This window comes from Athene noctua, chromosome 18 (genome assembly GCF_965140245.1).
Source record: "Athene noctua chromosome 18, bAthNoc1.hap1.1, whole genome shotgun sequence".
NCBI lineage: Eukaryota > Metazoa > Chordata > Aves > Strigiformes > Strigidae > Athene > Athene noctua.
The window spans coordinates 6,475,329-6,610,762 of NC_134054.1; the positions used below are offsets into that span (position 1 = coordinate 6,475,329).

Below are 135,434 nucleotides of genomic sequence, written 5' to 3' on the forward strand. Positions count from 1 at the left end.
GTTCATCCGTTAGTCTGTTAAAACTTCATTAGTGTGTTAGTAAGTTCGTTCATTCATAAGTTTGTAAGTTTGATAGTTGTAAGTTTGATAGTTGTAAGTTTGATAGTTGTAAGTTTGATAGTTGTAAGTTTGATAGTTGTAAGTTTGATAGTTGTAAGTTTGATAGTTGTAAGTTTCATAGTTGTAAGTTTGATAGTTGTAAGTTTGATAGTTGTAAGTTTCATAGTTGTAAGTTTGATAGTTTGTTAGTTTGTCAGTTAGTTTGTTAGTTTGTCAGTTAGTTTGTTAGTTTGTCAGTTAGTTTGTTAGTTGAGAATGTCCCCAGTGCAGCTCCACCCGGCCTCCACCGACAGAGCCCAGCCAGAAGATCAGTGCGTCGCCAGCCCAGCTGCTTCGTCTCCCGCCTCCAAGAACATCCTCACTGTCAGCGTGGAGTCGCAGCAGCTGCTGGAAGAGTTAGAAGGAGTCACCGGCGCCCTGGACTCCAGTCCAGCAGGGCACAAGTGCAAGCAGCCCTCGCTCCAGCAAGTGGTGCCTCGGCTTTCCAACTCTGCCTTGCCGAGCCAGGGGGAGCAGCCTGAGCTGGGATGGCTGGAAGGGCACTTGGCCTTGGAAGCCATCTTTGGCACCAGCCTGACTGGGGAACTGTGCCATTTTGAAGATCTGGAGCTCACGCCTCCAAACAAGCCCTCAAAAGTCAACCTGGACTCGACAGCAGACGGGCAGCACGGGGACTGTGCCCAGGGCCAGGAGCAGGTCCTCACCGAATCCAGTGAGAACAACCTGGACTTTGGTGAAACCTGGTTGGCCACTTCCCTCCTGCATCATCCCTGGTCTGAAGAGACAGAGGATGACCTCTACAACTGTGTTAACATCGAGCAGTTGTTTGAGCCCCGCGATGCCTCTTTGCCAGCAGGTGGGAGTGACTGGAGCAGTCTGGCATCGCCCATCTAAGAGGCCAGACACCCTTCAGAGCCCCCACAGACTGTAGGAGGATGCTCCCCCCATGCTGCTGGCACTCCCAAGGGACAAAACGTCCCCGAGACAGAGACATCTACAGTGCCTTTGACCAGCTTCCTCCTCAGATGACTGACCAGGGGGGAAACACCGGGTGGAGAAAAAAATACCAGCACAAGGACTGTTTGATATATCTTTAATGGTCACATCAGCAGTGTCTAGTGCAAGAGTTTCCCCCATGAAAAAATATAACACTATTTTTTTACTTTTAAAGCAAAGAATGTGAATTCTCTCTCTATTTTTTTAATTTATATATTTATATATTTATATATTTATATAGTCAGTTTGTCAGTTCATTAGCTCTTTTTAATGGACAGGCCATATGTTCCTTCAGGGCTAAAGGAGAGCACCTGTTAAATCCCATCCAAGACACAAGATTCCTGTTGGTTTGGGACTCGATTGGCTAAGTGCAATTCCCTCCCCGTTTGTCTGTGTCTCCTTCCTTTTTCTGTTTAGAGGAGATGGTAGGTAGTGTGATAATTAGCTAGCAAGTAGATAGGAGTCCCTTCTGGATTCTGCCAAGTTCAACTTCCCTCCCAACTTATGCTGAGAGAAGAAGAAAGGGTTTATAAACTCAGCACGTTTGCTTATTTATTTGTTTTTCTCTATTAAATATGATTTATTCAAAAAAAAGCTCTAATTTTTGCAGTAGCATTTCTTAATAGCAGGGCGCTAGGGGAAATGCAGTTTGGGCGTTGGTTTTTTTGGCGTCAGGCGAGGGGCTACAGGGGTGGCTCCTGTGAGAAGCTGCTAGAAGCTTCCCCGGCTCCAAGTCGGCCCCGCTGCTGGCCAAGGCTGAGCCCATCAGCGCTGGTGGTAGCACCTCTGTGAGAAGATACTTGAGACCTGAGGGGGAAAAGCCCCAAGAAACTGCTGGAAAAGCTGCAGCAGGGAGAGGAGTGGGATGTGAGAGAAATCCCTACGCAGACCCCAAGGCCGGGGGAGCAGCAGCAGCAGCAGCAGCAGGTTTCCTTAAGGATGCAGGACCTGGTCACTCTCAGAAGGAGCTTTCATACTGGTTGTACCCCAGATCATCACTGCAGTTGCTAGAGGGTCTAGACTGTTGCTTTGCACTTCTTTTGCTCACCCAGGGCAACGCTGAGCCCGATTCAAGGTGCGCTTTAAAAGCCAAATAAATTTCTGCTTGCCTGGGAGTTGCCTCCTGCCTCCTCCACCGCCGGTGCCAGCACGGGTCAGCTCCCGGCCTGCGGCCACTGGGGACAGGCCCAATCAGAGGGGCAGCTGCCTGTGTGCTGGGGAGAGGGTTTGACCCCCCCAGCCTGTCTTGCCCAAATCCTCAGGGATCCGGGCAGGAAAATCCCTCCTGGTCCACAGCCCTTCAGCAGGCAGCAGCCGCCCTTGAGAGCGGGTCTGGCTGCTCCCCTGGCCCTTGCTCTGCAACGCCCTTCCGCACTGGGGCAGTGGGCAGGAGAAGTGCCCACGGGAGGAGGAGTGCGAAGCTCCCCGAGACCCGCCGAAGCCCCACGGTGCCCCCAAGGGCAGCCTTGTGCTGTGGGCTGAAAGCAAACAGGCTGCCCCTGGGCTTCCTGGCTGCTCTCAGCCAAGCCCCTGGGCTGGGGAGGGGGGGTCCCTCCCTGGTCTCTGCTCAAGCCCTCGGGCTGGCAACGGTGGGCTCAGGGATTTCTTCCAGGGCCACGGGGCTGTCATCTTTGGAAGGAGCTAAAGGCGCACCCCCCTGTTTAACTGGGGGGCCTGCCGGGCCCCTGCCCCCTTCAGCTCTGCCCCAGTCGCTGTGGGCTGCTCAGGGCCAGCGGGGCAGTGTGGGGGCACGGGCAGGAGGAAAGGGCCGGGGTCGTGCCTGTGCCAAGCCCCGGAGGGGGGGCGGGGGGCAGGACCCAGGTTTGGGGTTTGCCGGGGCCGGATTTGGGCCCCGGCTGTGGGGCCCCCGGCGCATCCCGGGGTGCCCCAGCCCTGCCCGTCCGACCCCTCCAGGGGCTCCCCCAGCCCGGGATCGGTCCCCAGATGGCCCCGTCCCAGCCAGATTGGCAGGTGCCCTCCAGCTCCCCATGGCAACGCCGGGGCCAATGGCAGGGCCGGGAGCTGGCGACGGGGCGGAGCGTCGCCGTGGCAACGCGGGAAGCCTTTCGGAGCCGCTACTTAACGGCAGCCCCTGAGCGGCCGGGACATCCCGGGGACTCGGCGGCTGGGCCCGGCGCCGGGAGCAGCACCGACCACCTCCCGCCACCCCCCGCTCCGCACTTGCGGCCGCTTTTCATTTTTGGCCTCTTTTTTTTTTTTTTTTTTTTTTTTTTTCTTTTTTCCCCCATCCTCGTGTTTTTTTTTTTACGTCTCCGTGCTCGGGCTTGAAGTTTGGAAGTTGGGGGCCATCGCCGGGACGGGGTAAGGGCCGGCAGCGGTGGCCGAAAGCGGCGGGGAGCGGTGGGCTGGCTGGGGAGGGCGGTGGGACAGCGGGACAGCTCTGCCGGGGGCTCGGCCGGGCAGCTCGGGCCATCGATGCCGGCTGTCAGGGGCCGGAGGCTTGCGCGGGGGGGCGCATGTTCTGTGCTTTTTACGCTTTTTACGCTTTTTACTCTTTTACTTCCTCGCCCCCCGCCCTCTCCCGCGAGCGTTGCTGGGGCCTCCCTTACTGAGGGCACAGGAGTTTGCCGGGGAGGGGGGGGTGACACTGGGGACCAAACTGCCGCTGCCCTGAGCCTTCATTCAAAGGGGCAAAGGCCGTTGCTGGGAGCGGGGCCGGGGGTTCCCCGCCCGCCCCCCCGCGGCGGTTGATCCCGGCATTTTTCGAAGCGGGGAATCCCCGCCCCAACGGCCGCGGCGCAGCCGGCGCGCGACTCCTGGGCCCCGGGCGGTCGCTGTCCTCGCCCCGAGAGCCGGGATTGCGGCTTTCCAGCCCGGCACAACAGCCAGAGCCACATCCCAGGGCCCCGGCACTAAGCGAAGCCTCAGTCTGCCGGCTCGCTCGGAGTGAGGGTGCGCTCGGGGAGGGCCCGCGCCCCCCCGGGCCGGGCTGCTTTGGGGGGAGCGGGTGAAGGGAGGAGCAGAAAGAGCCGGAAAGCGGCGGGGTCGGGAGCGGAGGGGCCGGCCGGGTGCTGAGATTTTGTCCTGCTAGCGGCGGGGAGGAGAAAGATCCTCCCTTTGTGGGACGGCAGGGCTGCGCTCGGACTGTGGGGGGTTGTTTGGGGGATTGGGGGGGCGGCGGGTGTTGCTCTTTGGTTTTGCATTTTGCTTCGGCCGAAGGCTTTGCTGGGCAGCGGCACCCGCGCGGGGTGTGGGTGAGCCCGGGGCACGGCGGGCTGAGGGCATTCCCCGAGGGTCAGGGCCGCTAAAGCACCCCCGGGGGCGGCGTTGCAGCTCCCGAGCGCGGCCGCCCGGGGACGGGGCTGAGGCAGCGGCAGCGGGAGCAGCCGTGCCCAGCCCTGCCCGGCTGCCAGAGAGCGGCTGCACCGCAGGGGGCCTCAAGCCTCTCCCTGTTTTTCTTGCAGGATCTGCCCCCATCCCCTCCCTGCCTTCCTGCCTCCCTCCCTGTCCCCCTCCCTCCATCCCTCCCTGCCTCCCCTTGACGTGCGGCAGTCCCATCAACGCAAGAGGTGCTGAGCCATGGCTGAGGGGCGGCTGAGCTGCCAGCGGGCAGGAGAGACCAGAAGGCCGGCGGCTCGCATGGGGCACTCGGGCCGCCGGGTAGACAGTGTGACCAGCCTCATGTGGCTGCGGGACTTCTCCCTCAAGGACATCGGCATAGCCGGTCCCATCGACGGTCCCAGCATCCCCAGCTTTGCCGCCCCATGCTCGCCCCTGGCCGCTGAGCCGCTGTGCGTGCCCACGTCCCAGGCTCTCTGCAAGCCCGTCTCCTCCTCCACCTCAAGGGCAGCACAACACGCCATGGCCACGCACCCCCAGCTCACGGATGACGTGGACTACAAGACCAACCCGCACGTCAAGCCCCCCTACTCCTACGCCACCCTCATCTGCATGGCGATGGAAGCCAGCGACAAGCCCATCACCCTCTCCGCCATCTGCCAGTGGATTAGCAACAACTTCTGCTATTTCCGACACGCCGATCCCACCTGGCAGGTAGGAGATGTGGAGACCCCCTTGCTTGTTCTCTCTCCCCGCAGGGCTGGGGAGGGCTTTCCACAGCCTCCGGCGGGCAAGGCGAACTCCTGTGGGGATACTGCATCCCACTGGGAGCAGAGCAGCACTGGCAGCCGGTGGGGAAGGGCTGTAATGGGAAACTGTCCCCAGCTCCACCTTCCTGGAACTCTCATGGGGTCCTGAGTCCCTCGACGCCGAGCACAGACGAAATCACCAGCATCTCGGGGCGCTGAGGACCAGGCGTAGCAGAGGATCCCCACGGAGATGCTGCTTGTTGGACAAAGCCCTGGCTGGGCAGGTTCCGAGCAGAAGTGCTGCCGCTTTCCAGGCAGGCCAGAGGGCAGGTCTGTCCCCTTGGACAGGCAAAGGAGGCTCCATCAGTGTGCCGAGCTGGGGAGGCCTCAGAGGGCAGCCCGAGAGAGGGCCTATAGGGCTGCTGTCCCCATTGAGCACCAACGTGTCCCCAGGGGGTAGGGGACAGCCCCCTGGCTCACCAGCTTTTGGGGGCTTTTCCCAGCCACCTTGGCTCCCTGCCCTCCTCCATCACACAAGGGGATCTTCAGCATGCGACGCTCTCTGCGGTGTGGCAGGGCAGGAGGGACCCAGGTGGCTCATCCCTCCGCTCCGCTTATTCCCAGCCCAAATCCGCAGTGTGCCAGTGATCCCAGCAGCCAGGGCTCACCCAGGCAGGGCTGGGCAAAAGCCCTGCAAACCCCCTGCCCAGGCGCTGCCCACCTTCTCCCCGGGCAGGCGGGTCTCTGGTGGCTCTTGGAGCCCATCACGGGGAAGGGAACTCCCCGCTTCCCTTCCAGGACCACCCGGGTCCCCCGGCCTCCCCTGTGCTGGGGGGACCTAGGGGAGCCAGGAGGGAGGACGAGCTGTGTGCCAGCGGGTTGACTTTCTCCTGCAAACTCGTGGCTGGAGGATCATCGCGGTTTTAATTAACGGGGTGCCTTCCAGAAAGAAAGAAGGTTTCCAATCCCTCTCTGCAGGGCTGCAGGGGATTCACAGGATTCTTGCAGGCAGGAATGACAAATACGTTCTCTGACCGGGTGATAATAGAGGGCAGCCCAGGCTGAATCGAGTTTGGCATGGGGAGGGCAGATGGGGAGCAGAGAATTCAGCTTGCAAGTCTGTGACCCTTGTAAAACTTTGTGAAACGATAAATCTGGAGTTACCACAGCCTGGACTGTTTGCGGGGTTATCTGTGCTCCTGCTGCTGGTGCCACCTCCCGTGGTGCTGCCATGTGTTGCCACTTGTAATGGGGTCCTGGCCACAGCAGGGTAAAGACCCTTCCTTAGCCATGGAGGAGGACCTGCCCTCCTCCAGCTTAGCTCCACGCCTGGAGCAAGTCTGTCTGGGTCCTGCCAGTGCTCGCCATGATCCAAGGCCCCACGGTCAAAAGTCACAGCCAAGAACAGTTGCCCCAAAGTTCCTCTTGGTTGGCAAGTCCTCGCTCGACCCCCTTGGCTCCTGCCACCTCTGGCTGGAGCAGACGAGAGGCAAGAAAACTCTGTCAGTGACTCGGGGCGGGGGACTTTCTGCTGGGCATGCAGTCCAGGCTGGCTTGACATTGCTGTTTCTGCTTGCTTTTTCCCAAAGGTCCTTGCTGAAAATGGCCTTTTCCACCAGCCTCTGCACACAGGTGGTGGCTGCAGCAGCAGACAAGCATTCAGCCTTGGTTTTTTTCTCTTTTGGGTCCAGAATTCCATCCGGCGCAACCTGTCCCTGCAGAAGTGCTTCATCAGGGTGCCTCGGGAGAAGAGCGATCCGGGGAAAGGTGGCTTTTGGAAGCTGGACCCCCAGTACTCCGACCAGCTCAAGAACGGCGGCTCCAGAAAGCGGCGAATGACCCCCGTGCAGCTCCAGCCGGCCTCCACCAAAAGAGCCCGTGCAGAAGCTCAGTGTGTCGCCAGCCCAGCTGCTCCAGCTCCTGCCTCGGCTAAGGTGCCTCGGCTTTCCAACTCTGCCGTGCCGAGCCAGGGGGAGCAGCCTGAGCTGGGATGGCTGGAAGGGGACTTGGCCTTGGAAGCCATCTTTGACACCAGCCTGACTGGGGAATTGTCCCTTTTTGAAGATCTGGAGCTCACGCCTCCAAACAAGGCCACAAGAGTCAACCTGGACTTGACGGCAGACGGGCAGCACGGGGACTGTGCCCAGAGCCAGGAGCAGGTCCTCACTGAATCCAGTGAGAACAACCTGCATTTTGGTGAAACCTGGTTGGCCACTTCCCTCCTGCATCATCCCTGGTCTGAAGAGACAGAGGATGACCTCTACAACTGTGTTAACATCGAGCAGTTGTTTGAGCCCCGTGTTCCCTCTTTGCCAGTGGATGGCAGCGAGTGGAGCAGTTTGGCATCCTCCTCAGATGACTGACCAGGGGGGAAACACGGGGGGGAGAAAAAAATACCGTGCAAGAACTGCTTGCTATAACTTTAATGGTCACAGCAGCAGTGTCTACAGCATGAGTTTCCCCCATGAAGAAATATAACACTATTTTTTTACTTCTAAAGGAAGGACTGTGAATTTTATATATATATATATATATATGTAATTTTTATTTATTTATATATTTATTTATTTATAGTCAGTTCATCCGTTAGTCTGTTAAAAGTTCATTAGTCTGTTAAAATTTTGTTAGTCTGTTAAAACTTCATTAGTGTGTTAGTAAGTTCGTTCATTCATAAGTTTGTAAGTTTGATAGTTGTAAGTTTGATAGTTGTTAGTTTGTTAGTTTGTCAGTTAGTTTGTTAGTTTGTCAGTTAGTTTGTTAGTTTGTCAGTTAGTTTGTTAGTTGAGAATGTCCCCAGTGCAGCTCCACCCGGCCTCCACCGACAGAGCCCAGCCAGAAGATCAGTGCGTCGCCAGCCCAGCTGCTTCGTCTCCCGCCTCCAAGAACATCCTCACTGTCAGCGTGGAGTCGCAGCAGCTGCTGGAAGAGTTAGAAGGAGTCACCGGCGCCCTGGACTCCAGTCCAGCAGGGCACAAGTGCAAGCAGCCCTCGCTCCAGCAAGTGGTGCCTCGGCTTTCCAACTCTGCCTTGCCGAGCCAGGGGGAGCAGCCTGAGCTGGGATGGCTGGAAGGGCACTTGGCCTTGGAAGCCATCTTTGGCACCAGCCTGACTGGGGAACTGTGCCACTTTGAAGATCTGGAGCTCACGCCTCCAAACAAGCCCTCAAAAGTCAACCTGGACTCGACAGCAGACGGGCAGCACGGGGACTGTGCCCAGGGCCAGGAGCAGGTCCTCACCGAATCCAGTGAGAACAACCTGGACTTTGGTGAAACCTGGTTGGCCACTTCCCTCCTGCATCATCCCTGGTCTGAAGAGACAGAGGATGACCTCTACAACTGTGTTAACATCGAGCAGTTGTTTGAGCCCCGCGATGCCTCTTTGCCAGCAGGTGGGAGTGACTGGAGCAGTCTGGCATCGCCCATCTAAGAGGCCAGACACCCTTCAGAGCCCCCACAGACTGTAGGAGGATGCTCCCCCCATGCTGCTGGCACTCCCAAGGGACAAAACGTTCCCGAGACAGAGACATCTACAGTGCCTTTGACCAGCTTCCTCCTCAGATGACTGACCAGGGGGGAAACACCGGGTGGAGAAAAAAATACCAGCACAAGGACTGTTTGATATATCTTTAATGGTCACATCAGCAGTGTCTAGTGCAAGAGTTTCCCCCATGAAAAAATATAACACTATTTTTTTACTTTTAAAGCAAAGAATGTGAATTCTCTCTCTATTTTTTTAATTTATATATTTATATATTTATATATTTATATAGTCAGTTTGTCAGTTCATTAGCTCTTTTTAATGGACAGGCCATATGTTCCTTCAGGGCTAAAGGAGAGCACCTGTTAAATCCCATCCAAGACACAAGATTCCTGTTGGTTTGGGACTCGATTGGCTAAGTGCAATTCCCTCCCCGTTTGTCTGTGTCTCCTTCCTTTTTCTGTTTAGAGGAGATGGTAGGTAGTGTGATAATTAGCTAGCAAGTAGATAGGAGTCCCTTCTGGATTCTGCCAAGTTCAACTTCCCTCCCAACTTATGCTGAGAGAAGAAGAAAGGGTTTATAAACTCAGCACGTTTGCTTATTTATTTGTTTTTCTCTATTAAATATGATTTATTCAAAAAAAAGCTCTAATTTTTGCAGTAGCATTTCTTAATAGCAGGGCGCTAGGGGAAATGCAGTTTGGGCGTTGGTTTTTTTGGCGTCAGGCGAGGGGCTACAGGGGTGGCTCCTGTGAGAAGCTGCTAGAAGCTTCCCCGGCTCCAAGTCGGCCCCGCTGCTGGCCAAGGCTGAGCCCATCAGCGCTGGTGGTAGCACCTCTGTGAGAAGATACTTGAGACCTGAGGGGAAAAATCCCCAAGAAACTGCTGGAAAAGCTGCAGCAGGGAGAGGAGTGGGATGTGAGAGAAATCCCTACGCAGACCCCAAGGCCGGGGGAGCAGCAGCAGCAGCAGCAGCAGGTTTCCTTAAGGATGCAGGACCTGGTCACTCTCAGAAGGAGCTTTCATACTGGTTGTACCCCAGATCATCACTGCAGTTGCTAGAGGGTCTAGACTGTTGCTTTGCACTTCTTTTGCTCACCCAGGGCAACGCTGAGCCCGATTCAAGGTGCGCTTTAAAAGCCAAATAAATTTCTGCTTGCCTGGGAGTTGCCTCCTGCCTCCTCCACCGCCGGTGCCAGCACGGGTCAGCTCCCGGCCTGCGGCCACTGGGGACAGGCCCAATCAGAGGGGCAGCTGCCTGTGTGCTGGGGAGAGGGTTTGACCCCCCCAGCCTGTCTTGCCCAAATCCTCAGGGATCCGGGCAGGAAAATCCCTCCTGGTCCACAGCCCTTCAGCAGGCAGCAGCCGCCCTTGAGAGCGGGTCTGGCTGCTCCCCTGGCCCTTGCTCTGCAACGCCCTTCCGCACTGGGGCAGTGGGCAGGAGAAGTGCCCACGGGAGGAGGAGTGCGAAGCTCCCCGAGACCCGCCGAAGCCCCACGGTGCCCCCAAGGGCAGCCTTGTGCTGTGGGCTGAAAGCAAACAGGCTGCCCCTGGGCTTCCTGGCTGCTCTCAGCCAAGCCCCTGGGCTGGGGAGGGGGGGTCCCTCCCTGGTCTCTGCTCAAGCCCTCGGGCTGGCAACGGTGGGCTCAGGGATTTCTTCCAGGGCCACGGGGCTGTCATCTTTGGAAGGAGCTAAAGGCGCACCCCCCTGTTTAACTGGGGGGCCTGCCGGGCCCCTGCCCCCTTCAGCTCTGCCCCAGTCGCTGTGGGCTTCTCAGGGCCAGCGGGGCAGTGTGGGGGCACGGGCAGGAGGAAAGGGCCGGGGTCGTGCCTGTGCCAAGCCCCGGAGGGGGGGCGGGGGGCAGGACCCAGGTTTGGGGTTTGCCGGGGCCGGATTTGGGCCCCGGCTGTGGGGCCCCCGGCGCATCCCGGGGTGCCCCAGCCCTGCCCGTCCGACCCCTCCAGGGGCTCCCCCAGCCCGGGATCGGTCCCCAGATGGCCCCGTCCCAGCCAGATTGGCAGGTGCCCTCCAGCTCCCCATGGCAACGCCGGGGCCAATGGCAGGGCCGGGAGCTGGCGACGGGGCGGAGCGTCGCCGTGGCAACGCGGGAAGCCTTTCGGAGCCGCTACTTAACGGCAGCCCCTGAGCGGCCGGGACATCCCGGGGACTCGGCGGCTGGGCCCGGCGCCGGGAGCAGCACCGACCACCTCCCGCCACCCCCCGCTCCGCACTTGCGGCCGCTTTTCATTTTTGGCCTCTTTTTTTTTTTTTTTTTTTTTTTTTCTTTTTTCCCCCATCCTCGTGTTTTTTTTTTTACGTCTCCGTGCTCGGGCTTGAAGTTTGGAAGTTGGGGGCCATCGCCGGGACGGGGTAAGGGCCGGCAGCGGTGGCCGAAAGCGGCGGGGAGCGGTGGGCTGGCTGGGGAGGGCGGTGGGACAGCGGGACAGCTCTGCCGGGGGCTCGGCCGGGCAGCTCGGGCCATCGATGCCGGCTGTCAGGGGCCGGAGGCTTGCGCGGGGGGGCGCATGTTCTGTGCTTTTTACGCTTTTTACGCTTTTTACTCTTTTACTTCCTCGCCCCCCGCCCTCTCCCGCGAGCGTTGCTGGGGCCTCCCTTACTGAGGGCACAGGAGTTTGCCGGGGAGGGGGGGGTGACACTGGGGACCAAACTGCCGCTGCCCTGAGCCTTCATTCAAAGGGGCAAAGGCCGTTGCTGGGAGCGGGGCCGGGGGTTCCCCGCCCGCCCCCCCGCGGCGGTTGATCCCGGCATTTTTCGAAGCGGGGAATCCCCGCCCCAACGGCCGCGGCGCAGCCGGCGCGCGACTCCTGGGCCCCGGGCGGTCGCTGTCCTCGCCCCGAGAGCCGGGATTGCGGCTTTCCAGCCCGGCACAACAGCCAGAGCCACATCCCAGGGCCCCGGCACTAAGCGAAGCCTCAGTCTGCCGGCTCGCTCGGAGTGAGGGTGCGCTCGGGGAGGGCCCGCGCCCCCCCGGGCCGGGCTGCTTTGGGGGGAGCGGGTGAAGGGAGGAGCAGAAAGAGCCGGAAAGCGGCGGGGTCGGGAGCGGAGGGGCCGGCCGGGTGCTGAGATTTTGTCCTGCTAGCGGCGGGGAGGAGAAACATCCTCCCTTTGTGGGACGGCAGGGCTGCGCTCGGACTGTGGGGGGTTGTTTGGGGGATTGGGGGGGCGGCGGGTGTTGCTCTTTGGTTTTGCATTTTGCTTCGGCCGAAGGCTTTGCTGGGCAGCGGCACCCGCGCGGGGTGTGGGTGAGCCCGGGGCACGGCGGGCTGAGGGCATTCCCCGAGGGTCAGGGCCGCTAAAGCACCCCCGGGGGCGGCGTTGCAGCTCCCGAGCGCGGCCGCCCGGGGACGGGGCTGAGGCAGCGGCAGCGGGAGCAGCCGTGCCCAGCCCTGCCCGGCTGCCAGAGAGCGGCTGCACCGCAGGGGGCCTCAAGCCTCTCCCTGTTTTTCTTGCAGGATCTGCCCCCATCCCCTCCCTGCCTTCCTGCCTCCCTCCCTGTCCCCTTCCCTCCATCCCTCCCTGCCTCCCCTTGACGTGCGGCAGTCCCATCAACGCAAGAGGTGCTGAGCCATGGCTGAGGGGCGGCTGAGCTGCCAGCGGGCAGGAGAGACCAGAAGGCCGGCGGCTCGCATGGGGCACTCGGGCCGCCGGGTAGACAGTGTGACCAGCCTCATGTGGCTGCGGGACTTCTCCCTCAAGGACATCGGCATAGCCGGTCCCATCGACGGTCCCAGCATCCCCAGCTTTGCCGCCCCATGCTCGCCCCTGGCCGCTGAGCCGCTGTGCGTGCCCACGTCCCAGGCTCTCTGCAAGCCCGTCTCCTCCTCCACCTCAAGGGCAGCACAACACGCCATGGCCACGCACCCCCAGCTCACGGATGACGTGGACTACAAGACCAACCCGCACGTCAAGCCCCCCTACTCCTACGCCACCCTCATCTGCATGGCGATGGAAGCCAGCGACAAGCCCATCACCCTCTCCGCCATCTGCCAGTGGATTAGCAACAACTTCTGCTATTTCCGACACGCCGATCCCACCTGGCAGGTAGGAGATGTGGAGACCCCCTTGCTTGTTCTCTCTCCCCGCAGGGCTGGGGAGGGCTTTCCACAGCCTCCGGCGGGCAAGGCGAACTCCTGTGGGGATACTGCATCCCACTGGGAGCAGAGCAGCACTGGCAGCCGGTGGGGAAGGGCTGTAATGGGAAACTGTCCCCAGCTCCACCTTCCTGGAACTCTCATGGGGTCCTGAGTCCCTCGACGCCGAGCACAGACGAAATCACCAGCATCGCGGGGCGCTGAGGACCAGGCATAGCAGAGGATCTCCACGGAGATGCTGCTTGTTGGACAAAGCCCTGGCTGGGCAGGTTCCGAGCAGAAGTGCTGCCGCTTTCCAGGCAGGCCAGAGGGCAGGTCTGTCCCCTTGGACAGGCAAAGGAGGCTCCATCAGTGTGCCGAGCTGGGGAGGCCTCAGAGGGCAGCCCGAGAGAGGGCCTATAGGGCTGCTGTCCCCATTGAGCACCAACGTGTCCCCAGGGGGTAGGGGACAGCCCCCTGGCTCACCAGCTTTTGGGGGCTTTTCCCAGCCACCTTGGCTCCCTGCCCTCCTCCATCACACAAGGGGATCTTCAGCATGCGACGCTCTCTGCGGTGTGGCAGGGCAGGAGGGACCCAGGTGGCTCATCCCTCCGCTCCGCTTATTCCCAGCCCAAATCCGCAGTGTGCCAGTGATCCCAGCAGCCAGGGCTCACCCAGGCAGGGCTGGGCAAAAGCCCTGCAAACCCCCTGCCCAGGCGCTGCCCACCTTCTCCCCGGGCAGGCGGGTCTCTGGTGGCTCTTGGAGCCCATCACGGGGAAGGGAACTCCCCGCTTCCCTTCCAGGACCACCCGGGTCCCCCGGCCTCCCCTGTGCTGGGGGGACCTAGGGGAGCCAGGAGGGAGGACGAGCTGTGTGCCAGCGGGTTGACTTTCTCCTGCAAACTCGTGGCTGGAGGATCATCGCGGTTTTAATTAACGGGGTGCCTTCCAGAAAGAAAGAAGGTTTCCAATCCCTCTCTGCAGGGCTGCAGGGGATTCACAGGATTCTTGCAGGCAGGAATGACAAATACGTTCTCTGACCGGGTGATAATAGAGGGCAGCCCAGGCTGAATCGAGTTTGGCATGGGGAGGGCAGATGGGGAGCAGAGAATTCAGCTTGCAAGTCTGTGACCCTTGTAAAACTTTGTGAAACGATAAATCTGGAGTTACCACAGCCTGGACTGTTTGCGGGGTTATCTGTGCTCCTGCTGCTGGTGCCACCTCCCGTGGTGCTGCCATGTGTTGCCACTTGTAATGGGGTCCTGGCCACAGCAGGGTAAAGACCCTTCCTTAGCCATGGAGGAGGACCTGCCCTCCTCCAGCTTAGCTCCACGCCTGGAGCAAGTCTGTCTGGGTCCTGCCAGTGCTCGCCATGATCCAAGGCCCCACGGTCAAAAGTCACAGCCAAGAACAGTTGCCCCAAAGTTCCTCTTGGTTGGCAAGTCCTCGCTCGACCCCCTTGGCTCCTGCCACCTCTGGCTGGAGCAGACGAGAGGCAAGAAAACTCTGTCAGTGACTCGGGGCGGGGGACTTTCTGCTGGGCATGCAGTCCAGGCTGGCTTGACATTGCTGTTTCTGCTTGCTTTTTCCCAAAGGTCCTTGCTGAAAATGGCCTTTTCCACCAGCCTCTGCACACAGGTGGTGGCTGCAGCAGCAGACAAGCATTCAGCCTTGGTTTTTTTCTCTTTTGGGTCCAGAATTCCATCCGGCGCAACCTGTCCCTGCAGAAGTGCTTCATCAGGGTGCCTCGGGAGAAGAGCGATCCGGGGAAAGGTGGCTTTTGGAAGCTGGACCCCCAGTACTCCGACCAGCTCAAGAACGGCGGCTCCAGAAAGCGGCGAATGACCCCCGTGCAGCTCCAGCCGGCCTCCACCAAAAGAGCCCGTGCAGAAGCTCAGTGTGTCGCCAGCCCAGCTGCTCCAGCTCCTGCCTCGGCTAAGGTGCCTCGGCTTTCCAACTCTGCCGTGCCGAGCCAGGGGGAGCAGCCTGAGCTGGGATGGCTGGAAGGGGACTTGGCCTTGGAAGCCATCTTTGACACCAGCCTGACTGGGGAATTGTCCCTTTTTGAAGATCTGGAGCTCACGCCTCCAAACAAGGCCACAAGAGTCAACCTGGACTTGACGGCAGACGGGCAGCACGGGGACTGTGCCCAGAGCCAGGAGCAGGTCCTCACTGAATCCAGTGAGAACAACCTGCATTTTGGTGAAACCTGGTTGGCCACTTCCCTCCTGCATCATCCCTGGTCTGAAGAGACAGAGGATGACCTCTACAACTGTGTTAACATCGAGCAGTTGTTTGAGCCCCGTGTTCCCTCTTTGCCAGTGGATGGCAGCGAGTGGAGCAGTTTGGCATCCTCCTCAGATGACTGACCAGGGGGGAAACACGGGGGGGAGAAAAAAATACCGTGCAAGAACTGCTTGCTATAACTTTAATGGTCACAGCAGCAGTGTCTACAGCATGAGTTTCCCCCATGAAGAAATATAACACTATTTTTTTACTTCTAAAGGAAGGACTGTGAATTTTATATATATATATATATATATATGTAATTTTTATTTATTTATATATTTATTTATTTATAGTCAGTTCATCCGTTAGTCTGTTAAAAGTTCATTAGTCTGTTAAAATTTTGTTAGTCTGTTAAAACTTCATTAGTGTGTTAGTAAGTTCGTTCATTCATAAGTTTGTAAGTTTGATAGTTGTAAGTTTGATAGTTGTTAGTTTGTTAGTTTGTCAGTTAGTTTGTTAGTTTGTCAGTTAGTTTGTTAGTTTGTCAGTTAGTTTGTTAGTTGAGAATGTCCCCAGTGCAGCTCCACCCGGCCTCCACCGACAGAGCCCAGCCAGAAGATCAGTGCGTCGCCAGCCCAGCTGCTTCGTCTCCCGCCTCCAAGAACATCCTCACTGTCAGCGTGGAGTCGCAGCAGCTGCTGGAAGAGTTAGAAGGAGTCACCGGCGCCCTGGACTCCAGTCCAGCAGGGCACAAGTGCAAGCAGCCCTCGCTCCAGCAAGTGGTGCCTCGGCTTTCCAACTCTGCCTTGCCGAGCCAGGGGGAGCAGCCTGAGCTGGGATGGCTGGAAGGGCACTTGGCCTTGGAAGCCATCTTTGGCACCAGCCTGACTGGGGAACTGTGCCACTTTGAAGATCTGGAGCTCACGCCTCCAAACAAGCCCTCAAAAGTCAACCTGGACTCGACAGCAGACGGGCAGCACGGGGACTGTGCCCAGGGCCAGGAGCAGGTCCTCACCGAATCCAGTGAGAACAACCTGGACTTTGGTGAAACCTGGTTGGCCACTTCCCTCCTGCATCATCCCTGGTCTGAAGAGACAGAGGATGACCTCTACAACTGTGTTAACATCGAGCAGTTGTTTGAGCCCCGCGATGCCTCTTTGCCAGCAGGTGGGAGTGACTGGAGCAGTCTGGCATCGCCCATCTAAGAGGCCAGACACCCTTCAGAGCCCCCACAGACTGTAGGAGGATGCTCCCCCCATGCTGCTGGCACTCCCAAGGGACAAAACGTCCCCGAGACAGAGACATCTACAGTGCCTTTGACCAGCTTCCTCCTCAGATGACTGACCAGGGGGGAAACACCGGGTGGAGAAAAAAATACCAGCACAAGGACTGTTTGATATATCTTTAATGGTCACATCAGCAGTGTCTAGTGCAAGAGTTTCCCCCATGAAAAAATATAACACTATTTTTTTACTTTTAAAGCAAAGAATGTGAATTCTCTCTCTATTTTTTTAATTTATATATTTATATATTTATATATTTATATAGTCAGTTTGTCAGTTCATTAGCTCTTTTTAATGGACAGGCCATATGTTCCTTCAGGGCTAAAGGAGAGCACCTGTTAAATCCCATCCAAGACACAAGATTCCTGTTGGTTTGGGACTCGATTGGCTAAGTGCAATTCCCTCCCCGTTTGTCTGTGTCTCCTTCCTTTTTCTGTTTAGAGGAGATGGTAGGTAGTGTGATAATTAGCTAGCAAGTAGATAGGAGTCCCTTCTGGATTCTGCCAAGTTCAACTTCCCTCCCAACTTATGCTGAGAGAAGAAGAAAGGGTTTATAAACTCAGCACGTTTGCTTATTTATTTGTTTTTCTCTATTAAATATGATTTATTCAAAAAAAAGCTCTAATTTTTGCAGTAGCATTTCTTAATAGCAGGGCGCTAGGGGAAATGCAGTTTGGGCGTTGGTTTTTTTGGCGTCAGGCGAGGGGCTACAGGGGTGGCTCCTGTGAGAAGCTGCTAGAAGCTTCCCCGGCTCCAAGTCGGCCCCGCTGCTGGCCAAGGCTGAGCCCATCAGCGCTGGTGGTAGCACCTCTGTGAGAAGATACTTGAGACCTGAGGGGAAAAATCCCCAAGAAACTGCTGGAAAAGCTGCAGCAGGGAGAGGAGTGGGATGTGAGAGAAATCCCTACGCAGACCCCAAGGCCGGGGGAGCAGCAGCAGCAGCAGCAGCAGGTTTCCTTAAGGATGCAGGACCTGGTCACTCTCAGAAGGAGCTTTCATACTGGTTGTACCCCAGATCATCACTGCAGTTGCTAGAGGGTCTAGACTGTTGCTTTGCACTTCTTTTGCTCACCCAGGGCAACGCTGAGCCCGATTCAAGGTGCGCTTTAAAAGCCAAATAAATTTCTGCTTGCCTGGGAGTTGCCTCCTGCCTCCTCCACCGCCGGTGCCAGCACGGGTCAGCTCCCGGCCTGCGGCCACTGGGGACAGGCCCAATCAGAGGGGCAGCTGCCTGTGTGCTGGGGAGAGGGTTTGACCCCCCCAGCCTGTCTTGCCCAAATCCTCAGGGATCCGGGCAGGAAAATCCCTCCTGGTCCACAGCCCTTCAGCAGGCAGCAGCCGCCCTTGAGAGCGGGTCTGGCTGCTCCCCTGGCCCTTGCTCTGCAACGCCCTTCCGCACTGGGGCAGTGGGCAGGAGAAGTGCCCACGGGAGGAGGAGTGCGAAGCTCCCCGAGACCCGCCGAAGCCCCACGGTGCCCCCAAGGGCAGCCTTGTGCTGTGGGCTGAAAGCAAACAGGCTGCCCCTGGGCTTCCTGGCTGCTCTCAGCCAAGCCCCTGGGCTGGGGAGGGGGGGTCCCTCCCTGGTCTCTGCTCAAGCCCTCGGGCTGGCAACGGTGGGCTCAGGGATTTCTTCCAGGGCCACGGGGCTGTCATCTTTGGAAGGAGCTAAAGGCGCACCCCCCTGTTTAACTGGGGGGCCTGCCGGGCCCCTGCCCCCTTCAGCTCTGCCCCAGTCGCTGTGGGCTTCTCAGGGCCAGCGGGGCAGTGTGGGGGCACGGGCAGGAGGAAAGGGCCGGGGTCGTGCCTGTGCCAAGCCCCGGAGGGGGGGCGGGGGGCAGGACCCAGGTTTGGGGTTTGCCGGGGCCGGATTTGGGCCCCGGCTGTGGGGCCCCCGGCGCATCCCGGGGTGCCCCAGCCCTGCCCGTCCGACCCCTCCAGGGGCTCCCCCAGCCCGGGATCGGTCCCCAGATGGCCCCGTCCCAGCCAGATTGGCAGGTGCCCTCCAGCTCCCCATGGCAACGCCGGGGCCAATGGCAGGGCCGGGAGCTGGCGACGGGGCGGAGCGTCGCCGTGGCAACGCGGGAAGCCTTTCGGAGCCGCTACTTAACGGCAGCCCCTGAGCGGCCGGGACATCCCGGGGACTCGGCGGCTGGGCCCGGCGCCGGGAGCAGCACCGACCACCTCCCGCCACCCCCCGCTCCGCACTTGCGGCCGCTTTTCATTTTTGGCCTCTTTTTTTTTTTTTTTTTTTTTTTTTTTTCTTTTTTCCCCCATCCTCGTGTTTTTTTTTTTACGTCTCCGTGCTCGGGCTTGAAGTTTGGAAGTTGGGGGCCATCGCCGGGACGGGGTAAGGGCCGGCAGCGGTGGCCGAAAGCGGCGGGGAGCGGTGGGCTGGCTGGGGAGGGCGGTGGGACAGCGGGACAGCTCTGCCGGGGGCTCGGCCGGGCAGCTCGGGCCATCGATGCCGGCTGTCAGGGGCCGGAGGCTTGCGCGGGGGGGCGCATGTTCTGTGCTTTTTACGCTTTTTACGCTTTTTACTCTTTTACTTCCTCGCCCCCCGCCCTCTCCCGCGAGCGTTGCTGGGGCCTCCCTTACTGAGGGCACAGGAGTTTGCCGGGGAGGGGGGGGTGACACTGGGGACCAAACTGCCGCTGCCCTGAGCCTTCATTCAAAGGGGCAAAGGCCGTTGCTGGGAGCGGGGCCGGGGGTTCCCCGCCCGCCCCCCCGCGGCGGTTGATCCCGGCATTTTTCGAAGCGGGGAATCCCCGCCCCAACGGCCGCGGCGCAGCCGGCGCGCGACTCCTGGGCCCCGGGCGGTCGCTGTCCTCGCCCCGAGAGCCGGGATTGCGGCTTTCCAGCCCGGCACAACAGCCAGAGCCACATCCCAGGGCCCCGGCACTAAGCGAAGCCTCAGTCTGCCGGCTCGCTCGGAGTGAGGGTGCGCTCGGGGAGGGCCCGCGCCCCCCCGGGCCGGGCTGCTTTGGGGGGAGCGGGTGAAGGGAGGAGCAGAAAGAGCCGGAAAGCGGCGGGGTCGGGAGCGGAGGGGCCGGCCGGGTGCTGAGATTTTGTCCTGCTAGCGGCGGGGAGGAGAAAGATCCTCCCTTTGTGGGACGGCAGGGCTGCGCTCGGACTGTGGGGGGTTGTTTGGGGGATTGGGGGGGCGGCGGGTGTTGCTCTTTGGTTTTGCATTTTGCTTCGGCCGAAGGCTTTGCTGGGCAGCGGCACCCGCGCGGGGTGTGGGTGAGCCCGGGGCACGGCGGGCTGAGGGCATTCCCCGAGGGTCAGGGCCGCTAAAGCACCCCCGGGGGCGGCGTTGCAGCTCCCGAGCGCGGCCGCCCGGGGACGGGGCTGAGGCAGCGGCAGCGGGAGCAGCCGTGCCCAGCCCTGCCCGGCTGCCAGAGAGCGGCTGCACCGCAGGGGGCCTCAAGCCTCTCCCTGTTTTTCTTGCAGGATCTGCCCCCATCCCCTCCCTGCCTTCCTGCCTCCCTCCCTGTCCCCTTCCCTCCATCCCTCCCTGCCTCCCCTTGACGTGCGGCAGTCCCATCAACGCAAGAGGTGCTGAGCCATGGCTGAGGGGCGGCTGAGCTGCCAGCGGGCAGGAGAGACCAGAAGGCCGGCGGCTCGCATGGGGCACTCGGGCCGCCGGGTAGACAGTGTGACCAGCCTCATGTGGCTGCGGGACTTCTCCCTCAAGGACATCGGCATAGCCGGTCCCATCGACGGTCCCAGCATCCCCAGCTTTGCCGCCCCATGCTCGCCCCTGGCCGCTGAGCCGCTGTGCGTGCCCACGTCCCAGGCTCTCTGCAAGCCCGTCTCCTCCTCCACCTCAAGGGCAGCACAACACGCCATGGCCACGCACCCCCAGCTCACGGATGACGTGGACTACAAGACCAACCCGCACGTCAAGCCCCCCTACTCCTACGCCACCCTCATCTGCATGGCGATGGAAGCCAGCGACAAGCCCATCACCCTCTCCGCCATCTGCCAGTGGATTAGCAACAACTTCTGCTATTTCCGACACGCCGATCCCACCTGGCAGGTAGGAGATGTGGAGACCCCCTTGCTTGTTCTCTCTCCCCGCAGGGCTGGGGAGGGCTTTCCACAGCCTCCGGCGGGCAAGGCGAACTCCTGTGGGGATACTGCATCCCACTGGGAGCAGAGCAGCACTGGCAGCCGGTGGGGAAGGGCTGTAATGGGAAACTGTCCCCAGCTCCACCTTCCTGGAACTCTCATGGGGTCCTGAGTCCCTCGACGCCGAGCACAGACGAAATCACCAGCATCGCGGGGCGCTGAGGACCAGGCATAGCAGAGGATCTCCACGGAGATGCTGCTTGTTGGACAAAGCCCTGGCTGGGCAGGTTCCGAGCAGAAGTGCTGCCGCTTTCCAGGCAGGCCAGAGGGCAGGTCTGTCCCCTTGGACAGGCAAAGGAGGCTCCATCAGTGTGCCGAGCTGGGGAGGCCTCAGAGGGCAGCCCGAGAGAGGGCCTATAGGGCTGCTGTCCCCATTGAGCACCAACGTGTCCCCAGGGGGTAGGGGACAGCCCCCTGGCTCACCAGCTTTTGGGGGCTTTTCCCAGCCACCTTGGCTCCCTGCCCTCCTCCATCACACAAGGGGATCTTCAGCATGCGACGCTCTCTGCGGTGTGGCAGGGCAGGAGGGACCCAGGTGGCTCATCCCTCCGCTCCGCTTATTCCCAGCCCAAATCCGCAGTGTGCCAGTGATCCCAGCAGCCAGGGCTCACCCAGGCAGGGCTGGGCAAAAGCCCTGCAAACCCCCTGCCCAGGCGCTGCCCACCTTCTCCCCGGGCAGGCGGGTCTCTGGTGGCTCTTGGAGCCCATCACGGGGAAGGGAACTCCCCGCTTCCCTTCCAGGACCACCCGGGTCCCCCGGCCTCCCCTGTGCTGGGGGGACCTAGGGGAGCCAGGAGGGAGGACGAGCTGTGTGCCAGCGGGTTGACTTTCTCCTGCAAACTCGTGGCTGGAGGATCATCGCGGTTTTAATTAACGGGGTGCCTTCCAGAAAGAAAGAAGGTTTCCAATCCCTCTCTGCAGGGCTGCAGGGGATTCACAGGATTCTTGCAGGCAGGAATGACAAATACGTTCTCTGACCGGGTGATAATAGAGGGCAGCCCAGGCTGAATCGAGTTTGGCATGGGGAGGGCAGATGGGGAGCAGAGAATTCAGCTTGCAAGTCTGTGACCCTTGTAAAACTTTGTGAAACGATAAATCTGGAGTTACCACAGCCTGGACTGTTTGCGGGGTTATCTGTGCTCCTGCTGCTGGTGCCACCTCCCGTGGTGCTGCCATGTGTTGCCACTTGTAATGGGGTCCTGGCCACAGCAGGGTAAAGACCCTTCCTTAGCCATGGAGGAGGACCTGCCCTCCTCCAGCTTAGCTCCACGCCTGGAGCAAGTCTGTCTGGGTCCTGCCAGTGCTCGCCATGATCCAAGGCCCCACGGTCAAAAGTCACAGCCAAGAACAGTTGCCCCAAAGTTCCTCTTGGTTGGCAAGTCCTCGCTCGACCCCCTTGGCTCCTGCCACCTCTGGCTGGAGCAGACGAGAGGCAAGAGAACTCTGTCAGTGACTCGGGGCGGGGGACTTTCTGCTGGGCATGCAGTCCAGGCTGGCTTGACATTGCTGTTTCTGCTTGCTTTTTCCCAAAGGTCCTTGCTGAAAATGGCCTTTTCCACCAGCCTCTGCACACAGGTGGTGGCTGCAGCAGCAGACAAGCATTCAGCCTTGGTTTTTTTCTCTTTTGGGTCCAGAATTCCATCCGGCGCAACCTGTCCCTGCAGAAGTGCTTCATCAGGGTGCCTCGGGAGAAGAGCGATCCGGGGAAAGGTGGCTTTTGGAAGCTGGACCCCCAGTACTCCGACCAGCTCAAGAACGGCGGCTCCAGAAAGCGGCGAATGACCCCCGTGCAGCTCCAGCCGGCCTCCACCAAAAGAGCCCGTGCAGAAGCTCAGTGTGTCGCCAGCCCAGCTGCTCCAGCTCCTGCCTCGGCTAAGGTGCCTCGGCTTTCCAACTCTGCCGTGCCGAGCCAGGGGGAGCAGCCTGAGCTGGGATGGCTGGAAGGGGACTTGGCCTTGGAAGCCATCTTTGACACCAGCCTGACTGGGGAATTGTCCCTTTTTGAAGATCTGGAGCTCACGCCTCCAAACAAGGCCACAAGAGTCAACCTGGACTTGACGGCAGACGGGCAGCACGGGGACTGTGCCCAGAGCCAGGAGCAGGTCCTCACTGAATCCAGTGAGAACAACCTGCATTTTGGTGAAACCTGGTTGGCCACTTCCCTCCTGCATCATCCCTGGTCTGAAGAGACAGAGGATGACCTCTACAACTGTGTTAACATCGAGCAGTTGTTTGAGCCCCGTGTTCCCTCTTTGCCAGTGGATGGCAGCGAGTGGAGCAGTTTGGCATCCTCCTCAGATGACTGACCAGGGGGGAAACACGGGGGGGAGAAAAAAATACCGTGCAAGAACTGCTTGCTATAACTTTAATGGTCACAGCAGCAGTGTCTACAGCATGAGTTTCCCCCATGAAGAAATATAACACTATTTTTTTACTTCTAAAGGAAGGACTGTGAATTTTATATATATATATATATATATATGTAATTTTTATTTATTTATATATTTATTCATTTATAGTCAGTTCATCCGTTAGTCTGTTAAAAGTTCATTAGTCTGTTAAAATTTTGTTAGTCTGTTAAAACTTCATTAGTGTGTTAGTAAGTTCGTTCATTCATAAGTTTGTAAGTTTGATAGTTGTAAGTTTGATAGTTGTTAGTTTGTTAGTTTGTCAGTTAGTTTGTTAGTTTGTCAGTTAGTTTGTTAGTTGAGAATGTCCCCAGTGCAGCTCCACCCGGCCTCCACCGATAGAGCCCAGCCAGAAGATCAGTGCGTCGCCAGCCCAGCTGCTTCGTCTCCCGCCTCCAAGAACATCCTCACTGTCAGCGTGGAGTCGCAGCAGCTGCTGGAAGAGTTAGAAGGAGTCACCGGCGCCCTGGACTCCAGTCCAGCAGGGCACAAGTGCAAGCAGCCCTCGCTCCAGCAAGTGGTGCCTCGGCTTTCCAACTCTGCCTTGCCGAGCCAGGGGGAGCAGCCTGAGCTGGGATGGCTGGAAGGGCACTTGGCCTTGGAAGCCATCTTTGGCACCAGCCTGACTGGGGAACTGTGCCATTTTGAAGATCTGGAGCTCACGCCTCCAAACAAGCCCTCAAAAGTCAACCTGGACTCGACAGCAGACGGGCAGCACGGGGACTGTGCCCAGGGCCAGAAGCAGGTCCTCACCGAATCCAGTGAGAACAACCTGGACTTTGGTGAAACCTGGTTGGCCACTTCCCTCCTGCATCATCCCTGGTCTGAAGAGACAGAGGATGACCTCTACAACTGTGTTAACATCGAGCAGTTGTTTGAGCCCCGCGATGCCTCTTTGCCAGCAGGTGGGAGTGACTGGAGCAGTCTGGCATCGCCCATCTAAGAGGCCAGACACCCTTCAGAGCCCCCACAGACTGTAGGAGGATGCTCCCCCCATGCTGCTGGCACTCCCAAGGGACAAAACGTCCCCGAGACAGAGACATCTACAGTGCCTTTGACCAGCTTCCTCCTCAGATGACTGACCAGGGGGGAAACACCGGGTGGAGAAAAAAATACCAGCACAAGGACTGTTTGATATATCTTTAATGGTCACATCAGCAGTGTCTAGTGCAAGAGTTTCCCCCATGAAAAAATATAACACTATTTTTTTACTTTTAAAGCAAAGAATGTGAATTCTCTCTCTATTTTTTTAATTTATATATTTATATATTTATATAGTCAGTTTGTCAGTTCATTAGCTCTTTTTAATGGACAGGCCATATGTTCCTTCAGGGCTAAAGGAGAGCACCTGTTAAATCCCATCCAAGACACAAGATTCCTGTTGGTTTGGGACTCGATTGGCTAAGTGCAATTCCCTCCCCGTTTGTCTGTGTCTCCTTCCTTTTTCTGTTTAGAGGAGATGGTAGGTAGTGTGATAATTAGCTAGCAAGTAGATAGGAGTCCCTTCTGGATTCTGCCAAGTTCAACTTCCCTCCCAACTTATGCTGAGAGAAGAAGAAAGGGTTTATAAACTCAGCACGTTTGCTTATTTATTTGTTTTTCTCTATTAAATATGATTTATTCAAAAAAAAGCTCTAATTTTTGCAGTAGCATTTCTTAATAGCAGGGCGCTAGGGGAAATGCAGTTTGGGCGTTGGTTTTTTTGGCGTCAGGCGAGGGGCTACAGGGGTGGCTCCTGTGAGAAGCTGCTAGAAGCTTCCCCGGCTCCAAGTCGGCCCCGCTGCTGGCCAAGGCTGAGCCCATCAGCGCTGGTGGTAGCACCTCTGTGAGAAGATACTTGAGACCTGAGGGGGAAAAGCCCCAAGAAACTGCTGGAAAAGCTGCAGCAGGGAGAGGAGTGGGATGTGAGAGAAATCCCTACGCAGACCCCAAGGCCGGGGGAGCAGCAGCAGCAGCAGCAGCAGGTTTCCTTAAGGATGCAGGACCTGGTCACTCTCAGAAGGAGCTTTCATACTGGTTGTACCCCAGATCATCACTGCAGTTGCTAGAGGGTCTAGACTGTTGCTTTGCACTTCTTTTGCTCACCCAGGGCAACGCTGAGCCCGATTCAAGGTGCGCTTTAAAAGCCAAATAAATTTCTGCTTGCCTGGGAGTTGCCTCCTGCCTCCTCCACCGCCGGTGCCAGCACGGGTCAGCTCCCGGCCTGCGGCCACTGGGGACAGGCCCAATCAGAGGGGCAGCTGCCTGTGTGCTGGGGAGAGGGTTTGACCCCCCCAGCCTGTCTTGCCCAAATCCTCAGGGATCCGGGCAGGAAAATCCCTCCTGGTCCACAGCCCTTCAGCAGGCAGCAGCCGCCCTTGAGAGCGGGTCTGGCTGCTCCCCTGGCCCTTGCTCTGCAACGCCCTTCCGCACTGGGGCAGTGGGCAGGAGAAGTGCCCACGGGAGGAGGAGTGCGAAGCTCCCCGAGACCCGCCGAAGCCCCACGGTGCCCCCAAGGGCAGCCTTGTGCTGTGGGCTGAAAGCAAACAGGCTGCCCCTGGGCTTCCTGGCTGCTCTCAGCCAAGCCCCTGGGCTGGGGAGGGGGGGTCCCTCCCTGGTCTCTGCTCAAGCCCTCGGGCTGGCAACGGTGGGCTCAGGGATTTCTTCCAGGGCCACGGGGCTGTCATCTTTGGAAGGAGCTAAAGGCGCACCCCCCTGTTTAACTGGGGGGCCTGCCGGGCCCCTGCCCCCTTCAGCTCTGCCCCAGTCGCTGTGGGCTGCTCAGGGCCAGCGGGGCAGTGTGGGGGCACGGGCAGGAGGAAAGGGCCGGGGTCGTGCCTGTGCCAAGCCCCGGAGGGGGGGCGGGGGGCAGGACCCAGGTTTGGGGTTTGCCGGGGCCGGATTTGGGCCCCGGCTGTGGGGCCCCCGGCGCATCCCGGGGTGCCCCAGCCCTGCCCGTCCGACCCCTCCAGGGGCTCCCCCAGCCCGGGATCGGTCCCCAGATGGCCCCGTCCCAGCCAGATTGGCAGGTGCCCTCCAGCTCCCCATGGCAACGCCGGGGCCAATGGCAGGGCCGGGAGCTGGCGACGGGGCGGAGCGTCGCCGTGGCAACGCGGGAAGCCTTTCGGAGCCGCTACTTAACGGCAGCCCCTGAGCGGCCGGGACATCCCGGGGACTCGGCGGCTGGGCCCGGCGCCGGGAGCAGCACCGACCACCTCCCGCCACCCCCCGCTCCGCACTTGCGGCCGCTTTTCATTTTTGGCCTCTTTTTTTTTTTTTTTTTTTTTTTTTTTTTCTTTTTTCCCCCATCCTCGTGTTTTTTTTTTTACGTCTCCGTGCTCGGGCTTGAAGTTTGGAAGTTGGGGGCCATCGCCGGGACGGGGTAAGGGCCGGCAGCGGTGGCCGAAAGCGGCGGGGAGCGGTGGGCTGGCTGGGGAGGGCGGTGGGACAGCGGGACAGCTCTGCCGGGGGCTCGGCCGGGCAGCTCGGGCCATCGATGCCGGCTGTCAGGGGCCGGAGGCTTGCGCGGGGGGGCGCATGTTCTGTGCTTTTTACGCTTTTTACGCTTTTTACTCTTTTACTTCCTCGCCCCCCGCCCTCTCCCGCGAGCGTTGCTGGGGCCTCCCTTACTGAGGGCACAGGAGTTTGCCGGGGAGGGGGGGGTGACACTGGGGACCAAACTGCCGCTGCCCTGAGCCTTCATTCAAAGGGGCAAAGGCCGTTGCTGGGAGCGGGGCCGGGGGTTCCCCGCCCGCCCCCCCGCGGCGGTTGATCCCGGCATTTTTCGAAGCGGGGAATCCCCGCCCCAACGGCCGCGGCGCAGCCGGCGCGCGACTCCTGGGCCCCGGGCGGTCGCTGTCCTCGCCCCGAGAGCCGGGATTGCGGCTTTCCAGCCCGGCACAACAGCCAGAGCCACATCCCAGGGCCCCGGCACTAAGCGAAGCCTCAGTCTGCCGGCTCGCTCGGAGTGAGGGTGCGCTCGGGGAGGGCCCGCGCCCCCCCGGGCCGGGCTGCTTTGGGGGGAGCGGGTGAAGGGAGGAGCAGAAAGAGCCGGAAAGCGGCGGGGTCGGGAGCGGAGGGGCCGGCCGGGTGCTGAGATTTTGTCCTGCTAGCGGCGGGGAGGAGAAAGATCCTCCCTTTGTGGGACGGCAGGGCTGCGCTCGGACTGTGGGGGGTTGTTTGGGGGATTGGGGGGGCGGCGGGTGTTGCTCTTTGGTTTTGCATTTTGCTTCGGCCGAAGGCTTTGCTGGGCAGCGGCACCCGCGCGGGGTGTGGGTGAGCCCGGGGCACGGCGGGCTGAGGGCATTCCCCGAGGGTCAGGGCCGCTAAAGCACCCCCGGGGGCGGCGTTGCAGCTCCCGAGCGCGGCCGCCCGGGGACGGGGCTGAGGCAGCGGCAGCGGGAGCAGCCGTGCCCAGCCCTGCCCGGCTGCCAGAGAGCGGCTGCACCGCAGGGGGCCTCAAGCCTCTCCCTGTTTTTCTTGCAGGATCTGCCCCCATCCCCTCCCTGCCTTCCTGCCTCCCTCCCTGTCCCCTTCCCTCCATCCCTCCCTGCCTCCCCTTGACGTGCGGCAGTCCCATCAACGCAAGAGGTGCTGAGCCATGGCTGAGGGGCGGCTGAGCTGCCAGCGGGCAGGAGAGACCAGAAGGCCGGCGGCTCGCATGGGGCACTCGGGCCGCCGGGTAGACAGTGTGACCAGCCTCATGTGGCTGCGGGACTTCTCCCTCAAGGACATCGGCATAGCCGGTCCCATCGACGGTCCCAGCATCCCCAGCTTTGCCGCCCCATGCTCGCCCCTGGCCGCTGAGCCGCTGTGCGTGCCCACGTCCCAGGCTCTCTGCAAGCCCGTCTCCTCCTCCACCTCAAGGGCAGCACAACACGCCATGGCCACGCACCCCCAGCTCACGGATGACGTGGACTACAAGACCAACCCGCACGTCAAGCCCCCCTACTCCTACGCCACCCTCATCTGCATGGCGATGGAAGCCAGCGACAAGCCCATCACCCTCTCCGCCATCTGCCAGTGGATTAGCAACAACTTCTGCTATTTCCGACACGCCGATCCCACCTGGCAGGTAGGAGATGTGGAGACCCCCTTGCTTGTTCTCTCTCCCCGCAGGGCTGGGGAGGGCTTTCCACAGCCTCCGGCGGGCAAGGCGAACTCCTGTGGGGATACTGCATCCCACTGGGAGCAGAGCAGCACTGGCAGCCGGTGGGGAAGGGCTGTAATGGGAAACTGTCCCCAGCTCCACCTTCCTGGAACTCTCATGGGGTCCTGAGTCCCTCGACGCCGAGCACAGACGAAATCACCAGCATCGCGGGGCGCTGAGGACCAGGCATAGCAGAGGATCTCCACGGAGATGCTGCTTGTTGGACAAAGCCCTGGCTGGGCAGGTTCCGAGCAGAAGTGCTGCCGCTTTCCAGGCAGGCCAGAGGGCAGGTCTGTCCCCTTGGACAGGCAAAGGAGGCTCCATCAGTGTGCCGAGCTGGGGAGGCCTCAGAGGGCAGCCCGAGAGAGGGCCTATAGGGCTGCTGTCCCCATTGAGCACCAACGTGTCCCCAGGGGGTAGGGGACAGCCCCCTGGCTCACCAGCTTTTGGGGGCTTTTCCCAGCCACCTTGGCTCCCTGCCCTCCTCCATCACACAAGGGGATCTTCAGCATGCGACGCTCTCTGCGGTGTGGCAGGGCAGGAGGGACCCAGGTGGCTCATCCCTCCGCTCCGCTTATTCCCAGCCCAAATCCGCAGTGTGCCAGTGATCCCAGCAGCCAGGGCTCACCCAGGCAGGGCTGGGCAAAAGCCCTGCAAACCCCCTGCCCAGGCGCTGCCCACCTTCTCCCCGGGCAGGCGGGTCTCTGGTGGCTCTTGGAGCCCATCACGGGGAAGGGAACTCCCCGCTTCCCTTCCAGGACCACCCGGGTCCCCCGGCCTCCCCTGTGCTGGGGGGACCTAGGGGAGCCAGGAGGGACGACGAGCTGTGTGCCAGCGGGTTGACTTTCTCCTGCAAACTCGTGGCTGGAGGATCATCGCGGTTTTAATTAACGGGGTGCCTTCCAGAAAGAAAGAAGGTTTCCAATCCCTCTCTGCAGGGCTGCAGGGGATTCACAGGATTCTTGCAGGCAGGAATGACAAATACGTTCTCTGACCGGGTGATAATAGAGGGCAGCCCAGGCTGAATCGAGTTTGGCATGGGGAGGGCAGATGGGGAGCAGAGAATTCAGCTTGCAAGTCTGTGACCCTTGTAAAACTTTGTGAAACGATAAATCTGGAGTTACCACAGCCTGGACTGTTTGCGGGGTTATCTGTGCTCCTGCTGCTGGTGCCACCTCCCGTGGTGCTGCCATGTGTTGCCACTTGTAATGGGGTCCTGGCCACAGCAGGGTAAAGACCCTTCCTTAGCCATGGAGGAGGACCTGCCCTCCTCCAGCTTAGCTCCACGCCTGGAGCAAGTCTGTCTGGGTCCTGCCAGTGCTCGCCATGATCCAAGGCCCCACGGTCAAAAGTCACAGCCAAGAACAGTTGCCCCAAAGTTCCTCTTGGTTGGCAAGTCCTCGCTCGACCCCCTTGGCTCCTGCCACCTCTGGCTGGAGCAGACGAGAGGCAAGAAAACTCTGTCAGTGACTCGGGGCGGGGGACTTTCTGCTGGGCATGCAGTCCAGGCTGGCTTGACATTGCTGTTTCTGCTTGCTTTTTCCCAAAGGTCCTTGCTGAAAATGGCCTTTTCCACCAGCCTCTGCACACAGGTGGTGGCTGCAGCAGCAGACAAGCATTCAGCCTTGGTTTTTTTCTCTTTTGGGTCCAGAATTCCATCCGGCGCAACCTGTCCCTGCAGAAGTGCTTCATCAGGGTGCCTCGGGAGAAGAGCGATCCGGGGAAAGGTGGCTTTTGGAAGCTGGACCCCCAGTACTCCGACCAGCTCAAGAACGGCGGCTCCAGAAAGCGGCGAATGACCCCCGTGCAGCTCCAGCCGGCCTCCACCAAAAGAGCCCGTGCAGAAGCTCAGTGTGTCGCCAGCCCAGCTGCTCCAGCTCCTGCCTCGGCTAAGGTGCCTCGGCTTTCCAACTCTGCCGTGCCGAGCCAGGGGGAGCAGCCTGAGCTGGGATGGCTGGAAGGGGACTTGGCCTTGGAAGCCATCTTTGACACCAGCCTGACTGGGGAATTGTCCCTTTTTGAAGATCTGGAGCTCACGCCTCCAAACAAGGCCACAAGAGTCAACCTGGACTTGACGGCAGACGGGCAGCACGGGGACTGTGCCCAGAGCCAGGAGCAGGTCCTCACTGAATCCAGTGAGAACAACCTGCATTTTGGTGAAACCTGGTTGGCCACTTCCCTCCTGCATCATCCCTGGTCTGAAGAGACAGAGGATGACCTCTACAACTGTGTTAACATCGAGCAGTTGTTTGAGCCCCGTGTTCCCTCTTTGCCAGTGGATGGCAGCGAGTGGAGCAGTTTGGCATCCTCCTCAGATGACTGACCAGGGGGGAAACACGGGGGGGAGAAAAAAATACCGTGCAAGAACTGCTTGCTATAACTTTAATGGTCACAGCAGCAGTGTCTACAGCATGAGTTTCCCCCATGAAGAAATATAACACTATTTTTTTACTTCTAAAGGAAGGACTGTGAATTTTATATATATATATATATATATATATATATATGTAATTTTTATTTATTTATATATTTATTCATTTATAGTCAGTTCATCCGTTAGTCTGTTAAAACTTCATTAGTGTGTTAGTAAGTTCGTTCATTCATAAGTTTGTAAGTTTGATAGTTGTAAGTTTGATAGTTTGTTAGTTTGTCAGTTAGTTTGTTAGTTTGTCAGTTAGTTTGTTAGTTTGTCAGTTAGTTTGTTAGTTGAGAATGTCCCCAGTGCAGCTCCACCCGGCCTCCACCGACAGAGCCCAGCCAGAAGATCAGTGCGTCGCCAGCCCAGCTGCTTCGTCTCCCGCCTCCAAGAACATCCTCACTGTCAGCGTGGAGTCGCAGCAGCTGCTGGAAGAGTTAGAAGGAGTCACCGGCGCCCTGGACTCCAGTCCAGCAGGGCACAAGTGCAAGCAGCCCTCGCTCCAGCAAGTGGTGCCTCGGCTTTCCAACTCTGCCTTGCCGAGCCAGGGGGAGCAGCCTGAGCTGGGATGGCTGGAAGGGCACTTGGCCTTGGAAGCCATCTTTGGCACCAGCCTGACTGGGGAACTGTGCCACTTTGAAGATCTGGAGCTCACGCCTCCAAACAAGCCCTCAAAAGTCAACCTGGACTCGACAGCAGACGGGCAGCACGGGGACTGTGCCCAGGGCCAGGAGCAGGTCCTCACCGAATCCAGTGAGAACAACCTGGACTTTGGTGAAACCTGGTTGGCCACTTCCCTCCTGCATCATCCCTGGTCTGAAGAGACAGAGGATGACCTCTACAACTGTGTTAACATCGAGCAGTTGTTTGAGCCCCGCGATGCCTCTTTGCCAGCAGGTGGGAGTGACTGGAGCAGTCTGGCATCGCCCATCTAAGAGGCCAGACACCCTTCAGAGCCCCCACAGACTGTAGGAGGATGCTCCCCCCATGCTGCTGGCACTCCCAAGGGACAAAACGTTCCCGAGACAGAGACATCTACAGTGCCTTTGACCAGCTTCCTCCTCAGATGACTGACCAGGGGGGAAACACCGGGTGGAGAAAAAAATACCAGCACAAGGACTGTTTGATATATCTTTAATGGTCACATCAGCAGTGTCTAGTGCAAGAGTTTCCCCCATGAAAAAATATAACACTATTTTTTTACTTTTAAAGCAAAGAATGTGAATTCTCTCTCTATTTTTTTAATTTATATATTTATATATTTATATATTTATATAGTCAGTTTGTCAGTTCATTAGCTCTTTTTAATGGACAGGCCATATGTTCCTTCAGGGCTAAAGGAGAGCACCTGTTAAATCCCATCCAAGACACAAGATTCCTGTTGGTTTGGGACTCGATTGGCTAAGTGCAATTCCCTCCCCGTTTGTCTGTGTCTCCTTCCTTTTTCTGTTTAGAGGAGATGGTAGGTAGTGTGATAATTAGCTAGCAAGTAGATAGGAGTCCCTTCTGGATTCTGCCAAGTTCAACTTCCCTCCCAACTTATGCTGAGAGAAGAAGAAAGGGTTTATAAACTCAGCACGTTTGCTTATTTATTTGTTTTTCTCTATTAAATATGATTTATTCAAAAAAAAGCTCTAATTTTTGCAGTAGCATTTCTTAATAGCAGGGCGCTAGGGGAAATGCAGTTTGGGCGTTGGTTTTTTTGGCGTCAGGCGAGGGGCTACAGGGGTGGCTCCTGTGAGAAGCTGCTAGAAGCTTCCCCGGCTCCAAGTCGGCCCCGCTGCTGGCCAAGGCTGAGCCCATCAGCGCTGGTGGTAGCACCTCTGTGAGAAGATACTTGAGACCTGAGGGGAAAAATCCCCAAGAAACTGCTGGAAAAGCTGCAGCAGGGAGAGGAGTGGGATGTGAGAGAAATCCCTACGCAGACCCCAAGGCCGGGGGAGCAGCAGCAGCAGCAGCAGCAGGTTTCCTTAAGGATGCAGGACCTGGTCACTCTCAGAAGGAGCTTTCATACTGGTTGTACCCCAGATCATCACTGCAGTTGCTAGAGGGTCTAGACTGTTGCTTTGCACTTCTTTTGCTCACCCAGGGCAACGCTGAGCCCGATTCAAGGTGCGCTTTAAAAGCCAAATAAATTTCTGCTTGCCTGGGAGTTGCCTCCTGCCTCCTCCACCGCCGGTGCCAGCACGGGTCAGCTCCCGGCCTGCGGCCACTGGGGACAGGCCCAATCAGAGGAGCAGCTGCCTGTGTGCTGGGGAGAGGGTTTGACCCCCCCAGCCTGTCTTGCCCAAATCCTCAGGGATCCGGGCAGGAAAATCCCTCCTGGTCCACAGCCCTTCAGCAGGCAGCAGCCGCCCTTGAGAGCGGGTCTGGCTGCTCCCCTGGCCCTTGCTCTGCAACGCCCTTCCGCACTGGGGCAGTGGGCAGGAGAAGTGCCCACGGGAGGAGGAGTGCGAAGCTCCCCGAGACCCGCCGAAGCCCCACGGTGCCCCCAAGGGCAGCCTTGTGCTGTGGGCTGAAAGCAAACAGGCTGCCCCTGGGCTTCCTGGCTGCTCTCAGCCAAGCCCCTGGGCTGGGGAGGGGGGGTCCCTCCCTGGTCTCTGCTCAAGCCCTCGGGCTGGCAACGGTGGGCTCAGGGATTTCTTCCAGGGCCACGGGGCTGTCATCTTTGGAAGGAGCTAAAGGCGCACCCCCCTGTTTAACTGGGGGGCCTGCCGGGCCCCTGCCCCCTTCAGCTCTGCCCCAGTCGCTGTGGGCTGCTCAGGGCCAGCGGGGCAGTGTGGGGGCACGGGCAGGAGGAAAGGGCCGGGGTCGTGCCTGTGCCAAGCCCCGGAGGGGGGGCGGGGGGCAGGACCCAGGTTTGGGGTTTGCCGGGGCCGGATTTGGGCCCCGGCTGTGGGGCCCCCGGCGCATCCCGGGGTGCCCCAGCCCTGCCCGTCCGACCCCTCCAGGGGCTCCCCCAGCCCGGGATCGGTCCCCAGATGGCCCCGTCCCAGCCAGATTGGCAGGTGCCCTCCAGCTCCCCATGGCAACGCCGGGGCCAATGGCAGGGCCGGGAGCTGGCGACGGGGCGGAGCGTCGCCGTGGCAACGCGGGAAGCCTTTCGGAGCCGCTACTTAACGGCAGCCCCTGAGCGGCCGGGACATCCCGGGGACTCGGCGGCTGGGCCCGGCGCCGGGAGCAGCACCGACCACCTCCCGCCACCCCCCGCTCCGCACTTGCGGCCGCTTTTCATTTTTGGCCTCTTTTTTTTTTTTTTTTTTTTTTTTTTTTCTTTTTTCCCCCATCCTCGTGTTTTTTTTTTTACGTCTCCGTGCTCGGGCTTGAAGTTTGGAAGTTGGGGGCCATCGCCGGGACGGGGTAAGGGCCGGCAGCGGTGGCCGAAAGCGGCGGGGAGCGGTGGGCTGGCTGGGGAGGGCGGTGGGACAGCGGGACAGCTCTGCCGGGGGCTCGGCCGGGCAGCTCGGGCCATCGATGCCGGCTGTCAGGGGCCGGAGGCTTGCGCGGGGGGGCGCATGTTCTGTGCTTTTTACGCTTTTTACGCTTTTTACTCTTTTACTTCCTCGCCCCCCGCCCTCTCCCGCGAGCGTTGCTGGGGCCTCCCTTACTGAGGGCACAGGAGTTTGCCGGGGAGGGGGGGGTGACACTGGGGACCAAACTGCCGCTGCCCTGAGCCTTCATTCAAAGGGGCAAAGGCCGTTGCTGGGAGCGGGGCCGGGGGTTCCCCGCCCGCCCCCCCGCGGCGGTTGATCCCGGCATTTTTCGAAGCGGGGAATCCCCGCCCCAACGGCCGCGGCGCAGCCGGCGCGCGACTCCTGGGCCCCGGGCGGTCGCTGTCCTCGCCCCGAGAGCCGGGATTGCGGCTTTCCAGCCCGGCACAACAGCCAGAGCCACATCCCAGGGCCCCGGCACTAAGCGAAGCCTCAGTCTGCCGGCTCGCTCGGAGTGAGGGTGCGCTCGGGGAGGGCCCGCGCCCCCCCGGGCCGGGCTGCTTTGGGGGGAGCGGGTGAAGGGAGGAGCAGAAAGAGCCGGAAAGCGGCGGGGTCGGGAGCGGAGGGGCCGGCCGGGTGCTGAGATTTTGTCCTGCTAGCGGCGGGGAGGAGAAAGATCCTCCCTTTGTGGGACGGCAGGGCTGCGCTCGGACTGTGGGGGGTTGTTTGGGGGATTGGGGGGGCGGCGGGTGTTGCTCTTTGGTTTTGCATTTTGCTTCGGCCGAAGGCTTTGCTGGGCAGCGGCACCCGCGCGGGGTGTGGGTGAGCCCGGGGCACGGCGGGCTGAGGGCATTCCCCGAGGGTCAGGGCCGCTAAAGCACCCCCGGGGGCGGCGTTGCAGCTCCCGAGCGCGGCCGCCCGGGGACGGGGCTGAGGCAGCGGCAGCGGGAGCAGCCGTGCCCAGCCCTGCCCGGCTGCCAGAGAGCGGCTGCACCGCAGGGGGCCTCAAGCCTCTCCCTGTTTTTCTTGCAGGATCTGCCCCCATCCCCTCCCTGCCTTCCTGCCTCCCTCCCTGTCCCCTTCCCTCCATCCCTCCCTGCCTCCCCTTGACGTGCGGCAGTCCCATCAACGCAAGAGGTGCTGAGCCATGGCTGAGGGGCGGCTGAGCTGCCAGCGGGCAGGAGAGACCAGAAGGCCGGCGGCTCGCATGGGGCACTCGGGCCGCCGGGTAGACAGTGTGACCAGCCTCATGTGGCTGCGGGACTTCTCCCTCAAGGACATCGGCATAGCCGGTCCCATCGACGGTCCCAGCATCCCCAGCTTTGCCGCCCCATGCTCGCCCCTGGCCGCTGAGCCGCTGTGCGTGCCCACGTCCCAGGCTCTCTGCAAGCCCGTCTCCTCCTCCACCTCAAGGGCAGCACAACACGCCATGGCCACGCACCCCCAGCTCACGGATGACGTGGACTACAAGACCAACCCGCACGTCAAGCCCCCCTACTCCTACGCCACCCTCATCTGCATGGCGATGGAAGCCAGCGACAAGCCCATCACCCTCTCCGCCATCTGCCAGTGGATTAGCAACAACTTCTGCTATTTCCGACACGCCGATCCCACCTGGCAGGTAGGAGATGTGGAGACCCCCTTGCTTGTTCTCTCTCCCCGCAGGGCTGGGGAGGGCTTTCCACAGCCTCCGGCGGGCAAGGCGAACTCCTGTGGGGATACTGCATCCCACTGGGAGCAGAGCAGCACTGGCAGCCGGTGGGGAAGGGCTGTAATGGGAAACTGTCCCCAGCTCCACCTTCCTGGAACTCTCATGGGGTCCTGAGTCCCTCGACGCCGAGCACAGACGAAATCACCAGCATCGCGGGGCGCTGAGGACCAGGCATAGCAGAGGATCTCCACGGAGATGCTGCTTGTTGGACAAAGCCCTGGCTGGGCAGGTTCCGAGCAGAAGTGCTGCCGCTTTCCAGGCAGGCCAGAGGGCAGGTCTGTCCCCTTGGACAGGCAAAGGAGGCTCCATCAGTGTGCCGAGCTGGGGAGGCCTCAGAGGGCAGCCCGAGAGAGGGCCTATAGGGCTGCTGTCCCCATTGAGCACCAACGTGTCCCCAGGGGGTAGGGGACAGCCCCCTGGCTCACCAGCTTTTGGGGGCTTTTCCCAGCCACCTTGGCTCCCTGCCCTCCTCCATCACACAAGGGGATCTTCAGCATGCGACGCTCTCTGCGGTGTGGCAGGGCAGGAGGGACCCAGGTGGCTCATCCCTCCGCTCCGCTTATTCCCAGCCCAAATCCGCAGTGTGCCAGTGATCCCAGCAGCCAGGGCTCACCCAGGCAGGGCTGGGCAAAAGCCCTGCAAACCCCCTGCCCAGGCGCTGCCCACCTTCTCCCCGGGCAGGCGGGTCTCTGGTGGCTCTTGGAGCCCATCACGGGGAAGGGAACTCCCCGCTTCCCTTCCAGGACCACCCGGGTCCCCCGGCCTCCCCTGTGCTGGGGGGACCTAGGGGAGCCAGGAGGGACGACGAGCTGTGTGCCAGCGGGTTGACTTTCTCCTGCAAACTCGTGGCTGGAGGATCATCGCGGTTTTAATTAACGGGGTGCCTTCCAGAAAGAAAGAAGGTTTCCAATCCCTCTCTGCAGGGCTGCAGGGGATTCACAGGATTCTTGCAGGCAGGAATGACAAATACGTTCTCTGACCGGGTGATAATAGAGGGCAGCCCAGGCTGAATCGAGTTTGGCATGGGGAGGGCAGATGGGGAGCAGAGAATTCAGCTTGCAAGTCTGTGACCCTTGTAAAACTTTGTGAAACGATAAATCTGGAGTTACCACAGCCTGGACTGTTTGCGGGGTTATCTGTGCTCCTGCTGCTGGTGCCACCTCCCGTGGTGCTGCCATGTGTTGCCACTTGTAATGGGGTCCTGGCCACAGCAGGGTAAAGACCCTTCCTTAGCCATGGAGGAGGACCTGCCCTCCTCCAGCTTAGCTCCACGCCTGGAGCAAGTCTGTCTGGGTCCTGCCAGTGCTCGCCATGATCCAAGGCCCCACGGTCAAAAGTCACAGCCAAGAACAGTTGCCCCAAAGTTCCTCTTGGTTGGCAAGTCCTCGCTCGACCCCCTTGGCTCCTGCCACCTCTGGCTGGAGCAGACGAGAGGCAAGAAAACTCTGTCAGTGACTCGGGGCGGGGGACTTTCTGCTGGGCATGCAGTCCAGGCTGGCTTGACATTGCTGTTTCTGCTTGCTTTTTCCCAAAGGTCCTTGCTGAAAATGGCCTTTTCCACCAGCCTCTGCACACAGGTGGTGGCTGCAGCAGCAGACAAGCATTCAGCCTTGGTTTTTTTCTCTTTTGGGTCCAGAATTCCATCCGGCGCAACCTGTCCCTGCAGAAGTGCTTCATCAGGGTGCCTCGGGAGAAGAGCGATCCGGGGAAAGGTGGCTTTTGGAAGCTGGACCCCCAGTACTCCGACCAGCTCAAGAACGGCGGCTCCAGAAAGCGGCGAATGACCCCCGTGCAGCTCCAGCCGGCCTCCACCAAAAGAGCCCGTGCAGAAGCTCAGTGTGTCGCCAGCCCAGCTGCTCCAGCTCCTGCCTCGGCTAAGGTGCCTCGGCTTTCCAACTCTGCCGTGCCGAGCCAGGGGGAGCAGCCTGAGCTGGGATGGCTGGAAGGGGACTTGGCCTTGGAAGCCATCTTTGACACCAGCCTGACTGGGGAATTGTCCCTTTTTGAAGATCTGGAGCTCACGCCTCCAAACAAGGCCACAAGAGTCAACCTGGACTTGACGGCAGACGGGCAGCACGGGGACTGTGCCCAGAGCCAGGAGCAGGTCCTCACTGAATCCAGTGAGAACAACCTGCATTTTGGTGAAACCTGGTTGGCCACTTCCCTCCTGCATCATCCCTGGTCTGAAGAGACAGAGGATGACCTCTACAACTGTGTTAACATCGAGCAGTTGTTTGAGCCCCGTGTTCCCTCTTTGCCAGTGGATGGCAGCGAGTGGAGCAGTTTGGCATCCTCCTCAGATGACTGACCAGGGGGGAAACACGGGGGGGAGAAAAAAATACCGTGCAAGAACTGCTTGCTATAACTTTAATGGTCACAGCAGCAGTGTCTACAGCATGAGTTTCCCCCATGAAGAAATATAACACTATTTTTTTACTTCTAAAGGAAGGACTGTGAATTTTATATATATATATATATATATATATATATATGTAATTTTTATTTATTTATATATTTATTCATTTATAGTCAGTTCATCCGTTAGTCTGTTAAAACTTCATTAGTGTGTTAGTAAGTTCGTTCTTTCATAAGTTTGTAAGTTTGATAGTTGTAAGTTTGATAGTTGTAAGTTTGATAGTTTGTTAGTTTGTCAGTTAGTTTGTTAGTTTGTCAGTTAGTTTGTTAGTTTGTCAGTTAGTTTGTTAGTTGAGAATGTCCCCAGTGCAGCTCCACCCGGCCTCCACCGACAGAGCCCAGCCAGAAGATCAGTGCGTCGCCAGCCCAGCTGCTTCGTCTCCCGCCTCCAAGAACATCCTCACTGTCAGCGTGGAGTCGCAGCAGCTGCTGGAAGAGTTAGAAGGAGTCACCGGCGCCCTGGACTCCAGTCCAGCAGGGCACAAGTGCAAGCAGCCCTCGCTCCAGCAAGTGGTGCCTCGGCTTTCCAACTCTGCCTTGCCGAGCCAGGGGGAGCAGCCTGAGCTGGGATGGCTGGAAGGGCACTTGGCCTTGGAAGCCATCTTTGGCACCAGCCTGACTGGGGAACTGTGCCATTTTGAAGATCTGGAGCTCACGCCTCCAAACAAGCCCTCAAAAGTCAACCTGGACTCGACAGCAGACGGGCAGCACGGGGACTGTGCCCAGGGCCAGGAGCAGGTCCTCACCGAATCCAGTGAGAACAACCTGGACTTTGGTGAAACCTGGTTGGCCACTTCCCTCCTGCATCATCCCTGGTCTGAAGAGACAGAGGATGACCTCTACAACTGTGTTAACATCGAGCAGTTGTTTGAGCCCCGCGATGCCTCTTTGCCAGCAGGTGGGAGTGACTGGAGCAGTCTGGCATCGCCCATCTAAGAGGCCAGACACCCTTCAGAGCCCCCACAGACTGTAGGAGGATGCTCCCCCCATGCTGCTGGCACTCCCAAGGGACAAAACGTCCCCGAGACAGAGACATCTACAGTGCCTTTGACCAGCTTCCTCCTCAGATGACTGACCAGGGGGGAAACACCGGGTGGAGAAAAAAATACCAGCACAAGGACTGTTTGATATATCTTTAATGGTCACATCAGCAGTGTCTAGTGCAAGAGTTTCCCCCATGAAAAAATATAACACTATTTTTTTACTTTTAAAGCAAAGAATGTGAATTCTCTCTCTATTTTTTTAATTTATATATTTATATATTTATATATTTATATAGTCAGTTTGTCAGTTCATTAGCTCTTTTTAATGGACAGGCCATATGTTCCTTCAGGGCTAAAGGAGAGCACCTGTTAAATCCCATCCAAGACACAAGATTCCTGTTGGTTTGGGACTCGATTGGCTAAGTGCAATTCCCTCCCCGTTTGTCTGTGTCTCCTTCCTTTTTCTGTTTAGAGGAGATGGTAGGTAGTGTGATAATTAGCTAGCAAGTAGATAGGAGTCCCTTCTGGATTCTGCCAAGTTCAACTTCCCTCCCAACTTATGCTGAGAGAAGAAGAAAGGGTTTATAAACTCAGCACGTTTGCTTATTTATTTGTTTTTCTCTATTAAATATGATTTATTCAAAAAAAAGCTCTAATTTTTGCAGTAGCATTTCTTAATAGCAGGGCGCTAGGGGAAATGCAGTTTGGGCGTTGGTTTTTTTGGCGTCAGGCGAGGGGCTACAGGGGTGGCTCCTGTGAGAAGCTGCTAGAAGCTTCCCCGGCTCCAAGTCGGCCCCGCTGCTGGCCAAGGCTGAGCCCATCAGCGCTGGTGGTAGCACCTCTGTGAGAAGATACTTGAGACCTGAGGGGGAAAAGCCCCAAGAAACTGCTGGAAAAGCTGCAGCAGGGAGAGGAGTGGGATGTGAGAGAAATCCCTACGCAGACCCCAAGGCCGGGGGAGCAGCAGCAGCAGCAGCAGCAGGTTTCCTTAAGGATGCAGGACCTGGTCACTCTCAGAAGGAGCTTTCATACTGGTTGTACCCCAGATCATCACTGCAGTTGCTAGAGGGTCTAGACTGTTGCTTTGCACTTCTTTTGCTCACCCAGGGCAACGCTGAGCCCGATTCAAGGTGCGCTTTAAAAGCCAAATAAATTTCTGCTTGCCTGGGAGTTGCCTCCTGCCTCCTCCACCGCCGGTGCCAGCACGGGTCAGCTCCCGGCCTGCGGCCACTGGGGACAGGCCCAATCAGAGGGGCAGCTGCCTGTGTGCTGGGGAGAGGGTTTGACCCCCCCAGCCTGTCTTGCCCAAATCCTCAGGGATCCGGGCAGGAAAATCCCTCCTGGTCCACAGCCCTTCAGCAGGCAGCAGCCGCCCTTGAGAGCGGGTCTGGCTGCTCCCCTGGCCCTTGCTCTGCAACGCCCTTCCGCACTGGGGCAGTGGGCAGGAGAAGTGCCCACGGGAGGAGGAGTGCGAAGCTCCCCGAGACCCGCCGAAGCCCCACGGTGCCCCCAAGGGCAGCCTTGTGCTGTGGGCTGAAAGCAAACAGGCTGCCCCTGGGCTTCCTGGCTGCTCTCAGCCAAGCCCCTGGGCTGGGGAGGGGGGGTCCCTCCCTGGTCTCTGCTCAAGCCCTCGGGCTGGCAACGGTGGGCTCAGGGATTTCTTCCAGGGCCACGGGGCTGTCATCTTTGGAAGGAGCTAAAGGCGCACCCCCCTGTTTAACTGGGGGGCCTGCCGGGCCCCTGCCCCCTTCAGCTCTGCCCCAGTCGCTGTGGGCTGCTCAGGGCCAGCGGGGCAGTGTGGGGGCACGGGCAGGAGGAAAGGGCCGGGGTCGTGCCTGTGCCAAGCCCCGGAGGGGGGGCGGGGGGCAGGACCCAGGTTTGGGGTTTGCCGGGGCCGGATTTGGGCCCCGGCTGTGGGGCCCCCGGCGCATCCCGGGGTGCCCCAGCCCTGCCCGTCCGACCCCTCCAGGGGCTCCCCCAGCCCGGGATCGGTCCCCAGATGGCCCCGTCCCAGCCAGATTGGCAGGTGCCCTCCAGCTCCCCATGGCAACGCCGGGGCCAATGGCAGGGCCGGGAGCTGGCGACGGGGCGGAGCGTCGCCGTGGCAACGCGGGAAGCCTTTCGGAGCCGCTACTTAACGGCAGCCCCTGAGCGGCCGGGACATCCCGGGGACTCGGCGGCTGGGCCCGGCGCCGGGAGCAGCACCGACCACCTCCCGCCACCCCCCGCTCCGCACTTGCGGCCGCTTTTCATTTTTGGCCTCTTTTTTTTTTTTTTTTTTTTTTTTTTTTTTCTTTTTTCCCCCATCCTCGTGTTTTTTTTTTTACGTCTCCGTGCTCGGGCTTGAAGTTTGGAAGTTGGGGGCCATCGCCGGGACGGGGTAAGGGCCGGCAGCGGTGGCCGAAAGCGGCGGGGAGCGGTGGGCTGGCTGGGGAGGGCGGTGGGACAGCGGGACAGCTCTGCCGGGGGCTCGGCCGGGCAGCTCGGGCCATCGATGCCGGCTGTCAGGGGCCGGAGGCTTGCGCGGGGGGGCGCATGTTCTGTGCTTTTTACGCTTTTTACGCTTTTTACTCTTTTACTTCCTCGCCCCCCGCCCTCTCCCGCGAGCGTTGCTGGGGCCTCCCTTACTGAGGGCACAGGAGTTTGCCGGGGAGGGGGGGGTGACACTGGGGACCAAACTGCCGCTGCCCTGAGCCTTCATTCAAAGGGGCAAAGGCCGTTGCTGGGAGCGGGGCCGGGGGTTCCCCGCCCGCCCCCCCGCGGCGGTTGATCCCGGCATTTTTCGAAGCGGGGAATCCCCGCCCCAACGCCCGCGGCGCAGCCGGCGCGCGACTCCTGGGCCCCGGGCGGTCGCTGTCCTCGCCCCGAGAGCCGGGATTGCGGCTTTCCAGCCCGGCACAACAGCCAGAGCCACATCCCAGGGCCCCGGCACTAAGCGAAGCCTCAGTCTGCCGGCTCGCTCGGAGTGAGGGTGCGCTCGGGGAGGGCCCGCGCCCCCCCGGGCCGGGCTGCTTTGGGGGGAGCGGGTGAAGGGAGGAGCAGAAAGAGCCGGAAAGCGGCGGGGTCGGGAGCGGAGGGGCCGGCCGGGTGCTGAGATTTTGTCCTGCTAGCGGCGGGGAGGAGAAAGATCCTCCCTTTGTGGGACGGCAGGGCTGCGCTCGGACTGTGGGGGGTTGTTTGGGGGATTGGGGGGGCGGCGGGTGTTGCTCTTTGGTTTTGCATTTTGCTTCGGCCGAAGGCTTTGCTGGGCAGCGGCACCCGCGCGGGGTGTGGGTGAGCCCGGGGCACGGCGGGCTGAGGGCATTCCCCGACGGTCAGGGCCGCTAAAGCACCCCCGGGGGCGGCGTTGCAGCTCCCGAGCGCGGCCGCCCGGGGACGGGGCTGAGGCAGCGGCAGCGGGAGCAGCCGTGCCCAGCCCTGCCCGGCTGCCAGAGAGCGGCTGCACCGCAGGGGGCCTCAAGCCTCTCCCTGTTTTTCTTGCAGGATCTGCCCCCATCCCCTCCCTGCCTTCCTGCCTCCCTCCCTGTCCCCTTCCCTCCATCCCTCCCTGCCTCCCCTTGACGTGCGGCAGTCCCATCAACGCAAGAGGTGCTGAGCCATGGCTGAGGGGCGGCTGAGCTGCCAGCGGGCAGGAGAGACCAGAAGGCCGGCGGCTCGCATGGGGCACTCGGGCCGCCGGGTAGACAGTGTGACCAGCCTCATGTGGCTGCGGGACTTCTCCCTCAAGGACATCGGCATAGCCGGTCCCATCGACGGTCCCAGCATCCCCAGCTTTGCCGCCCCATGCTCGCCCCTGGCCGCTGAGCCGCTGTGCGTGCCCACGTCCCAGGCTCTCTGCAAGCCCGTCTCCTCCTCCACCTCAAGGGCAGCACAACACGCCATGGCCACGCACCCCCAGCTCACGGATGACGTGGACTACAAGACCAACCCGCACGTCAAGCCCCCCTACTCCTACGCCACCCTCATCTGCATGGCGATGGAAGCCAGCGACAAGCCCATCACCCTCTCCGCCATCTGCCAGTGGATTAGCAACAACTTCTGCTATTTCCGACACGCCGATCCCACCTGGCAGGTAGGAGATGTGGAGACCCCCTTGCTTGTTCTCTCTCCCCGCAGGGCTGGGGAGGGCTTTCCACAGCCTCCGGCGGGCAAGGCGAACTCCTGTGGGGATACTGCATCCCACTGGGAGCAGAGCAGCACTGGCAGCCGGTGGGGAAGGGCTGTAATGGGAAACTGTCCCCAGCTCCACCTTCCTGGAACTCTCATGGGGTCCTGAGTCCCTCGACGCCGAGCACAGACGAAATCACCAGCATCGCGGGGCGCTGAGGACCAGGCATAGCAGAGGATCTCCACGGAGATGCTGCTTGTTGGACAAAGCCCTGGCTGGGCAGGTTCCGAGCAGAAGTGCTGCCGCTTTCCAGGCAGGCCAGAGGGCAGGTCTGTCCCCTTGGACAGGCAAAGGAGGCTCCATCAGTGTGCCGAGCTGGGGAGGCCTCAGAGGGCAGCCCGAGAGAGGGCCTATAGGGCTGCTGTCCCCATTGAGCACCAACGTGTCCCCAGGGGGTAGGGGACAGCCCCCTGGCTCACCAGCTTTTGGGGGCTTTTCCCAGCCACCTTGGCTCCCTGCCCTCCTCCATCACACAAGGGGATCTTCAGCATGCGACGCTCTCTGCGGTGTGGCAGGGCAGGAGGGACCCAGGTGGCTCATCCCTCCGCTCCGCTTATTCCCAGCCCAAATCCGCAGTGTGCCAGTGATCCCAGCAGCCAGGGCTCACCCAGGCAGGGCTGGGCAAAAGCCCTGCAAACCCCCTGCCCAGGCGCTGCCCACCTTCTCCCCGGGCAGGCGGGTCTCTGGTGGCTCTTGGAGCCCATCACGGGGAAGGGAACTCCCCGCTTCCCTTCCAGGACCACCCGGGTCCCCCGGCCTCCCCTGTGCTGGGGGGACCTAGGGGAGCCAGGAGGGACGACGAGCTGTGTGCCAGCGGGTTGACTTTCTCCTGCAAACTCGTGGCTGGAGGATCATCGCGGTTTTAATTAACGGGGTGCCTTCCAGAAAGAAAGAAGGTTTCCAATCCCTCTCTGCAGGGCTGCAGGGGATTCACAGGATTCTTGCAGGCAGGAATGACAAATACGTTCTCTGACCGGGTGATAATAGAGGGCAGCCCAGGCTGAATCGAGTTTGGCATGGGGAGGGCAGATGGGGAGCAGAGAATTCAGCTTGCAAGTCTGTGACCCTTGTAAAACTTTGTGAAACGATAAATCTGGAGTTACCACAGCCTGGACTGTTTGCGGGGTTATCTGTGCTCCTGCTGCTGGTGCCACCTCCCGTGGTGCTGCCATGTGTTGCCACTTGTAATGGGGTCCTGGCCACAGCAGGGTAAAGACCCTTCCTTAGCCATGGAGGAGGACCTGCCCTCCTCCAGCTTAGCTCCACGCCTGGAGCAAGTCTGTCTGGGTCCTGCCAGTGCTCGCCATGATCCAAGGCCCCACGGTCAAAAGTCACAGCCAAGAACAGTTGCCCCAAAGTTCCTCTTGGTTGGCAAGTCCTCGCTCGACCCCCTTGGCTCCTGCCACCTCTGGCTGGAGCAGACGAGAGGCAAGAAAACTCTGTCAGTGACTCGGGGCGGGGGACTTTCTGCTGGGCATGCAGTCCAGGCTGGCTTGACATTGCTGTTTCTGCTTGCTTTTTCCCAAAGGTCCTTGCTGAAAATGGCCTTTTCCACCAGCCTCTGCACACAGGTGGTGGCTGCAGCAGCAGACAAGCATTCAGCCTTGTTTTTTTTCTCTTTTGGGTCCAGAATTCCATCCGGCGCAACCTGTCCCTGCAGAAGTGCTTCATCAGGGTGCCTCGGGAGAAGAGCGATCCGGGGAAAGGTGGCTTTTGGAAGCTGGACCCCCAGTACTCCGACCAGCTCAAGAACGGCGGCTCCAGAAAGCGGCGAATGACCCCCGTGCAGCTCCAGCCGGCCTCCACCAAAAGAGCCCGTGCAGAAGCTCAGTGTGTCGCCAGCCCAGCTGCTCCAGCTCCTGCCTCGGCTAAGGTGCCTCGGCTTTCCAACTCTGCCGTGCCGAGCCAGGGGGAGCAGCCTGAGCTGGGATGGCTGGAAGGGGACTTGGCCTTGGAAGCCATCTTTGACACCAGCCTGACTGGGGAATTGTCCCTTTTTGAAGATCTGGAGCTCACGCCTCCAAACAAGGCCACAAGAGTCAACCTGGACTTGACGGCAGACGGGCAGCACGGGGACTGTGCCCAGAGCCAGGAGCAGGTCCTCACTGAATCCAGTGAGAACAACCTGCATTTTGGTGAAACCTGGTTGGCCACTTCCCTCCTGCATCATCCCTGGTCTGAAGAGACAGAGGATGACCTCTACAACTGTGTTAACATCGAGCAGTTGTTTGAGCCCCGTGTTCCCTCTTTGCCAGTGGATGGCAGCGAGTGGAGCAGTTTGGCATCCTCCTCAGATGACTGACCAGGGGGGAAACACGGGGGGGAGAAAAAAATACCGTGCAAGAACTGCTTGCTATAACTTTAATGGTCACAGCAGCAGTGTCTACAGCATGAGTTTCCCCCATGAAGAAATATAACACTATTTTTTTACTTCTAAAGGAAGGACTGTGAATTTTATATATATATATATATATATATATATGTAATTTTTATTTATTTATATATTTATTCATTTATAGTCAGTTCATCCGTTAGTCTGTTAAAACTTCATTAGTGTGTTAGTAAGTTCGTTCATTCATAAGTTTGTAAGTTTGATAGTTGTAAGTTTGATAGTTTGTTAGTTTGTCAGTTAGTTTGTTAGTTTGTCAGTTAGTTTGTTAGTTTGTCAGTTAGTTTGTTAGTTGAGAATGTCCCCAGTGCAGCTCCACCCGGCCTCCACCGACAGAGCCCAGCCAGAAGATCAGTGCGTCGCCAGCCCAGCTGCTTCGTCTCCCGCCTCCAAGAACATCCTCACTGTCAGCGTGGAGTCGCAGCAGCTGCTGGAAGAGTTAGAAGGAGTCACCGGCGCCCTGGACTCCAGTCCAGCAGGGCACAAGTGCAAGCAGCCCTCGCTCCAGCAAGTGGTGCCTCGGCTTTCCAACTCTGCCTTGCCGAGCCAGGGGGAGCAGCCTGAGCTGGGATGGCTGGAAGGGCACTTGGCCTTGGAAGCCATCTTTGGCACCAGCCTGACTGGGGAACTGTGCCATTTTGAAGATCTGGAGCTCACGCCTCCAAACAAGCCCTCAAAAGTCAACCTGGACTCGACAGCAGACGGGCAGCACGGGGACTGTGCCCAGGGCCAGGAGCAGGTCCTCACCGAATCCAGTGAGAACAACCTGGACTTTGGTGAAACCTGGTTGGCCACTTCCCTCCTGCATCATCCCTGGTCTGAAGAGACAGAGGATGACCTCTACAACTGTGTTAACATCGAGCAGTTGTTTGAGCCCCGCGATGCCTCTTTGCCAGCAGGTGGGAGTGACTGGAGCAGTCTGGCATCGCCCATCTAAGAGGCCAGACACCCTTCAGAGCCCCCACAGACTGTAGGAGGATGCTCCCCCCATGCTGCTGGCACTCCCAAGGGACAAAACGTTCCCGAGACAGAGACATCTACAGTGCCTTTGACCAGCTTCCTCCTCAGATGACTGACCAGGGGGGAAACACCGGGTGGAGAAAAAAATACCAGCACAAGGACTGTTTGATATATCTTTAATGGTCACATCAGCAGTGTCTAGTGCAAGAGTTTCCCCCATGAAAAAATATAACACTATTTTTTTACTTTTAAATCAAAGAATGTGAATTCTCTCTCTATTTTTTTAATTTATATATTTATATATTTATATATTTATATAGTCAGTTTGTCAGTTCATTAGCTCTTTTTAATGGACAGGCCATATGTTCCTTCAGGGCTAAAGGAGAGCACCTGTTAAATCCCATCCAAGACACAAGATTCCTGTTGGTTTGGGACTCGATTGGCTAAGTGCAATTCCCTCCCCGTTTGTCTGTGTCTCCTTCCTTTTTCTGTTTAGAGGAGATGGTAGGTAGTGTGATAATTAGCTAGCAAGTAGATAGGAGTCCCTTCTGGATTCTGCCAAGTTCAACTTCCCTCCCAACTTATGCTGAGAGAAGAAGAAAGGGTTTATAAACTCAGCACGTTTGCTTATTTATTTGTTTTTCTCTATTAAATATGATTTATTCAAAAAAAAGCTCTAATTTTTGCAGTAGCATTTCTTAATAGCAGGGCGCTAGGGGAAATGCAGTTTGGGCGTTGGTTTTTTTGGCGTCAGGCGAGGGGCTACAGGGGTGGCTCCTGTGAGAAGCTGCTAGAAGCTTCCCCGGCTCCAAGTCGGCCCCGCTGCTGGCCAAGGCTGAGCCCATCAGCGCTGGTGGTAGCACCTCTGTGAGAAGATACTTGAGACCTGAGGGGAAAAATCCCCAAGAAACTGCTGGAAAAGCTGCAGCAGGGAGAGGAGTGGGATGTGAGAGAAATCCCTACGCAGACCCCAAGGCCGGGGGAGCAGCAGCAGCAGCAGCAGCAGGTTTCCTTAAGGATGCAGGACCTGGTCACTCTCAGAAGGAGCTTTCATACTGGTTGTACCCCAGATCATCACTGCAGTTGCTAGAGGGTCTAGACTGTTGCTTTGCACTTCTTTTGCTCACCCAGGGCAACGCTGAGCCCGATTCAAGGTGCGCTTTAAAAGCCAAATAAATTTCTGCTTGCCTGGGAGTTGCCTCCTGCCTCCTCCACCGCCGGTGCCAGCACGGGTCAGCTCCCGGCCTGCGGCCACTGGGGACAGGCCCAATCAGAGGAGCAGCTGCCTGTGTGCTGGGGAGAGGGTTTGACCCCCCCAGCCTGTCTTGCCCAAATCCTCAGGGATCCGGGCAGGAAAATCCCTCCTGGTCCACAGCCCTTCAGCAGGCAGCAGCCGCCCTTGAGAGCGGGTCTGGCTGCTCCCCTGGCCCTTGCTCTGCAACGCCCTTCTGCACTGGGGCAGTGGGCAGGAGAAGTGCCCACGGGAGGAGGAGTGCGAAGCTCCCCGAGACCCGCCGAAGCCCCACGGTGCCCCCAAGGGCAGCCTTGTGCTGTGGGCTGAAAGCAAACAGGCTGCCCCTGGGCTTCCTGGCTGCTCTCAGCCAAGCCCCTGGGCTGGGGAGGGGGGGTCCCTCCCTGGTCTCTGCTCAAGCCCTCGGGCTGGCAACGGTGGGCTCAGGGATTTCTTCCAGGGCCACGGGGCTGTCATCTTTGGAAGGAGCTAAAGGCGCACCCCCCTGTTTAACTGGGGGGCCTGCCGGGCCCCTGCCCCCTTCAGCTCTGCCCCAGTCGCTGTGGGCTGCTCAGGGCCAGCGGGGCAGTGTGGGGGCACGGGCAGGAGGAAAGGGCCGGGGTCGTGCCTGTGCCAAGCCCCGGAGGGGGGGCGGGGGGCAGGACCCAGGTTTGGGGTTTGCCGGGGCCGGATTTGGGCCCCGGCTGTGGGGCCCCCGGCGCATCCCGGGGTGCCCCAGCCCTGCCCGTCCGACCCCTCCAGGGGCTCCCCCAGCCCGGGATCGGTCCCCAGATGGCCCCGTCCCAGCCAGATTGGCAGGTGCCCTCCAGCTCCCCATGGCAACGCCGGGGCCAATGGCAGGGCCGGGAGCTGGCGACGGGGCGGAGCGTCGCCGTGGCAACGCGGGAAGCCTTTCGGAGCCGCTACTTAACGGCAGCCCCTGAGCGGCCGGGACATCCCGGGGACTCGGCGGCTGGGCCCGGCGCCGGGAGCAGCACCGACCACCTCCCGCCACCCCCCGCTCCGCACTTGCGGCCGCTTTTCATTTTTGGCCTCTTTTTTTTTTTTTTTTTTTTTTTTTTTTCTTTTTTCCCCCATCCTCGTGGTTTTTTTTTTACGTCTCCGTGCTCGGGCTTGAAGTTTGGAAGTTGGGGGCCATCGCCGGGACGGGGTAAGGGCCGGCAGCGGTGGCCGAAAGCGGCGGGGAGCGGTGGGCTGGCTGGGGAGGGCGGTGGGACAGCGGGACAGCTCTGCCGGGGGCTCGGCCGGGCAGCTCGGGCCATCGATGCCGGCTGTCAGGGGCCGGAGGCTTGCGCGGGGGGGCGCATGTTCTGTGCTTTTTACGCTTTTTACGCTTTTTACTCTTTTACTTCCTCGCCCCCCGCCCTCTCCCGCGAGCGTTGCTGGGGCCTCCCTTACTGAGGGCACAGGAGTTTGCCGGGGAGGGGGGGGTGACACTGGGGACCAAACTGCCGCTGCCCTGAGCCTTCATTCAAAGGGGCAAAGGCCGTTGCTGGGAGCGGGGCCGGGGGTTCCCCGCCCGCCCCCCCGCGGCGGTTGATCCCGGCATTTTTCGAAGCGGGGAATCCCCGCCCCAACGGCCGCGGCGCAGCCGGCGCGCGACTCCTGGGCCCCGGGCGGTCGCTGTCCTCGCCCCGAGAGCCGGGATTGCGGCTTTCCAGCCCGGCACAACAGCCAGAGCCACATCCCAGGGCCCCGGCACTAAGCGAAGCCTCAGTCTGCCGGCTCGCTCGGAGTGAGGGTGCGCTCGGGGAGGGCCCGCGCCCCCCCGGGCCGGGCTGCTTTGGGGGGAGCGGGTGAAGGGAGGAGCAGAAAGAGCCGGAAAGCGGCGGGGTCGGGAGCGGAGGGGCCGGCCGGGTGCTGAGATTTTGTCCTGCTAGCGGCGGGGAGGAGAAAGATCCTCCCTTTGTGGGACGGCAGGGCTGCGCTCGGACTGTGGGGGGTTGTTTGGGGGATTGGGGGGGCGGCGGGTGTTGCTCTTTGGTTTTGCATTTTGCTTCGGCCGAAGGCTTTGCTGGGCAGCGGCACCCGCGCGGGGTGTGGGTGAGCCCGGGGCACGGCGGGCTGAGGGCATTCCCCGAGGGTCAGGGCCGCTAAAGCACCCCCGGGGGCGGCGTTGCAGCTCCCGAGCGCGGCCGCCCGGGGACGGGGCTGAGGCAGCGGCAGCGGGAGCAGCCGTGCCCAGCCCTGCCCGGCTGCCAGAGAGCGGCTGCACCGCAGGGGGCCTCAAGCCTCTCCCTGTTTTTCTTGCAGGATCTGCCCCCATCCCCTCCCTGCCTTCCTGCCTCCCTCCCTGTCCCCTTCCCTCCATCCCTCCCTGCCTCCCCTTGACGTGCGGCAGTCCCATCAACGCAAGAGGTGCTGAGCCATGGCTGAGGGGCGGCTGAGCTGCCAGCGGGCAGGAGAGACCAGAAGGCCGGCGGCTCGCATGGGGCACTCGGGCCGCCGGGTAGACAGTGTGACCAGCCTCATGTGGCTGCGGGACTTCTCCCTCAAGGACATCGGCATAGCCGGTCCCATCGACGGTCCCAGCATCCCCAGCTTTGCCGCCCCATGCTCGCCCCTGGCCGCTGAGCCGCTGTGCGTGCCCACGTCCCAGGCTCTCTGCAAGCCCGTCTCCTCCTCCACCTCAAGGGCAGCACAACACGCCATGGCCACGCACCCCCAGCTCACGGATGACGTGGACTACAAGACCAACCCGCACGTCAAGCCCCCCTACTCCTACGCCACCCTCATCTGCATGGCGATGGAAGCCAGCGACAAGCCCATCACCCTCTCCGCCATCTGCCAGTGGATTAGCAACAACTTCTGCTATTTCCGACACGCCGATCCCACCTGGCAGGTAGGAGATGTGGAGACCCCCTTGCTTGTTCTCTCTCCCCGCAGGGCTGGGGAGGGCTTTCCACAGCCTCCGGCGGGCAAGGCGAACTCCTGTGGGGATACTGCATCCCACTGGGAGCAGAGCAGCACTGGCAGCCGGTGGGGAAGGGCTGTAATGGGAAACTGTCCCCAGCTCCACCTTCCTGGAACTCTCATGGGGTCCTGAGTCCCTCGACGCCGAGCACAGACGAAATCACCAGCATCGCGGGGCGCTGAGGACCAGGCATAGCAGAGGATCTCCACGGAGATGCTGCTTGTTGGACAAAGCCCTGGCTGGGCAGGTTCCGAGCAGAAGTGCTGCCGCTTTCCAGGCAGGCCAGAGGGCAGGTCTGTCCCCTTGGACAGGCAAAGGAGGCTCCATCAGTGTGCCGAGCTGGGGAGGCCTCAGAGGGCAGCCCGAGAGAGGGCCTATAGGGCTGCTGTCCCCATTGAGCACCAACGTGTCCCCAGGGGGTAGGGGACAGCCCCCTGGCTCACCAGCTTTTGGGGGCTTTTCCCAGCCACCTTGGCTCCCTGCCCTCCTCCATCACACAAGGGGATCTTCAGCATGCGACGCTCTCTGCGGTGTGGCAGGGCAGGAGGGACCCAGGTGGCTCATCCCTCCGCTCCGCTTATTCCCAGCCCAAATCCGCAGTGTGCCAGTGATCCCAGCAGCCAGGGCTCACCCAGGCAGGGCTGGGCAAAAGCCCTGCAAACCCCCTGCCCAGGCGCTGCCCACCTTCTCCCCGGGCAGGCGGGTCTCTGGTGGCTCTTGGAGCCCATCACGGGGAAGGGAACTCCCCGCTTCCCTTCCAGGACCACCCGGGTCCCCCGGCCTCCCCTGTGCTGGGGGGACCTAGGGGAGCCAGGAGGGACGACGAGCTGTGTGCCAGCGGGTTGACTTTCTCCTGCAAACTCGTGGCTGGAGGATCATCGCGGTTTTAATTAACGGGGTGCCTTCCAGAAAGAAAGAAGGTTTCCAATCCCTCTCTGCAGGGCTGCAGGGGATTCACAGGATTCTTGCAGGCAGGAATGACAAATACGTTCTCTGACCGGGTGATAATAGAGGGCAGCCCAGGCTGAATCGAGTTTGGCATGGGGAGGGCAGATGGGGAGCAGAGAATTCAGCTTGCAAGTCTGTGACCCTTGTAAAACTTTGTGAAACGATAAATCTGGAGTTACCACAGCCTGGACTGTTTGCGGGGTTATCTGTGCTCCTGCTGCTGGTGCCACCTCCCGTGGTGCTGCCATGTGTTGCCACTTGTAATGGGGTCCTGGCCACAGCAGGGTAAAGACCCTTCCTTAGCCATGGAGGAGGACCTGCCCTCCTCCAGCTTAGCTCCACGCCTGGAGCAAGTCTGTCTGGGTCCTGCCAGTGCTCGCCATGATCCAAGGCCCCACGGTCAAAAGTCACAGCCAAGAACAGTTGCCCCAAAGTTCCTCTTGGTTGGCAAGTCCTCGCTCGACCCCCTTGGCTCCTGCCACCTCTGGCTGGAGCAGACGAGAGGCAAGAAAACTCTGTCAGTGACTCGGGGCGGGGGACTTTCTGCTGGGCATGCAGTCCAGGCTGGCTTGACATTGCTGTTTCTGCTTGCTTTTTCCCAAAGGTCCTTGCTGAAAATGGCCTTTTCCACCAGCCTCTGCACACAGGTGGTGGCTGCAGCAGCAGACAAGCATTCAGCCTTGTTTTTTTTCTCTTTTGGGTCCAGAATTCCATCCGGCGCAACCTGTCCCTGCAGAAGTGCTTCATCAGGGTGCCTCGGGAGAAGAGCGATCCGGGGAAAGGTGGCTTTTGGAAGCTGGACCCCCAGTACTCCGACCAGCTCAAGAACGGCGGCTCCAGAAAGCGGCGAATGACCCCCGTGCAGCTCCAGCCGGCCTCCACCAAAAGAGCCCGTGCAGAAGCTCAGTGTGTCGCCAGCCCAGCTGCTCCAGCTCCTGCCTCGGCTAAGGTGCCTCGGCTTTCCAACTCTGCCGTGCCGAGCCAGGGGGAGCAGCCTGAGCTGGGATGGCTGGAAGGGGACTTGGCCTTGGAAGCCATCTTTGACACCAGCCTGACTGGGGAATTGTCCCTTTTTGAAGATCTGGAGCTCACGCCTCCAAACAAGGCCACAAGAGTCAACCTGGACTTGACGGCAGACGGGCAGCACGGGGACTGTGCCCAGAGCCAGGAGCAGGTCCTCACTGAATCCAGTGAGAACAACCTGCATTTTGGTGAAACCTGGTTGGCCACTTCCCTCCTGCATCATCCCTGGTCTGAAGAGACAGAGGATGACCTCTACAACTGTGTTAACATCGAGCAGTTGTTTGAGCCCCGTGTTCCCTCTTTGCCAGTGGATGGCAGCGAGTGGAGCAGTTTGGCATCCTCCTCAGATGACTGACCAGGGGGGAAACACGGGGGGGAGAAAAAAATACCGTGCAAGAACTGCTTGCTATAACTTTAATGGTCACAGCAGCAGTGTCTACAGCATGAGTTTCCCCCATGAAGAAATATAACACTATTTTTTTACTTCTAAAGGAAGGACTGTGAATTTTATATATATATATATATATATATATATATATGTAATTTTTATTTATTTATATATTTATTCATTTATAGTCAGTTCATCCGTTAGTCTGTTAAAACTTCATTAGTGTGTTAGTAAGTTCGTTCTTTCATAAGTTTGTAAGTTTGATAGTTGTAAGTTTGATAGTTGTAAGTTTGATAGTTGTAAGTTTGATAGTTGTAAGTTTGTCAGTTAGTTTGTTAGTTTGTCAGTTAGTTTGTTAGTTTGTCAGTTAGTTTGTTAGTTTGTCAGTTAGTTTGTTAGTTTGTCAGTTAGTTTGTTAGTTGAGAATGTCCCCAGTGCAGCTCCACCCGGCCTCCACCGACAGAGCCCAGCCAGAAGATCAGTGCGTCGCCAGCCCAGCTGCTTCGTCTCCCGCCTCCAAGAACATCCTCACTGTCAGCGTGGAGTCGCAGCAGCTGCTGGAAGAGTTAGAAGGAGTCACCGGCGCCCTGGACTCCAGTCCAGCAGGGCACAAGTGCAAGCAGCCCTCGCTCCAGCAAGTGGTGCCTCGGCTTTCCAACTCTGCCTTGCCGAGCCAGGGGGAGCAGCCTGAGCTGGGATGGCTGGAAGGGCACTTGGCCTTGGAAGCCATCTTTGGCACCAGCCTGACTGGGGAACTGTGCCATTTTGAAGATCTGGAGCTCACGCCTCCAAACAAGCCCTCAAAAGTCAACCTGGACTCGACAGCAGACGGGCAGCACGGGGACTGTGCCCAGGGCCAGGAGCAGGTCCTCACCGAATCCAGTGAGAACAACCTGGACTTTGGTGAAACCTGGTTGGCCACTTCCCTCCTGCATCATCCCTGGTCTGAAGAGACAGAGGATGACCTCTACAACTGTGTTAACATCGAGCAGTTGTTTGAGCCCCGCGATGCCTCTTTGCCAGCAGGTGGGAGTGACTGGAGCAGTCTGGCATCGCCCATCTAAGAGGCCAGACACCCTTCAGAGCCCCCACAGACTGTAGGAGGATGCTCCCCCCATGCTGCTGGCACTCCCAAGGGACAAAACGTTCCCGAGACAGAGACATCTACAGTGCCTTTGACCAGCTTCCTCCTCAGATGACTGACCAGGGGGGAAACACCGGGTGGAGAAAAAAATACCAGCACAAGGACTGTTTGATATATCTTTAATGGTCACATCAGCAGTGTCTAGTGCAAGAGTTTCCCCCATGAAAAAATATAACACTATTTTTTTACTTTTAAAGCAAAGAATGTGAATTCTCTCTCTATTTTTTTAATTTATATATTTATATATTTATATATTTATATAGTCAGTTTGTCAGTTCATTAGCTCTTTTTAATGGACAGGCCATATGTTCCTTCAGGGCTAAAGGAGAGCACCTGTTAAATCCCATCCAAGACACAAGATTCCTGTTGGTTTGGGACTCGATTGGCTAAGTGCAATTCCCTCCCCGTTTGTCTGTGTCTCCTTCCTTTTTCTGTTTAGAGGAGATGGTAGGTAGTGTGATAATTAGCTAGCAAGTAGATAGGAGTCCCTTCTGGATTCTGCCAAGTTCAACTTCCCTCCCAACTTATGCTGAGAGAAGAAGAAAGGGTTTATAAACTCAGCACGTTTGCTTATTTATTTGTTTTTCTCTATTAAATATGATTTATTCAAAAAAAAGCTCTAATTTTTGCAGTAGCATTTCTTAATAGCAGGGCGCTAGGGGAAATGCAGTTTGGGCGTTGGTTTTTTTGGCGTCAGGCGAGGGGCTACAGGGGTGGCTCCTGTGAGAAGCTGCTAGAAGCTTCCCCGGCTCCAAGTCGGCCCCGCTGCTGGCCAAGGCTGAGCCCATCAGCGCTGGTGGTAGCACCTCTGTGAGAAGATACTTGAGACCTGAGGGGAAAAATCCCCAAGAAACTGCTGGAAAAGCTGCAGCAGGGAGAGGAGTGGGATGTGAGAGAAATCCCTACGCAGACCCCAAGGCCGGGGGAGCAGCAGCAGCAGCAGCAGCAGGTTTCCTTAAGGATGCAGGACCTGGTCACTCTCAGAAGGAGCTTTCATACTGGTTGTACCCCAGATCATCACTGCAGTTGCTAGAGGGTCTAGACTGTTGCTTTGCACTTCTTTTGCTCACCCAGGGCAACGCTGAGCCCGATTCAAGGTGCGCTTTAAAAGCCAAATAAATTTCTGCTTGCCTGGGAGTTGCCTCCTGCCTCCTCCACCGCCGGTGCCAGCACGGGTCAGCTCCCGGCCTGCGGCCACTGGGGACAGGCCCAATCAGAGGGGCAGCTGCCTGTGTGCTGGGGAGAGGGTTTGACCCCCCCAGCCTGTCTTGCCCAAATCCTCAGGGATCCGGGCAGGAAAATCCCTCCTGGTCCACAGCCCTTCAGCAGGCAGCAGCCGCCCTTGAGAGCGGGTCTGGCTGCTCCCCTGGCCCTTGCTCTGCAACGCCCTTCCGCACTGGGGCAGTGGGCAGGAGAAGTGCCCACGGGAGGAGGAGTGCGAAGCTCCCCGAGACCCGCCGAAGCCCCACGGTGCCCCCAAGGGCAGCCTTGTGCTGTGGGCTGAAAGCAAACAGGCTGCCCCTGGGCTTCCTGGCTGCTCTCAGCCAAGCCCCTGGGCTGGGGAGGGGGGGTCCCTCCCTGGTCTCTGCTCAAGCCCTCGGGCTGGCAACGGTGGGCTCAGGGATTTCTTCCAGGGCCACGGGGCTGTCATCTTTGGAAGGAGCTAAAGGCGCACCCCCCTGTTTAACTGGGGGGCCTGCCGGGCCCCTGCCCCCTTCAGCTCTGCCCCAGTCGCTGTGGGCTGCTCAGGGCCAGCGGGGCAGTGTGGGGGCACGGGCAGGAGGAAAGGGCCGGGGTCGTGCCTGTGCCAAGCCCCGGAGGGGGGGCGGGGGGCAGGACCCAGGTTTGGGGTTTGCCGGGGCCGGATTTGGGCCCCGGCTGTGGGGCCCCCGGCGCATCCCGGGGTGCCCCAGCCCTGCCCGTCCGACCCCTCCAGGGGCTCCCCCAGCCCGGGATCGGTCCCCAGATGGCCCCGTCCCAGCCAGATTGGCAGGTGCCCTCCAGCTCCCCATGGCAACGCCGGGGCCAATGGCAGGGCCGGGAGCTGGCGACGGGGCGGAGCGTCGCCGTGGCAACGCGGGAAGCCTTTCGGAGCCGCTACTTAACGGCAGCCCCTGAGCGGCCGGGACATCCCGGGGACTCGGCGGCTGGGCCCGGCGCCGGGAGCAGCACCGACCACCTCCCGCCACCCCCCGCTCCGCACTTGCGGCCGCTTTTCATTTTTGGCCTCTTTTTTTTTTTTTTTTTTTTTTTTTTTCTTTTTTCCCCCATCCTCGTGGTTTTTTTTTTACGTCTCCGTGCTCGGGCTTGAAGTTTGGAAGTTGGGGGCCATCGCCGGGACGGGGTAAGGGCCGGCAGCGGTGGCCGAAAGCGGCGGGGAGCGGTGGGCTGGCTGGGGAGGGCGGTGGGACAGCGGGACAGCTCTGCCGGGGGCTCGGCCGGGCAGCTCGGGCCATCGATGCCGGCTGTCAGGGGCCGGAGGCTTGCGCGGGGGGGCGCATGTTCTGTGCTTTTTACGCTTTTTACGCTTTTTACTCTTTTACTTCCTCGCCCCCCGCCCTCTCCCGCGAGCGTTGCTGGGGCCTCCCTTACTGAGGGCACAGGAGTTTGCCGGGGAGGGGGGGGTGACACTGGGGACCAAACTGCCGCTGCCCTGAGCCTTCATTCAAAGGGGCAAAGGCCGTTGCTGGGAGCGGGGCCGGGGGTCCCCCGGGTGTAGGGAGGAGCAGAAAGAGCCGGAAAGCGGCGGGGTCGGGAGCGGAGGGGCCGGCCGGGTGCTGAGATTTTGTCCTGCTAGCGGCGGGGAGGAGAAAGATCCTCCCTTTGTGGGACGGCAGGGCTGCGCTCGGACTGTGGGGGGTTGTTTGGGGGATTGGGGGGGCGGCGGGTGTTGCTCTTTGGTTTTGCATTTTGCTTCGGCCGAAGGCTTTGCTGGGCAGCGGCACCCGCGCGGGGTGTGGGTGAGCCCGGGGCACGGCGGGCTGAGGGCATTCCCCGAGGGTCAGGGCCGCTAAAGCACCCCCGGGGGCGGCGTTGCAGCTCCCGAGCGCGGCCGCCCGGGGACGGGGCTGAGGCAGCGGCAGCGGGAGCAGCCGTGCCCAGCCCTGCCCGGCTGCCAGAGAGCGGCTGCACCGCAGGGGGCCTCAAGCCTCTCCCTGTTCCTGTTGTAGGATCTGCCCTGTCCCCTCCCTCCCCTTGACGTACGCCAAGAGGTGCTGAGCCATGGCTGAGGGGTGGCTGAGCTGCCAGCGGGCAGGAAAGTTTAAAAGGCAGTTGGATGGCATGGAGGACTCAGATGAACTGGATGACAGCCTAACCAGCCTCATGTGGCTGCAGGACTTCTCAATAAAGAACACCAGCATGGGGAAGTCCTCTTGCTGCCCCAGTGGCCCAGGTCCCCTCGATGGTCACGGCATCCACAGCTTTGCCGCCCCATGTTCACCCCTGGCTGCTGACCCGGCGTGTATGGGCATGCCCTACACTCCCTGCAAGCCCATCTCCTCCTCCACCTCAAGGGCAGCACAATACGTCATGGCCACACACCCCCAGCTCACGGATGACGTGGACTACAAGACCAACCCGCACGTCAAGCCCCCCTACTCCTACGCCACCCTCATCTGCATGGCGATGGAAGCCAGCGATAAGCCCCACATCACACTCTCTGCCATCTACAAGTGGATTACTGACAACTTCTGCTATTTCCGACACGCCGATCCCACCTGGCAGGTAGGAGATGTGGAGACCCCCTTGCTTGTTCTCTCTCCCCGCAGGGCTGGGGAGGGCTTTCCACAGCCTCCGGCGGGCAAGGCAAACTCCTGTGGGGATACTGCATCCCACTGGGAGCAGAGCAGCACTGGCAGCCGGTGGGGAAGGGCTGTAATGGGAAACTGTCCCCAGCTCCACCTTCCTGGAACTCTCATGGGGTCCTGAGTCCCTCGACGCCGAGCACAGACGAAATCACCAGCATCGCGGGGCGCTGAGGACCAGTCGTAGCAGAGGATCCCCACGGAGATGCTGCTTGTTGGACAAAGCCCTGGCTGGGCAGGTTCCGAGCAGAAGTGCTGCCGCTTTCCAGGCAGGCCAGAGGGCAGGTCTGTCCCCTTGGACAGGCAAAGGAGGCTCCATCAGTGTGCCGAGCTGGGGAGGCCTCAGAGGGCAGCCCGAGAGAGGGCCTATAGGGCTGCTGTCCCCATTGAGCACCAACGTGTCCCCAGGGGGTAGGGGACAGCCCCCTGGCTCACCAGCTTTTGGGGGCTTTTCCCAGCCACCTTGGCTCCCTGCCCTCCTCCATCACACAAGGGGATCTTCAGCATGCGACGCTCTCTGCGGTGTGGCAGGGCAGGAGGGACCCAGGTGGCTCATCCCTCCGCTCCGCTTATTCCCAGCCCAAATCCGCAGTGTGCCAGTGATCCCAGCAGCCAGGGCTCACCCAGGCAGGGCTGGGCAAAAGCCCTGCAAACCCCCTGCCCAGGCGCTGCCCACCTTCTCCCCAGGCAGGTGGGTCTCTGGTGGCTCTTGGAGCCCATCACGGGGAAGGGAACTCCCCGCTTCCCTTCCAGGACCACCCGGGTCCCCCGGCCTCCCCTGTGCTGGGGGGACCTAGGGGAGCCAGGAGGGAGGACGAGCTGTGTGCCAGCGGGTTGACTTTCTCCTGCAAACTCGTGGCTGGAGGATCATCGCGGTTTTAATTAACGGGGTGCCTTCCAGAAAGAAAGAAGGTTTCCAATCCCTCTCTGCAGGGCTGCAGGGGATTCACAGGATTCTTGCAGGCAGGAATGACAAATACGTTCTCTGACCGGGTGATAATAGAGGGCAGCCCAGGCTGAATCGAGTTTGGCATGGGGAGGGCAGATGGGGAGCAGAGAATTCAGCTTGCAAGTCTGTGACCCTTGTAAAACTTTGTGAAACGATAAATCTGGAGTTACCACAGCCTGGACTGTTTGCGGGGTTATCTGTGCTCCTGCTGCTTCTTTTTTTCTTTTTTATTTTTTTTTCCTTTCTTTCTGTCTCTTTTATTTTCTTTCTGTCTCTTTTATTTTCTTTCTGTCTCTTTTATTTTCTGTCTCTTTTATTTTCTTTCTGTCTGTTTTATTTTCTTTCTGTCTGTTTTATTTTCTTTCTGTCTCTTTTTTTTTTTCTTTCTGTCTTTTCAAGGCTGTGTTCTCATCCCCTATCCTGATTCCCGTACGTGAAGACAGCCTGGAAAGGTCATGCCACCCATGCTCCAGGGGGAGATGGATATATTCCTGTGGGAGCTGAGTGCTTTGGAGAGGAGCCAACACACCCAAGGAGCTTCAGCCTAGAGGAGGGTTTTGTAGTGTGTGTGTGTGTGTGTGTGCATGTGCGCGTGTGTGTTTTTCAACAGCTCTAAGTATTCAAGCCTTGTTTTTCCTATTCGGCACTACGGATTATGGATGAATAAGCATAAAGATATCCAGGCAACATTAAAAAAAAAAAACCTCTACCATATCCAATCTCTTAATACAGTCTTGGCTTTGTGGAGTCCAACACTGGATTATTTACCCAATAACTGAGTTTCCTTTCTGATTATTCACATCACTCCAGGCATATTCAGGTTGTCAGAACAGCTCAACGGGAGCAGAAAGTCCTCTTTTTCTTTTTTTTTGTCTTTTTTTTTTTTCCCCCTCAGCTCATTTGAGTGGTGATGAAGATGCAGTGATTTCACACCATGCTTCCCCAGGCCAGGATGCACCTCTGGGGACATATGGGGCTGTGGTGAAACAGCCCTCGTGTCTCTCCAGTTCTGCCTGTCTGCCCGGAGGCATGGTGCTTATTTTTTGGCCATTTCCCCTCAACACTAGGAATACGTGCAGATGAAGTGAGGGATTGAAGGAGGACCCAGATGATGCCACCTGCCAGGGCACTGCCATGTGTTGCCACTTGTAATGGGGTCCTGGCCACAGCAGGGTAAAGACCCTTCCTTAGCCATGGAGGAGGACCTGCCCTCCTCCAGCTTAGCTCCACGCCTGGAGCAAGTCTGTCTGGGTCCTGCCAGTGCTCGCCATGATCCAAGGCCCCACAGTCAAAAGTCACAGCCAAGAACAGTTGCCCCAAAGTTCCTCTTGGTTGGCAAGTCCTCGCTCGACCCCCTTGGCTCCTGCCACCTCTGGCTGGAGCAGACGAGAGGCAAGAAAACTCTGTCAGTGACTCGGGGCGGGGGACTTTCTGCTGGGCATGCAGTCCAGGCTGGCTTGACATTGCTGTTTCTGCTTGCTTTTTCCCAAAGGTCCTTGCTGAAAATGGCCTTTTCCACCAGCCTCTGCACACAGGTGGTGGCTGCAGCAGCAGACAAGCATTCAGCCTTGTTTATTTTCTCTTTTGGGTCTAGAATTCCATCCGGCACAACCTGTCCTTAAACAAGTGCTTCATCAAGGTACCTCGGGAGAAGGGCGAGCCAGGGAAAGGTGGCTTTTGGAAGCTGGACCCCCAATACGCTGACCGGCTCAAGAATGGTGCCTCCAAAAAGCGGCGAATGACCCCCGTGCAGCTCAATCCGGCCTTCGCCGAAAGAGCCCAGCCAGAAGATCAGTGTGTCGCCAGCCCAGCTGCTTCGGCTCCCGCCTCCAATAACATCCTCAACATAAACATGGAGTCGCAGCAGCTGCTGAAAGAGTTAGAAGGAGTCACCATCGAACTGAACCTCAATCCAGCAGGGCACAAGCGCAAGCAGCCCTCACTCCAGCAAGTGGCTAAGGTGCCTCGGCTTTCCAACTCTGCCTTGCTGAGCCAGGATGAGCAGCCTGACTTAGGATCACTGAAAGGGAACTTTGACTGGGAAGCCATCTTTGACACCAACCTGAATGGTGAATTCTCCCTTTTTGAGGATCTGGAGCTCACACCTCCAGACAACCCCACAACAGTCAACCTGGACTTGACAGCAGATGGGCAGCACGGGGACTGTGCCCAGGACCAGGATCAGGTCCTCACCGAACCCAACCAGAACAATCTGGACTTTGGTGAAGCCTTTATGGCCACTTCCCTCTTACAGCATCCCTGGTCTGAAGAGACAGAGGATGACCTCTCCAACTCTGTCAACATTGAGCAGTTGTTTGACCTCAGCGATGCCTCTTTGCCAGCAGGTGGGAGTGACTGGAGCAGTCTGGCATCTCTCATCTAAGAGACCAGACACCCTTCAGAGCCCCCACAGACTGTAGGAGGATGCTCCCCCCATGCTGCTGGCACTCCCAAGGGACAAAACGTTCCAGAGACAGAGACATCTACAGTGCCTTTGACCAGCTTCCTCCTCAGATGACTGACCAGGGGGGAAACACCGGGTGGAGAAAAAAATACCAGCACAAGGACTGTTTGATATATCTTTAATGGTCACATCAGCAGTGTCTAGTGCAAGAATTTCCTCAAAAGAACAAATATAATACTACTTATTTTTCTACTCGTAAATGAAAAAAATGTGAATTTCCTTTTTTTTTTTTTTCCATGGCCTGGACATATGTTCCTTCAGAACTAAAGGAGAGCACCTGTTAAATCCCATCCAAGACACAAGATTCCTGTTGGTTTGAGACTCAATAGGCTAAGTGCAATTCCCTCCCCGTTTGTCTGTCTCCTTCCTTTTTCTGTTTAGAGGAGATGGTAGGTAGTGTGATAATTAGCTAGCAAGTAGATAGGAGTCCCTTCTGGATTCTGCCAAGTTCAACTTCCCTCCCAACTTATGCTGAGAGAAGAAGAAAGGGTTTATAAACTCAGCACGCTTGCTTTTTTAGATGTTTTTCTCTAATCTATTAAATATAAACTATTCAAAGAAAGCTCTAATTTTTGCAGTAGCATTTCTTAATAGCAGGGCGCTAGGGGAAATGCAGTTTGGGCGTCGGGTTGGGTTGTTGCAGCGGCGTTTTGGCAGCAGGCGAGGGGCTACAGGGGTGGCTCCTGTGAGAAGCTGCTAGAAGCTTCCCCGGCTCCAAGTCGGCCCCGCTGCTGGCCAAGGCTGAGCCCATCAGCGCTGGTGGTAGCACCTCTGTGAGAAGATACTTGAGACCTGAGGGGGAAAATGCCCCAAGAAACTGCTGGAAAAGCTGCAGCAGGGAGAGAAGTGGGATGTGAGAGAAATCCCTACGCAGACCCCAAGGCTGGGGGAGCAGCAGCAGCAGCAGCAGCAGCAGCAACAGGTTTCATTAAGGATGCAGGACCTGGTCGCTCTCAGAAGCAGCTTTCATACTTTTTGTACCCCAAATCATCATTGCATTTGCTAGAGGGTCTAGACAAGCATCCACCCTCTCTGTCTTTCAGCAGCTCACACAGCTCCTCTGCCTTGTTTTTTCCAAGACTGTTGCTTTGCACTTCTTTTGCTCACCCAAGGCAACACAGGACCCTGATTAAAGACGTGCTTTTGGGAGAGCCGTAAGGAAAATGATCAGGTGGTGGCCATGAGGTCACTTCCCAACAAATACTCCCAGGTGGGACTGTAAAAAATCCACATTTGGCTCCATTCAGGAGCTCAGGCCACAGACAAGCCTGGGGCCAGCAGCACAGATGAAGTCCCATCTCACTGGGAGCAGCTCATCAGCCAGGATAGCCAGTGGGACTGACACAAACTGAAGCTTTGGCCCTTTGGCTCAGTGTGCAGCAAGAGTGTGGCAGGGTCTCTGCAATGTAGCTCAAACATTGTGGGAGTAGAGCTAAACTCTGCCAAAACCGGACTTGAAGCCCTCGAGAACTGGATTCTTTGCCTCTCCTTTGCTGTAGATTATTGGAGATAGAGCAGCCATTACCTATTGGAGTAAGTAGAAGCTGTAGTTCTGTGGCGTGTCTTAGACTTGCCAAAAAATTGAAGAATGTAAAGTTTCTCTTTTGGTGACAAAAGCACTTGGGACCTTCAATGTGAGGTCCTATAATTTAGCAAGAGTATAGGTGTACTATAAATTGATAAACAAGCTTAAAAAACCCATAAATTACCCTTGGAGTGATTTGCATCTGAATTTGGGGAGAGGGTTGGAGCTGTGGAGGTGGGAGTGCAGCTCCCACATCCCCCCAGTAAAGCGTGGGACAGGCTGAGAACCAACATCTTCAGCTCGTGCAAGCAGCAGAGCTGGGGCTGAGGCTGCTGCTTTTCCTGCATGCCAGCATCTGAAGTCCCCCACACATCTGGGGATGGTGTCCTGGGGCTGGGGAGCAAGGGCTGTGTCACTGGGGGGCTGTGGGGGTCGGTGTAGATGTTGATCTCTGTATTGGCAATGCTGCTTTTTATTTGTTCTTGTTTTATTTTTGTGGTTTGGAGCCTCTATACCGATGCTGAAAACTGCAGACATATGTGTGCATTTAACCTTTTTCATGGGAAGTTATTTACCAATTTAAAAAAAAAGAAAGAAAAAAACAATGAAGAAGAAAACCCCCTTTGGCCTCCTTGTTTCCTTCCAGCACTGCCTGGCTCTATCTGACCCTCTTCCCTGGAAGCAGGGGACATTTCACCAGCCCAGCCCTGGTTGCACACCATGCCCTGGTACATGGGTGCTATCACCCCCCTTCACGGCAGTACAGCAATGCTCCGCAGGGAAACTGAGGCACAAACCACCTGCATGGCAATGGTTACACACTGCCTGTGTGGCACAAGGGTGGCTGTGCCTGCTGTCCAGAGTCCTGGGAGCTGCTCCCAACCCCTGGAGCATCCTGCCCTGCCCCTGCGGGGAGCTCCTGACAGTGATATGGTATGAGTGCCTGGCACTATCCCTCTGCTTGTGCCACGTCTCCACCCAGCTCTGTGGATGCCCTGAGAAACACAAGTGTCTTTGGAGCCCTCCTGGGTACAGGGCGGTGAGAGGAGCTGTACAGAAGCTGTAGGAATTGCTGAGCCCTCGTGAGGCCAATTACATTGAGGTTGGGCTCTACCAAGGCAGGGTGGAAAAGCAGCGTACGCTCAGCTGCCAGCCCACCCGGCACAGGCCGGGGTGGGGGGGTGGTGTGGGGGGGTCTGGGGGCAGCAGCTTTGGGGAGCCCCATGGGGAGGGCAGGTTGGCTCAGGGATGAGGGGCTGGGTGCAAGGCTGGCCTAGCCAGGCTGTGGGCACCTCTCTGTGCCCACAGGTGTGGGGCAGGGCTGCCACTGGGATGGTGGGATAAGGGGGCTGGAAGGGGACGCTGCAGAAGGGTGGTCTGGCCACTGTTTGGTGGCTGCCCAGTCCCCCCTGTCACATCTGAGCATCCCCAGGGACAGACATCCCCCTCCAGACCCTGCCCGTGGCTCATCCAGATCGGTGCTTCAGATGGACCCGCTCCAGGGTGTCCCATCCCTCTTGCACTGGGGACAGAGCCCTTCCTGTCTCCCCAGCACATGAGGAGCACCCTACCACCTCCCCAGTGATCCACTGGATCCCATCAGCACCAGGCACTGCAGCTGTCAACCTCAGGGCTGCCCATTTGCTCTGCAGTGGTCACAGCTGCTCCAAATCTGGCCTATCTCAACACAAAATAAGAGCTGTGCTCAGTGCAGAGGCTGGCTCTGGCTTGTGTGTGCTCTGTGCTGGGAGAGCAGGACATGGCCCTTGGGATGAGGTAAGGTTATTCCTGTGGGGGGTGGCTTTGATGTGTCTGGGGGGCAATTCTGGAGGCAGATCTAGGCCTTCCTTTCAGCCTGGGGACCATGAACCCTAAAAGGCAATAGGGAATTCCCTGTCCTGGCTTCTCCTTCTCCCCCTTGGTAGCACCTGGGGACCTGTTCTCTGCTTCCCTCCAGGAGTGGTGGCACTGGCAGGGCTGAAAAAAGCTGGTAGCATTCTTGTTCCTTGGTCCACTTATTTACTTTGTTTTGCCAGGCACAAGTGTGTAGTTTCTGTTTTTAACCCCCCTGGAAAAAGGAGCACCCAGCAATCCCCCCCTGCAAGAGGACTGAAAAAAATGACCTTGCCAGGAAAAAATATGCTAGGCTGCTGGAGCCAGTCAAGGGTTTTAAAGTGAAAAAGGAGGCACCAGGCAAGGCCTGAAACAACCTCAGTTTTGTTCAGCTTCTGAAAGCAACAAAACCAACTTGGATGTGATTTTTTTTCTTTCAGTGGGATGGTTTGGGTGTGGGGGAGTATTTTTAAGCAGTAGCCATGAGGTGCACAGGTAGGGGTGCTATGGGGTGGGAGCATCGCTTCCCATGGGCACAGAGGCAGGCAGGACGCCACGCTGCTGCCCACACAAAGCCCATGTGTGCTCAGGGTGAAGCACGGTGCCAGGAAGGAGGTCTGGACGCGGCAGCACCCGGCTTGCCTGGGCTTGCCGCTGGCAGCGGGATTGCAGCCTGTGGCTGGGGCTGGTCCAGCCCTCTGGGCTGCCCCAGCTCACCTGGCACAGGGGCGGTGATGGGTTGGGGACCCCCGAGTGGGCAGTGTCCCCTGTGCTCTATGTGTTTGGCAACATGCAATGAAAACCCAGACCACTGCAGCCCAGAGGTGGCTGCGTTTGGGGGCATCCCACCACCAGCACCCACCAAAGCAGGTCTCGAAAGTGCCTAACTCCAAAAACTCTCTGCAAAGTCAGCCTTTGCAGCCCCCACCAGGTCCTTCCCCAACTGGTTATTAAGCACAGGGCAATTATTCCTTTATTATTTATTCCTGTTATTCCCCCAGCCGTCCCCTCATCCATCATCCCTCCCTGATGGGCAAACACTGACACCTCAAACCAATCTCCCGTTCACAGAAGGGGAAAAATATACACATAAGCCCTTCTTTTCTCTCCTTTTCTTGCCATGTAGTTCTTTCCCTTCCATTGAGTGCCGGACTGGCATGGAGCCATTCTGGCAACAGCCGGCTTTCACTTGCTAATCATCCTAAATATTGAAAATCAACGCTTAGAATAAATAGCTCAAAGATTGGGGCCATCTCTGCTCTGTTTGGAAATGCTAATCTCCCTGCCTTTTGTTTTCCTTGTGTGGATTTGGTGCCGTGCGTTTGGAGGAGGTCACAGCTCATGGGTTCTCCCTCCACCCCAGATTTTTCTCTCCCTCCCCCCCCCATCGTGAAAAATTCAGCCCATTTTAATGTCTCAGGCTGGGATGGCCAGAGTGGTGAGGGGGAAGAAGGGGGAGACAGGATGGAGGAGGGTAGGGAATGGACTCGCCTTGCATAGCAATGAATGAACCTCGAGAGTTTGGGGAAAAAACAGGTTCCCAAATGTGCATCCAGGAGTTCACATGGATGGGAAATCTCATGGGAAGCACCCTTGGATGAGAAGCTCCACCCTTGGTATGGCAGGTCCCTGGGGGGGGCAGGAGTAGGGGGGACATCGGGGCAGCCTGGCTCCCTGCAGTGAGGGGCAGAGCTCGGGGACAGCTCAGGGACTCCCTGCCCCTATGACACTGATTTTTAGAGGGTTTTTTTATCTGAGGGAATGGAGGTGCCATAGCAAACCCCAGACAGGCTGTGACGGGCCCCAGGACTGGACTCTGATGTCTTTGCCTGGAGGGATCAGGCTGGATGCAAACACCTCTCTGTGGGGTTGCAGGGGCTCTGGGAAAGGTGGCTCTGAAAATTGAAGCCCCTTTTCTGTTTTTCCAGCAGTGACTTTGCATTGCTAGCAGAGCTCTGTGGGGCCTGTGGCATTCGCATAGCTTGGGTGGTTCACAGCATCCTAATAGGGAAACTGAGGCAGAGCAAGGCGGTGGTCTGATATGGACCAGAATCTGATTATCTGACCCAAAGTACCTTGTGGGGACAGCCCCCATGCTCTGGGCGCCCCCCCCGTGCCCCAACCCCTGGTCCTGCTCCCCAGCTCATGCTGCTGAACCTGGGTTAGGTCCCTCTGCAGGGAGCAGGGCTATGCTGGGGGCCGCATCCAGCCCAAAGCAATGCTGGGGCAGTGCTACAGGAGCACGTGTGCACTCTTGAGTTTTCAGCTGTGTTTTGGGGGCACGGATGGGGGGGTACGTCCTCTGGAACTGGGGACCCCACCCGGCAAAGCTCCCTGCCTCCCTCTGTGCCTCGGGCAGCCCCGGGACGGGTCAGTGGGCCGTTGCCAGCGGCCGTTCCTGACGGCGTGGCTGGCACAATGCGCCGGCAGGCTGGGGCTTGCCCTGCTGTGGGGGGAGCGTCGGCAGCCGCTCACCCGAGCCACAATGCAACAGCCTCTGCGTAAATGCCTGCCGTCACGAGGAGACACTCGGCATGCTGCCCCTTCCACCTCATCCCTGCCATCCCCCCAATGTGTGCCCGGGTGGGGGGGTCCCAGCCTCACAGGGCTCTGCTCTTCCAGCTTAGCCCATGCCACCAAATTCGGCCCCCATGGATGGGGGGGAAGCATCCAGCCCCCGCAGCAGAGGGGCTGAGCCGCTGGAGCGATGCCAACATTGCCTCTTTCTTTGGGAAACCACGTCATGCAAAGATCGAAACTTGGCCAGTTTGCAAACAAGCACCGGGGCCACCACGATTTCTTTACAAAGGCTGTTTTTTCAGGTGATTTATTTCCAGGTTTGGAGTGTTAGGGCCATCCCATGTCCTGAGGTGGGTTGTTTTTCTTCCACTGCCATCAGGACAGTGAGAAACTTGCTTTAGAAATCCAAAGCAAACACTTCCTTTGGTGTCTGAGTCCAGTGGATGGGCCTTTAAACACCCACCCCTCCCAAAAAAAGTACCAGCAAGGGCAGGCTCTGCACCCTGCAGACACAGCTCACCCGTGGGTGCTGCTGTGGCAGAGCTGGGCAGCAAAGGTAGCACAAGGGCAAGCAGGTGCATTTGAGGAATGGCCCAGTTCAGGGCAATGTGGGCATAAGCCCCAGGGGTTATGGATGAGTCCAGCTGGGCTAAGTGGTCTGGGGACATTGAGTGCAGATCCCCAGGGATGTGCCCATCCTGCACACGGGGGCCACTGGGCTGGAGGCTGGTGCAGGCAGCAGGAGGGCTTGGCGGCATTGAGAGGCGGGTGTTGACCTAGAAATTGCAAAGAATTTGGCCTGGCAGTGTGCCAACCTGGCAGCCGAGGGAAGCGCAGCTCTGCTCCAAAACGGTGCTCCTTCTCCCCATGCCTGACCAGGACAGGCCACTGCCATCTGCCCTGGGAGATCCATGGGCATTTTGAGCTCGCTGGTGTTGAGGGGTGGGATGCTCATTGCTCCTAGAAGAGGCATTGCTGCCTGAGTGTGAGACAGGGATTTGTTTTTCCTCCTTTGGGGAGTGCCTGCTCCCACCCGGCATGGGAACAGTGCCAATTCCTGGCTGGGGAAGAGAGGGAGCAGACCTGCAGGTGCTGGGGGGGGGAGTAACCCTCCATCCTGGTGGCTTTTGGCCCTTACAAGACACATTAACAGGCAGGAATGTGCAAACATCCAAAGGCTGGAGCAGTGCAGTGACAAGGCGGCTGCAGCAGCTCCAGCCCCACCCAGAGTGCAGCAGGTGAAGGCAAGACCCCCACTGCAGGCAGACGGGGATGGCAGAGGAGGGTCCCCTCCACAGGAGGGGGGTTTGTTGGACCAGCACCACTTGGCGGACCCCCATGGCCTCGCCAGGCAGCTCCCTGCCAGCCCTGGGGTCACCAAGTGCATTTCTGCAGAGGGGACAGGGCCAGCTGCAGCCCTGCATGGCCTCCCTGTTCCCATCACGTGGGGGGGCGCATGCCCAACGCCAACCCGCATGGCAAACACCCCCCTTTCTTCCCCAGCAATGTGACGGAGAGAGAAAATGAGCATCGTCCCCAATCCGGCCCCCAGCTCATGAAATACGGTGCCCTGTAGTTTCTCTGTCTGCAGGACCAGCACTCCTGGTGCATGCACATGCATCCCACCCATCCCAAACCGAGCTGGGAAGCTCAGCTGGTGCTCTAGGGAGATGAGGAAGGGCTTGGCCATGTGTTGGGTGGCACCATGTTGGTCCCCAGTATGTATCAACTCCTTGGTGGCCCAAGGGGCTCAGCAGGAGGAAGGGGTCTCTGCCCTGTTCCCCCCACTCTGGTGGAGCACTAGGTAAACAGTGACGCAGGGAACCTCGTTAATCCTGGTCATTCTTTTACAAAAAGCCATTTAGAGCTGGCTATGCAGGCAGTTATCAGAGCACAGGGGAGGTTTTCCCAGCAGGACTGTAATTCCCTCTGCAAATAAATGTGGAGGGAGGGAGCACACAGCTTGTGTGTGCAATGGATGAGGGCTTGGGGGACTTTTGGGGCCAGCCTTCAAGGGACTGACCCCCATGAACCCCCTTCCTGCAAGAAGCAGAGGGTTGTTGAGGGATTCCCCGTTTAGCTTGGGCACTGTATCGGTGCCATTGCTGCCATGCCGCATCCTTTTCCTGGACCAGCGAGGCCGGTGTGGTCCTCGGTGCCTCTAGAGGAGGTCTGGGAAGCCCAGACATACAGGGAGCCCAAACATCAACCCTTGTCCCACATGGACCTGGTTTTCCGTGAGCACCATGCTTCCTTACGGCACATTGCAATGCTCTGGACCCAGGTCAGGATCAAAGCAAAGCCAGTAGAGCTTGGAAACATTTCCAGGGAGGCAAAGTCCTTCGGTGAATTTAGTTCCTCTCTCATCCCTTCAAGTTCATGTGCACAGACAGGGCTGTTACCATGCCCTTGTTCCCTCTTTCAGGGACTTCTCCCCTTTTAACCCCACCTGGAGGGGAAAGTGGGGGGTTTCTCAGCCGGCTCACAGCTCCTGGTTTTTCTGGCTGAAGATTAACTGGCTAAAGATTAATCGCTTTTTCTATCCAGCTGACCTAAGAGGAGACAGAATAGGCTGCATCTGGGGAGGAGGCAAGGGCAGTGCCACCGGCGACGGTGTTCCCACGCGTTCTCGCAGCCTGGGGCACCGGCAGGTCACACCACGGGGGCACACAGCCCAGGACGCCCCTTCAGCCCATAATGAAAGTTTTGTAATTTTATGTTAATCCCAGCTCCTCCATACTCTGATCTCTCTCCTCTCTCACATCAAATGCAAAGCCCTTTTGGAGGCTCCTGGCTGTATTAATCTTGTTTTGCTGTCGCCACCGCACGCTGTGTGCCTTGCAGACAGGTCCTGCGGCTCGGGGAGCACTGCTGCCCCGTGGTGTCCCCACTGTCCCCTCTGTACAGGAGTGAGATTAACCCTGCCTGTGGGGAGGCAAGGGTAGGCATAATTCATTTTTTGCAGTAAAATGACTATTTTTTAAGCAGGAACTGTTCCTGTGGTGAGCAGTAGCAAGCCACAATGCAGGGGACAGAAAGTCCCCACTTTGAGAGCTACTATTAATTGAATTTATCCGAATCTTGTCAAGATTACACCTTTTGTGCAATGACCTTCACCATCATAAAGGCAGCCAATACAAATATGGATCTGGGGAATAGCTGGGTCTTTCCAGTGACTCTGAGCCAAGCCCTGAGCAGGCAAAGCAAAGCCCCTCTTTGCCTCAGTTTCCCCACCTACAAATCAAGTCAATTGTCTTTTCTGCAGTGTTTTCAATGACCAACGCCCTGAACACCTTGTCCTCAGAGAGAAGCGACTGTCACGTCTCCATGAGCAGGAGCCACTTCCTCATGCCTGTGGTAGCAAAAGCTTCTGTTGCTGAACAACAGGGCCATGACGTTCGAACCCCACGGCCTCCATGCCACAAAGGTGTCGGGCTCCGATCTGATCCTATGTCTTGTTTTGGAGCACTGGAACCAGCTTTGCTTTTCAAATACTGCAAAAGGGACTCGTTAGCTCTCTCATTAGTGCATCGAAACCCCGACAGAACATTGCACTGAGGATTCAATCCTTATTCAGCTGTTGGCTGCATTTTCTGCCTTCTGTGTCCATGCTGATAGTGAGCTCAGCCACCCGAATGAAAATCACTTCTCCAGGGGAGAAAAAGGGGCTTTTCTTCCTGTTCTATCTCATGGAGGGGGAAGCAAAGGGTGACTCAGCATTCCTCTGCAGCCACTGCTGAGTCACCACATTCACTTCTCATCTGCTGCAGCAGCTTCAGCACAGAAAGAAATTCCTCACGGGCCTGTGGGGACCCTGCGGCTGGCGGTTTGCAGGGCGGGAAGAGCCGCGCGGCTGTGGCGCTCTGGCGGGAAGGCAGCGGGACAGGGATTGTCTCAGAGCTGTCGTTCCGCCAGCTGCACCCACCGCCAGAGAAACAGCCAGCAATAAGTTGGGGGAGTATTTACAGCCTATTTAGTGCTTTGTGCCCTTTTGCACTGTACTTTAACACACGTTCAAACTGCAGCGTTTCTACACTTTTTTTTTCATTTTACCAGAAATAACCCCTGCTGCTTTGACTCTGCATTTGACCAGCAAGCCAGGTTTTTTCTGCTGCCACCCCCCAGATGTAGTATTGTACCTCATGTTTACACAGACTTGGGCACTTTTTACACATTTATTAGCCAACTGACTTGCTGCACATTTATTCACTCTTTACCACTCCAGCTGGGATGTGGGCTGGGTGTCTATCTCAGCTCCCTCTCTTTGCTCTGAGGGCTCAGTCACCCTTTGAGGAGGTGAGGGAGCCTTTTTGCTGGCTTTTCAGGAGACAGACAGCACTATGCAGGGGAGCACACATACCGTTCCCTGTGCTTAGTGAGGGGAGATTTCCTTTTGGCTCTGACTGCCCTTTGAATTGGGGGGGGGTAAGTATTAGCAGAAAGAGCACAGACTGCTCTAAAAAGAGATGGCTCTGCTGTACAAGGCAAAAAAACCTTCCCAATTGTGAGTGGGAAAAAGCACGAAGTGCTGGGTACTGACCCCAGACAGAGACCTTCTCTATCACACCCACAGGACAAGATGCCCTCTGTCAGGTATCCCCATAAAACATGAGCAGGCAATCATGGCTGGGCAATGTCACCCATAGAAAACACAGTGCCCTGGCTGTGCCTCGTCCCTCACACAGCCAGAGCCCGGGCACAGCTGTTTGCAGCATGATAAGGTTGGTTATGAAATGCGCTGAAGTTGTTGAACAAAAGAGGCTCTTTGGGCTGTTTCAGCTCCTTTCCAGAGCCTGGGGTGGTTTGACAAGGGGAAGATGGATGGGAACAGGCCGGTCCCTTTGCTTGGCAGGAGCCTTGCTTCAGAGCAGCACAAGGTGGCAGGAGGCTGGGACTGTCTGTACTGATAAACCCAGCTCCCTGCTCCAGGCTGGACATAGTTTATGAGACCCAGAACCCTGTAACTGCCCCAGTGCGTGACAAACCCAGCCACCCTCATCTATGCTGGAGGAGAGAGAAGATGGCAGCTTCCCTGTGGTGGTAGCCTTTCTTTCTAGAAAATGCATGCAGAACAGGGGTAGAGTGACCTGCACTCCTGCAAATGCCTATATTTCCATAATTCATATTCAAATTTCTGTAATTTCATTTTCCTGGACCCAAACCCATATAATCTTCTTCTACACCCTGTTTCTACCCTCAGGTGTGCGGCAGAGTGGGCCTGGGCTTGGCCACCCCAACAGCTTGGCAGCAGAGAAGCTGAGTGGCTTTCGGCTTCCCTCAGGACCCTGTGTGCTGTGGGGATGTCGCAGATATCCGGAGGGGTTCGGCTCCACCAGGCCGTAGTGGGGATGGCGGGCCTGGGGAGCCAAGCCTGCCCTGACGGAAGAGGGTGGCACACTAGGACCCCGCTCACCACCCCCAGCATGGCGCCGCAGCCTTCCCGCACTGCCCAAGCCGCTCTGCACAAGCGCCTCCTCCCTCTGGGACGACAGCGCACGAGCCAGGCGGCCGGCGCCTTCCGGGCCCCGCCTGAACGGCGGCCACTCTCTAGATGGCGGCGGGGGTGCTGCGCATGCTCGGTGTGTTTTGCCGCTCCTAAGATGGCGCCGCGGCAGTGACGGGAGGGCGGAAGAGGGTGTCTGCAGTGGGACCGAACGGCGGAGCGCGGCTCCGCGCCAGGATGATCCCCACCGAGGAGGTGTCGGCCCGCAGGAGGGAGATCGAGGACAAGCTTAAGCAGGTGGGATTGAGCTAGGGACCTGCTGCGGGGCCTGGGCCTGGACCTGGGCCTAGGCCTGGCCCCGGGCCCGCAGCTCCAGCGCGTTGCCTGGGAGATGGGGCTGGGAGCTGGCCTGGGGGCCCTCGCCTGGCCTGGGACCGTCCCGCGACTCCCTGAGGACCTGGATACCCCCCTCCGGGCCTCGCAGCTTCCCCAGGTTCCCCTCAGGGCCTAGGGCCCTGCTTTTCAGGGTGAAGGGGTATCTCTGCCCTCCCAGTTCGGGTCTCAGGTCCCTCTCTTAGGGCCTGGTAGCTTCTGGGGGCTCTTTTCAGGCTCTCAGGTCCAGCCTGTGAGGCCAACCCTTGCAGGCTGCTATTCCCCCCCTATCTCAGGGCTTTAGTGAACTTGAAAAAAGCCCTTAGTGGTTGCTTTATGTTGGCTACTTGAGTTCACAGTTGCCGTGGGATTTGGATGGTGCCTGTGCAAAGCCTGTGTTGTGCTGTGGCAGGGAAGGGCGTTGTCTGAGTCAGTGTGCCTCTGTGGTAAACGTGTTAACTTTATATTGTGCTGTGACTTTAGTGTGCTAAGGCTTGTGGTATTGAAGGGATCCATAAAAACCTCACTCGTTATGTGTCTCTCACCTTCGGTCAGTGGCCCTGATTTCTGTTAAGAAGTGGCACGTTAAAATGTGGCCTCAGCATCAGACCAAACATGGTTTGCTGCTGTGTTTATCAGGACTTGTAAAAATCTACATGTAATGTTTAGAGACTTAAATGCTTAGTGTTCAGAATTGAAGACTATTTTTTTCCTCCTACTGACAGGAAGAAGAAACTCTGTCCTTTATCAAAGAGAGCCTTGAGAAAAGTGACCAGCTTACAAAGAACATGGTGAGGAGCTCCTTGAAATTCAGCCCTAGTGTTGTGCCTGGATTTACTTTTTCTTAGGAGAATTTGTTTCAAGGGTGCCATTGTGCCCATCTGAGGAATACAGAGTAATGAACCACTTGCTCTGCATCTGTGTTTTACTTTTCAGTGGCTGGGCAAAGGGGAAAACTAATGAATGTTTCAATCCTAAGCTTCTCTCCTGGGGAGATGAAGGCTCAAATGAGCTGTTGGACTTGGCTCTTTACAGTCTGTCCTCTCTCTCAGGAAGAGGTATTAATAGACCCCAGGCTAGTTTGTGCAACAGCATCATGTTGTTGCTTCATAAAGTCAGGTCTTGTTTGGAGTTTTATTTTGGGAGTGTTCTGTTTAAGAGGTAGAAAGTAATTACTGTGCTCTAATTGCTTGTAAGCCCTCAGCTAGTATATTATGCCCAGTTTTAGGCTCAGTGCTTTAAGAAAGTCATAGAGGCACTGCTAGAGAAGTGTGGAAAACGTAACATAGGAGTGAATTTTGAAAGAATTATATTTTGGCTTAGAAAAGATGACATTAAAGCACACTTTACAAGCTTACCAAGGTTTTTTGCCTTTCAGAAGAATATCACAGTCCCTTATAAAAACCAAATGTCTGTAATGGAAAAGAAGGTTCTCACTATACTGGTCCTATGCCTTCATGTTGTGCATCTCATGTTTAGGTCTTAGTGGTGTGGAGCAAAGTGGCTGCTGGCTTTGCTTTTGTTGCCCTTTTTATCTAGGGCACCTCCAGGCAGTTCCTATGGATTTCTTTTCTGCTGTCAAATAAAATTTTGCTCCTCCCTAGTACTGTCTTGGAACACTATGTTCACATTTTACAAACATTTAATTCAAGATTGGCCTGTATCTGTACGGCAGGTGATCTGAGGGTGATCTTTAATCATGTAATTATTAACAGAAATTAAGACATAGAGGGATTAGACAGCCCACATAAGGAGCCATGGCAAATTAATAGCAGAGCCCAAAACCAAGCTGGGACCTGAAGTTCCCCAATTGCCCTGCTTTAACTATTACCATACTGTATGGATCCATGCAGAAGGATGTCCTCAGCTCTGTTTTTTTCTTGGCATGTAGGTTTCTATCCTCTCCTCCTTTGAAAGTCGTTTGATGAAGCTGGAGAACTCCATCATCCCTGTCCATAAACAGACAGAGAACCTGCAGCGCTTGCAGGAGAATGTGGAGAAGACTCTGTCCTGCTTGGATCACGTCATCAGTTACTACCATGTGGCTAAGGACACAGAGAAGATCATAAAGGAAGGGTGAGTTGAGCAGCCAGATCTTGCTGGGGAGCTTTATTCTGTGAACTTCTGGGATAAAGGCAGGGGAGCTGACTCCACACACTCAGCATAATGTTCCTTGTACCCTTCTCATGCTCTTTCCCCACCATCAGACCACAGTAAAGCTGCCCAACTTGACCTTCAGCAATCCCCAGAGGGCAAAGCCTGCTCAGATTCTGCGCTGGTGGCTCTTCCAGGTTTTTTAGACATACTGCAATGTGAATCTCATGAGCATTGGTGGCTTCTCTTCTTTCCTGTGCCCTTTTCTCAAAGGTCCTTCCTCCCCTCTTGATGTTGTTGCTGCTTCCAGGGTGAATCAGAACATTCTGGAACCTGCTTTCAGTCTCTGGGAGGGTGTTGTGATGGCCCTTCTCTAGGGTGGGATGTACAGTTTTCTCTACCTTTCTCATCAGGGCCTGACTGAGAGAGGAAGACAAGGCTGAGAGTTGTGTGCTGCTCAGTCATCAGTACTTCAGCACTTCCTATGTGGATTGGGTATTCTGCTGTGACACTGAGTGGAGGCAAAAGGGAATCCCATGATCATCTCCTACCTGAAGAAAAGGGAATTGAAACTTTTCTTGCAGCTTTTATCTTGAGTTTGGTCTAGTACTTTCTTGATATCTTCTTTCTTTGCTTCTTGGGGCACTGCTTTTTATTTTTGGGTTTATTTTCAGCCCCACTGGGAGGTTGGAGGAATACTTGAACTGCATGGACAAAATCCAGAAGGCAGTGGAATACTTCCAGGACAACAATCCGGACAGCCCAGAGCTGAATCGTGTGGTAGGTCGTGGGTCTGCAACCTGGCATGGGTGAGAGAGGGCCAGATGTAGCCCTGCTGCTTGCCCTCTTGCTGGGAGAGGCTGACAGGCTTGCTGCCTGGTGAAGGAGGTGTTTGGGCACAGCTGAAGAAATAATTGTTTTGGCTTCTGTTTAAACCTGCACTCAGTAGCATTTCTGTCTGTGGCGTTTTGCCCTCTATGCATTGTGCCAGCAGGACTTCTGAAAGTGTATCGTGTATGTGTGGTGGAGTTGATCGAACCTCCTCCTGAGGAGCTCTTGTCAGTCCTTCAACTGCTTGAGCGGAATGGGAGATCTGTTTAAATCCCACTTGAAGACTGAGCAGCTCCCAAGCCTTTTTTTAATTTAATTTGTTTTAAAAGTCTCTTAGGCATTGTTGGAGTTCGAAGCATGCAGTACTTAACAGTTGTTAGAAACGCTGCAGAATGTGTGTTCTTACGCAGAAATACTCAGGGTGACTGATTACAGAAGTCCTGTGCTGCTTCTGCCCTTCTATTTTGTGCCAGAAATCCCTCTTTGAGAGGGGCAAGGAGTCTCTGGAATCAGAGTTCCGCAGCTTGATGACCCGACACAGCAAGCCAGTCCCACCCATCCTCATCTTGGACCTGATCAGTGGGGATGATGAAATGGAGACGCAGGACGAGATGTCCCTGGAGCACCTCCCGGAGAGTGTCCTGCATGATATCATCCGCATTTCTGGCTGGCTGGTGGAAAACGGCAGGAATCAAGGTTCGTAGTGCTGCGTGTTGTTCCCTTGTAGCTTTGTATCAGGTGAGCACTCTCCGACTACTACTACCCACATGTGGTTGGGACCAAGTAGAGTGTTGAGGGTTATGTGTAGCACTGCACAGCTTGGCTTGTCGATCACACACATTCAGCCATGAAGCCTCTGCTCAGGTGCTGCTGTGGCTAACAAACCATGAGCCACGCTGCTATTGGTGGCTAGCAGCATGAGCAGAGCTGGTGTCTGCCTTAGTGGCACCTTTAGAGTGAGTAGTTCAGTCTCCTTTCAGTCATGTTCAGATCCTGCTTTTTTTTACAGTGTTTGTAGTGAGACTGAAGTGATGGTTTATCAGTTGAACAGAGTGATCTCCTGATAGATATGATGAGAGAAAGAGCTGTGTAAATGAAGGACAAATTATCTTAATGCACAGCCTGTGCTATAGCAGAAATCCATTTAACTTGCATCTGTAATGCCTTCTGATGGAGCTGCAGCTATCTAGTGCTCAGGTATTATAAATGTGTGAGCATTGGACAGTTACTCCTATTTGGGAACTATTTATGAACAGGAACAGAACTTTCTGTATTAAATGTGACGAAGGGCAGGGGGAAAACAGCACAGAAGACTTAATTCAGTCAGTACATGTCTCTTCTTTCCTGTTTTGAAGCATCAAAATATGCCTGTAGCTTTCTACTCCTTTATTAGCTTTTCCTTTGGGAGGGAATGACTGTGGACTTGTTACAGAGAACCTGTATTTTCACATATATACAGCTACTAGAAGCACCCCCTACCTCAATGATTTATTTCTGAGTGGGGATTACTGTGCTTACTAAGTATGATGAACGTCTTTAAAAGCTTCTTAAGAATTTTTCCATGATCAAAGGCAGCTCAAGCATATATAGCATATTTTGTTAGTAGTTTATACTCTGCTTTCAAATGGTGAACACCTCATTTAATTCCTGAGTGCCCTGAATCCTGAGAAGGGTGTAAAGTCTCTCGCTGAGCACTTGAATTGGCAATGTTTGCACAAATATTTTCTAGCAGTTCCACAACTGATGTGCTCTTGGTAGTGGTTCACAGACTTAATGGTGTGTGTGGTGGGAGGGCTGGAATGAACACTGCAGGGGAAGGAAGAAGTTGTTTCTGAAGAAAATGGGAGAGGCTCTGGAAGGGAAAAGCACTTACATGGAGTCCAACATCAATGCTAGTAAGTCCCCTTAGGGACGCACAGTGTTTCAGGAAAGGTTTGTTTTACCATATAGTGTTCCCTGTTTGCTTATAATCTTGTTTCTACCTTGACTCCTTAGATTTCATGACTGTTTACTTCCAAATCCGCTCAGTCCAGCTTGACCGCTCCATCAAGGGACTGAAAGACCATTTCCGTAAGAACAGCTCCTCCACGGGAGTGCCATATTCCCCTGCCATTCAGAACAAAAGGAAGGACACCCCCACCAAAAAGCCAATCAAGAGACCCGGTGAGTCCCCGAAATGGGCAATCATTGTACTGTGTATCCTCTTGCTTGAGTATCAAGCGCATACCTGCAGGCCTTCTCACTTCTGAAGTAGCCCCTGTGTCTAAAATGTGCTTTTAGGACAGGAGCAGGGGTGAGATTTCAGAGATAAGCACCTCTTCTCTGCCCTGCATTCAGCATTGAAGTTACAGACATTTTCTGTCTCTGTCAACTCATCAGGTTTGTTCTCTGGGTGATGTAAAGGGAGGAGAGGGGTCATGTATACAGGGAGAGAAAAGGCTGTTGCCTTAACAAAGGAGATAAGTAAAAAGAGACCTGAGAGGGCTATAAAAGGCTATGATCTGAGAACACCTGTCCTCAGTCTTGGAATACAGAATATAGATGGTGCCACGGCAAAATAGAAAACTCTGATCTGATAAAACACATCACTTTAATCATTAGTTATGAATAAATTATTATTCAAGGCAACCAAAAACTCATCAGGAGTTGAGATGGAGACTGCGTAGGTGCCTACACAAATGAGATCTGAAATTGTCTGAATTTTGGAAGGGCTGTTAAAGGTTTTGCCTCAGTCTGTCTTTGGAAGAGCTGTGAATGTGGCTGGTGGGTTATTCCACCTCTCCTCATAACAGAGTTTTGCTGCATTTTCTGCACCTGGTAAGGCCGTTCACTCTGATTTGCTGGAGCACAGAGCTGGACTTTTCTGTCTCTGAAATGTGCCATCTAGTGGGAGCAGGGCCAGGAGGAGGGCTGGCAGAAGCTAGCCAGTACCTCCCACAGCAGCACAGTAATGTTGTACCTCTGTGTGTCACAGCACCCTGTTGTCTCCTTTGTAATAGTGATGAAAGTCAGAAAAATTCATATTTCTGTGGGTTTACCTGGCCAATACTCTTCCACCCTAATATTTTTTCCTGTGTTGTCTAAATACTCTTACTGGGTTTAGGAGAATAATACGTGTGGGTAGGGACTGGGAATGGATGGGATGGGGAAAGGGAGGAAAAGAAATACCCATTTTAATTGTGTTGTGTTTATTTTTATAATCCTGATGTGAATGCAGTCCTTATCCCAGGTAATGTGCGTCTATGTGTGTGTGTGCTGGTCCTGGTGCTCACTCTCTTCACTTCTGTGTGTGGGGAGGCTTTGCTGGGCCTCTTCTTGCTAAAGCAGAGGGTGTGCCTGGGATATTGGGAGTGGGAGGGCTGTCTGGGGAAGGCTGTGACATCCAGAGATCATCCCTCTGGTCTTTTAAAATCAATCTATGCCATTGCTGCTGTGCCCTGGAGCTGTTCCTGAAAGCTGATGTATGAGGTGCAGTTGGTGAATGCAGTAGTCTGAGAATTTCGGTGGATTTTCCCCTGTCAGCAGAGAACCACCTGACAAGGAGATGTCTCTCACCCCACACTTGGCTTTCTTCTGGACTTTGACGGGTAGTTATTTGCATAAGAATTTGCCTCCAGTGTTGGGAGACCTGTAGAGGACAATATCCTCCTGCTAAGGAGAGCTAGCTATGCTGCAGATGGCAAAAAACGGTGTTCAAAAATGCTCGTAAGCCTGACGGCAGTCATTTGTGTTCACCTCCTGAACAGAGGTTAACAGAGGTTCCTGCCCAACAGTGTGATTACAATAGGTAAAATTTATTTCTGTGTGGTTCAGTAGCTCTTTACTGGAAAGATGCTGCGTGGAGGTCTGTAGTTGAGCCATGGGGAACTCAGGTGGTGGGTGCTTCAGATTTGGTCCACAGTTCTCAGTTATCCTCTGATACTGAAAAGGTCCCTGGGTTTTGATTGCTGTGAAGTCAGCAAACATTTCTGAGCAGCCTGACAAATGATAACATCTCTCCTATGCTCTAGGTAAATAGTCAGAGATGGAGGAGATTTTTTTTTATGGGCAGATTTAAAAAAAAAATCATTAGAATTTTTTAATGGGTCTCAGATCTTGGATGCTCACATAGAGAGTACAGAAAGGAGCCCACACATTTGAGAGCACAAACATTTGTTCCCTACAAACAGGGCTCCTCCAAAATGGATGCATTTGGACATCCAAAATTACTTGTCATGATGAATGTCTTGGCTGTAGATTTACCAGAAGATTTTCACATCTTTTTGCCCAGTTTAATTGGAGTTTGTGAGATGGGCCAGGTAGAATCCACAGAACACAGTCTGAATGCACTTAGAACTGACAGTGTATGAAGGAAAGAGCATTTCGAATGATCTATTGGGCTTTTGTCAATCTCAAGAAAAAATAGTGGCTAATTTGTCTCCAATCTTCCGTGAACAAGGACAAAGAACGAGACTATAGCTCTTGAAGGACAGGGGTGGTTAAACCTCATACAGCAGCCATCTCTTATGGCTACTAAATTGTACTTATGTGAAATTAAAAATGGGGAAAAAATAGTCTTGGAGGAGAGATCAGAGGTTTTTGTGCAGTTCCATCAGCTTTCAAGGACAGCTCTTGAGGTGGAGGTCTTATACCCTCTTTGCACTGGCACAGTGGCCCTCTTCGTAGCAATGTTCATCTGGTGGCATTTGATTCCCCTGGTTTTAGACTTTGTTCAATTATGGAAAAAGAAATGGTTTTCTGTGTTATTGCTTCAGTAAGTAAAGTCAAGTTCTGCCAATTTGGGTTTCAGGCAAGGAGATTTTCTCACTGTCCCAACAAGTGAGTTGATTTCCTTAGTCCTTAAGGAAGAATATCCCAGTGCACACCCCAATGCACACTTTAACCTGTTGCAAGGGATAAATAACAAACTAAATCTGATGTGCTGTAACTTGTTTGCCCACAAAGCAAAGCACAAGAGAGACTACAGCTAAAGGGAAGGTGAAGTATTAGGGACAGGGTAACAAAGCAGAGAAAACCCACCCTGTCCCCCAGGTACTGTGTTGCATTCTGGAGAACATGCTCCATATCCGTGTGTTGCTTCAGAGGGTCTTCATCTCTCTGTTACCATTTTATTTGTTGGTGTACCCTGTACCATCTCCTGTTGTTACAGCATGCAGTTGAAAATCTGACTGTTGGAGATGGCTCTAAAGCAGAGTTGTCTCCTCTTACATGAAACTTGCCAAGTCAAGTTGAACTGATGAAGCAAACGGTGGGCTTTTTTTTTTATGTAGTTTGCTGTTTGAAATGTCATCAGTCTGTCTTGGAGGGCAAATGTATTCTGATTTCCAAGTCATCCTGCTACAAACACGCACATAAAATACGACTTTTTTGTGATGCCTGTAGACCCAGCGCTCTCTTGTTGGTTTGAGAGATGCAGGTAGCTCAGCAGCTCTGCACTGCTGGGGAAGGATGGGGCCAGAAGGTGCTGGTAGGGGCACACAGCCTGGCTGCCTACAAGTAAAAGCCAGAGAGCTTTAACCAGGTTTATGCAGACTCTGCAGCTGGTGCTTAAGAAAAGAGCATTGCCCTTCTGCTTGGTTAGAAAACTGCCTAATGGAAGAAAAAAAGGGGAGCAATGTGCAATTGGAAAGCTGTGCCTCGTGTGCCCAGAAGCCACTTTATTTAACAATTGGGCTGCAGGAATAAAAATTTCAGGTGGTTTTTGACTTTTGGGGGTTCTAGGGGCTTTTTTCAAGCTATAGGGGAGCCTTTTTCCAGTTTACTTAGTGTTCCAGTTTACCTAGCAGTGAGGTGCTACCTGAAGGCAGGCAGTGGAGTCTGTGTGTGGCAGAATAAAGACCCTGTTCCTGCTTCCCATATTGATCACTGCCTGGCTTGAATGTGATGTTTTCATTAGTAACTGAAACAGTCCCATTTGGTTTGCGAGCTGCCTGATAGGGGAAAACAGTCATGGAACAAAAGCATTTGGCTTCCACTGGAATCTATTAAAGCCTAATTACAATGCTAAGTAAGAGGGATACAGCAGCACTGAAGTGGTGCCTGTGACCACTGAACACTGGGTATGTGTCAGCGTAAACACAGGTAATTGTACTTATGCAAATAAAATGCAGCAAAGGCATTTCAGCTCTCATCTGAGAAGAAACTGTCAGGGGTGGGCTGTGAAGATGTGCCCTGCATACCTGTAAAGTCAGATCCTGTTGACAGCAGCAGCAGTTGTACTGTCTGCTTGGTTTTCACACCAATTTACCTTCTTTTTTTTATTCTTTTTTTTCCCTCCCTCTGGATGCTTGAAAGTGGGAAAGATGAAAGAACTGGTAGAAGAACAGTATGTGGGTTGAGCTGTTCTGCATCTGCTGGGCTGTGGTAACAGCAGTAAGAAAGAGCTTAGTGCGTATCTTCAGAGCTTGCTACAGCCCTGCTTGCTGAGAGGAACTTGCTGTTGTGCTCAAGCTTTGAATGTTTCTGAAAGTAGCTAAGAATAAAGTGGAAGCGTTGGGTGTGAAGAGCATTGAAAGAAGAGGCATAGCCCTCTTATTTATCACATGGCAGAAACTAGGAGCAAATGCATCAGCACAGCAAGGGCGTAAGTCTTCCCACCTCCCTGGTGTGGGTGGAGAGGGAGAAGTTTCTTCTAGAAAATGTGTTTTATGGATATTATTTTTTTTCTTTAAGTGCTTGAGAACACTTTGAAATGATAAGAAGAAAAATGTTGGCAATGAAACATTATGTTGTTCAGTAAGCGCGCCAGGTTAAGGCAGCTTGGTGATTCAGTAGGAACCTCTCTCCTGTTCTTCCCCATTAGATGCACTGTCTGGGGGACTTGAAGTTTCCTTCCCCCTGCCATATATCCCTTCATGGGATGATGCTGTTCTGCAGCACTGTGTATCCCCTCAGGAGAGCAGTCCTCAGCATTTGGGCAGCCAACGCTCATTTCCAGGCTGCACTGTGGCTCACAGTAACTGGTGGTAGTAGGGATTTTCTGCATGTTTGAAGTATTTATTACCTTAAAGCGGAAGAACAATTTGTAATTTGGGCAGCAGCATTTTTATTTCTTGGATCCTTCTTCATTTACTCAGCCCAGTTCTGTTTCATCTAGGTCTGCTATAGAAACTTCTTCTACCTTCCCAAAACTTTCTGTTCCCTGTTGTGCAGGCAACAGCAAAGCTCTGCTGTGAGAGGGTGTCCATGTGCTTGTGATAATTGTAGCTTGTTGCATGACGACTAACCTTTTAATGTGGAAACAGTGCTTAGTCTTCAGTTGTCACATTAATGCTTTGTTTTGTGCTTTCTAGCTGTATATCCAGCACTGGCTTTTGTTCAGTTCTGTCTGTTTTTTGTGTGTGTTAAGTATAAATCTTTTAACCCAGTGTGGCTTTTTTTTTTCCATGGTTTTAATTGATTTGCAGTTCCTTAGAAGAGAAGTGTCTTGGGGATTAGGGTGACTTAATGCGAGTTAGACATGGGTGGGCAGCATCCATTATTCTGTGATTCCTGTGATGGGAATTGCTGCTGCAATTGCTCTCTCAAGCCCAGAGGTTGTCTCCCTTTTATTGCTTCCTGTAATGCCAGAGATCATTCCTTGTCTTGGCTGTGGGGCTCCTGATGGGTCTGTATTGAGCATGCTCAGAAAATACCCCTTGGAAAGGCACCTTTCTGCAGCTCTAAGCAAGCAGCTGCATTGTGGCTCTGGGGAGCAGGCAACATGTTGCCAGACAGGAATTGTCTGTACTGCAAAGCCCTGCTTCCATAGCTGAGGAAATGCAACAAACCTTGTACGCTTGGATGCAGAGTACCTGCTTAAACTTGATGCAGGTGCTTCGTTGCTTCCCTTCTCTGATGCTGTTTTCTCACCCAGCCATACCACCTCACCAAACTGATCTGAGCTCTCCCTGACTCTGTAACCCTGGCTGGAATTCATGCCCCTACCCTTGATGCAGGGAAACAGTCTGGAAATGCCATTGTATCTGCACCCTTGGACATGAGTTTGGGGTTCACATTCCTGTACTGAGCATGCTCATTGGTGCCCAGCATCCTCTTGCTGGGCCCAGGTGACTTGCTGGTGGAGGGCTGGTGTTCTGGGTTTGTTTTCTTTCACTCATTTTCTAGGTCTTGTCTCTTCTCTCTGGCTCTGGTGACAGGCACGATCCGTAAGGCTCAGAACCTTCTGAAACAGTACTCTCAGCATGGTCTAGATGGGAAAAAGGGGGCCTCTAACTTCATTCCTATGGAAGGTAATCACAGCTCTAGCTACTTCACCCTTGACTTTCTCTGTGTATCAGCCTTGCTTTTCCAGGTGGGACTTCCATTTGCCTAGTGCTTGGTGGACAGCATTGGATAGGTGCAGCTATCCTTGGGGAACCAAGTTGATGTTGGAGGGCCAGATTATTTTTCTGAATTTCAAAGTGTCTAAACATGAGTACAGGTGGAGAGGAATGTTACCTTAAAGCAGTTGACCCACCATAGCCACCTGGCTAATGGAAGCTCTGCTCTGATGACATCTGCTTGTGGTGTTTCTATTCTCTTTTTCTTTTTGCCTGAACTTTTTGAGACATTCAGTTTCCTAGTGACCTTTCCAAACCTGATGCTGAAGTGTCAGACCACAGCTAGCTCAGTGCATCATACCTGTACATCTTCTCTGTGGAGACCTACCTAAATGGTCATCTTACGTATTCTGATCTCCTCTGTTTATAGAGGTTGTACCAAATAAGGGAGAAGAGGTCACTTGCTTCAAAGCATCTGTAAGACCTTTCTGCCTCCTGCTATGTACACATCCAGAGTAGATCTCTGCAGCACCTACACTGTAGTCTACTAAATCCCAGGTGGTGACTAACATCACTCATTTGGGGGAAAAAGAATCCTCTGCTAAACAGGAGATGGGCTTTGAGTTTGGATTTGTAATGATTTTGGGTGCAAACTGGACTGCTGGTGCCTGCTATTCCATTCAGAACTTATGGCAGGAGATTCAAGGTACTCCTGTGTCCAAACAAATGACTTAACTCGCACTTCTCATCAGGTTTCAAAGGGTTGCTACCGCTACATAGACCAACAAAGGGATTTGGTCAGGTAACATTCCTGGGACTGTATAGGGAAAAAAGTATCCCACAGATCAAATAAGCCAAGCTTGAAGCAGCTTCCAGCCAGTGTGAGCATCCATGCTGTAACCACCCTGGATAAATTGCGCCTTCTGTTTGTGCCGGCTGACATCTCACTAGGTCATGAGCATGATTTACGAGTTAAACACCTTTCCGATACCCTGAGCGACAAGCATGGGCCAGCTGCTGGTAAGTACCATGTTGTCACTTCATAACAAGCTGGCTAACATCCCTTCTTTTCAGCATGTTTCACAGTAGTTTTGTAGCCAGTGGCTGTTCATCTACGTGGGCAGTCCTGGAGCATGGGCCTTCTCTGGCTAAGAAGCTCTGGCTCTTCTCAGTAGAATTCACTCCTACTAATCACACACCCCCCAAGTCCTCAAACAGGGAACCCCAACTTTGTCCAACCAAAGACTGGTGGCCACCATGCTGAGGGGCACTTTCCTATAGGTAGCTACTGGCTTGTTTGGTGCTGAAGTGAAGCAAACAGGAAGGGGATCACACATGGTGTGCAATACAGTGGGCCACTCCACCAGGGACAGTCTGTAAAACCACATCACGTTTGTGTGTTCCCTGCTGACCGTAACTTTTAAAACATTAACCTGAGTGACCTGTCAGTGTAGGGAAGAATTGGTTCTTTCTCCATCAAAGGTTGCAGATATTGCTGGGAGGACAGAAGCATCAGCAGTGGCCCATAGCTTACAGAAGGCCTCTCTGTGTAATCTTACTGTCTTGTAGTAGTTACTACAGGAGTCTGAGTAATGCAGGATGGTGTGAGTCCTGCTGACACATCCAGCTAGTGGTTGGCATGAGTTGGTGCGGGCCTTTGTATCATACCAGCACTTCTCATGCCTGCCACGTAGGTTCTTTGATGGATCTTTGTCTGAGACATTGGTATGCTAGGACTCGAATATTTGCATTTATATGCAGCATTGTGTGGCAGATAACTCACCTAGCTGTGCTGATATTCCTGCTTCATAGGATTTAAATGTTCATCTGCCTGTTTTTTATCTTCCCTTTCTGCCTGTGGGAAAAGGCTGTCCTGGAAGGCAGGATTTCCCAGAAATGTTGATGCAAAATGGCAGTTCTTCATCTGCATGATGGATGGAGATAAAGAATTCTAAAAATACAAGCAGAGATGTTGAATAATTCACCTCAGACCTTCTGGAGTTTAGTACTCTGTGTTCAAGTCTTTGATTAAATTTAGTCTGTATCCCAGAAGAGCTCCAAACTTGCCCTCTGTCATGAGGCCAGAAAGAGCCAGTGTCCTGATGTGCCTGTTTCCTGAACTGCAGGTGACTTTGGCAGCTTCCCAGGCACAAACCTGGGGGCAGGTTTGGTAAGAAGATGACTCTTGTTCTCATGAAAGGATGGGTGCAAAGCCAGAACCACCTTTTCCAGAAGAACCTCGTGCTCCTTGTTTAAACCAAGGCCTTGGAGTGAGCGGAGCTGCTGGAAGCTGTGTGAACTTCACTCTCTCTTAAAGCCCTCTTGCCCTTACAGGGAGGGATGACGTCTTCGACATTGAGATTGATGCGTACATTCACTGCGTTAGTGCCTTTGTCAAACTGGCCCAGAGTGAATACCAGCTCCTGACAGAAATCGTCCCGGAGCACCACCAGAAGAAGACGTTTGATTCTCTCATCCAGGTCAGTTGAGTCTCTCAGGCTTTTCTTGTAAAGGATGCACACAAAGTCTTTTTCCCCTTCCTCTTCATTGTGAGGATGTGGATTCCACCACCTGCTGTCGGTGCCCAAGAGCACCACCACTGCTGGGGCTGTCCTCCAGGACCTGCTTAGGGAACAGGACCAGCACAGACCCTGGAGAGCACATGCTCAGTGTCACTCACTGGGTACCACAAATTACCCACCATCAACTAAACTGGCATCCTAATGGGTATCCTGCATTGAGCCTCTTGTGCTGCCTGGGCAAAAGTCATGTTGCTTCCTTCTGACTCTCTGGCTTTGTTGCAGGAGTCATTAGATAACTTGATCATGGAGGGGGATAACATTGTCTCGGCTGCCCGGAAGGCCATCATCCGACACGACTATTCAGCTGTGCTCACCATCTTCCCCATCCTTAAGCATCTAAAACAGATGAAGCCAGAATTTGACCAGGTCTTGCAGGTGAGCATGATGGGATTGGAGAGGGTCTTGTGGCTTGGGTTGTCTGGAGAACTTTTTGAAAGGGATTATCACAGTGGCTTTGAATGAAGCAATGCTGCTTCTGTCCTCCAGCATGAACTGGAAGTGACCCAAATGCAGCTTGTTCCCTTCCTGTAATGGTGAACCAGCAACTCAGCATCTCTCAGCAGCAGTTCTTTTCAGTTCAAGTCATGACACAGTGATGGGCCATCTATATTCTGCTGTATACATGGCCTCTGAGGGGTTTCATCTCTGATATTGTTGACCTTAGTTTAGACTGTGCTCACTGACACCTGTGAGATGGGCTGCTCTGAGGAGAGCCAGCTTGGACTGTGCCACAAGGTTCTCCAGGTATTGATGATGGCATCCAGGTTTAGCAAGGCTCCTTTCCATCTGCTTCCAGCTGGTGACTGTAATGCACCAACCTCCTGTATCAGGTTGCATAAGAGGAAACATGAGAGGTAGCAAGTCCTGGTCACCGTTAGGGTCACAACATCTTCCCTTTCTGGCTGGCAGAAGAATGTAGGATTTCACCTGTTGGTGGTGCGCTGTAAATATTCTCCTGGCACGTGGGAACTGAGAACAAGATGCTAGGATGGGGATCCAGGAAGGGTAGGTGCTGGATGAAGGTCCAGATACTGTTTGTTTTCCTTCTCTGATCTGTTATGAAACTATTGCAGGGAACTGCAGCAGGCACTAAGAACAAACTGCCAGGGCTGATCACTTCCATGGAGACCACTGGTGCAAGGGCACTGGAAGAGTTTGCAGACAACATTAAGGTAGGATTCTCCTCAGTGTTCTTTCTGTCAAGACCAGCAGGCTTGGAAGAGGGGTTTTCTGAGCAAACCCCTTAGTTTAGCTTGCAGTTTTCCATGAGACTGCATTGTTTCTGACTCTAAAGCAGGAGCTTGCAGGATCACATTGGACAGTCAGCTGCAAATACCAAACAAATGCTTGGTCCTGAGTTCGAATACAGGAGGTCTCTGCCTAAGACCCTTAACAAGCATACTGCAGATCATTTGACATGAGCTTCCAGGCCTCTGCAGGTATCAAGTCAATCTCATAATTTAATTCTATTTAAAAAGAAGGTTGCTGACTTGAAAAGTTTTGGAGGACTCATGTTAAACTGTCCCTGTGTAAGGTGGGCTTGGAGAATGCCCTGCCCAGTCGGTGAGCTGAACATTTGATGGTCACATGCTGAACAATCCCCTGTGGTTCTGAGCTGCCAGTGATTAGGATCTGTGGTTTCTGAGCACCAGGAGATGGCACTGCAAGAGCCAGGTCTGAGGATGTTGAGAGAGGCTGGATAAACAAGCCTACAGCTCACTTGCAGCAGCAGTTGTATTGTAGGTGCCTTCAGTTTCCTTACATGCTTACCTTATGTCTCTCTCTTCCCTCCTTAGAATGACCCGGACAAGGAATATAACATGCCAAAAGATGGGACAGTTCACGAACTCACCAGCAACGTATGTGATGATGATTTGAACCATCCTTTGTGAAAAACAGCTTCATGAAGAGGTTTTAAAAAGAGCAATAGGGAAACTTCTTCAGTTAAGCTGTCTTGGTATTGGAAGGGCAATTAACTGCCTTCCATGGAGAGAGGGTAGTTGAGACCTGTCAATGTTAGGTTAAGGGTTGGACTAGGTGATCTTCAAGGTCTTTTCCAACCAAGATGATTCTGTGATTAGCTAATTACCCTTGCTAAGCTGTGATATGACTGTGTGGGTAAAACGCAGCAACTCAAAGGAGTGTAGTGATTTGTTTCTTGGAGGCTTTCAAGTGTGTGGGGACAAGTGGTCCTTCGTGATCCTTAATAGTAGAGCACAGGAGACACAATGTTGGTTGCTCATAACTTCCCTCCCTTGCTTCCAGGCCATCCTTTTCCTACAACAGTTGTTGGATTTCCAGGAGACAGCGGGTGCCATGCTGGCTTCACAAGGTACATACATGCATGAGGCTTGTTGGGGCATGCAGTTCCTTCCCCAAATTTGTCTGGACGTTGTCCCTAAAAAGATCAAACCTCAACATGTGCTATGAGCTTGTTCTCCTCCTGTCCTTCACCCTGTGGTTTGTCTTGTCCTCCGATCTGCCATGACCAAGTAGTTGGTTATCTGGAGAGCTCCAAGGGATGTGGAGGGTTCCTCTGCTGGCTTTCCATACTTGCTCCAATCGGGTACTCTTGGGATGGTGTTTATTGCCTAATGTGCTCTGTGGTATCACGAGAGGATGCCTTAGTCATTTAGCTTCAAATCTGACACTGGGTGGGTCCTCAGTGACTGTATTGGAGTGAGGGTGGTTGGTCCAGCTGAGTTAGCTTTAGTTAGGCTGGGTGGTGATGAAATGCTGCCTTTCTCTGCCATATCCTCTGGTCAGAGTATGACAGCAGCAACAAGAATATTCTCCTTGGTATCTGGCTACAGCCAGGCTAGGACTCCTGAGCTATTTGTGTGCCATGTTCCCTAGCAAAGACAAGTTTTAGCTCTGCTCTCCAGGATGCTGGAGTCTAATTCCAGAAAGAATACATAGATCAGAAGCTGAGAGCTACTGCCTCATGTAACAGCATGCTGCTATGTATCAGCTAGACCGTGATTCTTGGTTCTGTGCAGAGCAGCAGCTCCCAGGTCTCTAGTGAGCCCTTGGCCTTGGCAGAGCTCATTCTTTCGAGTAGGTTGGAATAGAGCAGGCTGGAGAGGTGGAGAACTGGAGATTCAAGGGTGCAGGGACCTGAGGAGGTACAGGCCACTGGCTGGTGTTTGAAGAGGGTTAGGAGCCCCTGAGGAGCAGAAGGGGGAAGCTTACAGCTGCCTCCAGAATTTATCTGCAATTCTTGCTTGGAAAACTCTGCCAGTTCTAAATTAACTCAAGCTAGAACGTCTCTGCTTCTTGCCACATCTCCTGTAGCCACTGCCTCGTGCCCTGTCCACTTGCAAGCTCAGTGTTCAAAGCCTCTCAGGCCTTGACTCTTGCCTTGGCCAAAGAAGTAGTCTCCGTTTTTTCTTGGAGAAACCAACTGTTTACCACATCCTTCCCCAAATGGTAGTGTTAGTACTGTTGTTGCAAAGCCTTGACATGTTGTCATGCAGTAGAGATTTGTCATATGAGCTGATTCAAAAGGTAGCCTAGGCTTTTCTATTTTTTTATATTGGTCATACAACAAAATGTGGCCATATCCCAATACAATTTTTAACTGTGGCTCGTTGTCCCATTGGGTACAGAGGGATCCTGCTGTGTAAAGACAGCTTGAGAAAAATGGCTCTTTGCTGTCTGTTCAATTATTAAAGCTTGAAGTCAGTGTAGTTGTAACAGATCTGGTAGCTTGGGTTGAGGTGTTGTACCTCAGAGACATGCATGAGGTGACCCACAATCCAAATGTTGTAAATCATGTTCTCTCCATCTGCAGTCAGGCCTTAGAGACTGTCTGCTGCCAGGTGCTCCTGTTTTCTGCCAGTGTTGTCCTCATGCAGGAACACGTCTGTTGCTCCAAAAGCTAGGCCTGACTCAGCATGGGGCACCCAGGCAGGGCAGAGCTGGTCTTATTTTGAGTGATGCTGGTTACTGAATGTTGGTGAAGTTGTGGTCCCTGTTCGGTTGTGGACCTGATATCACCCGAAACCAAGCATCATCATATCAGAGGTGATGATGTCAGTGGTGGTTAAGGGGGGAGTTGATTCTGTAGCTAGAGGCATCTGCTTTGGGAGGTGACTTGCCCCCAAGGGTGCATCTCTGATGACAGCTCTCAGTTGCTAGCTCAGGTGTGGGTGTCTGGAGTTGGGTTGTCTGGAGGTAACTCCCACAGTGATCCCAAGGGGTCAGAAATACATGCAGCTTTTTCTGTGACATTTGTCTCAAGTGGTAGCAAAAGCAAAGTTGATCAGTTAAATGCAGTGATGCTGATCCCTTGCTCTTGCCCACTGAACAGCGCTGTAGGGCCCTGTATAGCCATACAGGGATGCTGAAGTGCAGGCTGAGGGTGGGATGCCTTTGCTTGGGTTTTTGGGAAGGTTTTATGAGCTACTGGCAGTTACTGAGGGGAAGCTTTACTTTGCCTCGAAAGTGGGTTTGAGCTGAATTGGAATGAGGTGTCTTGCTAAATACAAACAATGACAATATAGACCATGTCTCTAGCAGGTGAAGGAGGTTAGACTCTGCCTTTCCTCTGTGATCTCCACTCTGTTTGTGGCCTTGGAGGGACTCCTGCCTGCTCTCCTGTGTAGCTGTCTGTGGCTGCTCTGTGTTAATATCTGCTTTGTTCTCAAATGAATGGTGGTCTCTAACCTGTCTTTTTGCACTTTGCATTTCTTTTTTCTCTCTCTTCCCTCCCCTTTTCTCTCTGCTCTGCCTAATCTTTGTAGTTCTTGGGGACACATACAATATTCCTTTAGATCCCAGAGGTAAGCACACTTACCCACACGTACCTGTTCATATTGCCTTGGACTCTGGTGATGTATGTTAACTCTTTATCCTCCAGAAGTGGTAAATAAATTAACACATAATTGAAAAGGGGAAAAAGGAGAAAGTAATTCTTGCCTGTGGGATGGAAAGAATAGGGAGGGCTTGTCACCAGCAGACAAAGAGGGATGCCACATGAGCTGAAACAGGCTAAAGACACTCTCATGGCACTGAATGTCTTTGGCACGGGTAGCAAATTGGCCCAGCTGGTATCATGCTTTGTCCCACGTGTGCTCAGCTCCTTATTGTCCAACTCCCAGCAACAGGAGCCTCAAGACCTTTCCCATGGGGTGCCTGTGAACTCGGACCACCCGAGCTAGGCCTGTCTGCCAAACTTTCTGGTGGGGGGAGGAGGAGATAGCTACCCCACGTGTCCTGTGGGACCCGTGCCCACAAGCCCTTGAGGGCAGAAAGCCATCTCTTGTGCACAGACAGAGGAACATGTGCCAGCCCGGAGTTACTGCTTGTAAGGGCAGGCTCCCATGCTGGCATGGTCCCTCGTACAGAGCCAGGCAGGCCCTATCAGCAACCATGGGGATGGCTGAAACTTTCCAGAGACCTTCTGCTTGTTTCAATTCCTGTTGTGTGCCTGCTGTTAACAGCTCCAGCTCATTTGTTCTCCAACTGCCAATTTCTAGTGCTTACAAACCCTTTCCAGGTGGTGGGGAGAATGTGTTTAATGACTATTTCTCATCAAGAGGGTGTCCTCTGAGCACTAGGAAGGAAAGGAGAGATTTCTGCTGAGGTGCTCAGCACTTGATGCAGATACAAGGATTGAGGGGTGCAGAGCTCTTCCACCCTCACCCTGGCTAAGCAGCTGACAGTTGGCACTGAAGCAGGGAGCTAATTTCAGTGTCGATGGGAGCTCTGCACTAATTCCATAGCAACAGGGACGAGGCTTGTTTGAATAGAGGCAGGCTGACCATGCATACCCCCCTTCCCCGTGGCATGTTGACTGGCCTAAGACTTTTTTTTCTTTTCAGAGACCAGCTCTTCAGCTAGTAGTTACAGTTCAGAGTTCAGCAGGAGGCTGCTGAGCACCTACATCTGTGAGTACTCTGCACACCTTCCCCTTTCTGTCCCACCAGCTGTCCTTCATTTCGCACATTCTTGGGTAAAGAACACAGGCTATGCTCTTACTCCATGTGATCTTTCCATGTTTGAGCTGGAGTCTGAGGGGAGGGATGGAAAAAAAGGTCAAACTGAGAGTTTCAGACTTTCACATTTAGACAGGACAAAGCACAGTGCAGCAGCTCACTTCTTTTCTGATCAGTTGCCTTGAACCATTCTCACAAAGTACTTTGCATCATCAACCCCACAGAGGCTCCCAGCTGCCAAAGGAGCTCTGTAAAATCTCTGCCCCATGTTTAACAGTAAGATGGTGAGGTGAATTCATGGTACTACCTCGTGACGATCTGTTACAGTGAGATCAGGTCCTTTGGCTCCCTTGAGATCTGAGCCTGCGTTGTGGTCAGGCTGTGCCCAAGTCCTGGGACTTGTTCTGAACACAGAATGCACTGTATTGCTAGTTGCAACAGAGGCACTAGTTTGCAGAGAGGTTTTTGTGACTTGCTGAGGAAAGATCTGTATAAGGCTTGTAGGATTAAGCACAAGTGATTGTACCCTTTTCTACAGCTGGGTCCGTGCTGTTCACTGCCCTGTGGGCCTGCAGCAACAGTACAGACCACTGTGTGTATCATCACTGACGAGAAGTTTCAGTGCAAAACCTTGTTCTCTGTTTTTCCCTCTTTAAGGCAAAGTGCTGGGCAACTTGCAGCTTAACCTTCTTAGTAAATCCAAGGTTTATGAAGACCCAGCTTTGAGTGCCATTTTTCTGCACAATAACTACAACTACATTCTGAAATCTCTGGAAAAGTAAGTGTGTATCTGGGTGAATCTCCCTGAAGTCTAGGCTAATTATAAGGATGGTTTTGGAGCAGAGCTCTGCATTGAGTGCATTCACTTGCCAGCCTCTCTCATATCTGCTCTTCCATTCTTGAAACTGCCCTTCTGAAAGCTTTGCACTATTACAAACATCACATTACATAAGAGTGGAAGATAAAAGCATCAGAGATGCCTTAGGTTTTAGAGAATCCTTTGATCTTGGGAGGACTGAAGATATGGCTTTAGAGAGTAACTTGGAGTAGGTTCTGTCTCCCAATGTGTGCATTTCAAAGTGGCTTTTATTGTAAAGAGCAGAAGAGAATTTGTTGATAGGGTCTTGAAATATTGCCATCCCGCTTGCAGCCCCGAGAGCAGCTGGCTCACGTGCTTCCTCAGGTTTTCTGTTCTTTCAGGTCTGAGCTGATCCAGCTGGTAGCTGTGACACAGAAGACGGCTGAGAGGTCTTACCGGGAGCTCATTGAACAGCAGATCCAGACCTACCAGCGCAGGTCAGGTGACCTCCTCTGCTCTTCCCTTAGTTTTGTCAGTTGGAGAACTCCTTGGGAGCCAGTGCTGCTGGAGCAGTGGGAGAGATTAGACGAAAACAAACTTGTCTAAAACCAAAGCCAATACTTTGGTTAACAAATGATTAATCTAATTTGGGAAGGGGTCACTGGAAAGTTTTGGAGTGTCTTTTGTCTGAGGTGACCTTTGGGTCGTGGATGAAGACACAGATGTTCTGGTGAGGCATGAGTAACTCCTCTTTGCCTCTTCCCTATCTCATTTCACATGCAGCTGGTTGAAGGTGACAGAACACATCTTGGAGAGAAACCTGCCTGTCTTTCAACTAGGAGTGAAGGTGAGAGGATGGGCAAAGATGGTTTTGACATAGTAGAAATGGCCAGAAACATCTCCTTTGTCATTTTTAAAAATTCCCAGAAACCTTCTTTCTATCTCATGCAGAGTGAATACTGTAGCTGGGACAAGATGGAGAGCAGCACTGCTTTCTAATCAACGCTGCCCCAGATTCATACAAGTCTTTTAACCTCTGCCTCCATTCTTACATTTTCATCTGAGCAGATGCTTCTATTTTGGATTTGCAAAACCCTGAGACCTTCCCCTAGAAAGGGCTGGAAGCATAAAGAAGTCTATTTTTATGTCTGTTCTGTCTGAAAATTACCCTCGTTAAACCTACTTCAGATGAAAGCCAATTGCTGAATGTAGGGTGTGCTGCTCACTGCAGCACTCTCCTCCCTGCTTTAGGAGAGGGAACTCAAGCCAAGTAGGTAGGATATTACTTAGGCTGGATAGGAAGTTGTGGTCAAACACCGATGTTGGAAATTTTTTTCTGGAGATGAAATAAAATCCTTTCTTTCCTTGTTGCAGCTCAAGGATAAGGAGCGGCAGATGATAAAGGAGCGCTTTAAGGTGAGGAAGTGTTAGACAGCATAAGAACATCCCCTGGTTGATTGGGACAGACCAAAGATCTGCCCAAGGAGGAAACCTCTCTGTTGGTGATCAGCAGTGGAGGGGAAAAACATCAGACTCAGTGTAGAGTTGTGATTGCAGACAGGATGCTCACTGACTTTTACTTTGGACAGGGTTTTAATGATGGGCTGGAGGAGCTGTGTAAGATCCAGAAGGCCTGGGCAATCCCAGACATGGAGCAACGGGACAGAATCCGCCAGGCACAGAAAACCATTGTGAAAGAGACCTATGGTGCCTTCTTGAACAGGTGACGACCTCTTGCAACATTGTCCTCTCTCCTTTGGATTTACTGAAGTCTTTGGGGCATAGAGTAGCCTGAACTGAGGTACTTCTACTGTCCTGTTTTAGCTTTTCTCCCTTGCACACAAAAACATCTCCAAACTGATCTCTACTAGTTGTAAACATCTGCTATCACCCCAGTTCCTTGGTCAGGGTGAGTGCAGATGTTCTGGCTAGCACAAAGCTCTGAGCCACCCTGGGCTATTCATATAAAACTCAGGAGACCAGCTGTAACCAGGTCACTTGCTCCCTACAAGATGCCCTGTCAGATGCAAGTGGGGCGTGCTGGACTAGAGCTGATTTGTGACAGGAGGGGCCTGTGGGTCTCTCTGCTGCATTCTAGTCATTGGTCACCTGGGGGTTATTGTCTTTTGCAGGTATGGCAATGTACCCTTCACCAAGAACCCTGAGAAGTACATCAAATACCAGGTCGACCAGGTGGGGGAGATGATCGAGAAGCTGTTTGACACATCGGCATAAACCTCCAGCTGTTGTGTACTCTGCCAAGTACAAGTCAGCATTCTCAGCAACCGCTGGGACTCCCTTCCCTTCTCCCCTGCCCCATTGTGGTGGGCAGGGTGTTATACTTGTATTTATCAGATTTATAAATCTGTGGAAACACTACCTCCTGGCTGGTTTTGCCTTCAGTGGATCTGGAGAAAAGGCTGCTCTGTGGGCTGTTGGTGCATCATCACGCCTGGGTAGAAATGTTAATACTTTGGTGTGCAGCAGACAAACCCACCCCAAAAAGCAAAAGAAACTAACAGAACTGAAAACAAAACACCAAAAATCCAACAACAATAAAACAAAAAATCCCCCAACAAACAATTAAGACACCCCAACCTTTTATGTACAGCCCTTCTGTTAAGGGCAGGAGGCTGTAAGCTCCTGGTGGTGTTGCCTGCTTCCCTGATGGGCTTTGGGAATCTCAGTTCTGTAGGATCCCAAAGGATTTTCCCACTGTTAACTGTTACTCAGCTCAGTGATGGGGCGCAATGCCAATTCGGTGGCATGGTGGTGTCTGGCCGGGGCAGTGCCTGGCAGGCCTTCAGTCTGGTTACCTACAGGGGCTGTTTTCCCCCAAAGTTCCATGAGCTACCGCAGCAGCGGTTCTTTGCTGCGTGAGGCACTGGCAGCTGGAGTCGTGATGCAGCAGTGAGAACCTGAGGGAGCTCTGTGGTGTCCTGACTGGTTGCTGCTCCTCTGACCTGAGGCAGAGTGTGTGTAGAAGTGTTCCCATAGTGATTTCTGTAGAGCACCTTCTTCCCATCCCTGCTTTTCTTCATCTCCTGTCTTAAATCGAACATATCTCTTTCCTGCACGCAGCCAAGTCCATTTCCTTCATTAATATGTGTTGCATCACATGTGAAGCAAGTGCTCCATTCCTGCGTGCCTTGGAGTGATTCTGGCCGACTGTGATGCAGGACCTGGACTCGTGTCTTCGCTCCAAGGCCTTTTGGAGCTCTGGGGCATGTATGTTGTTTCTGTGGTCTCTGGCCAGGCAGCTCCTGCTCCCACCTCACTCCTGCTGTTTGCTCTATTGTGGGATCTTTTCCATTATTTGCCCATGGTAACACTCAAAATACAGGGTTTCCATAGAGCTGGGGGTGCTCACAATAGCTGCTACTTTGCAATTTGGAGCAAATCCATTGTTCACCTGAGCCTGTTTTCGTGAGTGAATGTATGCTGGTGTCTGATGAGCCCGGCAGCAGAAGAGCTGCTGTGTCACTGTCTGGGGCACTGCAAACAGAGCACAGGGCTGTGGAGAGGATGAGGCAGACCTCAGCATGAAACAGGGAGAAAACAGATGGCAAAAAGGTGGAGAGCTGCATTTTAACACTTCTGCTGTTGTGCAGCTGCCAACCCTGCCTTTTCTCTGCAGGGGAGACTGCTCTAGCATGAGCATCAAGGGCTGTGAGCTGGGCTGTTTCTGGGAAAGTCAGGGTTGCATGTCCTGGGAAGGGTCTGCTCTGGACAAAGAGAAGTGATGATGCATCTCACCCCATGTCACATGGAGTTGGATGTTAGAGCCTGGATAAGAACATGGGTCCTGCTGTAGCAGAACCAGCCCCTTGTCTGGGCTGCTGCCTCCAGACAGCAATTTTTTGGGTAGCTCCTGGCCTTTCTGAATCCCCGATCTCCTCTTCCTCCTCAGCCTGGGCCTGAGCATGGCCTGAAACACTACCTGCCCTCAGTGGTGTAGCAAATGCCTGAAAAATGGGTTTGTCAGGCTTGTACAGCCCAGAGCTGGACTGCTGTGTGAGTTCAAATCATGACCACTCTTGCCTGGCCATTTCTTGTGTGTGGCCATGCAGGCTCACAGCACCCACCCCAGAGCCATCCTGCTCTCGGATATCAAATGCTTGAAGAAACCTGAGACTTCAGTGCTAGCTGATTTTTCCTCTGCCAGCTCCAAGAGCCCCTGAAGGCTGGCAGGTGCTGGACAGTGTTTTTAAGCATAAGCAGAGCACTGCTGGCTTGCATTACATGTGGTGTCAACCCCGCTGCATACTTATGCTGATGTTCACCAGACAGAGCTGGATTCCATCTTTCTGGATCAGTTTCTTCCACAGCAGTGGCCTAATCTGAATTTCTTTCTCCAGGAGAGCGTGTGGAATTTGCTGTACACAGGCTGAGGCTGTAAAACGTATTTTACTGCAGCTGATCCCAGGGTGAGGAGATTCACCTGGAACAGTTGCAGGCAAAGCCAGGGGAAGGAAGTGGGCAGCTTTGCCTGCAGTGTTTCTGGAGCATCTGAGCTTTAGCTTTAGTGTGCAGGAGCTGGTATCCTCCCTGTGCTGATGCTCTTTATGCTAAAGAGCCCAAAGAAAACACATTAAATCCTTTAGGGTCTGGGATGGGGCCACAGCCCATTCTCCAGAGGCTCTGGGAATGCCTCTGCATGGCCTGCATTGAAAGGGGCATTTCTGGCCTGTGCTGTCAGCCCATTCCCCCAGGAAAGCTGTACCAGTCTGGGGCTGGTGAGGAGCTGGTCCAGCTCAGCTCACAGGTCAGGCAATGCACTTACAGATGAGATGTAAAATGTCCTGCTCCCTCCTGGTCTCTCTGTTAGTAAGGCCAAATTAGCTGGGTTGTTTTCTACTCCAGGGATGCCCTGGCCACATCCAGAGGAAGGCAAGGGGGTAAGAGGCTGCTGGGAGCTGACGGCCTAGCTTGGTGGCAGCCACGCAGCAAGGAGGAGCTGGAGGTGGTGAGTACCCAGGGGAAAACGTAGCTTCTGTGGCTCCCAGGTGTGTGGCTCTTAGTTGGGAGTTCAAGACTCTCATTTTCCCTGAGCTAAAGGGGAAGCAGAGCCGCCCAGTCCCTGTTTCCTAAATCTAGCCTCCCACTCGCCTTGATTCTAACCCTTTCTGCACCTCCTGCCTCTCGGGAGGCGGACGGGCTCTCAGCCTTGCTGAGCAGCCGCTGCGGCAGCCAGACCTGCGTTGGGAGCAGCAGCACACTTTGGCCAGAGCCACCCCTCCCTTGGGGTGGGAGCAGAGGAAGCTGCTCGGCCCCTCCAGGCTGACCTCAAGTGTCCGAGTCGTGTCCAACGCTGCGCAGCACTGAGGAATGGCTCCACACACTCCTTGGCTTTTTATGGTAAGGAATGTCTTTGCAATATGTTAATTAAGAGTGATCATGGCAGCCAGCACGGTCCGGACACTCTCACAGTTGAGCACTTCACACCCCCTGCTAAGAGCAGAGCGTGGAGCCACAAGTGATGCTGAGACAGTGGGAAGGGGCCACGAACCCAACCTGGGGAGCTGAACCCCCTCTGCCTCCCCTTTGCTTCCTCCAAGGCTCCTGCGAGCCACCCTGGCACTTGCCAGCGAGCAGGAGCCAGGCAGCAATGAGTCGGTGAAGTCAATTTTTGAGGGGGTTGTGTTCAATGTAATTAGTGGATGTGCTGGAAGTCTAGCAAACCACCTTGTTCACACAAAATTATTCCTTGTGATGCTTAAAAAGATTGCTCGTCCTTGCTTTTTTGCATTGCCACGTACGCACTCCCATTGATTCTGTGTGTAAGACTGCAGCATCACAGCACTGCCTTTGTGTCTCTCCAGCTAAAGAAAGTTCCTTTGGGGGACCAGCTCTGCCAAGCTTTGGCAAAGGCTTTACTTCATTATCACATCACTTCCTTCCCATCTTGCCCTCTTGCCTTACCCTTGCTCGGGAAGATGCCAGCAGACTGTGGGATACAGGGGTAGATGCATTGCTGGTGTGCTTAGGGGGGTGCCTGGGGCTGTGTGTCCCCTGGGGCAGTGCAGGAGATGGCTCCTGTTTAATTTAGGGTGTGAGGCACCCTGGCCAGGCTGTTGCATAGATATTAGTTTGTTCTTGCACACAGTTATTTGTCTTTTGCACCTTCTCCCAGTGGCCAGGCTGTTGCTGTCAGATGTGGGTGACAGACAGGCCATGGGGTGCTCCAGCCATGTTGTACCTGCAACAGTCAGCAGCTTGTTCACAAAGCTGTCCTAGTGCCCCACAGCCTGCAATCTGCCACTGGGATTTGCAAACCCCACCCTTTTCCCACTGATTCTTTGTTATTCTTCTTCTTATTATTTATTTCTAAACCCATTTCTGCTAGGGCTGGACGTGAACCTTGCCATGGGGTGAGAGTGCCTGCATCCCAGGGTGCTTGCTGTGCTGGTGGTACAGCAACATCAGTGCTCCTCAAAAAGACCTGAAGCTGCAAACTGAGCAGCCCCCTACAGCAAAGCCAAGCTGAGGGGGAGCAGCGAGCAATATTGTTGCAGCGTGTGTGGTTCTGATGAGCTGTTTTGGAGAGGTGACCCATCCCCTCTTCTCCTTTGGCTGGTAGTCATGGCTCTATGCTGCTAATGCTATTTTGAGCCTCTCTTCCCATACAATGTCAAAATACTTAGGAAACAAACTGAGTTTACAAAATCCATGGTAATATAGCACTTTTCTCCTGCTGGCAGTTTGGAGCCTGCTTTTGCCAGGGTGGAACTGCAGGATTCAGCCCAAGTGCTGTCAGCCAGGGTCAGAGCCACCCATCAGAGTCATCTCCCTCTTCAGTTGTTTTGTGGTGGCCACATTGCTGCTGAAGGATCCAGCGTGCTCTCTAAGAGACCCAGCTTTGCTGCTCAGAATTGTCTCCCAGCCTGGGGACAGCTTGGCGCTGGAGGTTGGAGACGTTGGTGGCCACACTGTGAGCCCAACTTTTCCCATGGCCAGTTCAAGGGTAGCACTGGGAGCCTCCCTGGGGCTGGGCAAGGAGTTTGGGGCACAGGTGGCTGCACTTTGCCTGGCCCTGTTCCCCATGGGTCCCCCGGGGCCGGGCACCATGTGCTGGGTCATGGTGAGCAGCAGCAGCCCAAATACAGCCCTGGGGGGTTGCTCCTCCTCACAGGTCCTTCCCCCCAACACCCCAGTTCTTACCCCATGGTGAGATGGGATACCCAGGTACCAGCCCAGTTCCTTCCCTCCCCACAGGGGATGCATGGACTGAGGTTTGCTGGCTGGCTTGTACATTTGTGAGCTGGTAATTTTTATTTTCTTGTGAACGCTATAAAAAGATGAACTCAGGAGCAACTCCAGTCCTTTCTGAGAACTCAGTCCTGGGTGCAGGAGAACAACCTGGGCCTGAAAGCGAGCGCTGACTCTGTGGGGCCTCCTGTGGTGCAGCCCCAGCACTGGCATCATGATGCCTGGCAGCATGGGTTGAGATGTGGAGGTGTGGCCAGGTCTGATGGGAAAAGAGGTCACAGGGGTGAGAAGGAGGGGAGTAGGGTCGGTGTCTCCTCTGTGATGGCACGAAGGGACAGGGGCCATTGCACCTCCAGCCATGCCAGCACAGGGACCCCTGTCCTTGGGCAGTGCAGAGGTGGTGGGACATCTCCATCCCCAAGGTGAGGTGATAACTGTGTCCAGGAGGGAGGCTGAACCCCTCGTTGTCAGGGGGACCCATCAGAGCCAGATCCCACAGCTCTCCGAGCAGAAGTGGCTGGGAGCAGGAGGAAGATAAGGCTTTTAGTCATGTTTGCATGGCTGATTCAGTTTTCCCTGGCTGGGAAGTGTTGGGCAGGGGAGATAAATGCAGATGTAAGTAATGGAGCTGTTTATACACTCGCTCTCTATGACTTATGCCATGAGCAAGGCTAGACTAAATATAATGGTTATTGATATGAGGCAGCAGCCGATTTATGGCCCTCTGTGTGAGGACAGGAAGATCTGATTATAATAACTCTCAGCAGGGGAAAACAAATGTTTTACAACCAAAAGCCTTCTGGGAAGAAAGGCCAAGTGCTGGGGATGGGTGGAGGGCAGTGCGGTGTGGAGGAGGGCTGCATCAGGACCTGGATCCTGGAGCAGACCCTCAGCGAGAGCCAGGGGCCCGGACAGAAATAGCCTGCACTGCGTCCCAGCCCCAGGGAGCTCTGCTGTGGGGATTCACAAGGAGGGAAATCTGTGCAGACAGACTTACAGCCTCTGTAATGGCAATTTATAGAGACCTGTTCTTCACAGGTGCTTGGTGCTGTCGGGGTACAGACCTGGGAATTGCAGGGATGCTCAACACAGTTCATCCCAGCTCCCCCATGCTTTCACCACCTCCTTTTGGCTGTGCTTTGACGCGGTTCAAAAGAGTTAATTGATCCTCTTTCAGTGATGCTCTTCTGGTACAGAAAAAAATGGGTCTTTAAACACAGCCCTCAGCTGCTGGTGGGCACAGGGCTCAGTTGCTCGTGGGGTACGTGAGCCACGTCAGCCCCTCGCGTGTGGGTACAGCTGCACTGAGGGGAGTGCAGTGCCATTCCCCACACCGCAGTGCCCCCACCCCCGGATGGTCGTGCTCACATGTAACCCACACCCTCCACCCCCTGCTGCCTGCGGCTTCCCTCGGGCCAGCAGGTCCCACCACCCCTCCAGCGCCCATCTCTCCTCGCTGTGGGGTGTCTCAAGGAAGCTGGACACGGGATGGAGTGCTTTATTGAGGCTTCCCTGGCTGGCTGGGGTCCCCTACACTTGCACAGACCCTGATGTGGGTCCAGCCACACACTGTGGCCGCAGAAAAGCAGTGCCAGTGCTCTGCTTTGCGCTTCACCCGGGCTGAGACGCTGAGCAATGCCCAAGCTACCTGAAAGCATTAAAATTCTCCCCCGGCGCTGACCTGCTGATGTCCCGCTCTGCTTCCTCTAGCAGCACAACCTCTCCCATGGGGCCACGACTGCGCTCCCCAGCAAAAAGCCTCCCTCCCCACCAGTCCCTGGTGACCTCTGGACGCTCTGCAGAGCCTCATGCACACCAAAGTGTCAGGGATGAGCCACGATCAGGTGCCCTGTGCCCTCAGCAGTCCTGTACTTCAGCTAAGGGCTTGTCTTGCTATGGATGCTGCTTCCAGCTGTGCTCCATCTTGGGGAAAGCTTTCCCTGAGCCACAGGCCCCAAGGAGATGTGAAAGGGATGTTTTCCCAACCTGGCTGTGCCAGGAAGGTTTGTCCAATGATTTCTATACTTCTGGATTTTCCTACCTGAGCCGGGTTTGTGCCCATGTGGCTGTGGCCAACGCTGCCCTGGGACACAGCTCCTGAACCAGGACGCAAATGAACCAGAACTTCCCAAATGTCCCTAAAAATTCACCCCATTAACTCCAGCCAGACGCTGCATTAGTTGGAGGGAGCAGAGCTTTCAATAGGATCCAGGTATGGAGGCAACAGGGTGTAAGTCCGTCTGTGACAGAGGAACAGGTGATTACACAGGAGAGTTGATTTTGGGTTTTGATCTCTCTGTTGTCAGCACGTGCTTGGTGGAAGCAAATTCTGCCTTTGGATCCTTGGTCGCTTGCTTGGCTGAGTCTGCAGTCAGCAGCATTGCTTTTAACAGTTACAATATCTGGGTGCATTTGAATGAAAAAGGGTATGTTTTGATGCATTTCAACCCAAAAAGTAGCCCATCCCCAGGCGTGTGATGCTGCTGGAGACTGCAAAGCCATGGGATGGAAAGAAGCTCTGCTAGGTGACATTGAAGGTGATGAAGGAGCCATCTGCTTTCTGCTGATGTCCCACCAGCTCTGCCTCCCCCCAGGGCGGGGCTGGGACCCTGCAGCGCACAGAGGAGCAGCCGGGCAGGGCCTCGCTGATGCGGGTCACCTCGCTGAGCTCTGCCTCAAGCGTGCTGACGGTGTTCACCTGGGCCACGTGCACCTTGTTGGCTGCCTTCTTGTGCAAGAGGCAGATGAAGATCTTCTTGAAACCCTTGCGGAAGTGTTTGGAGACCAGAGCATAGACGATAGGGTTAACGCAGGAGTTGGCATAGGAGATGAGATGCGAGAGGATGCGGAGCACATACGTAGAGTGATTGAGGGGGAAGTACCCGAACCAGACGCAGAGGATGACCAGGTGATGGGGCAGCCAACAGAGGCAGAACAGGACAGCTACAATGATGATCATCCTGGTGACCTTCCGCTTGGCCTTCTTGGATTCTGACATGTCTTGGAGAGGGTCCACAGACCTCCACAGGTAGTGAATAGTCCGCACGTAAGTGAGGCTCAGGATCAGCACTGGGATGATGTAGCTGAAGATGAAGGTGCAGATGTCCATGACCTTGCGCTGGGAGATCTCCCAGATGGGGTGGCAGACAGTCAGGTTGGCCAGCTGGAACTCCTGGTAGTAGCTGAGGTAAGGGCTTGAGAAGATGAAGGAAAGCCCCCAGATGAAGCAGATGGCTGTGAGGGCATTTCTGGGTGTCCTCAGCTCCCTCGAGTGCAGAGGGTATCGTATGGCCAAATACCTGCACAGGAAAGGGAGGGGGACATGACTGCAGTCCAGAAGCAGATTGGAGAAAGGGCAGAAGTGATGGATTTGAGCTTTCCAGGGCAATTAGTCACACAACTGCTTCCCTGGTGCTTCTCGGGGTCCCTGTGCAGCACAGTGGGGTGAGGAAGATCTCCCCCAACCCTGTCCTGTCACCCTTTCTACTCCCAGCAGTGCCTGGAAGATGGAGATGGTCCTTTCTGTCCTTCTCCCTAATCCAGCAGAGCCTCACTTGATCATCAGTCTGTCTGGCACAAGCAATAGCAGTGGTGAGGATATGAAGGCAGGGGCAAGTCCCCAGGATCCACACACCCCATGTTCCTCACACCACAGAATCACAGAGTCATCTCAGATGGAAAAGACCCTGAAGCTCCTCCAGTCTAACCATTAACCCCACTCTGACCGTTCCCAACTCCACCAGATCCCTCAGCACTGGGTCAGCCTGACTCTTCAACCCCTCCAGGGATGGGGACTCCCCCCCTGCCCTGGGCAGCCCATTCCAACGCCCAACAGCCCCTTCTGCACAGAAATCCTTCCTCAGAGCCAGCCTGGCACATGCAAAAGCATGTCACCCATTTTCAGTTCTGCAATTAGCTGATTCCTTAATTACATCCAGATGTGGGGGCTTGTGTAAGCTCCTGCTTGCTCGACACCTCCACTCCTCCCAGCTCTGTGGGATGCGGGAGGAGAGGCAGACCCTTGCTCTGCTTTAGCTCCTGGGGGCTTGTGGGGGCTGTCCCAGCAGCCAGTGTGGCGCTGTGCTGGGATGGCAGGACACATCCTGCTGCAGCTCTTTGCAGGGGCCTTTCATGGGGACTTTCCACATCCCATCTCACATGTTTTGGGCACTGAGTGGAGCAGCACCAAGAGCTCCCTGCCTCTCGCTTGCTGCGGGGGCTGAGCCAGCATGGGGGTAAAACACAGGCAGGAGCAACGAGCTGCCTTTTACAGAGCTTCCTGGCTAAAACCCACCCTGGGACAGTCACTGGGACAAGGGACAGCACTAGGATAGAAAGGGATTTTTTGCTAATAAAAGAGGAGGATGGGAAAAGCAGTGTCCCAACTGAAACATCCCTGTGCCTTCTCCTCCTGGAGGTTTGCTTGCTTTGCTGTGGGCTGTTGGGAGGGTAGGGTCTCCTGGGAAGAGCCAGGGCTGTGCAGGGACTGAGCTTTGTTCCTGTTTTTTTTTATCCTCCCTTCAGCTGATGGAGCCTGCAGATAGACCCCAGTCCTACAGCTTTGGAGTCTGAAAGCTTCCCCTAGCGGGACACTGAGGACAGGGATCCTAATCCACCCCTCTCTGCTGGACCCCATCCCTGGCAGTGCATTTCCTTGTACACAGGACCTGGGAAATGCTCCTGGATTCCCCCAGGAGGTCACAGGGATCAGGGCTTGGCTCCAAGGGATCCAGAGAAGAGGGAGCCTCAGGGTCCAGGGAGCCCCCCCATCCTCTTTCCTACCTGTCAAGGGAGACGGTGGCCAGGGTGAAGCTGCTGGCGTACATGGTGAGGTAGATGAAGAAGTGGACGGCCTTGCACATGAAGGACCCAAACACCCAGCCCTCCAGGGTGTAGATGGTGGCTTGGAAGGGGACGCAGAAGAGGATGAAGCAGAGGTCAGCCACCCCCAGGTTGAGGATGAAGAGGTTGGTGGTGTTCTTCACCTGCCCGTTGCGCAGCAGCACGGCTAGGACCAGGCAGTTGCCCACCGTGCCCACGAGGAAGATGACGAGGTACACCAGTGGGATGATCACCGACTCGGGCTGCCAGCCCCCCTCAGAGCCCGCCGCCGCCGAGCCGTTCATGGCCGAGAGCACACGGAGCACGCAGCGGGGATGGACGGGGGGAGCGCGCGTGGAGAGGGCACCGGGGGGGCACGGAGAGCACGGCAGGGATGCACGGGGAAGGTGGTGCACGGAGAGTGTCACGGGGGGTATACCAGGGATTGCACGGGAAAAGGGGTGCACGGAAAGGTCAGTGGGGAGCGCAGCAGGGATGCAAAAGGGAAAGGGGGTACACAGAGAGCGCAGTGGGGAGCACAGCAAGGATGTAAAGAAAAACGGGGTGCACAGAGAGTGCAGCAGGAGCGTACCGGTAATGAAAAAGGGGGTGCACGGAGAGTGTGCAGGGGGACCCGTCGGGGTGCAGGGAGATCGGCCGGGGTTACACGGGGCGCGCAGGGGGGGATGCCCCGGGAGCCCCGCGGGATGCTCCGGGGCTGCGGGGGGGGGATGTAAGGGAGCCGGGCGCCCTTCACCTCCTCCGGGTCGGCTGGCAGCCCGCGGCCGCTCGGTGCGGCTCCGGCGGCGTGGCTCGGCGCTCTCCCTCCTACCGGCGGAGCGGGGGGGGGCTCCGGGGCGGCGGCTCCCGCTCGGCCCAGCGCATCGCACCCCGAGCCCACTCCGCCGCGGCCCCGGGGAGGGGAGCCTGCCCCATCCCCGCTCCCCGCGGAGATAAATACCGGCGACGGCCGCAGGAAACACCCCCCAACCCCGGGAAGAGGGGCTCGGGCTGGGGCCGGTTTGCTCCGAGGGCAGTTGTGTGTGTGTAAATCCGGCGGGGTAAAATGTCCTTCGGTGCCGCGACCCTCCGGGAAGGGGCTGGGGTAGCCGGGCGGGGCACCCCAAAGGGAGCTGGACACCCCAAGTGGGGTGTCCGGGTGGTTTTCCTTATTGCTCCTCCCTGCAGCGGTCCCTAGGAGAGGGCTCGTCTAACCCAGGGGCTGCAGGGTTGTTGTTTTAGGAGTAGGGGGGTCCTCTCGGGCCGTGAATGTGTCCAAAGTGTCCAGTACACAGGTAAATCCTTGCACCAAAACACCCCAGAGGTGAGCTCACGTTTGCAGGAAAATCTTTATTTCTCCCCCAGGGTGAGGGATCAGGATAATTCACTGCAGTGAAAAATCTTTTTCACATCTGTCGTCTTTTCCTGCCTGCAAAATTGCCTGTTTTGTTCTTCAGAGCCTTCACAGATGTAAGTCTCGGGACTGCCTGGGCAATCAGCTCTCCGAGGACACTTCATCTGGTCCCCAGGCTGCTTTGCTTTGTTCCTGTGAAGATAGACATATTGAATGTATCAATTATTCCTATAACTAACCCACTCCACAGCTTCTCAGTTGTCTTAATGGACATTCAGATCTGGCAGTGCTGGGATGTCCGGGGACAGTCACAGCCCTGTGACATTGCCACCACAGGATACAGAGCCCTTTTCACCCTCAGCAGCCCAGGAGAAGCCCCACAAAAGCAGCTCCCGTTCAGGTATGCAGATGAGGTACGTGGGGAAGCGAAGACACCACTTTGGTGTGGGGATGCTCTGCTCCTGATGTTATCTCACAGAGAAAAGCAGGCAGTCAAGAGCCATACGGAGCAAAGCCGGCCACCCCGCAAGGCATAGGGAGGTGCTGAGACACAGCAGCGCAGCTCTGCCTTCCTCTCCTGGTCCCAGACTGGCCACACGCCCCCGGGGAGTCACTCCTGCCCTCGACAAGGGCTGTGCCGCATCCCCAGCCATGACCATGGAGTCTGCAGGGCCAGCTCCTGGGGAAAGCCCAGCCCCAGGGAGCTTTCACCCTGTGGGAACTGCCCCAGGTCCCTGTGCCCTCAAATACCCACAGCAGGGCACTGGTATTTGGGTCTATTGACACTGGTGGTGTCTTTGGTTTCCCTTGACCCCCTTGCAGTCAGCTCACAGAGAGGCCAGGTCTACCCTCACGCTGCGGTGAGACTACTAAAAAAGATGAGAGAAGACACCCAGTTTCTTCCCAAACGCCACTGCAACTTGTAACCCACAACACTGTACACAAAGATCAGTAGCAGGATCCCCCATCCAGAAACTAAAATAAATTCCTGGCCTGAGATATAGATGGGTTATTTGGGCAGGGGTGCGGCAGGCTGAGGATCTGGCCTCCAAGGGTGGCTGAAAGCAAAAGGAAAAGGCACACTGTAAAGCTACCAACCCTCCCAGGCTTGCAGGGACTGGTGGCACAGGGATGGTCCATGCATGGTGTGAGTCTGTAACCCTCAGTGGATTTATTCTCTGTGGCTCTCCCTGCAACACCAAAGGCAGCTCAGACTCACCACCTCACTGCAAGGCTCTCAACCAAGGCTCTGCTCGATGTGGTGCCGCAGGTTTCTGTTGTCCTCTCTCTGCCGTTGGGGAAGAGCAGACCCAGCTCTGCAGCAGGAATCCATGCACCGAGCCAGCAGCTGACAGTTTTATCCTCCCACTTACAGACTCCAGAGGAGCAGAAAAGCTTTGTGCCAGTATTTGGGGACTGTGGCATGGCAGAAATATGGCTGTGATAAACCTGACAGCTGTTCTGCCATTGGAGTGGGTCCCTTGGTGTGCAACATGCACGTATTTGCATTGGGCATCTGAGCACGTGTGCTGCTGTACCAACCTAACCCAAGTCTGTCTGAACTACCGTGACCATTAGAGAGGACTGTTGTTTGTAAAACATGCTTCAGTTGACATGTCTCTGCTTGGTTCAAGCATCATCCTGAAACACAGTTTGGTTTAGATAGAGAATGTATCCCTGGGAGATGTGGTGGAAACCCAGAGCAGACAGAAACAGCTTAAAAGATTTGCAGCGCAAAGCTGCAGCTTGAGGACTTGGGTTTTCTTTTTCCCCTTTGAGCTTTCATGTCCACAATAGGGAAAGAGAGCTCTGAAATCATAAATAAGAGGTCATAGCTGAGCCCTCTGAAGGGGAGAGCAGCAAAAATTGCTGCTTGCTGTAGCATAGCAGCAGCAAACTGGAGCCAGCCTCGCTGGTCCCAAAGGTGGGTAAAGCCCTTGTCTGGCAGAGGCAGGTCTGGGGGGGTGAGCCCAGTGGGAACAGCTATCGGAGCAGCATGTAATGCTCAGTGTTAAAATGGCCATGTTTGCATAAGTATTTAGAACAGTAAGTATTCAGAAGATGATGTGGTGTTTGTCCCTAAAGAGGTATCTCTCAGCTTCGTTCAAAATGTAAACCCTTTGTGCGAGAGGACCTGGTTTTAACTGCTTCCATCAGGTTTATATCTTTAAATAGCTGTAGGGAAGCACTCCTGGATTTGGGTGTGTTTGGGGCTTTTAAATACCAACAGAAGGTCTCTTCTTTTACCAGGCATACAGTCAGATGGGGGTAAAGGTGCTCCCTGCTGCCCTACAGGTGCTGTGGCTGGAGGTGGGAGATTTTGGCTAGTGCTTGGCCTGGAGGAGTTTAAACCCACTCTCCTAAAGGGCTGCCCAGACCAGCACGCTCTAAGGTGTCCTAGGAAGGTGCTAAGGGAAGGAGAAACTCCCCTGGCACTGCTGCAGCAGCATGGACAGTCCTGCACCAGCCAGGTACAGCATTGCCTTGCTGGGACCAGGTCTACGGTGCCCAACAAGTCCCTACTCCCAGCAAGAGGCACCTTGGGCTCTTTGAGGACCAGGGTGTGTATGTCTGCCTTTGCCCCCAGCAGCCTGGCATGAGCCATCTCAGCTCAGGCACTGTCCAGGTTTGCGGACTCCTGGCTTCCCAGGGCTGCAGCTGAGCCTGCAGCCACGAACACACCCTTAGTTCTTTCCTGAGATGCTTTGGTTAATGAAGGTGCTGCCATCTGCTCAAGCCTTCTTCGATCAGTTCAGCCAGCTGTCGGAGGTGAGAGGCAGCCCTGCAGAACAGCTTTTCATTAGTTTCCAAACCTACACCCTCAAACCATGCTTATTTTACTAGGAAGGACACGGTTTCACTAAGTTGCGTCAGCCTGGCTGGTGCTGAGCAGGGCAGAGCCAGCCCTTTAGCCAGGGGTTCAGGAGAGATACGAGGAGGCCTTGGGGGGGTCAGCCCCAGGTGGGCAAGGGAAGAAGCTGATCCTGGGGGCCGATTTGGGGCGTGGGGGGTCGGCCCTGAGGTGACTGAGGGGAACAGGGCTGGGGGAGGCTGATCCCAGGGCTGGGGGGTGACCCTGGGCATCAGTCCTGGGGCAGAGAGGGGGCTGGGGGCCGAGGGGGGTGGGGTGGTTAGCCCCGGTGTGGATGAGGGGGGCAAGGGCAGGAGGGCCCGATCCAACCGGGGGTGGGAGATGCATCCAAATCCTGCGTGAGCCCCCGACTCCCGGACGCTCACCCCCGGGAGCCAGCCCCGCCCCGCCCCGCCCCCCCCCCCGCGGGGTCCTCCCGTATCCCGTCTGCCCCCGCGGCGGCCGCGCTCGCGCTCGCCATGGCCTCGGTGCCCGCCTCTCCGCCCCCGGCCCATGATGCAGCGCGGCGGCGGCCCGGGCACAAGATGGCGGCGGAGCGGCAGGGCGCCGGTGGCGGCCGTGGCGGGGCGGGAGGCGGCAGCAGCAGCGGAGGAGGAGGTGGCGGAGGTGGTGGCGCGGAGGAGAACAAGGAGAACGAGCGGCCGGCGGGGCCGCAGGCCGGCAGCCTCGGCGACAGCCTGGGCCTGGAGAGCATCCTGCGTCCTGGCGGTGGTGCCGAGGGGACGTGGCAGGCCCGGCCCCGTGGCGGCCGCTGTGGTGGAGCGCGGGGGCTCGCAGGCCCCGGGCGGGCGGGCATGGCCGACTCCGCGTCCCCGCGGGAGAGGGCCGGGCGGGGCGGCGGACGCTCCGCTGTCCCCGCGCAGAGGCGGCGCTGAGGGCGGCGGGTCCGCCCAGGCCGCGCTGCCCCGTGCCTCGGGCGGGAGCCGCGGGGTCGGGGTCCCGGAGGTGCTGGGGGCGTGTCGGTGCGGCTGGGCTGACCCGCGCGGTCCCTGGCGGTGAGGGTTTAGTTTGGATGAATCGGGGGAGTCAGCTTTGCACGTCTGGATTGTGCATTTATGCTTTACCTTTGCAACATCTTCCGAAACGCGTGACAGCTGTCATCAGCCTTCAGAGCAGAGCTCTGTGCTAGGCTGCGTGCTTTAGTTAAGAGGAGGCTGTCAGTAATCTGGTGGTAATATTAATGCTTGAAGCAGGCAATAGTGGATAAAATAAATCTTAACAGGTATGCTGAGATGGCAAACAGGCTCCTCCAGATTTAGCACTTCCAAAATCTGATGTGGTATGTAAAGCTTGTGGCATTTTTGTATGTGAAACTTTCACGTGAAACTAGTCTAGCTACACAGCTGTGATAGAGCTGAGTTTTATCTTCTGGGTAAGAGGAAAACCCAAGTGAAATAAGGTCGCAGTTTTCCATTTGGCATATGTCAGGTGTTGTAAAGTTAGCAACTGTTGAGTAAGATGCAGACGTAGTAATTTCTCTGGTAACGTTAGGAATACCTAAGTCGGTGAAAAAGTAAATAGCGTAGGGGGTATGAATTCAGTGAGTAACTGCACTGGTAAAAGGCAGTCTGAAAAAAAATCTGGTTGACAGCAAAGATGAGGAGTGTTATTGAGACATTGTAGTTTGACTTGTTTGTTCAACAAATGCAAACTAATTCAGTGCAATAACTGCTGATGCAGATTTTTAATACTTAAAGAGAATTTATTTTAGGTGTAATTCCAAGAAAACACTTTGATAGACATCTACTGTTTTAAATTTTAAAAGTCTGGTAGTGTCTCCATCTGTAGGAATAGTGTTTCTTTTAATGGGGTCATTGTATAGTCTGGTTTCGGTTTTGTGGGTTTAAGGCTTCGTGGTTAAAACTTAAAAGGGAAATTTTGGGATATAACTACATACAGCACAGAGATTTCTTGTTTATGATGGTGATTTTATTTCACATAATAATCTGCCTTGTAAACTGAATTAATAATATCAGCAGATTTACTAGAATACAGCATGATTTTATTTGATAGTGTAACTAAGTGAATAAAGTAAGTACAGGATTCACAGAAATCAGCAAATATGCTAAGGAATGCAGAGGCTGGATGGAAATCATGGAGTGATGCTATCGCAGGTCACAGGACAGTGGGTTTTGTCATGGAGTAATTGTTATAGTAACATGCAGTAAGACTAGAAGCGTGTTGAAAAACTGAGTAGAAAATAAGCCCCCTGAATACTTCCCAAAAGCTCTTTTTATTAATTTCTCTATTCAGAAAGCAGTTTGTTTGTGGAAACTGTGTCAGGAGGGCAGCAGTGATTCTGCTCAGTGTACTTCTGCTCTTTTCCTGAGAGATGGGATGTTTAAAGCAGGAAGGCTGCTCTCTTATTTCAGTTTTGCCAACAAAATTGTGTCACAAGTGTGACTGGGGAGACGGTGTAGTGTAGCTAGGGCAGTCAGTTATATTAGCCTAGATGCATGTGTTGGCATAGCTTATTATCCTGAAACGAGCTCTAGTAACAGAGACTCTCTTGTTGTTATCTGTAAGAGGTGGTGCTTGTGGTATGTCTTAGTCCTGGCCTTGATGACACTCATAAAGCTCTGAAGTAAACAGTGCAGTCAGTGAGGCCTTTTAGGACCATCAGTTCTCTCAGTTGTGTGTTTTTAGGAGGTTTTTGGGTGCCCCTCTGTTCAGAGTGCATTTACTTACTGGAACGTGTAGAATTCCCTTCTGTTGTTTTGGGGTAGAACGAAGAACTGGTAACAGATTGTACTGTCAATCTGCCTTAACGCAAATCACAGTCCTTCAGATTGTGAAGGAGTCTCAGCAGCAGCATGGTTTACGACACGGAGACTTCCAGAGGTACAGGTTAGTAAACACTGTGGATGTCTTGGTGACTTACTCTATTTAAAATATAAACCTACTGTAGCAGGCAACAGGGACGATCTGCCAAAGTAAATACCCCTTGACAAGTTGCTTCACGTGAAGCAGTGTACACTTTTTTCATTAGATGTAATGTGCTGTGGCTGTTCTCTTTGGAAGGATATTGTCTGGCTCTTGTTTCTCCACTGTCCTTTAAGAGCTTGTTTGTTAGCACCTCACTGATACTGTACTCTTCCAGAACTGATTGTTCAATAAATATACATAAAGCAATTAGTGCAGAGAACATAATTCTGATTTTTCAAGATCAGGAATTATTATGTGTATTCTTATCTTTCATCTGTTCTGTTAACCACTGGTTTAGAAGTAGTTATGAATTACCTCTTACCATATATGGAGTTCTTGGTCATTAAAATGTTGCCTGTCACAGCCTTTAGTCCTTTTTTTCTGGTTGAAGGGAGCAGTAAACAGAAACAAAGTTGTTCTTTGGCCAAACTGACTGTGATTGTCTTTTCTTTAGGGGTTATTGCTCCCGTAGGCTAAGGCGACTCCGAAAAACTCTCAACTTCAAGATGGGAAACAGGCACAAGTTCACCGGGAAGAAAGTAACTGAAGAGATTCTCTCAGACAACAGGTACGGTCACTGGATGGAATCGAGTGTTGAGTATATTAGTGCATAGTTTCTTTCATTTAGGTAATTTATTTTCATGTGGTTGTGGTGGAAAAGTGTTTTGTACAATATACTCAGAAATGTTTCTTTTCAGAGATGTGTGTTGTAGATACGAATAAAAGAAGAAAGTCAGGCTGCAGTGCAGGGGGAAGAGGCACTGCTCAGATCCTGCTTCATCATGTGAACAAGTGAGAGAAGGGGGAGTGGCAACAGCCAGTTCCTTCTCTTCCTTCATAGTTGCCAGAATGGGTTCTTTCCATAATCGGTGAATTACTTTGATATTAAACCAGAAATTCTTATTCAGATGTGTCGCAAGGTAGTCGTGTGAATGCTGATGACGTAAGTGGTATAGCCAGCAGGGTTGTGGTTGGCGACATAATCCATATTGTATTGCAAGTTTTACTTAGATTTTCAAAATTTGACAGAATGCTTGTCTGATAGAATATGTGGAGAAGAGCCAGGATTTTGGGCTCATTTCTTATCTTTTAGAAACACTTGAAATGTGTGCTGTCTTGTCTTTTCTTGTGGGGAAAAGAAAACGTGATGCTGTTTTCACCTGTATTGTTAAGAAGCCCGATGCATTTATATCATTAGCTGGTGGGAAAACAGACATATTTACCCAAACTGAGCCAGTTTGAAGAGCAACCTATAATGATAAACCCCTTGTCTTCGCAATGTCTTTGGTGCTACAGAATGATACCAAATTCCCTTCCTCAGTTGGATAATTACAATTATGTAGTGAGAAATACAGTAGAAAACAGGAATAATAAAACTTTGTGTGCTTAGAGTGTTAAAAAATAAAAGCATCTACCCCTTGTTAACCAAGCTTAACTTAACCAAACTTTGCAGATCATATGGCAAAGGACTAGTGGTGATGTGGTAATAATTGTTTGAATGTCATTCCTTCTTCATTAGTCTTCCTCTGCCCCATAGGTATTTGCTGTTGATTCTGATGGATGCAGAGAGAGCCTGGAGTTATGCCATGCAGCTGAAACAGGAAGCAAACACAGAGCCTCGCAAACGATTTCACCTGCTGTCTCGTCTGCGCAAAGCTGTGAAACATGCTGAGGAGCTGGAGCGACTCTGTGAAAGTAACCGTGTAGATGCCAAAACAAAGTTGGAAGCTCAGGTAACCACTGATGCTTTGATCTTCTGTTACAGCAAAAGCTGAACAAAAAACCTTTGGATTTTAGGTGAAGAGATTATTCTCATCTAGCAGTAGATAATCAAAATTGACTGAGTCTACAACTGGAAAATGTCTCCCTTTGGATAGCTTGGACATACTGTTAATGCAGTTGTTGGAATTGTAGAAATGACCAGTGGCACCAGTCAAGATGAGGACCTGGTGTTTAGAAGTTAAGTGTATTAAAGGATTGTTCTTTCTTTGAAGAGCATTACATTTAATAAAGGTAAAAAGAACTGAGAGAGACTAAGATGAGGCAAGACAGCCTAAGAAAGTGTGCTTATCTGTTGATTTGCCTATTTGTTAAATGCCCTAAAATAGCTGCTTAGAACACAAGACTTGTGGCTTCGGTTCCTGCAACACAGAAAACAACTGTGTTGTGACACCAGCCTCTTTGAACGGGCAGCTATGGTAGTATTCAGTTAATTGAAACGGCCATTGTGTAGCTTACTCCTGGAAAAAAAAATAAAAATTGTGACATCAGTGCGCCATGTTGACTGCATGAAAGCAAAGATGTTTCTTGCTTGTTATCTCCTTGGAAATGTAGCAATGTCAGTTAAAAGAAAAAAAGGTAGGTAGCTAGTAACCCATAATCCAAATCAGTTGTCTTCTGTGGGAAGAGCAAATGAAAAGGGCAAAGCTTAATCACTTCTTGTAGGCGTTGCAGCAGCCTTCATACTAAAGGTTGTACAAATTAGGCTGTCAGTTTTGGGGAAGTTAACTTGCCCTTGTGCTGTCTGCAGGCATACATGGCTTACCTCACAGGAATGCTTCGTTTTGAGCACCAGGAGTGGAAGGCAGCAATGGAGGCTTTCAACAAATGCAAGTGAGTTCCCCAATTGCACCAACTTTATTTAGTAAATAGCATTGGATCAGTCTAGTAAGTAAGTTGTTGTGATTTAACCTGGCCAGAAGCCAAACACCACGCAGCCGCTCGCTCAGCGTTCCCCTGCCCCAGGGGATGGGGAGAGAACTGGAGGGGTCAAGGTGTGGAGATTCATAGGTTGAGATAGAAACAATTTAATAATTGAAATTAAATTACAATATTTAATAATGATGATAATAGAATATACAAACAAGTGGTGCACAGTGGATGGCTCACCACTTGCTGACTGATGCCCAGCCCATTCCTGGCTAGTGATCCCAGAGCAGGGCAAGTCCTGAAACTGCAGTCCTCAAGGAGTGAGACAGCTTCCCAGACAACCTTCATCTATAGACTGAGCATGACATTATAGATATGGAATATTTCATTGGCACGGTTGGGTCTGTTGCTCTGGCTGTGCTCCCTCCAAGCTTCTTGTGCACCTGCACATCGGCGGGACATGGGAGGTTGAAAAGTCCTTGATTTCTTAGCAGTGACTAGAAACATCAGTGTATTATCAACATTCCTCTCATCCCAAATCCCATACTGAATCCAAAACAGCACTAGCTACTAAGAAGGAAAATTATCTCTATCTCAGCCAAAACCAGGACATAAGTTGATACACTTATTTGCGTACGGTATGTACTGCAGCTCTGTGAGTTGTTTAGTTAATTATGCACTTAACTGGGAGGTACTACTGAAGAAATAGCATCTTCCAGGGTAGAGACACAAACACTTCTCTTAAGATAGCATCTCACGAAATGACACATACTGCAGTGTTAATAGTTATTTTTTGCTGTAGGACCATATATGAAAAACTGGCCAATGCTTTCACAGAAGAACAAGCTGTACTGTATAACCAGCGTGTGGAAGAGATCTCACCCAACATTCGCTACTGTGCCTATAATATTGGTAAGGAAAGGGCGGGTACCTAATCTTCAGTAAAGAGGAGGGCTTGTTCATAGGAAAGGGATATTGACTTGATAGTTAAATACTGTCCAAGAGACACTGCAGTGAGTCCATAATATTTTGGGCAAGTTCTGCACACATTCTGAGTCAGTTTAGCAGTGGAGAAATACTCACTTTGCAACAGTGTATGTGGTTTTGTGTAAAAAGACAAAACACTGATTTGCAGTAGTTTGCTTATGAAGTCAGAATGAAATTGCAAATTTATGCCCTTTGTCCCCAGATTGCCAGTATAAAATCTAGATTAGCTTTTCGATATTAAAATAATTTGTGAACTCAGATGCACATGTGATCTTGAGGTGTTCACTCTCTCAGGTGACCAGTCTGCTATGAATGAGTTGATGCAGATGAGGCTGAGGTCTGGTGGCACTGAAGGTCTTCTTGCAGAAAAACTGGAGGTAACCTATTTGCATGCTTCAAGTTGAAACATTCATTAACACTCTGCTGAACATAAGTACTTCTCCAGCACACCATTCAAGAGCCAAAACGTATCAGAAGAGAGCAAGCAAGCCTGGGTTCTGTGGGAAACCACTTCCCTAAAATATCCTTTGATTTCAAAATAGTCGAGTGTAATGTGAATTTGAAAGGTTTGGGTTTGGATATCTTAAAGTTCAAGCCTGTAAGTTTGGTCTGTTCTCTACAGGCACTGATTACCCAAACTCGAGCAAAACAGGCAGCCACGATGAGTGAGGTGGAGTGGAGAGGAAGAACTGTTCCAGTGAAGATAGACAAAGTGAGGATCTTCTTGCTGGGACTGGCCGACAACGAAGCAGCGATTGTTCAGGTAAGTCAGAAGCCATCTCCAGTGCCAGGGTTCTGTCATCTTCCCTTCAGTGTGAAGGATAATATGTGATACCTGGACTGAAATATTTTGAAGAATCTTTTCCTCAAACTTGGGGTTGGAAGACTAAAAGCAATAGTGGGAATATTGACTATAACCCAAGCTGAAGTGTCAGTTGGGGATAACTCCTGTAGTCTAAGTGGTAGTGTGGGAGATCTGTTCAGAGTATTACTGCCCTTTTGAACACTCTGTGCTGCCCAGAAGTGCTACCTTTCCGTGGCACAGTGATAACCATTATTATTTGTAAGTCACTTGGAAATGAAGGTTACAATTTTAAGAGTAATTGTTTTTGAATTAGTTCTAATTTTTTTGAGTGTCTTGCTCAAATGCTCCAACTTCAGAGCAATCAAAAGAAAAAGCAACACAAAGCAATTTGCCAGGTAAAGCAGGTGCTATGAGATTTCCAGAACTCCCTTCTTGACTTAGGCAAATCCTCTAAAGCAGGGGGAGGATTACTAAATGTCAGGATGTAAATCAATTTCAAATGTAACAGTTCTGAAACACTTGCTGTAGCACGTACTATCACTGTCTTTAGTATTACAGCCAAGTTTTCCACATGAGGCTTTTTTCTTGGAAAAGGTGCCCACATGGAGTATTCTGCTTCCCAGTGGCTCCGTACAGCACCCTCGCTGTTCGAAAAGGCAGCAAAAGGATCTTTAGTAACAACTGTTGTCGCTAACAATGAGCTTTTTGGCGTATCAATAACTACTTATCGTCAGCAGAATAATGATGATAAATAGAAATTTAAATGATAAAATGAAAACCCTACAAAGGCAAGTGGGTAAGAGCAGGAGATAGTGCTAAGAAGATAGTGTGAACAGGATAAGGAGGATATGGCTGACTACGAAACATTTGTGTTAGCCAGTCTGGTTATAACGTTATGAATTGTATGTTGCTGAATTTATTTTTTTATAGGGAGTACATTAGTATGGCCAGCAGGTGGAAGTGCAGCTTAGAGTTCAATGTTCTCTCATTTAATTTCCATCCTGCCAGGCTGGCAGTTGGACCTTTTTTAGTTTAGTTGCCCTCTTTGTTCCATAAAGCTGAGGCAGAACAGTGATCTGAATTTGTTTTCATCTTTATGTTCCTTGGAAGCTCTGACTAAACAGAGGAGTTTTGTGGTGCCAGATCACAACTAGTAATGGTGAGAGCTGAGCACGCAGCAGCAGTATTTACATTCCCAGAGGACTAAAACTTGGCCTTTTGAAAGCAGTTCTGCAGCTGCTGCGTCAGCTGTGATGGGCAGTCCAGCTTCAGCTAAATGAGTTGTGGTGCCTGGGATCCTTGGCACCTTTCTGCTAGTCTTCACTAAGTTGAAACCCTGACATAACAGTAGTGCTCTTCAGGGTTTTAGAAGCAAACACAAATGTGTGTTTTGTGAAAAACTGATTCTCAGCGCAGTTACACCATTGCTTTCAGCATCTTATTGGTAACAGGAGAAACATAACAAATAAGTCAAACTGAAATACATATCCAAGTTTAAAACTACTTGTGTCAGCCCTTTTGCAGACCTGAACGCACAACTTCAGGGGGCCATTGACTCTAACCAGGTAGAAGTGAGAAGGCCAAAGGGCAGAGCAACAAGTTTGCTCCTGTCTGGTATTGCCTCAAGGATTCTGTGGTCATCTCTGGTAACTAGGACTGTAGCAAAAATGGGGGTTAGTAACTTTCAGAGATGGTATACAATGTTTTAGAAGAAAAGAAAAATTAGAAGTGAGCACTCCTAGACTTTCAGAATTGGGTTCAGTGGGATCAGTTCCCTTGATCCCTTTAAGATGAACCTGTGCTGTTCTATCAGGACACTTGAACCACCAGCCATAGCACTTGTATCTCAGATTCATGATCTGATATCTCCAAAATCGGAACATGTGTGTATTTATGCATAGAATCAGCTTAACCTTAAGAGTTTTTGCTTAGAAAGGAAAGCCTTTGTTTCACTGCACAGCCCAGCCCTTTCCCTGTTTGTACTTGACTGATGATCTAGCTATGTCTGTTTTCATTTTTGTGCATACAGTAAAATTGCTGTGCTCCTCTGGGTGAGGTTGAGAATGCTGTCAGACTTGTCTCTGGTTATTCTCAGTAGTTAGACCCACCTTAAAAATTCTTGCAGCAAATCTTAAAAAAAAAAAATAAAAAATCCAACAAAACAACAAAAAAAACCCAAACCCAGAAAAGCCACCTTCATCTCAGGTCAAGATACCTGAGGCTTTGTGAGAGAGTAAAAATAACATTCCTTAATGGGTTTGAAAACTTGAGGAGAGGTGGAGGCTTAGAGCTCTATGCAAGATAAACAAGGAAGCATGTTTTTAGACAGTTTTTTTTTTTTTTTCATTTGGACAATTGCAGATTTGTTGCAGCACAGTTCATCTTATGCTGTTATAGGACAGGGAAGTGGTATAACACAGTGCTGATACACTTTAATTTGTCTTCCGATTGCTAAGGTTGAGGTTTGTTTCTGGACAGTTTCTCGTACTGAATCAGTAAGAGTCTTGTGATCCCCATCTGGTTACCTTCTCAGTCACCTGAATGGAAGTTGAATTTGGGTTTGGGTGCATTGTTTCTTTGGGAACATGATATGCCAGTCCATTAGGCACAGATCAGGCTTCAACTTGTTTTCAAATTTTGGGTTTGGGGCAGAAGGCCAAAAGCTACTTAATTTTTTAACAAAACTTGTGGTGACAGCAGAAAAGCACTCAGTCACTCCTGCTACTAAAATACAGGGTTACTTTTAAAAATGTTTCAAACAAGCAAATTATTGCCACTGTGAGCATTACTGGAGTGGGAGTGTGGAAAAGATAATCATCTACATGTTCTTACCACATGAGAAGTTAAATCAGCATAACAAGAACAGTCTGCATTGGTAGTTTGCCAGTTCAGTAATGCTCAGCTCTCCGTCTGTTGCTGGGCCTTTCCCACAGTGCAGTCCAGCCTCAGCTGTTCTTGGAGCAGTGGGGGTGCCATCCTGGAAGGGGAGGGACTTGCAGAGAAGGTGGCTGTGGCAGGGATGAGGCGATCAGAGCTGGGTGTGCTAGGCCTTCAGTGCTGCTAAATTCTCAGCACTGACCTTGTTCCCTACAATTTCTGGCAGTTTGCCCCCTAGAACATATTACAGACAAATACGGATTGGAGTTCTAGCTATTCGTGGATCTTAAAGCCATAATTTGGGAGTAACTTTGTTTAATTTCCTCAGTTAATTCTTGCATCATGGGATGCAAAATGCAGACATTTCTAATAGATACTTGTCTTAACTTCTCTTTGCTCTTAGGCAGAAAATGAGGAGACAAAGGAACGTTTGTTTGAATCTTTACTCAGTGAGTGTAGAGATGCCATTCAGGCTGTTCGGGAAGATCTGAAACCAGACCAGGTAAGCAGCAAGCATCAGTGTTTCAACTTTCAACAACATAGCGTTTCTTTGGGACCGATCTGTTACTGTTAAACTTGCTTAACACTAAGAGTGGCTGGGATTTCTATAAGAAAAAGTGGCAAAACAGTCTATCGCCTTTGATTTTATTCTTTTCAGAACTGGAGAAGGTGAATAAAAATGTAGAAGCCCTCATTCTTTTGCCTAGAAGTCTGTTATAACTTCCGTGGTTTACCCAAACCTTGAATTGTTTTTGACGTTTTCTTCCCTCATCTACCAATTTTAAGTAAATCATATGGTGTTTTGTCCACAATTTGTGCAGAAGCAGCGGGAACACTCTCTGGAAAATGATTCTGGGAAGGTGTCCAACATCCAGTACTTACACAGGTAATAGGCAAACGTTGCTGCCTGTACTAGTGTGAAGAATTCATGCTCATGTCAAGATTTTATTTTTGTTTGCTTTTGTTTTATGGGGGTTTTGTTCTGGCCCTCTCAGATCTCAAAGGGTGACTGTACAGGATCTGATTCATGCCTCTTTGAAGACATTTTAGTCCTGTGTTGACCTTTCAGATGTTTTTTACCCTACTAGTATCAGCTTAGACTGGGGGAAAAATTTTTTTCAGAACAAAGAGTAACGTCTGAGTAGCTCTGACAGTCTGCTAATGGTGTTTTATCTTTTATCCTTTTAGTTACTTGACTTATATCAAGCTGTCAACAGCCATCAGGCGCAATGAGAGCATGGCAAAGTCTCTGCAGAAGGCACTGCTGCAGCAGCAGCGCTCTGAAGAGGATGGCAAGCGCACGGCACGGCCTCAGGACCTGATCCGTCTTTACGATATCATTTTGCAGGTAATGCTGGGAAAACTAATTCTTTATCCTGATTGGAGAACTTTGGTACAAAATATTGTAGAAAATACAGCAGCGTAGGTGAACTGCCTGTGAATTCTGAAGAGCAACTGAGTACCCACAGTTACCTTGTTGAAGATGTTGAACATCTACATGAACTACAGAAGAACCCTTTTAGTTGTGAACAGAAAATGCTGCTAGAACGGGTGCCCTTGGTTGTACGCTCATGGAGTTTAAAAATATTTTTTCTGACTTATTTTATGCAGCACCCTGATAGCTGCCTTAGTTTCTGCTGGCCAGAGAAAGTAGCAGCTAGAAATACTTAAAATGTACTTGTTCTTCATAAGCAGTTTCTCAGTTTCTCTCATAAATTTTCTGTTAACTGTGGGAGCCTGTGGCTGAAGCGGTTGTAAATGGGAAAGAGAAATGCTTTATGAAATAATTCCTTCATGTGAAATCTGAGGAGTCTCTGTCCCCTAATTCCTGTTTGTGTCAGGAAATCTGTCCTGAGGGCAAACTTGCACAAGTTTCAATGACTGTCCTTCACAAGGTTACCATACTGATAATTAGAAAACTGCAAGCTATTTTCATGGGAGTGTACTGTTGACTTGTTAAAAGGGGCAGCTTTCTCTTACTCCAGCAGATTCCAGAGGAAAACAATGCCTGCATTTGTTACTCTGACTCTCTTTTGCACAGAACCTCGTGGAACTGACACAGCTTCCTGGCTTAGAAGAGGACAAGAACTTTCAAAAAGAGATTGGATTGAAGACACTTGTGTACAAAGCTTACAGGTGACTGAGAAACAGCCATGTTTTCTTTAGCAGACGTTACATCTTCAGAGGTTATTATTCCAAAGTTCTATGTGCTGTACAGAACTTTGCTGTTTCCTCTGCTCTTTCCTGAAATGAAGACTGGATGCGAAGGGGAAACTAGCCAGTGCTGCTTAATAATGTCTCCTGTGGTCAGTCATTTGGGTTGGCAAAAGGTAACAAACAGGTCAAGGATTCACTCTTTGCTGTTGCAGGTGTTTCTTCATTGCACAGTCCTATGTCTTGGTAAAGAAATGGAGCGAAGCTCTTGTTTTGTACGAAAGAGTGCTGAAATATGCCCGCCAAGTTCAGTCAGGAGCTGGAGCTTATACGAACAGCTTGAAGGTAGGAACCCAATCCTGTATGTGGAGTTTATGAAGAAACTCTGTCGCAGTACTTACTGTCAATTAGATGCCAGGCCATTACAATTCAAGGCTGATCTTTAAGTAGGGAGAAGAGTTGTACAAGGGTGACTTCTTCACACATTATAGTAGAGACTTTCTGGTGATGTGGAAATGCTTCAGCTGGCCACTTGCTTTGGAGGAGAGGCAGACTTGCTGCAACAACTCCATAACAATTTACCACTTTTTCCTCACATGTGCGTTTTTTGTTACATAACTTCTGTAATGCCTGAAGGACTGTATTGCAGCTTTTGCTCTTCTGGGAGGGCTTATCAGCACTAGGACTTAATTTCTTAGTTCTTACTTTGTCAGGTTTCACCTTCACCCTGACTCTTAAACTGGCATATTTCAGGCTCTCAATTTTCTTTAATGACCTAGGAGCTGCCTGATGTTCAGGATCTGATCACTCAAGTCAATGCAGAGAAATACTCCTTGCAAGCAGCAGCTATATTAGGTGAGTTGCACAATTATAGTAGAGCTCTAACATCTCTTGAATAATGCCCCTGCATCTATTTCATTCCTTTTATTTAATTTCTGAAGCTCCAAATGTTTTTTTTCTGCTTCACTCTGATGTGTGTAGGCTCTGGAAAACACTTACTTTTCCCTCCCAGTTCTAGCTTCTTCTAACTGTGTGTAGTGTGGCTAGGCAACCAATGACTAGGCATTTGGCATCTTGCTCCCTGCCCAGAGATGTAAAAACACTTCATGAGGATGTGCACCTGTTGTGGTAACCTGCACAGAACACTGTTTAGCGTTTCATTTTTTTGCTGAAACAAGTTGGCCTTACTCATCCCGGTTTTGCCTAACTGGGAGGAGCTACTGAGACAGGGCAGAGCAGTGCTGTTCTGCTCTTTGTCAGTGTCCACCAGGTTGGTGGAACTTTGGAGGAATGGATGAACTTGTGGTTTCTCAGGCTGCTGTTTTTGCTGTGCCTGCTAGTGGAAACCCAAGGTAAGTAATGGATTGCCTTTGATTGCCTTAATGTTGCTTTAACAGACCCTGCTGGGGTCTTCTCATCATCTGCTGCTTTGTGCTTAACTCAGAATCTGTGCTTCTTTCAGGAATTTCTCATGACAATGTGAAGAAGTTCTCCATCACTGGAGAGCTGTGTTGGCTGTAGATGAGCATGTGTGATCCTCTTAGTCTAGAAAGCAAGTTGATGTTACTGAAAATACTGTCTTGCATATCCCCGAAAGCAAAGTTCATAGCTAAGCTTAGAGGACAGCTGACTCCTGAGACAGTCTATGCCAAGATCTTGCCTGTTATTCTTACCACTTTTTCTTCAATTTTGCAGATGCAAATGATACTCAGGAGACTGAGTCTCCATCTCAGGTCAAGGATGGCAAGGTAAGAGCTGAGAGCTCAGGTAAATTCCAGTAGTGTTCTTAACAAATGTTACTTTTAACCTGTTACCTGAGTGTCTCTTGCAACTCAAGAATGTCATGCTGATGGGAGTTTGGTCATGACTGCTGTATTTAAGAGATTTTTATTAGGCTTATTTTCCTTCTGCAAGTCATGAAGGTGGCTGACAGAGTGAGGTTCCTTAGGCAGGAGCTAGGCAGCTGTTTGCAGCTTCTAGTGTGGCATCTTCTTTTTTTATTTAGCTTTCTCCCTGCACATAGGAAGGTTTTCCAGAAATCTTGCAGTGGTGCTTTGTCAGGGGGCCAAGATATCACGCAAGGAAACTTCAGCTGCTTGTCTCAGTTTCTGCTTAATCCTTGCTTGTTTGACCCTTGTCAGCTTTGATTTGACACGTGTAATTTGTGTTTCTGCATTGGTCTCTTTCAGCCACTATCGGAACGGTTTGAAACTTTCTGTCTGGATCCTTCTCTTGTCAGCAAGCAAGTCAGCCTCGTGCACTTCCCTCCAGGCTTCCAGCCCATTCCGTGCAAACCCTTGTTCTTTGACCTGGCCCTTAATCATGTTGCTTTCCCACCTCTGGAGGACAAGGTGGAGCAGAAGGCCAAGAGTGGTCTCACAGGATATATAAAGGGCATCTTCGGATTCAAAAGTTAACCAGGACCCCCTGAGGAACAGAGGTTTTATTCTGTATTGAAGGAAAAGCTCCAAGAGGTTCTAGGACACAAATACCTGCACCTGAAACCAACAGAGGGAAGTTTTACCATCTTCTTCCCTGTGTTCTGTGTATATGTCTGTGCACTTACATTTTCTCCCAGTGTATTAAAGACAAACAATCTATTCAGAAACATACGTACACTATAAATAGCTGAAAATAATCTGGAGCACAGAGAAATTCCATTCTGTTTGGAGAATTGGGAGCTTGCTTTGTGGCCAGTGGCCTGTTCAGGGCCAGTACACATCTACTTACCATGGACCAGGGCACAGGTATAATTTGATTCCTCTCTCCACCCCATTATTTGACACTATAATTTGGTATTTTTGGCTAGAAATCTGGGTGTGATGGTGAAACAAAGGCAAAAGTAGTTGGAGAACTAAACCAGCATGATGGGGCTGCCTACACAAAGACAGCAGCCAGGGGGGCTAACTTCTCCTTCCCTTTCAACTTCCAGAAGTTTGTATTTTTTTAAAAGTGTAACATTCAGAATTGACAAAATAAAGCCTCTGCCCTTATCGGTAAGGATGGTAAATACCTTACCCAGTGTTAATGGCTACCCCACTTGTGGAGTATAACCTGAATTTGTACTCTGGGCCAATAAGATCCTTCTTTATTGATACATGTTTGTTAAATACCTAAATACAGTATAGAACCTATTCCTACAGGGCTTTTCCTGGGAAACTAAGCTTCATGGGTGGCTTTAGAAGTAGCTACTTGCTCTTCACAGGAATTTGGGTCTCTCGGTGTTAATTTTGTCTGATCTAAACCTTGCCTGAAAACAAGATGATCTTTTTCTGGAGTTCATCTGTTGCTTTTTTCCTCATCTTTGGTCAGTAGATAAACCTGAAATGAGGAATAAGCAACAGGAGATCAGTAGGTTCTTGCGTGATAGATCTTCTCTGTCATGCCAGACAGCTTTATAAAAAAAGGCGCCCAGGTGCTACGGTGATAGGCACTTTCACAATGCGGGTAATTTCATAATTGTGATCATTTAAATGGGAAAAAAACCCACAGCACATGGGCAAAACTGTTCTAAAAGAAATTATTTGGAAGTTTCCACCAGCAGTGTTTGGGTTTTCACTCGGTCTGTAGCTGGAAGGTGAAACAGCAGTTTGTTCTAGCTGCCTTAACAATTTTGCACCCATTGTCTTGACTTTGCATTTCCTCCACTTTTAGGCATTGGAGTTAATAGGGCTGGAAAGAGAAGAACGGCTTTAAATGATCAGATTGTTGTCATGGGAATTTTCCATGCAAGGTGCATGTCAGATAAATGGGGGAAATTAACAATTCCCATTATTTTCATATGAATGTTTGCTGCTTTGTTCCAAGTTGATCTGATTTACGAGTTCTTAAAGTACAAAGCAGGTTTCCAGAGAACTCTGTGCTCAGAAAGGGGTAAGAGAAGGAGGAGGAACTTCTTGTTTAATTTCTGCAACATGGAAACAAAATGGGAATTTCTGGTATTCTAGCTAATTCCATTTGCCTCTAGATGCTGGGGGACTTTAGAAGAAGGGGAAGTGTAGAGCTGAAACATGGAAGACTATTAATCAGATTCCTGGAAAACATGGTCTTGAGTGACAGACTTCACTTCCCCATGAAGCCCGTTTCCTTTTAGACAAGGAAGGGTCATGCGATAACTGGCACAGGCATCAGCTGGTTGATCTGCTTCATGGTACCTCTTTCTGTGTACGTTAATCTAAGCGTCTCTCTCCTTTTCAGCTTTTATATCAAATCAATTTGAAAACTGTTCTGTTTGGTTTGCAAACCAAACTCCTTTCTGCTTTCCTACCACAAATCTATGTGGTGCCTGGATTGATTCCAGTGAAACTTGTACTGCGGCCACTTTCTAATTGGTTTCTGTTACAGAAAGCTAAGAGCAATTGGCCTCTTTGTCAAACATCTTTTGACAGATAACTGATTAGTTTGAACGCAGATAAGAAATCTGAAAACAATAAAGTTTTATTCCTGACCTCTGAGGCGTGTAGTTTATGTTGAGCATTAAGAACACCAAGCACTCTGCCTCCAGAGCATTCAGAGGATCAAGGTCACACCATCACCTGGGACTACTTAACCCCTGGAGAATGGCCACTTAGTTCTGGAGGAGGATCTTCTGCCTGAAGGCTCAGATAACGTGCACCACTCTCACAGGTAACTTGGCTTACTTGTTCTGATGTCTGGTTAATGGAAAGTGAGTAGAGTTGGGTTTGTAAACAGTGTTGCGACTTAATGTGGAGGGCACTGATGAGGCACTAGGAAAAAAAATCAAGAAATGTAAAAAAAAAAAAAAAAAAAAAAAAGGAAAAAATAAAAAGTACTGTTAAGTCACCTGTAGGATGAAAATCTGACTCAAGAGTTTGAGGGTTTTGGCCCTGCTGTGGAGCTTGGAATGGTGAAGGCGAGGCTGAGGCAGCAGCAGTGAGACGGGACCGACGCGGGGAAGGGCAGTGTCTGATGTGACATGCAGAACAATCCGCTTCCCCGGAGCTGCCAGGTGTTGGTTGTGCCTCAAACAGCCCCAGCAAGATGCAGAGCACTGGCGTATGGTGCTTGGAAACCGGCTTCCTTAGTGCTCTGTTCTTTCATTAGGCTGCACTGTTTGCTTTAAAGTGTTTGCTCTCTTTCCATTAATTAATTGGCAAGTAGGCCACATGATTGCCCTCAAACAGGAAGCTCTGGCAGAATGGTCAAGATTATTGCTTGCAATCAACTTTTCATATGGATTATCTTTGGACTTAGTGCTGGAATTTTAATTACAGGCTGAGCTAACCATGCCTGCTACCGCTGCATCAATTGAGATCTGCATCATGCCCCTCAGCCCTCCACCCGTGTCTGGGGTGATGTTCGGGTCTGGTTGTGCCCTCTGAGGGGTCTAGTGGTAAGGGATAGTTCTTGAGGGATTAATGGTACATAGGAGAAGGGATTAGCATGAGACAAACTGAGCTTAAAGGGAGAAATGAGAGGTGACGTGGAATAATAATAGTCTGGCCTGAGAGCTCCTAAATAGCAGTCTCTGTCTCCTTTAAAAGGAGTTGGGGGTATTTTAAACTGAAGGTATTGCACTACTAAAGAAAATGTAAATTGGGTGTTTTCTCACTTAAAGGAGTGATTTGATGGGGTTTTGATTGTACATGGCTGCTCCTCTTCAGGCCAGGATTGCTCGTTTCAAGTTTAAGAGCAGCTGGAGGTTGGTTTATCTGCTAGAGAGCCCTTTCTGATCTGGGGGGGAGGAGTGCATGGTGGGTGCCCCGGGTGGGTAATGGAAGCTCAGGAAGAAAGATAATAGGAAGTGGACAAGGATCCTGAAAGCTGCTGGGCAGAGGTGGGCTGGCAGCAGCCCGTGTGCTCTGAGCTTTCCTGGGGCCGAGGCCGGAGCAGCAGCAGCCCCTGGCAGCCGCTTTGCCTTCTCCCTCCCTCCCTGCTCTGAATCGAGGAAGTGCTGGGCAGGGCTGCAGGCAGCAGCTGCCTGTGCAGCCCAGCGCAGAAACCTGCCTCGCTGCTCGAGTCCCCCTTCGTCCCGGGACCTGCCCCGACCACCCCCTTGTCCCTGGCACGCGGGGGGTTTGGTGTGGAGCAACTCTGCTCCGGGAGCTGATCACGCAGCGGTTCGGAGGAACACACCTACAGCAAAGGTTGGCGCTGGGCTCTGGCTTCTGGGGCTCACCCAAACCACGTTGAGGGTGAACAGGTTTGTGAAATGCAGCCGCTCCCTGACCCTCTCCCTCTGGGTGAGGTCTCCTCGGCCTGAGCGCGCAGCTTTGTGTCTGGGGAGGAGAGGCTCGGTGCTTTGCTCTCCTGCCACAGAGTCGCCTCAGCTGCCGGTTGGGTAACCGGGGCCATTGCTGCAAAAGTCCCATTTCTTGTGGATCCCAGTGGGATTTGGCTGGGGATGGAGCTGGCGGGTCCTTGCTCTGGAGCATCTGGCCCAAATACCTGGAGTGTCTTTGCTCTTTGTGTTGGGGATTTACTTATTGCACTGGGGAGTGAATGATCAGCGCCTTGCTCTGTGCCAAATGCCAGATTACAATGTTGGGGTTAGAGCTAAACCCAACTGCAGATTCCTGCATGTGAGTGTTGGTGTGGGAGGGAGGTAGCTGTGTCCATGTCCCCCCCTGTGTCCCCAGCCCCTCTTCGGGCTACTGCAAGTAACCTGGAGTGAAAACCTTCCCACCTCTGGCCTAAAAAGCAGTAATATCTCAGAGGGGGAGGTTTAAAACCACTTTCAGAGGATATAGTTTGCATGTTTGTTGTGCGCATGTGGCCTTGGGTGCAGCTTTCATGTTCTCCAATGCCACTGAATTCAAATTCAGACCCAGGTCCTAGCGTGTACTTGCTGTTCCTAGGCACTGCCCTACTGTGATCTTTGGCAAACTCCTCCTCTGCTGGGCACCTGTGGTGTTGGGGTTATTAAAGTTAAAATTCTTGCTTTGGAAATAGTCTTCTTGTCCCTCCCTCGCTGGGCTGCGGGATGGTGGTGTCGGTGCACAGAGCAGACACGGCAGCTTGCCCGAGGCTCATGCTGTGCATGAGGATTAGTGACTCTCATCCCCAGCCCCTGGTCAGTCCAGGGAGCAAGGCCGTGGCTGTGGTGCCCGAATGACTAAAGAGCAGCATCAAAGCCTCTGAATTACCTTCAGTGCTTGCCTTTTTCCACAGAAGCAGGAGAACTTCTAATTTTCTCAGAGCATCAAATTAAGTTGGGGAAGGCGAAGTCTGGCCACACAGAATTAGTTGTGGCAGACAGACTCATCCCGCTCTGGTCCTTGTGACGCAGAAGCACTCGCCACTGAATCGGGCAGTAGCAGCTCAAAACCAGAGCTTTGCAGGAGATTTATGTCCGATCAAAAAGCATGGGGGGCTTCTGGGCTGGCAGATATGGCAGGGGGGATGAGCCACACCAGCTCAGCAACGCTCCTGGCTGCTGCACCCTCTGCCCCCGCACTGCCCTCCTGCCTGGGACGGGGTTTACAGGGGCTGTCACTGCTCTGTTCCCAGCCCTGGTCACACAGGAGGGGTTTGTCTCCTCTCCCTGCTGGTCCTGCGCTGCAAGTGGAGCCCTTCCATGGGCTTGGTTTGGAGGGAGTCTGAAAGCATGATCCTTCCTAGCTGGTGTGTGAGCATCCTCCTTCCACATGGGGTGCTCAGCCTGGACCCCTCTTCTGAACGCCTTCTCCTTCAGTCAGCTCTTTGTATCGAGGCCAGGAGTTTTTCTCCCAAGCAGATACACCTTTGAGTTGATCCAGGTATACACGTTTCAGCTGGGCACCACCTACAGCACAAGATCCTGCAGGTATTTTTGCACCTAATAAGGCCTTTGCACTTGAGTGTGGAGGCACAGAGGAGAGCAAACCTGTCCTCGAGTTTAACTTCCCCTCACCCTGACATGGGCCAATTGCCTGGTGCTTTAACCCGGCATTTGTGCAGGATGGTCCCTTCTCCCAGGTGCTGCCATTTGAGCAAAGCAGCTTTTTTGGGGAGACGGGAAAGAAATCTTGATCGATCTCCCACCCTGATTTCATGGGCTGTTTCTCCAGCTGTGTCGTGTGTGAAGGTTGCCTTTCCAGGCAGGTGTTTAATTACCTCTCATTGCCTGGCTAATGATCTAGGACACATCTTGTTCAGATCCAATCGCTGTGTTTGGGGAGCTGCTCCCTTCAGCAGTGTCACTGGATCATAAAGCGAAATTTGCAGGCTGCATCCTGTAAGTTATAAACAAGTTTTCCAGACAAAGCGTCTTGAGAATCTGCCATTAGTGAATTTATTTAGTGCTATTACAGCCTTGCTAATCCTCTGGGGAGAGGAAAATTAGGCTAACATTAGCTGCTGTAGGGAATTGCCATGATGTCCTGCTCATTAGCTCTAGGGCTTAAACTCAGAAGAAGCTGCAGGATGCTGTAATGAGCCTGGAGAGGGGATGGGGTGGGAAGCAGGCAGGTTCTTTTGATGTCTAAAGGGTCTAGAGATGAGTAGTCCATAAAAGCCCTGGGACTGAGCTGTTAACGAGATGGCGTGGTGCGAATGTCCTCTTTATTTAGAGAGATACAAAGGAGCAGGACCGAGGACTTTCCATTCGTGCTGGGGGAGCTGTGCTGGATTTGGCCTCCTCTGGTCTCCTGGAGAAAGGTCCCTTGGCACTGAGCCGGTGCTGAGCCGGCTCTGAAGCCAAAGCCCGCTTTCCTCTGCTGACTCAGGGAGGGTGCTGAGCCCAGCCCTGTCCCAGGAAGCTTTTTAATGGGTCTTAATCAGACCTGCAGGGAGAAGTACAGGGGCCTGTGCACTTCCCCTCTACTTATAAATTGGTAAAGATAAAGCAGAGCAAAACAAGGCTTCAGGACTGAGTAATTTTAGACTTAAGAAAAGCAAGTGTCCTATTTTCCCAGTGGGATGGCAATTTTTTAAAAATAGGCTATTCTGAGGCTCTGGAATTTCACTTTGGCTTGTATGAAAACTGATCCACAAGGAAGAAAAAGGGATGGGGTAAAAATTATATGAAAAGATGCCATCCCTGGTGTCTGTGAGGGAGAAGGAGGCTGACTTGTGCACGGTGGGAACAGGCTGATACCTCTCAAGGTGGTGAGTGTCCAGGGGCCCGTGGCTCCTGACTCCCATGGCTGCTCTGCATGCCCTGCTCTTCATCCTCCCCTGTTCTCCACAGCTTTGGAGACTCTTAGGAGGGTTTCCCTCTTGCTGATGACAGCTCAAGTCTCGTAGCCTCTGTCTCCAGTTGCAAAGACCACGTATCCTTTGCAACAGGTCTTGGTCTGGGCTGGCTGTAGCTGTGGCTCCTGTTGCCAAACAAGCAGCATATCTGCACAGCAAAGCACCTGTCCCTGTTATGGAGGGCTCCTGCCTCTGCAGCCTTGTGCACCTCTCAAGCTATTAGAAATAAAAATCATATGCTGAACACAAGCAGGAGTAGCTGTGACGTGCCTCTGCATTTTCAGGGGAGTGAAGCTGAGAGGTGAGATGAGACAGCAGGAAGCCTTTGTCCAGCCACTGGGCACTGCCCCGACCATGCGGCTGTGAAGCTCTTCCTAACTTTGTCCTTGGGGATGTGGCAGTGGGTGCTGCTGGACAGGGCAGTTGGTGAAATGGGCCCTTGGTTTTACTTGGTGTAAATCAGATGAGGAGATGCATTAACTGCTCTTCTGTAGGTGGTGTTTTATGAACAAATTGAGGCTATTTCCAGGTGTGTTGAAGACTAAACCCCAACCACCCTCCTGCATCTGTGCTCACTGATGTTTCCTGCTTTCCTCCTCCCACCTGTTCAGTTTGTTGTAAAGGTCCTTTCATTGCTCTGCTGTAGGTACCTGCCACTTCTACAGGGTCATTTAAGACCTTAATGGTGGAGTTATCCCTGAGGTGTCTGGCCAGGAGCAGCTCTTGGTGCTGTGACATGGGAAGCTCGTGCAGTGTAAGGGCTCTGCTCACTGTTGATTTCAGCACATCACTTCCCAGGAGAATGATTTCAAGAATGAAGAAGTTCAAAAGCAAGGAGGGAAGAAAACTCATCCTGAGGACTGGTGTGCAGAGGGTCGTGAGGAGAGGCACAGAAGAGGAAAGTATGTTGTGATCCAGAAGGGCAAATGGTCTTAGCAGGTAGTAGTAGATCATTTATGGGTCATATATAAGCCATTGTCTCCTCTGTAAAAACTTAACAGAGACCTGCCTGATAATGAAGGCATGCCATCCTCTAACCTCCTTCTCTGCTGATTTCTTGTGAAAGATTAGTCCAGGATTGTTCCTGAAATCCTCCTTGCCTGAAATGTTACCTGCTCACCAAGGTCCTCTACACAGCTGTGCCTGCTATCTGTCCCTGCAGGCGACCTACTCATCTGTGTGAGCAGCATCTGGTTATGTGACTGCTCTGTAAAACCCGGCATCTGCATCCTGGCACAGCTCCAGGCTACTGGGATGAAGCCCCAGATCCTGTTCTGGAAAGCAAATAACATGATTATGATGTGACTTCCCCTACCATCTCCTCCTGTGCCTGGAGCAGTGCCAGAGCAGCCAGCCCCACGCCTATACCCCCAGGAGATACGTCTCAGCCCCCAAAGTGAGCTCTAGCCTAGCTGGAGACCTGCCTGGGCAAGACACAGCCTCCTCTTGGATTGGCTTTGTCTGTAGATCAACAGCAGCGTTTCAAGGCTGGTCCACTTGGAGTGAAATGAAGGTTGCCTGCCCCTGGCCCATCTCCCCATGGATGATATTGCCTGGGCACAGCAGCTCTGCCAGCTGCGGCAGCAGGGACCTTAGTCCCTGTCTCAGTCCACAGCGATCCCTTTGGAAACAGAGCTGGGGTAGGGGCTGCCGGTGTGGGGTGACTGGGAGATGGGGAAACTCTTGATAATGCTGTTTTGGATGGTCTTGGAGACCTGTGCTGGGGCTTCCAGCTGAGAGGCACAAGTACGTCTCAGGGCAGTCCTGCCCAGGGATTTGAGCTCAGGTCCAAGTGCCAGGCACAGCTGTGTGGGTGGCTGTGGTGGAGAACTGGTTGAACTGGTCTCCTTGCCTGTTGCTTCTTGCAGAGCCTGGGTTAACTATGGTACTCTGCCCTGGCACGGCCGGGGCTGGTCTGAACAAAACCTGCTGAGGATCTGGAATAACTTGGGCAGAAGCAAGCAGTGCCTGTCTCAGGCGTTCCCCTGAGGATTCTTGCAGTGACGTCCCCTTAACCTGCACAGGTTGTGATGGTCATCGCAGCGTGGGGGAGGCTGGGCTGGCAGCAGGCAGAGCACCCCTCACTCACAGCAGGTGTTGGGCTGCAGCAGAAACTGCAGAAACTTGTTCTGGGTTGGGCGTGGTGGCAGAGGCACTGGGCTGGCAAGGCCTGTCACCCTGGAGCTGTCCTTGGCTCTACCTCTGGCTTTCCTGAGGCTGGGATGGTGACAGAGCCCTCGGGGGAGGAGGAGCTGCCCCCTCCCTCGCATGGGCTCTGTGTGGGATCAGCAGGCTGGCTCTGCCTCTTCTCCTCCCACCATGGCTGCCTGAGTGAGGAGGAGGCAGGTCCCTTCGGGGTGGGACAGGCTGGATGCTCAGCGTTGCTCCTGGACCAGGGCTCAAAACCAAGCAGGATCTGACCCAGCTCTCTAGCTTGTGTCTCGCACTCTCTGCGAGCAGGCAAGTGCTCCTCTGCCAAGCAGCTGCCTCTCCTCACATCAGCCCCAAGATTAGCCCCATGTTTATCTCTCCTGTCTGCGTGTGGCACGGAGGTGGCTGCTGCCTGCCAGAGCGTGTGTCTGTGTGTGCACAGGGCTGAGATCAAAGAGTATTAGTGTTTAAAATGCTCTGTCTTTCCAAGGGATCCTTGCCAGGTGGGGACTTGGCCAAGGGAAAGATCACACCTCTGCCTTGTTAAACAGAGGAGAGGAAGGTGCTGTTTTTAAAGTTTTGTGGGTGAGGAGCTCTGTCCCTTGGCTCCAGGCTGCAGATGATGGATGGCTTGGGAAGCAGGTTGTCCAGGGGGGGGTGTGTTGGTATGTGCCTGGTTTGCTTTTTGTGTTAATTCTTAGAACTTCCTCCACGTGCGAGCATGCTGTCTTCCAGGGCGTTACAGACAGTTGATCTTGTTCAATTTAGTTTGAATTCACAGGGGATTGATCCCCTCCTGGCTTGTGCAAACAGCAGCCCTGCAGAGAAGAGGTGGTCCCATACAGCCACGGGCTCCTGCGTGCTCCTGTTTTGTGTGGGTACAAACTGAGGTCTACTTAGCCTCAAATGCTCTCAACTCTTGTCCTGGCAAGGCTGCAGCTTGCTTTAAGCCTTTGAATGCAAATGCAGCAGGGTCCGGTCCTATGGGCTACAGGTGATGTGCTGTGCTGGTTCCTCCTCCCTGGGGCCCTCCAGCAGCTCAGGTCAAAGAGCATCGTTATTATCACTGGTCAACTGGATGTTAATGGCAAAGGGGTGATCTCTCAGCAGCCACTTTCTGTCCTTTCTGTAGAGACTGGCCCCAAAGCAGATCTCCATTAACTCCAGCCCCCTTAGAGGAGAGGTCACCCCTTCTCCGAAGGTCCACACCATCTGCCTCCCAGTGCTTTGAGCTGGGGGGACCTCCTGTCTTCATGTTTCTGAGATCATGGTGTGAGGGGCAGTGCCCAAGCTATCATACCACCATGAAAAGGTAGGGCTTTGCAGTTTGTAGATGGGCAAAACCATAGCAGAAAGCAAGACCCTTGCAGAGCAGCCTTGTCTCGTGTGTGTCTTTCCCTCTCTCCTGAGATAAGCATGATTTGTTTTGTGCCAATTTAAAGAGGACCAAGAGGTCAGCCAAGAAGTGACAACGGACCCCAGGCCTTGGATTGTCCTTAAGCTATAGGAAATGGAGAAGAAAAGCCACAAACTTGTGCCAGCATCGTAGATGGCTGGTGCTTACAATGGGGCTGTGGTCCCCATCTGTTCCTGTCCCATTTTCTTCTCCATCCTCTGCCCGCCCTCCCTGGCCCCACACTGGGTAAGGATCCCATGTCACTGTGGGATCTGTGCTGGATCAGCCTGAAACACGGGGTTCCTGGTCTGTGGGGAACTTTGAACTTTGCTTTATCTGAAACAGAGGATGTAGACAGCCAGCCCTTGCTGTGGTTTACGAGAGCTGTAGAGCTGGGCAGCCCCACTTGTGCAGCACAGCCTGGACAGGCATCCCCAGGAGCCACAGAGATGCCAGGGGGGTATTGGGCTGTACTGGGAACCAGCTGGGACTCTGAACCTTTGCTCTACATCTTGTGTAGATGGGGTGTACAGACCCAGGCCTTTGTGGCTTTGGTGCCTGAGATTGTCCCAGAGCCTGAATCTTGGTGGCTGAGGCTCCTGTGATGCTGTGTTGGAGCTTCGTTCTGCCATGAGCACTCAGCGTTTTGCTGGGAGCCGGGGCCACATGTGCTGGGCCAGATGTTT

At 53.8% G+C, this 135,434-nt stretch overlaps 11 protein-coding genes across 25 annotated transcripts; 10 read left to right on the forward strand and 1 right to left on the reverse strand.

Annotated features, from left to right (window-relative positions):
• Window positions 1-4,596: 4,596 nt before the first annotated feature.
• LOC141968061 (forkhead box protein J1-like) lies at window positions 4,597-7,468 on the forward strand. The gene is made up of 2 exons (XM_074922395.1): window positions 4,597-5,070; window positions 6,797-7,468. The coding sequence occupies exons 1-2, from the start codon at window positions 4,597-4,599 to the stop codon at window positions 7,466-7,468; spliced, it is 1,146 nt and encodes a 381-aa protein (XP_074778496.1).
• A 4,703-nt stretch (window positions 7,469-12,171) lies between these two features.
• LOC141968062 (forkhead box protein J1-like) lies at window positions 12,172-15,043 on the forward strand. Its single transcript, XM_074922396.1, has 2 exons — window positions 12,172-12,645; window positions 14,372-15,043. Exons 1-2 carry the CDS (start codon window positions 12,172-12,174, stop codon window positions 15,041-15,043), a joined length of 1,146 nt encoding a protein of 381 aa, XP_074778497.1.
• A 4,708-nt stretch (window positions 15,044-19,751) lies between these two features.
• Window positions 19,752-22,623, forward strand: LOC141968063 (forkhead box protein J1-like). Its single transcript, XM_074922398.1, has 2 exons — window positions 19,752-20,225; window positions 21,952-22,623. The coding sequence occupies exons 1-2, from the start codon at window positions 19,752-19,754 to the stop codon at window positions 22,621-22,623; spliced, it is 1,146 nt and encodes a 381-aa protein (XP_074778499.1).
• Window positions 22,624-27,304: 4,681 nt separating this feature from the next.
• LOC141968064 (forkhead box protein J1-like) lies at window positions 27,305-30,176 on the forward strand. Its single transcript, XM_074922399.1, has 2 exons — window positions 27,305-27,778; window positions 29,505-30,176. The coding sequence occupies exons 1-2, from the start codon at window positions 27,305-27,307 to the stop codon at window positions 30,174-30,176; spliced, it is 1,146 nt and encodes a 381-aa protein (XP_074778500.1).
• A 4,671-nt stretch (window positions 30,177-34,847) lies between these two features.
• Window positions 34,848-37,719, forward strand: LOC141968065 (forkhead box protein J1-like). Its single transcript, XM_074922400.1, has 2 exons — window positions 34,848-35,321; window positions 37,048-37,719. Exons 1-2 carry the CDS (start codon window positions 34,848-34,850, stop codon window positions 37,717-37,719), a joined length of 1,146 nt encoding a protein of 381 aa, XP_074778501.1.
• A 4,688-nt stretch (window positions 37,720-42,407) lies between these two features.
• Window positions 42,408-45,279, forward strand: LOC141968066 (forkhead box protein J1-like). Its single transcript, XM_074922401.1, has 2 exons — window positions 42,408-42,881; window positions 44,608-45,279. The coding sequence occupies exons 1-2, from the start codon at window positions 42,408-42,410 to the stop codon at window positions 45,277-45,279; spliced, it is 1,146 nt and encodes a 381-aa protein (XP_074778502.1).
• A 4,667-nt stretch (window positions 45,280-49,946) lies between these two features.
• LOC141968067 (forkhead box protein J1-like) lies at window positions 49,947-52,818 on the forward strand. Its single transcript, XM_074922402.1, has 2 exons — window positions 49,947-50,420; window positions 52,147-52,818. Exons 1-2 carry the CDS (start codon window positions 49,947-49,949, stop codon window positions 52,816-52,818), a joined length of 1,146 nt encoding a protein of 381 aa, XP_074778503.1.
• Window positions 52,819-57,217: 4,399 nt separating this feature from the next.
• Window positions 57,218-61,133, forward strand: LOC141967868 (forkhead box protein J1-B-like). The gene is made up of 2 exons (XM_074922067.1): window positions 57,218-57,721; window positions 60,345-61,133. The coding sequence occupies exons 1-2, from the start codon at window positions 57,218-57,220 to the stop codon at window positions 61,131-61,133; spliced, it is 1,293 nt and encodes a 430-aa protein (XP_074778168.1).
• An 11,550-nt stretch (window positions 61,134-72,683) lies between these two features.
• Window positions 72,684-95,792, forward strand: EXOC7 (exocyst complex component 7). Of its 13 annotated transcripts, none has more exons than XM_074921672.1 (22): window positions 72,684-72,832; window positions 73,633-73,698; window positions 74,799-74,983; window positions 75,676-75,781; window positions 76,306-76,528; window positions 77,828-77,995; window positions 79,050-79,061; window positions 83,971-84,063; window positions 85,045-85,113; window positions 86,428-86,573; window positions 86,898-87,050; window positions 87,749-87,847; window positions 88,472-88,534; window positions 88,941-89,007; window positions 91,421-91,459; window positions 92,501-92,566; window positions 93,272-93,392; window positions 93,815-93,910; window positions 94,197-94,260; window positions 94,788-94,829; window positions 95,003-95,136; window positions 95,546-95,792. In XM_074921672.1, the coding sequence occupies exons 1-22, from the start codon at window positions 72,773-72,775 to the stop codon at window positions 95,646-95,648; spliced, it is 2,175 nt and encodes a 724-aa protein (XP_074777773.1). In that variant the 5' UTR covers window positions 72,684-72,772; the 3' UTR covers window positions 95,649-95,792. The 13 variants fall into 13 exon arrangements, with proteins under 13 accessions (XP_074777773.1, XP_074777775.1, XP_074777774.1 ...); XM_074921674.1 differs by having other exon boundaries at window positions 77,828-77,991; window positions 79,034-79,061; window positions 83,971-84,061; window positions 85,028-85,113; XM_074921673.1 differs by lacking the exon at window positions 79,050-79,061.
• A 7,351-nt stretch (window positions 95,793-103,143) lies between these two features.
• GALR2 (galanin receptor 2) lies at window positions 103,144-106,016 on the reverse strand. Its single transcript, XM_074922178.1, has 3 exons — window positions 105,958-106,016; window positions 105,405-105,904; window positions 103,144-103,921 (listed from the first exon to the last, which is right to left on the reverse strand). The coding sequence occupies exons 2-3, from the start codon at window positions 105,746-105,748 to the stop codon at window positions 103,144-103,146; spliced, it is 1,122 nt and encodes a 373-aa protein (XP_074778279.1). The 5' UTR covers window positions 105,749-105,904; window positions 105,958-106,016.
• Window positions 106,017-110,178: 4,162 nt separating this feature from the next.
• SRP68 (signal recognition particle 68) lies at window positions 110,179-126,513 on the forward strand. 3 transcript variants are annotated; one of them, XM_074922055.1, is made up of 17 exons: window positions 110,194-110,227; window positions 110,276-110,359; window positions 112,450-112,516; window positions 113,049-113,162; window positions 114,132-114,327; window positions 115,125-115,207; window positions 116,046-116,155; window positions 116,525-116,607; window positions 116,853-116,993; window positions 120,316-120,414; window positions 120,734-120,798; window positions 121,101-121,260; window positions 121,954-122,048; window positions 122,282-122,411; window positions 122,846-122,921; window positions 123,762-123,814; window positions 124,256-126,513. In XM_074922055.1, exons 1-17 carry the CDS (start codon window positions 110,194-110,196, stop codon window positions 124,481-124,483), a joined length of 1,818 nt encoding a protein of 605 aa, XP_074778156.1. In that variant the 3' UTR covers window positions 124,484-126,513. The 3 variants fall into 3 exon arrangements, with proteins under 3 accessions (XP_074778155.1, XP_074778157.1, XP_074778156.1); XM_074922054.1 differs by having other exon boundaries at window positions 110,179-110,359; XM_074922056.1 differs by lacking the exon at window positions 113,049-113,162 and having other exon boundaries at window positions 110,179-110,359.
• Window positions 126,514-135,434: the final 8,921 nt, after the last annotated feature.

Bases quoted from the DNA above. Each gene is read 5' to 3' on its own strand.
- LOC141968063 (XM_074922398.1), top strand. From the start codon at position 19,752: ATGGCTGAGGGGCGGCTGAGCTGCCAGCGGGCAGGAGAGACCAGAAGG. The intron at 20,226-21,951 runs GTAGGAGATGTG...TTTTGGGTCCAG, and splicing joins ACGCCGATCCCACCTGGCAG to AATTCCATCCGGCGCAACCT.
- LOC141968061 (XM_074922395.1), top strand. From the start codon at position 4,597: ATGGCTGAGGGGCGGCTGAGCTGCCAGCGGGCAGGAGAGACCAGAAGG. The intron at 5,071-6,796 runs GTAGGAGATGTG...TTTTGGGTCCAG, and splicing joins ACGCCGATCCCACCTGGCAG to AATTCCATCCGGCGCAACCT.
- LOC141968064 (XM_074922399.1), top strand. From the start codon at position 27,305: ATGGCTGAGGGGCGGCTGAGCTGCCAGCGGGCAGGAGAGACCAGAAGG. The intron at 27,779-29,504 runs GTAGGAGATGTG...TTTTGGGTCCAG, and splicing joins ACGCCGATCCCACCTGGCAG to AATTCCATCCGGCGCAACCT.
- LOC141968062 (XM_074922396.1), top strand. From the start codon at position 12,172: ATGGCTGAGGGGCGGCTGAGCTGCCAGCGGGCAGGAGAGACCAGAAGG. The intron at 12,646-14,371 runs GTAGGAGATGTG...TTTTGGGTCCAG, and splicing joins ACGCCGATCCCACCTGGCAG to AATTCCATCCGGCGCAACCT.
- SRP68 (XM_074922054.1), top strand. From the start codon at position 110,194: ATGGCGGCGGAGCGGCAGGGCGCCGGTGGCGGCCGTGGCGGGGCGGGA. The intron at 122,049-122,281 runs GTGACTGAGAAA...TTGCTGTTGCAG, and splicing joins CTTGTGTACAAAGCTTACAG to GTGTTTCTTCATTGCACAGT. The intron at 122,412-122,845 runs GTAGGAACCCAA...TTAATGACCTAG, and splicing joins CTTATACGAACAGCTTGAAG to GAGCTGCCTGATGTTCAGGA.
- LOC141967868 (XM_074922067.1), top strand. From the start codon at position 57,218: ATGGCTGAGGGGTGGCTGAGCTGCCAGCGGGCAGGAAAGTTTAAAAGG. The intron at 57,722-60,344 runs GTAGGAGATGTG...TTTTGGGTCTAG, and splicing joins ACGCCGATCCCACCTGGCAG to AATTCCATCCGGCACAACCT.
- EXOC7 (XM_074921674.1), top strand. From the start codon at position 72,773: ATGATCCCCACCGAGGAGGTGTCGGCCCGCAGGAGGGAGATCGAGGAC. The intron at 76,529-77,827 runs GTTCGTAGTGCT...TTGACTCCTTAG, and splicing joins GGAAAACGGCAGGAATCAAG to ATTTCATGACTGTTTACTTC. The intron at 84,062-85,027 runs AGGTAATCACAG...TCTGTTTGTGCC, and splicing joins TCTAACTTCATTCCTATGGA to GGCTGACATCTCACTAGGTC.
- LOC141968067 (XM_074922402.1), top strand. From the start codon at position 49,947: ATGGCTGAGGGGCGGCTGAGCTGCCAGCGGGCAGGAGAGACCAGAAGG. The intron at 50,421-52,146 runs GTAGGAGATGTG...TTTTGGGTCCAG, and splicing joins ACGCCGATCCCACCTGGCAG to AATTCCATCCGGCGCAACCT.
- LOC141968065 (XM_074922400.1), top strand. From the start codon at position 34,848: ATGGCTGAGGGGCGGCTGAGCTGCCAGCGGGCAGGAGAGACCAGAAGG. The intron at 35,322-37,047 runs GTAGGAGATGTG...TTTTGGGTCCAG, and splicing joins ACGCCGATCCCACCTGGCAG to AATTCCATCCGGCGCAACCT.
- LOC141968066 (XM_074922401.1), top strand. From the start codon at position 42,408: ATGGCTGAGGGGCGGCTGAGCTGCCAGCGGGCAGGAGAGACCAGAAGG. The intron at 42,882-44,607 runs GTAGGAGATGTG...TTTTGGGTCCAG, and splicing joins ACGCCGATCCCACCTGGCAG to AATTCCATCCGGCGCAACCT.
- GALR2 (XM_074922178.1), bottom strand. From the start codon at position 105,748: ATGAACGGCTCGGCGGCGGCGGGCTCTGAGGGGGGCTGGCAGCCCGAG. The intron at 103,922-105,404 runs GTAGGAAAGAGG...TTTCCTGTGCAG, and splicing joins GCCACCGTCTCCCTTGACAG to GTATTTGGCCATACGATACC.